Source organism: Zingiber officinale, chromosome 4B (genome assembly GCF_018446385.1).
Source record: "Zingiber officinale cultivar Zhangliang chromosome 4B, Zo_v1.1, whole genome shotgun sequence".
Lineage (NCBI taxonomy): Eukaryota > Viridiplantae > Streptophyta > Magnoliopsida > Zingiberales > Zingiberaceae > Zingiber > Zingiber officinale.
Window position 1 is genome coordinate 48,151,474 of NC_055993.1, and position 144,179 is coordinate 48,295,652.

At 37.8% G+C, this 144,179-nt stretch overlaps 2 protein-coding genes across 3 annotated transcripts; both read left to right on the forward strand.

Annotated features, from left to right (window-relative positions):
* The first annotated feature begins 26,437 nt into the window (after nucleotides 1–26,437).
* LOC121975032 (uncharacterized protein At4g06598-like) lies at nucleotides 26,438–50,646 on the forward strand. The gene is made up of 5 exons (XM_042526386.1): nucleotides 26,438–26,568; nucleotides 27,100–27,816; nucleotides 37,160–37,235; nucleotides 37,337–37,463; nucleotides 49,980–50,646. The coding sequence occupies exons 2-5, from the start codon at nucleotides 27,119–27,121 to the stop codon at nucleotides 50,171–50,173; spliced, it is 1,095 nt and encodes a 364-aa protein (XP_042382320.1). The 5' UTR covers nucleotides 26,438–26,568; nucleotides 27,100–27,118; the 3' UTR covers nucleotides 50,174–50,646.
* Nucleotides 50,647–58,416: 7,770 nt separating this feature from the next.
* LOC121975033 (heparan-alpha-glucosaminide N-acetyltransferase-like) lies at nucleotides 58,417–96,296 on the forward strand. 2 transcript variants are annotated; one of them, XR_006110195.1, is made up of 13 exons: nucleotides 58,417–58,802; nucleotides 58,866–59,003; nucleotides 59,179–59,260; nucleotides 70,475–70,551; nucleotides 70,647–70,762; nucleotides 77,290–77,407; nucleotides 92,023–92,139; nucleotides 92,250–92,341; nucleotides 94,817–94,883; nucleotides 94,980–95,061; nucleotides 95,154–95,245; nucleotides 95,517–95,746; nucleotides 95,870–96,012. XR_006110195.1 is itself a non-coding variant. In XM_042526387.1 (13 exons), exons 1-13 carry the CDS (start codon nucleotides 58,653–58,655, stop codon nucleotides 96,014–96,016), a joined length of 1,422 nt encoding a protein of 473 aa, XP_042382321.1. In that variant the 5' UTR covers nucleotides 58,424–58,652; the 3' UTR covers nucleotides 96,017–96,296. The 2 variants fall into 2 exon arrangements, 1 of the variants encoding a protein (XP_042382321.1); XM_042526387.1 differs by having other exon boundaries at nucleotides 58,424–58,802; nucleotides 95,603–95,746; nucleotides 95,870–96,296.
* The last annotated feature ends 47,883 nt before the right edge of the window (nucleotides 96,297–144,179 follow it).

Here is a 144,179-nt window from a genome sequence, read left to right on the forward strand (position 1 = left end):
TCGGGTGCTAGAGAGTTTACGGTTGAGTGTGCCTATGAGATTTTAATAAATTTGGTTAGTTGTGGTTAGTTAACAGGATGATAAAAATTGATATTGGCTTCCTCTGATATTAGACTATGTGGATAAATAATGATTTGATATTTTGAATGCTAACTTGCTCTCATGGGGAGTAGAGACTGATTCATCTGATATTATGTGGGCTGATATTTTTGAGGATAAAATGAGAGTGTCTTGATGTTCTTGAATTCTGACTTTATCTTTTGGGTTGTACACATTTATACATATGATATTATGTGGGTTGACATTTTCTAGTTTGAGTTGATGTGTGGGTTTCCGATTACAAGTTTGGGTTCCTCTTATATATAGTTTGAAATGCTGGCACTTGTTGCTGATGTGTTTGATCCTAGTGCCTTCCAAAGGGTTCAAATAGGAGATTGTGGTTTAGACTTTGATGAACTACGTTTTGTTCTCTTTGTTGCCTTTGAAATGCTGGATAGATTGAAAGGTGTAGAGCCAATTCGATGTTGTTCTGTTTCTGACTAGTTGTAGGCTTGGTTTGGATCTATTGCGAGATTTACTTGCCTTTATGATTAGTTTGGTTTTCGGGATTGAGCCAACAGATTTCTATATATTGGTTATGGCGGGCACATGTTTCTTGATGAGTTCTGGATTTTTCAAAATGGTATTAATTGGTTGAAGATTTCTTCATTAGTGATTTCAATGTGAGTTACTGTGGTTCTGTTGAGGATAGTACAGTATCAACTTGTAAGTCATGAGCTCATTGGGATTTATGATTTCCATGGCAGTTTCCATACCTGCGATCTTCTGCTACATTGTTATGCTTAACTTAGGAATCGGATTTAGCATGGATCTCCTATATGTATGCTTGCTTCAATTGTTAATCTTTAAAGGTAGAATTGTTGTGGCTTTATTTTCTTGGTTTAGTTACGGCTTCGTGAGGATTTAAGGTGAGACCGATGATGTTATGCTCTGGTAGTTTCTAATTTTTGGTAGAATGTGTTTTGGTTATATTGAGGATATAAATTTTATTGAAGTGTTAAATGTAACCAATTTTTCATCAATGTCAAGGCTGCATACGGTTGAGATGGTCTTGATTCAGTGATGCACCTTTGCTATAGATAATTAATTTTATTGTAAGGACCCATAGGGGAATTAGGTACACCTTAGATGAGCAAACAACTAGGGAGGAGAAGGTGCTACTGAATGCCATTGCAAAGAGAAGGCTTTCTATTGTTCAAGATGACCTGAAACTCTAAAAATCAATTGCTCTAATATTCTTTGTCAGTCCTACCTATCCTCGGCTGAAGAGCTAAATAAGAAATAGGTAGACAGTTAGTGAGCAATTGAAAACTCTTCCTTGAGTTGCACCTCTGACCCGGTGAGGATCAATATAAGATAAGGAAACTTTTTAATAATTGACCTGGATTCTATGAAAAGTTAAGGAAGCTACCTTAACAATGCCGAGATTAAAAGCCATCTCTAGCATATTGTGAGCTTTGAAAGTCAGATTAATGCTACTCCCTGGCTGGGCCACCTAAAGGCCCTTGCTCCTGTTCCCTTTTCAACATATGGTGAAGGAAATTAATTGTTACAGTGAAGAGAAATAAAGGCAATGAACCTTGGCTGAGTGCTCTACCACATTTGAACCAAACACCCAGCCTGCCATTCACTAATATGGATTCACATGTAGTAGAGACAATGTCTAAAATATAGAAGGAATCCACGCATTGCAAAATGGGTGATAGTGGTGGTGGTGTTGAGGTGTGCTTGCCAATGGGGGTGCTCTCAGGCAATTGGTCAAAATATGAAGCTTGACACACCCTTTGGATCTATATGAATAAGAGCAATATGAAAGTATGTTGATTTTTGCATATTTATAAGGTGTGTACATATGATTATTATGTGTTGTGGGAGTTCTTGATAGACGGTTTAAATTGTACGTAGTGGGTGTATACTTGTCCAGTTGTGATTATTGTGGGTTTCTAGTAGACTATACCCGAGTGGTTAGGCATACATGTCTGATTGTTTATTGGAGGTATTTCGTCGATTAAATCTATGTTGTGAAATGTGCACATGTATTTAAGTGTTTTATTGGAGGTATCTTATCGATTTAATCTGAGTTGTGATATGTGCAGATGTGTTCGGTGTAATATTCGAGGTATCTTGTTGATTATGTTTATTCTGTGTGTACACTCGTGTCTATTATGATTTGTTGGAAGTATCACACTGATTTATATCTGTGTTATGAGTGTGTTGGGTGTGTACTAATTGGATGATTATGTCGATCATACCTATGTTGTGTGTGCACGTGTGCCAAGTGTATTGTTGGTAGCATCATGATGATTCTACCTATGTTGAATGTAGAATGTTAAGTGTCTACATTATGTTATTGGTTGTATTACCCTGTCAACTAATTCTCCTATTAGTGGGTGACCGATCCATTAGGATGATGATAGAGTTGACTGTGGATTTGATTTGCTTACTAGGTTGTTATACCCTAGGCTATTCACAGTGAGCTGTGATAGAGAGATCTCGTGCAGTCTCTAGCCGGATAGTTAGGTGCCTTGGGCACTTATGTATTATTTGTGGTAGAGTGTTGCTCCCACACATGTTATGTATTGTTTGTAGTGGAACGTTGCTTCCACCTATTGTGGATTGCTTGTAGCGGAGTATTGCCCCTATATATATATTGTAGATACATATTACGGATTTAGTTGTGGTGGAGCATTGCTCCCACATATTGAGGATTTCTTGTAGTAGAGCGTTGCTTCCACATATGATGGAGTGTTGCTCTCACATTGGTGGATTTATTCTTTAGTGATTTATATTATTGGTGATTGGATTTCAGATTTATTGACAGAGATCTTATGGTTAAGAATGTCTGTGATACGGACATTATGTGTCTTGGTTTTACCATTAGGGCTTGCGCAGCCTTAGATGTTTATGGACTTGATGAACCGCATCTTTCTGGAGTATTTGGATCAGTTTGTTATCATCTTCATTGATGACATATTAGTCTACTCGAGTTCCGAGGAGGAGCAAGCACAGCATCTTCGCACAGTTTTGGAGATTCTTCGACGACATCAGCTGTACGCGAAGTTCAGCAAGTGTGCGTTCTGGCTATCCTCAGTCGGTTTTCTGGGACACGTGGTCTCTAGCAGAGGTATTTCAGTAGACCCTCAGAAGATCGAGGCTGTCACCAGTTGGGAGCAGCCGAAGTCAGTTCAGGAGATCCGTAGTTTTCTGGGATTGGCCGGATATTACCGACGTTTTGTCGAGGGTTTCTCGCGTATTGCTATGCCGCTGACACGCCTGACCAGGAAAGGCGTGAAGTTCACGTGGTCCGAGGATTGCGAGACCAGCTTTTAGGAGCTGAAGCGGAGATTTGTGTCGACTCGGATTTTGGTTTTACCTTCTGGAGAGGATTGGAGTAGTAGCTTACCGGCTAGCACTACCACCGTCCCTGGCAGGCGTCCACGATATATTCCACGTATCTATGCTGAAGAGATACGTACCTGACCCGACGCATGTGCTGACAGATGTCTCAGTTCCAGTTCAGCCTGACATTACTTATGAGGAGGTTCCGGTACGAAATCTGGACCGGAAAGAGTGTCAATTGCGGTACAAGACTATCCGGCTAGTTAAAGTCGGATGGCAGCATCATTTGGATGAGGAGACTACTTGGGAGCTCAAGGATACTATCCGAGCTCGATACCCCCATCTTTTTACTTGAGGTATGTGATTTATTTATCGTTTAACATTTATAGTATTTATCTGTTGTTAGTACTTGCTGATGGTAGATAACGAAATTTGGGGACCAAATTTTATTTAGTGGGGGAGAATGTAAAATACCAAAAATAGGGCGAATATTAATAAAGAAATTTTCCGAAATTTTTGGGAATTTTTCGGGAATTTTTCGGATCTCGTATAGACGAGTTAACGGGGATAAAAATGGGGCCGGAAAAACCTGTTTAGGCTACCCATTTAAGAGAGAAAATGTTATTTTATTAATTCATTTTTCTATTTTTTCGTTTCTTTATTTTCTTCCTTTCTCTCTCGCTGAACCCGCGCGCCCGAGCCATCCTCGACGCCGCCCTTCCGTCTTCTCCTCTTTGCCCTAACCGCCGGCCACGGTGGTTTTTCTTCCTCCCCTTCCACTTCTTCTTCTTCTCCTCTGCCCAAGCCGAACCCTCCTTCCCTCATCTCTCGCGACGCCGGTTTTCTCCACACCGACGCCTTTGCCCTAATCTCTTCGCGCTGATCGCCTCTTTCCCCCGCCCGGAGTAGTGTCGATCCGGCAACGCCGTCTCTGTGCCCTAGCCGCCGTTGCTGACACCCGAGCAGGAGCCAAGCCATTCCTTGCCCTAGGTGTCAACGATGCACCTCTCTGCCCTAGCGCCGGCCCGCCGTCGAGCCCTAGTTCTCCAGCCGACTCCTCCTTCTTCTCGAGCCACACCGTGCCCTAGATTTGGGCCACAGTCGACCCTCATACAGCGCTGGGCCCTAGCTTAAAACCGTCGGCCACAGTTCGATCTCTCCGGTGATCACTTTTGTTACTGTCCCTGCTGTTCCTTAGCGCCGGCAGAGAGAAAACTAGAGGAAGAACTGGGCTTCGTGCAGGTAAGGCATATTTGGGTATTAGATTTTGACTGGGATGCTGACACATTGGGAGTAGTAGTTCTTTGCAGTGTAGGCAACAGAACTGTGGTAACAATAGTTCCGGTAAGCAAATTTTCGACAGCAGCTCTAGTTGGCCGTGGATTAACAGGAGAGGTTTCGGATTGAGGGTAAGGAGTTGATTGTTTCTTGCTGTAGCTTAAATCCAATTTGTATCTAAGGGTTGATTAGGGATTAGAAAACTAACCCTAATTAATCGTTGGATTTAATTTGGGTAGATTGAGATTTATGGTTTAGGGGTTTTCCCTAAAATTGTTCTTAAAGATTTTTATTTGGCTATTCGTTTAATTTATAGCTAAATAAAAATGTATGTTTGGTATTACAGGACTTTAACGCGAGACGAGTATCTCGGAGTCGGAATTGGACCTTTCTTTTGTCGGAGGCGGGTACTTTGACTTATGTCTTTTGATATGCATAATAATGTGTTTAACATATAACAATGACTGTGTTTTCCATTTGTTTCGGTTGGTCACTACATGATCTGTTACATGTTGCTTGTTTACTTATTATGCACTGCATGTTATTATTTACCTGATCATACATGCTTTAGGTGGTGACCCAACCATATGATATATTATGTTCAGAACCTAGGGTTTATTTGATACCATATTTGTTTGTGTACCTTCTATTTGATTCGTTATCTTGTAGTACACATCTTATACTTATGTATAGAGCATACTATGCTATTTGTGATATTGCCATGTTTAGTGTCATGCATCATCTTGCATGATTGTATGCTGTGCGATTGTCTACTCCATTATTGTGAGCACATCGCCAGTTACATGTATCTGTACACACCACCACTCATGGGTTAGTGGTATATCAGACAGGTGTGTGGCAGTTCTGCTGTTTGGCTCCGTTGGTCTGGTGACTCAGCGTTGTAGCCGACAGACAGTTCCGCGTTGGTTTAGTGTAGCAGCGTTGTAGCCGGCAGGCAGTTGGACTTTGTTTGGCTCCGTTGGTCCGCTCATGGGTAGTGTGACTCAACGTAGTAGCCGGCAGAGAGTCCTCCCCGTCATCGTGTACCGGGAGATGAGAGCATTGCGCTCCCCCATTTATTATTCGGGGTAGGAGTATGTGTGTACTCCGACAGCATCCCGTTCACTCGGTCACTCATCAGGAGCAGTGATGTCAGAGTGCACGGTTGTCACAGCCCTACCCACTCGGACTCACCATTGTGTGTGAGATGGCTGACTGGCGTCAGGGGTGACCATGTCGTTGGCATCATATGCATGATGCATTTATTGTTTGTGTTTGCTGCATTTACTTGCTGCATTTATATGAATGCATATGATTGACATGCATACAGGATTATGACACCTTTGGTCTGACGACCCTGTTACCTTTTTACCTTGATCCTGGTTAGTACAGTTTTCTTCTGTTTTTGTTTAAGTTGCATTTATCCTTCTCGTATTCAGGAGACTGTACGCATGATTAGTGTTGTCTGTTATTTACTTTATTTTGCATATCAGTTGTACCTGCTGAGTGTTGGACTCACCCCGCCTCCATTGTTGTTATATTTTCAGGTTGAGGCTGTCCGGAGCAGTTCCAGTCGCTAGTACCCGTCTGCACATAGTGCTAGTCCTCTGCTGGTTTTGAGTGTTATTTTATATTAGTTTCGCTATCAGACTTTGTTTTTAGTCTTGTATTGTTTTACTTATAGATATTGTATGGATTATTATGATCGATGGATTGTCGTATGGTTTAGATTTGTTCTACTACATGTCTGCCTAGACGGCAGAAGAGGTAAGTTGATCTTATCGTCGGATTTGAGCTTTACGAGTGTCACGCCCCAGAGGAGTCCCTGTCCGAGAAAATTTCGGCAGCATCTCCCCTGTACGGTGGACTATCTGAAACTTTTCTACATCTCACAAATACCTCAGCCACAAGCGACTGGAATAATAACAACAAAATAAAACATCACCACGCAGTTATATATAATCTATTCAGTAAAAATAATACTCTGACTCGAAATCCACCCTACTCCACTACACTCGTAAAGCTCAAATCCGACGAACTCACCTCTTCTGCCATCCAGGCAGGCATATAGTAGAATAAAATCCAAATCCAAATCCATCGCAATAATAAAATCCATACAATATCCATAAGCAGAATAATCCAAAACATATCATGTTCAAAACAGTCTAGAACAGAAAAGAAACCAAAGAAAACCAAACATATCCTCGAGGTCTGCAGGGACCAGCACTACGTGCAGTGGGGACTAGCGACTGGAACTCCCTCCTGACAGCATCAACCTGAAAATAACAACAATGGAGGCGGGGTGAGTCCAACACTCAGCAGGTACAGTTGATATGCAAAGTAAAGAAATAACACTTAGCACTAATCATGCGTACAGTCTCCTGATAAAGATAAAGGTAAATGCAAACTGAAGAAGACAGGAGAGAATCTGTACTAACCAGGACCCGGCATAAGGACAAACAGTCCGAAAGGTATAGAAGACCTGTATGCATGTCAAACAAGGTATCTAAGCAATGTGCAGCATATAAGTGCAACAAACACAAACACAAACAATAAATGCATCATGCATATGATGCATATGTCATGGTCACCCCTAACGCCAGTCAGCCGACTCACAACAACAGTGGGACCGAGTGGGTAGGGCTGTGATAACCGTGCACTCAGCAACACTACCCCTGATGAGTGATCGAGTGGACGGGATGCTATCGGAGTACATACGTACTCCTACCCCAAATCATAAATGGGGGAGCGCAATGCTCTCATCTCCTGGTACACTATGACGGGGAGGAATCTCTAACGTGCTACACGCTGCGTCACACTACCCCTGAGCGGATCAACGGAGCACCGGAAGAGTCAACCACGCTGTGTCACGCTACCCATGAGCGTCACAACGGAGCACCGAACAGTGATGAAAACTAGCAAAGTGCTCGATAATAATGGAGCAATCTATCGCACAGCATGCGATCATGAAAATGGTGCATGTCACTAAGCATGGTAATATACTAAACCAACCTCTAGGCATATAACAATGGCACCATAGTGGATAGATCAAATCAAGACATACTGATCAAAAAGGTATCAAACCTAGGTCCTGAACATGTGAAACATGGTTATATCACTACCCATAAGCATGATAAATCAGGTACAAGATCAATAAGAGATGCAATCAAACAATCAATCAAACAGGTAACATGTATTGGGCAGTGATTAACCGAAACAAATATGAAACACAATTAATGCAACATATTATTTTCATTACTAAGCATATCAAAGACAATAAGTCAAAAGTACCCGCCTCCAATAGGAAATGTCAAATCTGATCCGAACACGACGTCGAGATACTCGTCTCGCGTCAAGGTCCTGAGATACCAACAGAGATATATTTTATTTAGCTAAAATTCCAATGAATTGCTAAATAAAATTCCCAACACAACTTAGGACAAAACCCTAAGTTATAATCATTAACCTACCTAATTAAACACATATAATTTAGTTACTCAACCTGTATCAAATAACTAAATCAAACTCTTAATTCAATTAGGAAAACCCTAATTATCGATTAACCTTAATTGATCATCAATTAACTTGTCCACATAAAAACCTAAATCCATAAACATTAAACAAGAACCTTACCTTTCACTGCTCTCTAGGTTCTGTCTGTATCGCCAACACCTGCAAATATTCCAGCCAACATAAGGATTCTAGTGAAGTTAAAATGATCACACAAGAGATCGAATCCACACTTACCCCTAAGTGTCTACTGATGACTCTCAACAACCCAAATTTCTGGCAGCCAGAACCAATAAACAGCAACACTCCTAATGCTCATGGCAACCGGTGCTAGGGCTGAGGCTTAGTCGACAAGGGCAGAAATCACTAAGCAGTGGCGTCGGCACTGAGCAGAGGTGCGGCGAGTCGTGAGCACAGGGAGAAGAGGAAATCGGATGTCGGCCTGACCTAGAGCGGAGTAATTCGCGGCGGTGCAGGCTGTGGCTAGGGCACGAACATCAGAAGGCGGCGGTGCTAGGTCAGCGGTGGCTCTGTGCAGAGCTCAGCGTGGAGAAGGCCGTGACGATCGGGAGACACAAGAGGAAGGAAAGGGGTGTGCGGCGGTGGAGAATCGGCTGTCGCTGCACTTCTTCGTGCAGGAAGAAATAACTCGGCCGGTGGCAGCGTCGGTAGAGAAGAAGATGATCGGGGTGGCTCGGTGCGTCGCCAGCGGCTAGGGCACAAGGGAAAGAGGTCGGCGTCGGCAGAGGAGAAGAAGAGATAGGAGAAGAGAGGCGTCGGCGCCGGTTAGGGCAAGGGAAGAAGTCGCGCGGGAGAGAAAGGAAACAGTGAAGAATTCGGCGAAAACAAAAGAAAAAGAAAAAGAAAAGAATATAAATAAATTCAACTTTTCCTCACTTAAATGGGGTAGCCTAAACAGGCTTTTTCCGGACCCCGTTTTTATCGCTGTCAACTCGTCCGTACAAGCTCCGAAAAATTCCCGAAAAATATCCAAAAATTTCGAAAATTTCCCTTATTCATATTCGCCTATTTCCGGTATTTTACAACGAGTGTAGTTGAGTAGGGTTAATTTCGAGTCAGGGTATTATTATTCTGTTTACTTATTATATAAACTGCGTGGGTGATTGTTTATTTACTGTTATTATTCCAACCGCATGTGGCTGAGGTATATGAGATGTAGAAAGTTTCAGATTGTCCGCTATACAGGGGAGATGCTGTCGAAATTTCTTCAGATAGGGACTCCTCCGGGGCGTGACAATTTACTAACTTGATTACCAGGATTCATAAACTCTAATAATTAAGCCTGGAGGTTTAGAGTTCGAATCCTGGGGGAGGCAAAAATCCACTGACCAAGGGTGGAAAGTCCTAGTGAGTAACGGCACGGCCAAGGGTCGTCGGTCGACGATATGAGAGGTCGCCAAATGGGTCGACGACATAAGGGCCGACGGTCGACGACATGAGAGGTCGCTAAATGGGCCACCAAATGGGCCAAGAGGGTCGAGTCGTTACAATTATACTATAAAATAGACTTAGTAATCCCGATTATAATGATTGGAAACAAAACTTGGACACTAAGGTGGACTATTCTCTCAGAACTGAGAACAATAAAGGTGTATTTTATTCATTAGTTGAAACATGTTGTTATCTACCAATATATGGTGTGTAGATACGGGAGCCACTGATCATGTCTGCAATTCATTGCAGAGGTTCTAAGAAACTCGACAACTAAATAAAGGGGAAATCACCGTCTATATGGGCACTGCTGCAAAAGTAGCAGCTGTTACAGTGGGAGATGTTTATCCTCTGATAGGAATAAAACATAAATTTTGAGAAATTGTCTTTACATACCAAGTTTTAGAAAGAACTTGATTTCAGTTTCTAAAATATTCAAAGAACTTGATATTCTATCTCTTTTGATAACAAAGTTGTTATCAAGAAAATAGGGAAGTTATTTATTCTGGTACGTTGGTTGGCAATTTATATAAATCCAATAACTCCCACGATGCAACAAATGGAAATTAATAACACATCTTCTAACTCTAATAAGAGAAAGCAACCTTCGGAAATGAACCAATCATATCTTTGGCATCTAAGGCTAGGTTATATTAACTTCAGTAGGATTCAAAGGGTAATAGCCGATGAAATTTTGGGTTCATTGGTGTTGGAAAACTTTCCAACCTGCGAGTCTTACTTAGAAGGAAAAATGATCAAGAGACCTTTTAAGACTAAGTGGTATAGAGCCAAAGATGTGTTGAAATTATTCTGATTTGTGTAGACCTATGACTATCCATGCAAGAGGTAGTTTTGAATATTTTGTCTCTTTTATGGATGACTATTCGAGATACGGGTACATTTACTTGATGCACCGCAAGTCTAAGTGTTTTGATAAGTTCAAAGAGTACAAGGCTGATGTGGAGAAACATCATGGTAAAAGTATCAAGACACTATGATCTGATCGTAGTGACGAGTACCTCTTAGGAGAGTTTAGGAGTTACTTATCATAGGTCGGGATTCAATCTCAACTGTCTGCACCTAGTACACCCCAACAGAATGGTGTGGCAGAAAGAAGGAATAAGACTCTTATGGAAATGGTTAGATCAATGATGAGTTATTCAGAATTACCAAATTCCTTTTGGGGATATACTCTGGAAACGGCAGTGAACATAGTACCTTCTAAGTCAGTATCCTCTACTCTCATAGAATTATGGAATGGGCGTAAGCCTAGTCTGAAGCATATTCAGATTTGGGGTAGTCCAGCACATGTGCTGAAGGGAGACACTGATAAGTTGGAATTACGAACAGAAGTTTACTTGTTTGTGGGTTATCCTAGAGAAACGAAAGGAGGTTTATAGTCCTAAAAATCATAAGGTCATTGTTAGCACCAATGCCCAATTTTTAGAAGAGGACTATGTTATGAACCACAAGCCCATGAGTAAAATTATTCTTAAGGAAATAATAAAGGGCACGTCTAATCTAGTACTAACAGTACAAGATGAGATACCACAAGAAACTACAACACGTGTCACAAATGATGCACAATTATAAATAGTACCTCGTCGTAGTGGGAGGGTTGTTAGGCAACCTGAAATATTCATGTTTTGGGAGAGTCTTTGGACTTGATCCCTGGTGAACATGAACCTAATCCCCGGATATATGACGAAGCACTCCAAGATAAAGATGCAGCGTCTTGGCAAAGTGTAATAAACTCTGAAATAGAATCTATGTATTCTAACAAAGTCTGGGAGTTAGTAGAACCATCAAATAGTATAAAAGCTATTGGGTGTAAATAATTCTACAAAAGGAAAAGAGGGACAGACTGGAAGGTGGAAACTTTCAAAGTAAGACTTGTTGCAAAAGGATATACTCAAAAAGAGGGAATCGATATGAGGAAACCTTTTCGCTGATAGCTATGCTTAAGTCTATCCGGATACTCTTATCTATTACCGCTCATATGGATTATGAGGTTTGGCAAATGGATGTCAAGACAGCTTTCCTTAACGGAAGTCTTGAAGAAAACGTCCATATAAAGCAACCAGAGGGGTTTATTGCAAAGGGCAAAGAGCATCTAGTATGTAAGCTCAATCGGTCTATTTGTGGACTGAAGTAAGCTTCAAAATCTTAGAATATCTGGTTTAATAAAGTAATCCAGTCTTTTGAATTTATTCAGTAACCGGATAAGTCTTGTGTATACAAGAAGTGTGACAGAAACGTGGTGATATTTCTTGTACTATACGTAGATGACATTTTGATAGTTGACAATAATATCAAAGTGTTGTCGAAAGTATGTGTATGGTTGTCCAAGCAATTCGATATGAAGGACTTGGGAGAATGTGCACATATTCTTGGGATCAAAGTAATAAGGGATCGCAAGAAAAGAATCTTGTGCTTATCCCAAGCTTCATATATCGATACGATCCTAGCTCGTTTTAGCATGTAAGACTCCAAGAAAGGTTTTCTACCTTTTAGGCATGGAGTATCTTTATCTAAAGAGATGTCTCCAAAGACATCAAAAGTGATAGAAGAAATGAAGGCAGTTCCTTATGCTTCAGCTGTAGGAAGCCTAATGTATGTTATGTTATAATGAGACCGGATATATGTTTTGCTGGGGGCATGGTTAGCAAATATCAAAGTAATCCATGACATGGACATTGGACTGCCGTAAAGCATATAAGGACTAGAGATTATATGCTGGTTTACTAAGCAGATGATTTGATCCCTGTGGGTTACACAGATTCTAACTTCCAATGAGATAGGGACAATAGTAAGTCGACTTTGGGGTTTTGTGTTTACTTTAGGAGGTAAAGCCATAACAATAGAGGAGTGTTAAGCATAGATGCTTTTCGGACTCCACCATGGAAGCTGTGTATGTGGCAGCCTCTGAGGCAGCCATAGAAGTTGTATGACTCAGAAACTTTATGATGGACTTAGATGTGATTCCTGGTTTGCCCAAAAATTATTACAGTGTATTGTGATAATAAGTGGTGCAGTAGCAAACTCAAAGAAACCATGAGCCCATAAGGCAAGTAAACACATAGAGCGCAAGTACCACCCAATACGAGATATCATATAACGAGGAAAAGTTGTTGTCGTCTAGATTGTATCAGATGATAACCTAGAAGATCCTTTCACTAAGACTCTTAAGGCAAGAGCTTTTGTTGGCATGTTGAGGGGTTGGGAATCAGATGTATGGTAGGGTATATGGCAACATAGTCTTTCAGTATAAGTGGGAGATTGTTAAAGTGTATACTAAAAGTCTAGTGCTTTGTAAACATTTATAAGAATCACATTGGTCAAATGTCTACATTTATGCTAAGTGTAGTCATCCATTTAATTTATATTGTAAATAACATGGTGTGAGGAGACACACAAAAGTTCATGTTATCAGTTCCTTATAAATTATAAACAGTTGCTCACAACCAAGATGGAATGGGGCAAACCATTAGAGTGGTTGTAGTATAATTAGGTATTAGTTTATTTTGACTAATAAATTGCACTAGGACACTATGAGTGTATTGAGCAAGATCATTTGAGGTAGTTTCTTTTTATACTGACTATATAAAAGAACAATACCTCTGTTATTATGGAAGTACGTACTCTTAATCATGATATAATAACAAGCACATATACTTAATATTTATTTTTTTAATTTATCAAAGGGTGTGATTTAGCTCGTTAAATCAATAGGCCTGATAAGTCGGGAAATGATATTATTTATATGGTGTGTTGTTGATTATAGAATGAAATTGTGTCCTAGTAATCTAGGTTGATGATATCCCCTTGAGGAGCTCATAAGGATTGCCATGTAAACCTTGCAGGTAGACTTAGTCCGACATGACGATAAGGTTGAGTGGTACTACTCTTGGAGCTAGATATTAATTAAGTGAGTTATCAGTAACTCATTTAATTAGTGGGCATTCAATATCTTAAACACAGGGAGACTAGCACACTCATGATAAGAAGGAGTCTATATTGTAATATGAGATTGGTGCAGTAGTGCAATAATAACTCTTTAGTGGTATGAGTTATTATTGATGAACTTGAGTTGAGTGTTCGGAGCGAACGCGGGAAGCTCAAGCTCATCGGGAGACAAAAACCAATTTCTCCTCTCGGTCTCTATTGTAGCCTCTTATTTAAAACCTTATATTCACCCAAAGCCTAGCTTCTTAAGGCCCAAGCTAGGGCCGACCTAGCCTTGCTTGGTGACCAAGCAAGGGGTCGGCCAAGCTAAGCTTGGAGCCCAAGCTAGGGTCGGCCAAGCCTTGCTTGGTGCCCAATCAAGGGGCCACACCATGATTAAGAAGGAAGTTTTATTTATTTTTTTTTGTAAAATCTTTCCTTTTATAGAGATCCATAAAAAGAATTTAAAGGGATGATTTTAATATAAAACTTTCCTTATTTAGATCGGTCATAACAGTAAATAAAAGAAGTTTTTATTTTGTTAAAAACTTTCCTTTTATGTTGATTTTAAAAGAGAGTTTTAAATTTTAAAATCTTTCCTTTTATACATTTCTACAAAGGAATAAAAGAAAGATTTGAAATCTTTCCTTATTTGTAGTTATCTATAATGTGAAAGAAAGATTTTAATTTTTGTTATAAAACTTTCCTTTATGAAACCATGTTTTTATTTTAAATCTTATCTTTTATAGATATCCATAAAAGGATTTAAAAGAGAGAGATTTTAATTTATAAAACATTCTTTTTATAACTATCCACAAAAGGGATTTTAAAAGAGAGATTTTAATTTTGTTTAAAATCTTTCCTTGCTTGGAGAATAAGCATGTGGTCGGCCATGTCATAGATAAGAAAGGAAGTTTTATTTTTTGTTACAAAACTTTTCTTTTTTGCCAAGACCAAGGAATATAAAAGAGAAGGAGGGGGTGCCTCACCCAAGGATATACATCTTCTATTCCTCTCCTCTCTTCCTTGGTGGTGGTCGGCCCTTACTCTTTCTCTCTTCTCCTTTGTTTTCCCTCTTGGTGGCCGACGACATATTGGTGTGGAGATTCATTGATGGCCGGTTGCTTGGAGGAGAAGAAGAAAAGAAGGAGGTTCTCTTGTCTAGCATCCCTTGGAGGAAAGTTGGTGGCCGAACTTCATCATCTCTTGGAGAAAGTTGGTGGCCGAAACTTGGAAGGAAGAAGAAGGCTTGGGTGGATTCATGTCTTGTAGATCGTCGCCCACACGACGTCCGAGATAAGAAGAGGAATATAATAGAAGATCAAGAAGTCTATAAACTATGAAAGGTATAACTAGTTATAAGTTTCCGCATCATAACTAGTGCATCCTTTTTGTATAGATCTTGTAAACCCAAACACAAGAGGTTATCGATTTTAATTATCGTTTTTGTTTTCAATATTTGTTTCAATTTCATTTTTCGATAATGTGTTTCTATTGAGGTCTCTATTGTTAAACCTAGTTTATTGTGAGAAGTTTAAATATCTGATTTCTTTGAAAGGCTTTGTCTAGGCAGTGGTGGATGATCCCATAACCAAGAAGGCCTTGTGCCTCGCCACGTTTGACCTGGAAGTCGATCCTTGAAATAGATATTTGATCAACTTCTATAATATGGTTTAACTTAGGAAGATCACATCGGTTGAACTTGAAGTAAGAATGTTAAGTTTCGTTCCCAATTCAAGTTTAACTTCTAAAGGAAAAATTTGGATTAATAATGTTAAGCATCGTTTGCAATCCAAATTTAACTTTAGTAGAACACATGGTTAGATAGGATAGTTCTATGCTTGTACAAATTTTTGTACAGGGGAACAAGGACGGTATTCCGAGTGGCAACCAACAGAGGGCGCCTCCAACTCCATAGAGGGCGCCCTCAATGTAACGCCCCGCCTTCTACTGGCTAGGCTGTAAGGCTGGGGGTTACATTATGCTAAACTATTCTTGGGCTATCACTAAGAATCAAGGTGTGGAAAAGCTGAAATAATTAAAACCCTCTGCTATTTACTATAAAATCTGGAAATTATACTCAGAATACACTTCTGAAGTTGTACATATACCAAAGAAGGGAACCTAAACTTTCTATTTGATCAAAAAGCTGAAATCAGACACTTCTAGCTGAAATCATACTCTTCTAGCTGAACTCAGACCCTCCAATCGATCGGCTGATCGATTGGAATTGTCTGATCGATCCATTGATCGATTCAACTCGCTACTGTGCACGGGGTCAATTCTAGATCGATCGGCTAATCGATCCAGCCTGGCCAATCGATCTGATAATCGATTCAGAGGCTCTCTGTTCGCGAAAATTAAATTTCCGATCGATCGGCTGATTGATCCATGGCCGATCGATTAGCTAATCGATTTAACAGCTCTCTGTACGCGACAGACTACCTCCCAATCGATCGGCTGATCGATTGGAGCTATGATTTCTGTTGCATTTCAGAATTTCGTGTACAACATGGATATATCAATTGATAAACACTAAGCTCTTACTAAACAGGTCATGATTCATAACTTACCGACTAACATCAAGGTAACTAGAAGTCTAGGTATAACCTAATGCATACCTTCACGATTCATAACATTTAGACACTAAAAAGGTGCAGAAAATAAACTATAAGGAGTTCAAATCCTTTAACTTGCTAGTCTCCAAGGTCTTTATTCAAGTTCCTTCTCACACATATCTGGTCGCATTGAGCTCCAGCCTCTGCTAATCCATCTTCCCTTTACCTTTATCTGCAGTATAAGGAAAATGAAACTATAAGCTTGGGAGCTTAGTAAGAATCATCTACCTCACAAAAACATGCATTCGAAGAAATCATACTTTCAAAGGATGCTATTTGAAATACATGCTAATGATCATGCTGAAAATGCTAAAACATGGCATATGGGCATACAAGTCATGGCAATCAAAGACTGAACATAAAGCTATTTGTTATATCGATAAGGAAACTAAATTGAAGCTGAGCTGTATTCACATATCTGGTTTGTGAAGTTTGAAAACTATTTTCATAAATAGATAAAAATACTAATCATGCTGCTGATGGGCCCGGCAATTGTACTTGCTATGCACGCATCCCTAACTAGGCCCGAGGTAGCTAGTCCCGAATCTAGTAGGGTTACTAGGTTATCTAAACCTAGGGATGACTATGGGAACCCAACCCAAGGACATCTGAGAGTCCAGTACAGTGTCACTGATAAAAGTAAAATACTGTTCATAACTGATTTATCTCATCTTGCTTTTACTAGGTTATCTGAACCTAGAGCTAGGTTATCTGAACCTAGAGCTAGGTTATCTGAACCTAGAGCTAGGTTATCTGAACCTAGAGGCGACTATGGGAGCCCACCCATTGAACCGTAGTCCCATATAAACTACAGCAAGACTAAGTATACTATTTAAAATACATCTATGGCATTTAACTGAACTATTAAAACGCCTACTGTAGCATATAACTGTACTAGGCATTTTATCGAACACCTGGTGTGCTCTAACTCTGCATATGGCTGCACTAAGAACATAAGAGCGAACTAAGGACATAAAAGCATGCAATTAGCTACTTATACTGCAGGTGAGGGGTTACTTACTTCCTGCGCTAAGTTTTCTTACAATTCGATCGCTAGGTTTCCGGAGAAGAAGATCTCCTCGACGATCCTCTTTCGTCTAAGCGTTCTTCTCGCGGAGAGGAGCGTCCTCGTATCGGAGACGTCGCCGGGAGGTGCTCCTACGACCCTAGGGATGGAACCCTATGTTTCCTTGGGCTTGGCGTGAAGAGAGGGTGCGGGAGAGAGAGGTTTGGCGGTGAGGGTTTGAGGGAGAAAAGAAGTTGTCGTTCAAAATAATAAATCCCCACTTAACTTCCCTAGTTATATTAAGTGACTAATACCACCCAACTAAATCATAAATATAATTTCTCTCCTTTCCTTTCAGCACACCCCTGCTGGGCCCCATGGTTACTAAAGTCATCTATAAGTCATAGGGTCCGATAGGTCTCGGGTTCGATTCCCGCTTAGGCTGTTTTTCATTTTATTTAATTTTGCTACTTCTGCTACTCCAAAAATTCTATAAAAATATTCTAAAATTCCAGAAAAATAATAAAATATTTCTAAAATTAATTTGAAAATTTTCGGCCGTTACAATCCCCCATACCTTATAAAAAGTTCATCCTCGAACTTAAAATAATTCTGGGTACTTCTGTCTCATACTAGCTTCTGTCTCCCAAGTTGCCTCTTCTATTGTGTGATTTTGCCAAATAACTTTTACTAATGGTACCTCATTATTCCGCAATTTCTTAACTGCTCGGTCTATTATTTGAATAGGCCGACTGTCATAGCTGAGGTCTTCGTGGATTTGTACCGACTGGGGCTCAATCACCTAGGTGGCATCTGGGATATGCTTCTTCAACATAGAGACGTGAAATACGTTATGGATAGCTGACATCTCCTGGGGTAGCTCTAGCTCATATGCTACCTTGCCAACTCTTCTAGTGATAAGGTATGGTCCCACATATCTGGGACTTCATTTGCCCTTCTTCCCAAAATGCATTACTCCCTTCATAGGAGCTACTCGGAGGAATACTGTATCCCCAACTGAAAACTCTAAGGGTCGGCGCCGTGTATCAGCATAGCTTTTCTAGCGGCTCTATGCTATCTCTATCCTCTGGCGAATCTGCTGTATAGCTGCTGTGGTATCTGCTACTAGATCTGTCTGAAGTTTTAGTTCTTTCTGTTCACCACTTCCATACCAACAGATTGGAGATCTACACCTCCGCCCGTAGAGAGCCTCGTAGGGTGTCATACTAATAGTGGCCTGATAGCTATTGTTGTATGTAAATTCTGCTAAGCACAGATATTTGCACAAACTTCCCTTGAAATCCAGGGCACATGCTCGGAGTATATCTTCGAGTACCTGATTTACTCGCTCCGTCTGACCATCTATCTGAGGATGGAAAGCTGTGCTAAACTTTAACCTGGTGCCCAGTGCTAACTGTACACACTCCCAGAAGTGTGACGTGAATCTACTGTCTCTGTCTGAAATAATGGTCCGTGGGACTCCATGCAATCTGACAATCTCCTTGAGATACAACTGAGCCAGCTGTTCCATGGAGTAGGATATCCGGATAGCTAAGAAGTGGGCTGATTTAGTCAATCTGTTGACTATTACTCAGATGACATCAAAACCATTCGTGGTTCTGGGTAGTCCCACTATGAAATCCATAGAAATATCCTCCCACTTCCATTCTGGAATTTGAATAGGCTGCATAACTCCTCCTGGTCTTTGGTGTTCTGCCTTGACCCTCTGGCAGGTCAGACAGGTGCTGACGCATCTAGCGATGTCTCTTTTCATTCCAGGCCACCAAAAATGTTTCTTTAGGTCTTGGTACATCTTAGTGGAACTAGGATGCATCGCATAAGGAGTCCTGTGAGCCTCGTCTAAAATCTTCCTCCGTAGTTCCTCCTGATTCGGAACGCATAGTCTGTCACCAAAATGCAATACCCCACTATCAGATACTCTGAACTCTCCACTTTTTGATTCTGTTAACCCTTGCTTGATTTTCTGAATTTCAGGGTCATGATCCTGAGCTGTCTGGATGTCACCAAGCAGGGTAGACGCTAAGGTCATAGTAGAGAGATGCCCCACTATAAGTTCGAGACCGAAATCTGTAATCTCCTTCTGTAGGGGCGGTGACATGGCTGCTAGGGATAGTAAGGTGACACTGGACTTCCTGCTAAGTGCATCTGCCACCTTATTGGCTTTTCCTAGGTGGTAGAAAATGTCTATGTCATAGTCTTTGACCAGCTCAAGCCATCTACACTGTCGCATATTCAGATCCTTCTGAGTGAAGAAGTACTTCAGACTCTGATGATCTGTATACACTCTACACTGAGCTCCATACAAGTAATGTCTCCAAATTTTGAGGGCGAAGACAACTGCTGCAAGCTCAAGGTCATGAGTAGGGCAGTTCTTCTCATAGTCCTTGAGTTGTCTGGAGCATAGGCGATCACCTTGCCATTTTGCATCAGTACTGCTCCTAGTCCCAATTTAGAGGCATCACTGTAAATATCAAAGTTGTCTGTGTTTTCTGGCAGGGTTAGAATGGGAGCTCTGGTCAATCTTCTTTTGAGCTCAAGGAAGTTGTTCTCACAGTCCTCTGTCCACTGAAATTTTCTGTTCTTCCTGGTGAGAGCTATCAGTGGGGAAGTTATCCTAGAGAAATCCTCTACAAATTTTCTGTAATAGCCTGCTAGTCCCAAAAAGCTTCTAATTTCACTGGCGTTCTTAGGTCTTTTCCAGTTACTCACAGCCTCTATCTTACTGGGGTCTACCATGATACCATCCTTGGAGATGATGTGACCCAGAAAGGATACCTGATCGAGCCAGAATTCACATTTCGTAAACTTGGCGTACATCTGGTTCTGCTGGAGGGTTTGCAGTACTATCTTCAGGTGCTCTGCGTGTTCTTCCTAAGTTCTGGAATAGATAAGAATGTCGTCGATGAACACGATAACAAACTTATCTAAGTATTCTCTGAATACTCGGTTCATGAGGTCCATGAAAGTAGCTGGAGCATTCGTCACACCAAAGGGCATGACTACGAACTCATAATGTCCATATCTGGTCTTGAAAGCTGTCTTGGGTATGTCACCTTCTTTAACTTTCACTTGGTGATATCCCGATCTGAGGTCTATTTTAGAGAACACTGCTGCTCCATTTAGCTGATCAAACAGGTCATCTATCCTGGGAAGAGGATACATGTTCTTAATCGTGACTTGATTTAGTGCCCGGTAGTCTATACACAGGCGCATGCCCCCGTCCTTCTTCTTCACGAACAATACAGGAGCTCCCCATGGTGAGTGACTAGGGCGTACAAAACCCTTGTCAAGCAGCTCCTGTAGTTGCTCCTGAAGTTCTTTCAGTTCGGCTGGAGCCATGCGGTAGGGTACTTTGGAGATGGGATTCGTACCGGGGATGAGTTCTATCTCAAATTCAATCTCTCTGTCTGGTACTAGGCCAGGTAACTCCTCAGGAAAGACTGCTGGATAGTCACATACAACTCGGACCTCTTCTAGCTTTTGGTCCTTGTTCTGACTGGTACTGACTACATGTGCTAAGAATCCTGTACACCCTGAATCCAGTAGTTTCTGTGCTTTCAGAGCTGAGAGAAACTTCTTGGCCTTTCTTTTCGGTTCTTCGACGTACCCAAACTGCACTCCTACTTCGGGTTGGAATACAACTTTCTGTTTACGGCACTCTATGGAGGCACCGTACTTGATCAGAAAGTCCATTCCCAAGATGACATCGTAGTCAGTCATATCTAGCACTATCAGATCACTAAAAAGCTCTCTGTCTGCTATAATGACTGACACTGCTCGGAGCCAATGCGTGGATGCCATAATTTCTCCTGAAGGTAGTGTTGTCAAAAATTGACCACTGAGTACCTTTGGAGGTATTGCCAACTTTTCGGCGAATGTCCTGGATATATAAGAATGGGTTGCCCCAGTATCGAATAAGACAGTTGCACTTTGCTGTAAAATACTGATCTGACCTGTAACAACTGTCGAGGCATTCACTACATCCTCTCTGGTGAGTGAGTAGATCCTCGCGTTCGTTGTGGCTGAGGGGGCTTCTAGTCTGCCCTGGCTGATGTGTGGACCATCTAACGCAGCCTGCATCTGGTGTAACTGGGTTGGTTTGTCTCCGTACTGAATCGGCTGCGGTAAGGGAAAACTGGTCTTGTTCGGGCATTGCTTAGCCATATGCCCTTCCTGGCCACATTCGAAGCATCCTCGTGTGCCCTTGCGACAAACTCTGGGGGTGGAATTTCCCACAAGTAGAACACTTGGGATAGCTAGGTTGTTTACTAGCTGGTTCTCCTTTTGGGTAACTCCCTGTTTACATTTGTTACTGGAGTTCCCTTTCCAGTTAGAGTTGTGGCCCTAGTGTTTCTGAGTACCTGAGCCTCCTTGGCCTTTGGACTCTGAGAAGGCTTGCTTCTGCTGCTTGATGATGTTCTGGTAATGCTCGGTGATCAGAGCACTACTTACTAGTTCTTCAGTGGTTTGCGGCCTATGAACGTCGTTGGCCACGTTCATTGCTATTTTCGGCCTTAGCATTTTGAGCATCAACCGGACTCGTTCTCTTTCAGTGCTGACTAGTTCAGGGCATAGACGAGCCAACCTGTTGAATTTCTTCACGACCTCCTCAACTGAAAGGTTGCCCTGACAAAATTCAGTGAACTCGTCGTAGTGGCGGTTTGTGACCCGCATGTGAAAGAACTCTTCAAAGAATTCTCTCTCGAAGTCGGCCCATGTCATCTGGTTCACTGGGCGCTTCGCTTTAATCTCTCCCACCACATACGTGCGTCTCCTGTCAGGCAGAATGAGGCGTATTTCACCTTTTCAAACTCTGGTCAGTCCAGAAGCTCCATTGTACTCTCCAGTGTTTTGAACCAGGCTTGGGCATCCCACGGTTCACTGGTGCCTGAGAAGTTCTCTGGCTTGATCTTCTGCCACTGGATTAGATAGGCTTCTCTCCTTGCCCCTGCTGCTGGGGCCACTGGTGCTGTAGGTTGGACTGGTGGAACCGCTATCACTACTGGTGTTGCTAGGTTAGGTTCTGGAGTGGCAGTGGGAGTATTCTGCTGATTAGCCTTTAAGGTGGCTATCTCCTGTTGCTGTTCAGCTAGTTGCTTCTGTAACTGAGCCACTACTTCTATAAAGTCTGGGGGAGGTACTGTGTTGTCTGCCTCATGCTGGGGCTCAGTAGCTGGTGTCTTTCTAGCTAGGCGTCCTCGTACCATTTTCTAGAGAAATAGAGGACATACATAACTAATACAATCATAGGTACATAACTACTATTATCATGTTAGGTGTTGTCGTATATAAACGAGCTTTAGTTATCTATAAACATGAAAGCAAACAAAACATAAATAAAGTGAGAGATATTCTTACTTGGAAGCTGTAAGTTCAATGCTAATGTGTGTGTGGAGGAAGTATGGAACTTGCTCTGATATTACTCTGTAACGCCCCGCCTTCTACTGGCTAGGTTGTAAGGCCGGGGGTTACATTATGCTAAACTATTCTTGGGCTATCACTAAGAATCAAGGTGCGGAAAAGCTGAAATAATTAGAACCCTCTGCTATTTACTATAAAATCTAGAAATTATACTCAAAATACACTTCTGAAGTTGTACATATACCAAAGAAGGGAACCTAAACTTTCTATTTGATCAAAAAGCTGAAATCAGACACTTCTAGCTGAAATCAGACTCTCCAATCGATCGGCTGATCGATTGGAGTTGTCTGATCAATCCACTGATCGATTCAACTCGTTACTGTGCACAGGGTCAATTCTGGATCGATCGGCTGATTGATCCAGCCTGGCCAATCGATCCGATAATCGATTCAGAGGCTCTCTGTTCGCGGAAATTAAATTCCCGATCGATCGGCTGATCGATCCATGGCCGATCGATCAGCTGATCGATCCATGGCCGATCGATCAGCTAATTGATTCAACAACTCTCTATACGCGACAGACTACCTCCCAATCGATCGGCTGATTGATTGGGGACCCTCCAATCGATCGGCTGATCGATTGGGGACCCTCCAATCGATCGACTGATCGATTGGAACTCTGATTTCTGCTGCATTTCAGAATTTTGTGTACAACATGGATATATCAACTGATAAACACTAAGCTCTTACTGAACAGGTCATGATTCATAACTTACCGACTAACCTCAAGGTAACTAGAAGTCTAGGTATAACCTAATGCATACCTTCACGATTTATAACATTTAGACACTAAAAAGGTGCAGAAAATAAACTATAAGGAGTTCAAATCCTTTAACTTGCTGGTCTCCAAGGTCTTTATTCAAGTTCCTTCTCACACACATCTGGTCGCATTGAGCTCCAGCCTCCGCTAATCCATCTTCCCTTTACCTTTATCTGCAGTATAAGGAAAATGAAACTATAAGCTTGGGAGCTTAGTAAGAACCATCTACCTCACAAAAACATGCATTCAAAGAAATCATACTTTCAAAGGATGCTATTTGAAATACATGCTAATGATCATGCTGAAAATGCTAAAACATGGCATATGGGCATACAAGTCATGACAATCAAAGACTGAACATAAAGTTATTTGTTATATCGATAAGGAAACTAAACTGAAGCTGAGCTGTATTCATATATCTGGTTTGTGAAGTTTGAAAACTATTTTCATAAATAGATAAAAATACTAATCATGCTGCTGATGGCCCCGACAACTGTACTTGCTATGCGCGCATCCCTAACTAGGCCCGAGGTAGCTAGTCTCGAATCTAGTAGGGTTACTAGGTTATCTAAACCTAGGGACGACTATGGGAGCCCAACCCAAGGACATCTGAGAGTCCAGTACAGTGCCACTGATAAAAGTAAAATACTGTTCATAACTGATTTATCTCATCTTGCTTTTACTAGGTTATCTGAACCTAGAGCTAGGTTATCTAAACCTAGAGGCGACTATGGGAACCCACCCATTGGACCGTAGTCCCATATAAACTACAGCAAGACTAAGTATACTATTTAAAATGCATCTATGACATTTAACTGAACTATTAAAATGTCTACTGTAGCATATAACTGTACTAGGCATTTTATCGAACACCTGGTATGCTCTAACTCTGCATATGACTGCACTAAGAACATAAGAGCGAACTAAGGACATAAAAGCATGCAATTAGCTACTTATACTGCAGATGAGGGGTTACTTACTTCCTGTGCTAAGTTCTCTTACAATTCGATCGCTAGGTTTCTGGAGAAGAAGATCTCCTCGATGATCCTCTTTCGTCTAAGCGTTCTTCTTGCGGAGAGGAGCGTCCTCGTATCGGAGACGTCGCCGGAAGGTGCTCCTACGACCCTAGGGATGGAACCCTAGGTTTCCTTGGGCTTGGCGTGAAGAGAGGGTGCGGGAGAGAGAGGTTCGACGGTGAGGGTTTGAGGGAGAAAAGAAGTTGTCGTTCAAAATAATAAATCCCCACTTAACTTTCCTATTTATATTAAGTGACTAATACCACCCAACTAAATCATAAATATAATTTCTCTCCTTTCCTTTCAGCACACCCCTGCTGGGGCCCCATGGTTACTAAAGTCATCTATAAGTCATAGGGTCCGATAGGTCTCGGGTTCGATTCCCGTTTAGGCTGTTTTACGTTTTATTTAATTTTGCTACTTCTACTACTCCAAAAATTCTATAAAAATATTCTAAAATTCCAGAAAAATAATAGAATATTTCTAAAATTAATTTGAGAATTTTTAGGCGCTACACTCAATCCCGCCGAAACCGCAACGTGGATGAGCCTCGAACTGGTCGTTGCTTATCCGCCTGAGGGCGCCTCCAACCTGGATGGAGGGCACCCTCACGCTAGTGTCCAGGACGCCTCCAAGCTCTATGGAGGCACCCTCGCGCCTTGCTGCGAGGCTGTCTTTGCAAGTGACCCCAAGGCGCCTCCAAGCTCCATGGAGGGCGCCTCGGGTACTATTCATCCGAGGCAAACGTGTCCAATTCGCTTCCTGCAAAATACGTTAGTCCCAGAAACTAATCATACCTTGCAAAACAAAGTTAGCACAATATAAACATGATAAATAAAGTATTTGGCAGTTTCTGGACTGTCCGGTTCTGACTTCGAATTTCTCATCCGGAAATCCTAGGTCAAACTAACGCATATTGTTCCCTCACCGGAGAACGCGTCCTCACCTACTCCACTTAGGAGAATTTATCTGTTGCCAGACCGATCCTTCAGACCGTCTAGACTTTTGCTCAGCGCTCGAGGTTTCAAGACTTTCTGCTGGACGTCCGGTCCACGACCCGTCCAGTCTTCCACTTGGTTCGTGACACCAGCTCTTTCCACCTAGAGTCCCCGACTCTAGGACTTTTGTCCAAAGCTCTCGATCCCTAAGACTTTCACCTAGGGTTACCCACCCCCTAGGACCTAGGGTTACCACCCCTAGGGTTTTCAACCTGCCTAACCGTAGCTAAGACTTTTGCCTAAGTACACTTAGGATTTTCCTGTAAACTCATTTAAACATGTTAGACAACAAATTACTTTAACTTTGAACCCTTTGTTATTATCAAAACTTATGTTTAATCGTCGAATGTTATCCGCACCAACACTAAAAGCTATGAACAAGTAAAACAAATGTGTCTATGTGATTCATGTTTTTTCATTGTACATCTTACTCTAATATTTTTCTAATAAAAAGAAGTTTAAAAAATGAAATGAACTTTACAAATGATATTCACTCTCTGCTTAGCACTTTTAGATCCGTCAATACAAAACTTTTATACGATAGTAGTTTCTAGTTGATTCTTCTACATGACTTACTTAATTATAATTATTGTACCACCAAATAAAGAGGAACCATTAGGAAAGAAGTTTTATGATAATAATCGTTTCTAAAACTTGAGACATCCGTCGAGAGTAAATGTGTGAAACATAAATTTTGATATAGTATATTCAGATATTCGAATCGATTAATTTTAAAAATAATTGATGTAATTCTAAGGAAATTTTATATAGATAAATTAAAAAATACTCGTGATTAGTTAAAAGTGTTCACTTTATTTGACTATTCATGGGAGAAAAAATATTTACCAAAATGAAACGGAAATTTTGCACTTTTACCTTTTTCTAGATTCCATGTCCACGTACCAAATTTGGGGGTATTTTTTGCCTTGCACTGGACAAATTTCATTATTTTCTAAAGTACCCCTGTTAAAAGTATTAAGTCCATAGTTTGTCCATTATTGTTTTTTTAATAAAATTTTTTTCCCTCTGCTCTGTATTTTTCTTTCCCTAAGCTGCGGAGTCTTCTCTCTTTATCGAATCCAAGTTCCTTTTGGAGTTGGATCTCAGTAGATCGATCGGTGGAGCTACGATCTCGTGTCGATTTGGTTAGTTTTCAGTAGTTCCTTTCATTGGATTCGGATGGTCTTCTTTCTTAGATTTCCCTTCTGGCTCGAGATATCACCAACAAAAAAGGGAGTTTGGTTAAGCTAGGTTTTTCATTTCCTCCAGACTGATTTCGTCCTACTTTTGCACACATCAAGTTCTGCTTTTCCGCTATTACGCTTCTTTTTTCTTTCTTGTGTGATTTCATGTCATAGAGTTAGGTATGGTACAAATCTCATAGCGCTATTGAGGCCTGTCGAAAATTGATCTGTTTATCATTTCTTTTGGTTGGAATGATGGATCGGCATTTGGTATAAGATCTCTATGCAAAGCTGATTTTTTTTTCTTTTTGGCTAAAAAAGAGAGTTCGGAGAAATTTGGGGTTCTCTTCTTCTGAATTTTTCAAAAAAAAATTCTCATTGTTCTTTTTAGTTTAGTACTATTCAGTTGAAAATTTCAATACATGACGCGGCAGTTTGATCTCATATTTTTTTATTTTAATTATTTTGTGTTGGACGTTCATTCTCAAACAGTTTGGAGCCGTATAAGTTTATGGCAAATATGAGAACTGCTGCAAAGAGCTCAGCACATAGTGGGAAGCAATCTTTTCTTCCTCCAAAGTGCCCTTTTCCAACTGTATCACCATCCCATTTTGACTATGGATCTATAGGACCCAAATGTGTCCCTAGATCAAAAGAGGGGCAAAGGCACCATCAACGCACTTCCTCTGAGAGCTTTCTAATTGAGGAGCAACCATCCTGGCTTGATGACTTGCTTAATGAGCCAGAGATGCCAGTGAGGAGATCAGCTCATCGTCGTTCTACAAGTGACTCTTTTGCATATTTAGATGCTGCGAATTTTTCCCATACTGGTAATGTAGGTCAGGAGCAACTCAGGCAACTGAGCATTCCAGGCCTTCCAGTGTTTTCTCCTTGGAATTCCCAGGAGTCTGATCACCGTAAAGATGTACATCAGGTTCCTTATTCTCCGGATACGAATTCATTTGCAAGGCCTCAAAACAGAGTATGGGAGTCTACAGGAAATTTCATCAGTAATCCTAGCAACACTTTCATTGAAAAGGAAAAGACCATTCATCCACGGTCATCCTGCACTAGTACTGAATCTGATCTATTCAAAACTAGTTTCTGTGAAAAGAATGATCACCCAGATTCTACGCAAGATGCAAAGAGTACCTCTGAGAACAAGGATAATTTTAAGCAGATGGAATTAGATTCAAAGAGAGTTAAACAGTAAGTCTGAATTCATTTTTATTACATTGGATTTGTTTGAATTAATTGCCAATTTAGTTCTTTTGCATGTGCGGGATGTTTTTGTATGTGCATTGCCAAATGACTTATTTAGCATCAATATCAAGATTTAGGTTAGGTCAATTATTCTGGTTGCTTGTTGAGCCGCAAGTAAACTTACTTTGCCCTTTTTCCTAAACATTACTTTCTTAAAGATTTGAAACCCTTAATATTTCTTTTCTGTATATATATATATATATATATATATATATTTGAGATAAGTGGTTAACCAAGTAACTTGAGAAAGAGCAAGGGGTTCTTCAGATCATGATATTATCCTATAAATTAATGGATTGGATATGAGCTAGATAAGTATAAGTGTACCCAGGGGGAATATCAAAAATATAAATATATAAATTTGTTTTTTCCCCTTATCTTGGGCTTTTGAGATAATTGGTTAGCCAATCAACTTCAAAAAATCTCAAGCAAAGTAGGAATTTTATTTACATTATTTGTTCCATATAAAATGTTCAAGTGAATTGAACCTCTCTCTCTCTCTCTCTTTTTCAAGTTCCCATTCTACATTTGCATGTACTTTGAAAACGAAACATGGAAGATAGTTATGAACTTAACCTATGAAATTTTCTTTGTAACAAAAAAATATTCAGCTAGATAGCCTTTAATTTTGTTACATTCATATCTATAGTTACATGTAATAGTCTTTAGTTTTGTTTTCTGCACCAATCAGAAACTTAATGATTAAAATAGTTGTTGTTAAACTAAACATAGTGCATACCTAATATCAATTCTACAGAAGCCAAAATCATAACTAGTTGCAACTGTTCTTTCTTCTTCATTGGATTTCTGTATTCCTATGGCAAAAAAATTTCCTGTGAGCAATGGTAAAATCAGAATTGGAAGTCCTTATATAAAACTATGGGAAAACATGATTTTGTAACTATATATAAGCTGAAAATATATTTTCATAAATTTTGAGATATGATAGTGTAGCTAGTTTTTTATAAAGGTCTGTGTTTAGGTTTTCTAAATAAGTGTGTTTAGAAAATATTATTTTATGAAGAGGTAGTTGTAGTCTCAATGTATGGAAAGGCATTCAGATCCCATGTCTTAGACAAAGTTTTAGCTAATATAATTTTCAATAAATGATACTTGTTGTGGAATGTGTTTTACTTGGTGCAACTTAAGCAAGGACCATTTCATCTATGATTATTAAGTTTAGTTTACACACTCCTCGTTTCATTCACAATTTCTTGCTCGCTTTTTTCTACTCTACTTTGTGAATGATCAATAGTTGGGACCAAGGTTTAAAATTTTGATCCGTACCGAGGTTTCGGTCTTAGACTAGAACGATATTGTTTCGGTATCGTATCGTGCCGATATGGTTTCAGTATTTTTTTATTTATATATAGTAATTATAAAATAAATATGTTTATGGTGTATATAAAAATAAGTTGTATATTGATTTTGTATAAATTCTCAATTATTGAACAACTTAATATATTAAGTTAGAAAAAATAATTAAATATAGTTTTCTTTAAATAAAATTGATTTATCAATAACTCGAATTAAAATTGATCTATCTGTAATAATAAGTATATAAATTAATACAAAGATATTACTTTATATATAATGTTTATATAAATTTATTATTTATTCATTTAATTAATTATTAATTAAATAATATTGATCTTGAGCCAATATTCTCGGGGATGACTAACTAGGGAGCTAGCACGAGTGTTGACTGCTATCATTGAAACTGCAAGGAGAGGGAGACCGAAGGGAGAAATCACCATCACCACCGTCACCTGAAGCACCTGCAGATGGACAAAAATAGAAGAAAAAAAGAGGGTTAGAAGGGCACACTGAGAATGTCGCGGCGTTTACTCCTCCAATGCTCAAGTCAGAGACGGCGAGACGATGAGAAAATATGAAGCAAGCAAGAGAATAGTAGAATTTCTGATGTCATCACATACCAAGCCCGCAAGAGCAGGCCGTGGAGGCCGGAGGTGGCTTGGAGGCCGGATTCAATTCGGAGGTCGGAGTCGGCGCGAAGGCCGGAGGCGGCTGGGAGGCCGAAGGTGGCTCAGCATCCGGAGTCGGCTAGGAGGCTGGAGGTGGCATGGAGGCTGAATTCGGCTTGGAGGTCGAAGTCAGCGCGGAGGCTGAAGGTGGCTTGGAGGCCGGAGAATAGAATAGAATAGAATGAGTTTCCCTCTCTCGTTCTTGACATACCATTTTATACCATTGCCAGTGACCTTCTATCTTGCCCCTGTTTAATGATAATGTTTTAATTATGGGTAGATAAAGTATTCCCCTTGACTTCTCCTGATGTTTAATGAAACCATATTTATGATGGATGAAGTATCTCTTCTGAAATATCACGCATACTTAGAAATTATTTAAATTAATTAAATAGAAATTTTAATTTCCATCGGGAAAGAGAAACGTCGTAGCTCGCGGCAGATCGCTGGACACCTTCAGCGCCGCAGGAGGTGTCCCGTGATGCCTTCGGCGCCGAAGGTATTGCAGGACGCTTCCGGCGCCTCCGGAAGTGTCCCGACACTTCCTGTGTCGCCAGAGGCCTCCCGCGACTCCTCTAGCATCGCCTGCGACGCATCCAAGACTAGGACGTCTCCAGTGCCGGGTTCGCCCGCCAGCAGAACAATAAAAATCGTCCGTGCCGGGTGACATGGAACGACATTTCATTCTATGGTTGGGACTAACATAAGGTATTAATGTCAACTTTATTAACTATTATTGATTTTGACTCCATTAATTATCTTTTAGTGAAGGATTTAAATATCATAACATTTCAGTCAGCATGGTCAAGATATATTATTCTACTGCCTATTGAAACTGAAACTGACACAATATATTATACCCAAGTTGAATTAAATTCAAGTTATTAATTGAACAATTTAATTAAAACTTGGTGTAATGGTTTAATGGGTGAGTTTGTGGAAAATTGCGACCCAATTAGAGTCTAGAAGATGTTATTTGAGTTGGTTTTGCTGGAATAGGAAGTGGGCTTAACCTGGGTTTGATTTGGGCTATATTCAAAGCTGAATTGGTCTGAACTGAATCCAGTTCACTTGTAAAATGTTGGATTTTATGAATTGGTCTTAATCTCTCTCACATCCACTTCTCTTTTGTGGGATCACTTTTAGCCCTCACATGGATCCTATAAGGTCCCTCTTCCTTCATTCTACCTCCTATGTACAACTGCTTGAGGCAATATTGAGACCGGGCATATGGAGCAGCTCGTGGTGACTAGTTCTCTTGCCATGTCCTAGTGATGACCTCTCCCTTTTATGAAATAGTGACAACACAAAACCCCTCTCCTTTTCTTTTGATCCCCCTCTTGCATTGGCTACTTCTTTTCTCATCACATGTTCAATGCCAAGAAATGCTGAAATTGGTATACTCTGTAGTCTGTTTGGCTGGCCTGGAATCTGGTGCAGATGGATTTAAATGCTTCTTATTTTGAAAATCTGAGTTTGCTGGTGCATCCTGGAGCAAGATTTGGTGTTTTCCATGATGCCATCAGCGTTACTGAACACTGCTGAACATATGCTAATGTACAGGACTGAATTTGTTTACTGGAATAGATGCTCCCTGTATTTGGAGCTACTAGAAAATTGGTTTGAAGCTAGTACTAGATGCTTGCATTTTGTAGGCTGGATATGGTATAAAATATGATGGATTTTGGGTTGGTGACAAATTGAATTTTTATTGTTCTGCCTCCTGAATCTGGGTGCTTGGTACGCTGTTAAAAGTTTGAAATCAAGTTTAGTGAGGTAGCTGATGGTTTTAAGGGAATTTGGCTTTGTTTAGAGTTTAACTTCACTGTTCATGTTATTAAATAAAGGTGCTCAAGCTGTATTGGATGTCATTTTTATGTACATGGAGTTTGAAGTGGGGTTTTTCCTTATAGCTGATCATTTGTAAAAATGATTTCTATGCATTGCTGTAACTGATCCAATTTCATGGGCGCTGATGGGGTTGATTCTGAGAAGGCATCATTGTCTTGGTGGGTGGCTTTTTGTACTGCATTGCCTTCAAGCACACAATGATGACCATCACTGAGTGCCTTTTTGTACTACTTTTCCTTCAAGCACACAATGATGACCATCACAAGTTGCCCTTAGAGCAGGTGCTTCAAGGAGTGACAATAGGGATTGAGAGGCTACTGTCAGAGTAAATCAAGATTTAAAATTTCGACCCATATCGAGGTTTCGGTCCTAGACCGGAACGATATAGTTTCGGTACCGTATCGTGCTTAAATATAAAATATATTAATTAAAAAATAAAATATTTAAAAAATAAACAAAATAAACAATATAAAAAATAATCTTTTAAAAAAGGAAAAGATATGAAAATAGATAAATAAATAAATAAAAATTTTATTATAATTTTTAAATTAAAATAAATAAAATATAAAATTAATTAGATAATTTTATTAGGTTTAATAAAGTCTCTTTAGATTATCTCCATCATAGCTAGGAGTTGATTAAAATAATTAACCTAAGTTTAATTAAAAAAAATCTGAAATCCGACACCACACATGAGCTTGCGCGACTTTGGCGCTACCGCGAGGTTGTGCAACCCCTCAACTATGGCCGCGGGGATCGCGTGACTCCTCCAGTGCGACCGCAGTGGTCGTGCGGTTCCTTTGCAGCGGCCGCAGGGTAGTGTGATGCCTCCACGGCGACAGTGGAAGGGTTATGCAACCCCTCCGCTGCTTGCGGGGTCAAGCGACCGTTGTGGCCACGGGATAGCGCAACACGTAACAACTATCATGGGTATGGTGCCGAAGTCGTGCTAGTGCCGGTCGCCAAGAGGAACCAGATATTTTGCCCGTTTCGACCATCTCGGCATGACACTTTAAACCATGGAGCAAATTGTGGAAGGCGGTGGCGATATGCAAGGTGATCTTGCGTGGTGGGGGCAAGGAGAGGTGGAGTGGATGCCAAAGGTATAGGAGGGTGGTTAACTTAACTATATAAAATTATCATTGGTTCACTAAACTAAATGAAATGTGTTATTGTGGAAAATCTTTCTATGAGCACCAAAACAAATCATGAAATTGATTAGTTCTAGGTAGTTCTAAAACAAAATTCATGCTAAGGTCTTTCTAAGGCTTTACAATGGTAGTTTCACATTAGTATCGCCTATTTTTCCTGAAGGCCCTTTATTTATGAGGTATGAAAACAACTAGGAAAAGAAATAGGTTAGGAAAAAACTTATTGGAAAAAGCTTTGGAAATATTTTTTGTAGTTTTGATATCATTAGAGGGAAGGAAAGAAGTAGAATTTTTTTTTGTTTTGACCATTTCCATGGAAAGAAGGAAAGAAGTACAAAAATGTAAATTTTGAAGTTTTTTTATTATCAAATAAAATATAAGAACCAAATAAAATATATATGAACCAAATATAGATTTGAAAAAGATACTTTTGTTTTTTTATAGTTGAATTTGAGCTGCATTGCGCAAAAATAGTAACTTTTCTAGCCAGATCAGTGGGAATTAGAATTGTGAAAAGTCAAAGAAAGGTTTCCTAGTATTTTCCTTCTCTAGGAAATAGAGGGTAAGGAAGTGCCCTTTAAAAGCTTTCATGCTTTTGATAAATCTCTTCCATATCGAGTCAAGCACGAACAACTTAACCTTTCTCTCTCTTTTTTTTTAAAGTTGATTGGTTAACCTATTTGGCTTTAATCTAGGTTCTCTCCTAACATTGTATGTATGTATAATGCTTAGGACTTGCATTGATTCTCTGTTAAACTTAAAGATAATATATTAGGGGATCAAGGCTAATAACATATGAGGATCCATATAGCCGACTTCACTTAATGAGATAAAGGCTTAGTTATTGTTATATAAAAAATCAGACTGAGTTGGATTTGGATTGACATTGGTGATTGGACATTCCAATTTTGAGTGTGTTTTCAAATGCATACTAAGAATTCTCTCAAGATGAAATTGGCCAAACTCTTTACTAAGTAGAAGAAATCCATTAAGAGAAATCATTGTGACTGTCAGACAAGGAGGAGAGGTGTCAAGATCCATTACAGCTGCTAGACAAAGGAGGAGAGGAGATGTCTTATGACATTCTGCAAGAAGGTAGTGTGTGAGTCAGTCATGTTGTTTTTCTCGCTTTTCTATACGTGTGCAAGGTAAAGAAGACTCATATACAGGAGTTGGGACAAAAAAAAGATAGGGACATAGGGTGTAGGGCAAGTATTTTAGATAATTAACTAATTTTTAAAATGGTTATAACTAATAGTAGTTTAATAATTAATTAATTTTGAACAATTATTAATAAATGGTTTATTCTAGTAATTAAGTTAATTTAAATTTAATTAATGTAATAATGTAACTAATTTTATTTAATTTAAACAAATATAATTAATTACTTTAATTGGATAAGTTTAGTATGAATGTTTTATTTAGAGTAGACATCTCTTAGCTCGTACCTAAGGCTTATGAATATTACCATATTTTGGAAATTGATCTACTTTTCTAAACATGCTTATGAGTTCATTCTCTTTGAATGATCTCATAATGTTGTACTCTTATATTTTGCTAATTCTTTAGTTTGTTCACTGACATAGTCAGGACCTCTAATCTAGTTCTTAGGAATTTAAGTTTGTCTTTATGTTGCTGTATTTTGTTCAAGATTATTGCACCTAGTATCTATATCTCTCAAAGTGATAGTATTTCCTCTCATCATGGCTAATGTAAGGGAAATAAGTGTTGACAATAATTAAGTGTAGAATAAAGTGCAAAGAATAATTATGATTAAGCTAGAGACAAGTAAGAGGCTATGATAGTATTATTATTATTATTATTATTATTATTTTTGCTAAAGTGATGATGGAATTTTGTGAAAAGACATTAATACTAAAATCGATGAATCTAACAAATTTAAACAAATGTAAATTTCAATAATAGGTGTAATTATATAGAAGTGATGTGAGTCAATTTGTTGTTAAAATTGCTAAGTCAAGATCATGGTGAGGAAGTCGACATTAGGATTCAAAAAAATTCAAAAGAGCACCCTTTATTATCTTAAAAAGGGCGCTCCATTTTAAGAAAATATTCAAAAGGCCCCTATCATATTTTTTATATTGAAAATATCCTTATTCCAACATTGTTGTAGTAAATATGACTGAAGCTACTACAACGTGTAGTAGTTACAGTTATAATTGCTACAAAATATGTTAAAGTAAACTAGCTAAATGTTTTCATTTTGGTCTAACTTGGTCAGGTCAAAATTACTACACTTGAAATATTGTTGTATCAAAATAATCGATACTAACTGCACCAAATAGCTTCAACTTCGTCAAAAACACTTCAACATTGTTATAGTAGCTATGACCATAGCTACTACAATTGTAGCAACTATGGATTGACACATTAGCTGCTACAATATGAAGCAAATTGTGGCAACTATGGTCATAGCTGCTATAATTGTAGTAGCTATGATCATAGTTGTTACAATGTGTAGCGGCTAAGATCATAGTTATTACAACATTGAAGTGATTTGGACAAAGTTGAAGTAATTTTAATCTAAGTTGGTAAAGTACAATATATCTTTTTATAGCAATGTTCCATGTGTAGTAACCGATCCCATCTAATAATTTTGATCAAGTTGAAGTAATTTTTCTCTATGTTATAACAACTATGTTTATAGCAGTGTTCTAAAAATCGGCCTAGGCACCAGCCGACCGCAACGAAAACATGCTAGTCAGTCAGCCTAGGGGGCCTTAGCGCTTAGGCGAGATTAGGCGGCCCTAGGCATCGATTAATCAATCGAATCGTCTAGGCACGACGGAAATAGTGCAAGTTTTCATATTTTTTTTTAGTTTGGGCTTTTAAATTTAAAGCCAAATTAAAAAAAATAAATGTAACATTTTTTGTATTGAGCTTAAGTTTTATAAATCCTAAACTTTGGTCCAACAAGAAAATCGATTTGTTAGCTTGGCCTAATGGTTAGCATCAAACTTCATCTTCATCGTACTGAGCACATGAAGAAGTCCACATTTATGAGAAATCAGAGAGTTAAAAGGCTAGAGAAATCAATTTGAAGAAAAATTTGTTGGCTGATCTTTCTTCAACTGAGTGACTTGAAAGCGATTGAATTGAAGGTTGACCAAAGTCTCATCCTTTGGAGACGTCATTTCATCATACAACTCAAAAAAAATTCTAGGGTGAGAGAACTTCACGAGAATGATTTTGCATCCGAAGAAGAAGAGGAGGATCACAATGATGATATTGAGTTTGTGTCCGATGAAAAACAAGTTATTGAAAATTAGGGAGAAAAAGTAGAATAAATTTGTGATATTTTATTAGTTGTGTAATTTTGAATTCATTTTAAATTTGATGTTATTGTGTTGGAGTTATAGAATGTGATTTATTATGTAATTTATGTTAATACCGTGAAATTCACCTAGTGGTGCCTAGTCCCCGCCTAGGTGCTAGGCGCTGGTCTAGCGCCTAACGAATTTTAGAACTTTGGTTTATAGCTACTAAACAACGAAATGATGGTTCGTTGGAAAATAGGAATAATGAATGGGTTGTTGGGTGACTGTGTGAGAGGAGTGTAAGTCTATTTTTGGTATTTTTAGTGTGCAGCTATGTTGGATCAGAGAAGAGTATTCCATGAGACAGTTGCATTTGCAAGCAGGAGAGAGCTGACTAGTGTAATGGGGCGTCAAGATCGGATATTTCTATCATTGGTATGTGGGAAGATGGAGAAAGAGATGGAATCCAAATATTTGGAGTTTTCGTTGCGAGTGGATCTACCAGTCTAAGTGTGTCTATTGTAATATGTCATTAGAGTAGCAGGGTGGCCAAGGAAAATTGAGATAATCCAAATAGAGGAGTTGTGGTTCCTTTACATGGCCAATGATGACCTATTCTCCTATAATCCTAGTCCTTAATGACCTATTCTCATAAATAATTTATTCTCCTATGATAAGGTTAAATCTATCTAGTTTATTATGACCAGTAAACTAAATAAGAAGAGCGTTTTATAAGATCTAGAAAATTAATTTTAATTGCTGTATTAATCATCCATGGCTATATAGCATAAAATGTGTAATCATCACTATGCTCATTTAGGAACCTTACAATAAGCCAACAACTTCCAAATCGAAAATTAGCTTGGTGTGACACAGAATTACTTTTCATTCTTATACTTTGCAGTTTTTTTAGGTGGGGTGGGGTTGTGCAGTTTCTAGTGTACTCATGAATTTTTATTTAGAAATAAAAATATGTGAAATTTATTTTGCAAGTTTTTCTTGAATTTGATATCTTGTATCACAGGCAATATGCTCAGCGGTCTCGGGTTCGTAAACTCCAGTACATTGCTGAGCTTGAAAACCATGTCCAGGCATTACAGGTAAAAAAATATTAGATATCTTAATCAAGGAATTCATTGAACATTCTTTTCTTCTTTTTTTTTAATCTTTGTCTGTCTTCTAACTTCACCAATTTCAACAGGCAGAAGGATTGGAAGTTGCTGCTGAACTTGAATTTTTGGACCAGCAAAATCTTATTCTGAATTTGGAGAATCAAACCTTGAAGCAGAGACTTGATAGTCTAGCTCAGGAGAAGCTTATAAAACGTGGTCAGTGTTTTGTTTTTCATGGTGTCACAGTTTCATGATCCTTGTGTTTTTGAGGAGTTTACAGTAAAGTTAGATACTGGGTTAGTGATTGATATTAATATCCTTTGAATGGTGGATTAATCAATGTGGAATATGGAGTTATTCTCATTTATAAGTTTGCAACATTTACTGATACCTTAGTTGAATAAATTCTGCAAACATTACTGATATCTGAGATAAAATATAAGACTCTTGCTCACATTTTATCTCAGATATTTTTTTAGCCATGGCCTACCTCGGGCATGTTCATAAACAAATTGCTAACATCATGTTATCAGTAATTACTGTACTACCAGCCATGAAATTGCCCTTCTTGCTTCCTTCTTGCTCCCCTTCCAACACTAAATTCCACCCTTCCCCCTCCTCCTGCTGAAAGGCCTCACCTTCACTCTTGTTGCTTCCATCCTTGCCACACCACAATAGAATAGAGGGGTCGTGATCCAGTTATGTTGACTAAAAGGTGATTCTCACCCAAGATTTAAATTTTGAGCATTGCCTGAGTATCATACCGTGCTGATATGAATTTAGTACCTTTTTAATTATAAAAAATATTAATTAAAATATTTTTATTTATATTTAATCGTGGTAGGTACTTATTATTAAATTATTTGAAATGTTGAATTTAAGTTTTGATATTATAAATATTTGATGCTTATTAAGTCAATTTAGAATTCACTAAAGTCCACACAAGGCAGAATTAAGTAGGTTTAAACCAGATTTATATGTAGAATAATTTAGTTTATTAATAGTAGTATAATTTGTAAAGTTAGAAATTATATTATATTTATTTTTTTATCTTAATAATCCATTTCCTACCTCCTTAAAGTTTTTTTCTATATTTATCTCATGGACGGATAAAGAAGGGAAAAGGATAATCATCTTGAAAGAGGTTAATAGGTTATTTACCTTGTGAAAAAATGAAAAAGAAGGGAAAAGGATAATCATCTTGAAAGAGGTTAATAGGTTATTTACCTTGTGAAAAAATGAAAGATAGCAAAAAAAATTAATCTATCTTTAATGATTTTTTTCTCTTTGTTCACATTCTTATACTGATGTAGGAAAAAAAATTAATAAGGAAGAAAAAAAATTCATGGATGTTTGATGAAAAAAAATTAAGGAAAAAATTAACATGGAACCGGAATTACTATCTAAAAATAAAATTTTCAATCTAAACTTAAAACATAAAAGAAAACAATAAAAAAAATTTTAAAAATAAAACAATTGTGGCAACTTCGGGGACCACAAGGAAGCCCCACGGGATTGTGGCAACCTCTGCGATCGCGCGGAGGCCTCGCGGGGTTACCACGGCTTCTACGACCACGCGGAAGCCCCATAAGGTTGCGGTATCCCTCTCGACCTCACTAAGTTGTCGTAAGTCTCAACGGCCTCGTAATGTCGATAACGGTGTTGGTTGGTAGGTAAATGGCGAATTCTACCTGTGTCGACTGACATAACACGATATTTAATTCCCTGTTCTCACCTACAAAATAATTTTTGTTTTGGAAAAAAAAAGTAGAAATAGTGGTGGATCCCATTTCTAAAAGAATATAACAATGGTTGTATCATGGTTTAAAGTTATCATTCCTTTGGGGGTTTCAGTCCTCTGGATGGTATAGCTTTGGTATAGTTCATGACACAGCATGCTTCATCATGATAATTTAAATTAGTTTTGCTCCTTTAATCATAATTCACTTGAGTGATTTACTTCTAAACACAAGGAAATAGAAATAGAGGTTTGATAATTAATTGATTTAACATTTTGTTGTACCATATTGTCCAAATATTTGGCTTGGTCCAAATTGAGATTAATTCAAATAAGTTTCACTCAAATAACTCATTTACCCTTAGATTTTTCTACTTTTGAAGTAATTTATAGAAATTGGTAATTCAAATTAATTAAAATTTTATTATATTACGACCAATACTTGACATCTATTAAATAAAACATGTGAAATGAATTCAAATTAGTTTTAATTTTTTTTCCTCTAACTATTACAAATAAAATGACAATTTGCTATACCACATACTAATACCCAAATCGCGCACCACACTTTCATATTTATCAAATCATGCATTATTTTTTTCAAAAATACCTCTCCCTCTGGACACGTTTATCTGACTCACTCGAGAACCAAAGTACATTTAAAATATCAAAAGTAGTATTTTTCTCTCTTAAAAAAGTTAATTTTTTTAAAACCTTACCCATGATAAATATGTGGTGTAATCAAGAATGAAGGACAGGATTACACTCAGGAGAGTCCCAAGAGTATATGGTCATGATTTGGATTGAATTTAATAAGTCTACGGTCATCACAATGAGTTTTGGCCAAAACTCATTGATTGTTGGGACACTCCGGAATTTGTGTGTGTGTGTGTGAATACAATGAAGCTCACACAAGAGTACAACTCGAAACAAGAAGTAAATGTACAAAAATATAATGAAGAACCTCTCTTGTTTGATCTCTTGTATCTTGAAGACGCCTCTGGACCAGTTGGAAATTGTAGCAGCACTTGTCTTCCAAGCTCAAAGTTCGACGAATAGTACCGGAGAAGAATCGTGTAAGTGTTGTTACGTTTGAACCTCGTCGTCACCTTTATACTCCGCGATTTAGGGTTTCCAATTGATTGGGCTTACTCCCCAATCGATTGTCACGTCAAATCTAGGCGATCCTAGTCGTTCAAAGCTCGCAACCTCGGCAACGGGCATATCCCAATTGATCTGCTGATTGATTGGGTTAGCTGGATCGATCATCCATATGTCTTCTGTGCTCTCACAGAAGACCCTGGAATCGATTAACCAATCTATTTTGGTCACCTCGCGTCATCACGAGAAAACCATCTCCAATCGATCGGCTAATTGATTGGAGATTGGGAGACCTTCTGTGCTCATGCGATTTCCTCTCAATCGATCACTTGATCGATTGAACTCCTCACATCAAAAGCACTGTCGAATTGATCCACTGATCGATTGAGCTTTGACTCAATTGACCACCTAATCGATTGACCAACCCAAACTTGCTTAACTCAAGTATAGGATTCTCAATCCTAATATCTGGTCAACCGTGACCTGTTGGGATTTCGTTACTAAGTGTTCGATCAATTCTTTGACCCACGTAGACTTTCCTCCTCGTGTCAAGTGTCTAGTCAACCTTGACCCACTTTGACTTACCGTCGCATGTCAAGTGTCCGCTCCTCCATAACCCACTTGGACTTCCAAACATTCGATCAGCCTTGACCCACCTGGATTTCTACATGTCTGGTTTCACTTACCAGTACTTTTCACCACCTGGACTCACCAGGATTTCCCTCTGCCTAGCTTCACTTACTAGGGCTTTTCACCACCTGGCTTCACTCACCATGATTTCCCTCTACCTAGTTTCACTTACTAGGGCTTTTTACCACTGTCTAGCTTAACTCAGACTTTCCAACTATCTGGATTCACTCACCAGGACTTTCTAGCTATCTGACTTCACTCACCAAGACTTCCCAATCTACTTGGCTTCACTCATCAGGATTTTCTACACCAAGTATTCGGTCAACACTGACTTACTTAGATTTTCTTTTTCTTCCAACCTTCCCGTTGGACTTACCCTTGCCTAACCTCCAGTTAAGACTTCCTAGTCAAGTATTCGGTCAACGTTGACCTACTTGACTCTTCTGGTCCCCCTTTGACCGTCAATATCTCATATGAACAATTGCACCTGCAATCTCTATACATTATCAAATATCCAAACTCAAAAATCAAGACTCAAATTTAAGCCAACTCAAGCTTAGTTGGTCAACTTTGACCTAGGAGAAATTGCACCAACAATCTCCCCTTTTTGATGTTTGACAATAGTTTAAGTTAAGCTAATCTTATAGCCTCAACTTGTTCTTCATGCCACAACATGAATGAGAGTTTTCTTCATTATTCTCCTTTCCAAGAGGGTAATCTCCCTGTTTGGGTAAATGAAGGTTTCCTAATTTAAACCCTACATTCTCCCACTTTGCACACATCAAAAACTCTCCCCCTGAAGAGATATCCACATGTTGTTCACAACCTCATTTGTTGCTCACAACATCACAATGAAGGCCTTATACCCTTCATTGTCTCCAAATGCTTATCTTAGAGCATACATCCATCACAATGAAGATTTTCATTTTTCCATTGTTTCGTTAAAAAAAATCTAATTCATGTCTTTAAGGAGTAGCTCCCTCTCAAAGCATGCTTAAATTTTCTATCATTGCACCAACAATGACTTGGAGTTTCTAAACCTTTAGGAAACCTAAAATTTGAAGTTTTGATGCTCAAAAATCAACTTTAAAACTAAACCTCATCCTAAACTCCAACTTAGTCTTCTTTAATCATCTCATTCTTATTTTCATCTGGAAAACTACCCTTAAATACATATAAATGAATATCTTAGGGTTAGGGATGGTTAACACGACTGAAATTAGACCATTTCAGCCAAAAGACAGTCTCTTAATCGATTGACATTGGGACTCAATCGATTAAAGTCATTCAATCGATCAACTGATCGATTCCGTGAGCTTCTGTTCGCGGAAAAGCACTCGATCAAGTCAAGGTTAATCAATCAACTAATCGATTCCGCGAGCTTCTATTTATGGAAAACCTAGTGCAATCGATCAACCGATCGATTGAACATCCCCAATTGATTGGTCGATTGATTTTCTGAAATCAAATTTCAGCCGAATTTCAGAAATTTCTAGATAATTCTATGATTTTTCAAAAATCATGAAATTTTGCGTAGACATTATTTACTATGATGGAAAAATAGTTTTCTAAGAAATTAATTTCTATTTTTAAAGATTGGTACAAAATTTGAAACTATTGAAAACTTCAATATTTTGCTCTAGTTTGTGTCTAATTATACAATGGTAATTCCTATCAAAAGATAGCCTTCGCCAAGGTGTTTCAAAAGCATTTTGAAATGATTTTCAAAACCAATTTTCAATCATGTTCCTTCGGTTAAATGCACATGACTTGTACACTAGTTTTCTCAATGATTGGATTACACATAACTATGTATTTTGATAAAATTAAAACTCAAAATGATGCACTAAATCAACATCTTGAGTTTTGTTCATCCTCCTAACATCTCATTTGTATCTAATGTGCATCAAGACACATACAAGTCAACTTATGATCTTTGTGAGATGTAGATATTGGTTTTCCCTAATCTAAGCGTTTATGCATATTTATCTAGGCATTTAAATTATGATCATGCACCTATAATGTCATTTGATAGCTAATGTCATTGTCCTTAATTACAAGGAATTAAACTAATGCATGATGATTTATGACATACATCAAAATAAATAATTTTTAAAAGAAAACATGTTACAGCTACATGATATATGTATGACATGACATGTGATATTTTCATTATGATATGAATGCAAAATATGATGTCATGGCATATGATGGGCAAATAATTATGACAATTTAGCATAAATAATATACCTAGATTATCTATCTAAATATCTCTAATTAATTTCTAAATTTAAAGAATAGACCTAAATTTGCCCTTATTTCCCAAGAGAATGCTAAATTCTCAATTTGATATTTGTTTGACCCTTCCTATTCGTGTCAATTTTAATTAAGTCCAATTCTTCAAAGTTTTGACACATTTTTCTCTTCCAAAAGAGTAAACATTTTAAACCTTCATTTTTAAAGGTTAACAAAACCTTGAAAATGTCTCCAAGTGTCAAACTTCATAAAGGCTAGGTTAACTACCCTTCCAATTGGAGTTGACACTCTCTAAATCCATCAGAGTGTAGAGAACACACTCTTAGGAACCCGAAACCTATTGGTGCTTTTTAGGTGTGCTAGGTACTCATTAGGGATAACTTCCCTAGTTACCTTCCTAATGACCTTCTTAGGCTTCTTAGACGCTTTGACCATGCTAAACTCTAAGTCAACTCTAGGGATAACTTCTCTTGTGACTTTCTTAGTGACTTTCTTAGACTTCTTAAAAGCCTTAGTTGCATTGGCCTTTCCAAGGTTAACTCTAGAGATGACTTTCCTTATAACCTTGACTTGACCCCTAGTCCTAGGGTTAGTTTCATAACTATATGGAACTCTATGATAAGAAGAGACATCCTTCTTGGCTTGAGGTTTATATCTCAAACCTCACCTACTATTGGATTGTTCTTGTCTATCCATCCCTAGATTATGCTTATTTGACCCCTTAAAAATATTTTCCATTCTTTTTATGGTCTCTTCCAATTTATCAAGCTTTGACTTCAAGGCTTGGTTTTCTATCTTTAAATTCTTGCATGTGGATTTTTCTATATTGCTTTGGCATTTTTATCTTTAGGCTTTATATCTATAATCCTTAGAATTCTTGCCTAATTTGTTATCTACCTTTCTAACCTTGGTACGGTAGTTTTGGCATGATATGATACATATTTTTTTTTAATTTTATCATGCTTCCTATTTTCATGATAAATAACATTAAAATGATAAAGATTAGACCTAGCATGCATTTTATCATGGCTTATAGGAATTACTTCAATAAATGATACCTTGAGTTTGCTTTTGAGAGTTCCCCTTAAGTTGAGCTTCCTTCTTTGACCTTGATCGGATTCCTTCCCTTTGGACATTTTGATAATGTCTCTTTTGATTGCAAGAAAAACACACAATGTGCCCCTTGCCTTTTCGCACAAGGGGACCGACTCCCTTAGGCTTCCCCTTGCCTTTTGATGTCAATCAACCCTTCTTCTTGGTCAGCTTCGGACACTTGCTCTTATAATGTCCACTTTTCCTACACTCAAAGCACATAATGTGACTTTTATTATTTACAATTGAAATTGTTATACCTTCTTTACTTGTAGGGTGGCACATGACCCTTCTTTTAATCCGGATGTAAAGGCTTCTTCTTGATCCCGTGCCAAAGATTGACGCTCCCCCTCAATCCTTGAGATGGATGCCTCTTCATCTTCATCTTCATCTTCATCCTCGGATGTTGAGCATCTCTCAACTTCCGAATCATCATTTATGTGAAACAAAGAGTATCTTCCTTTGCCTTTGTCCTTGTGCTCTCTTGACGATGGACCTTCTTCGATTTCTTCTCCTTTGGAAGATGAGCATCTCTCAACTTCCAAATCTTCTTCTTCGTGATCCAATGAGTCTCCCGTTTTAGATTCTTCTTGATTTGGCATAGTGGAGGGATCTCCATGAATCTTTGCCAACTTGCTCCAGCTCCTTGGCATCATGATAATATCTAATTTTGCTCAAAATGTTGCTAGGTAATAAATTGACCAATAGTTTGGTCACCTTGTCATTTGCCTCACATATTTGAATTTGCTCCTTGCTCCAATTGCTTCTCTTGATGATTTTACCTTTGCTATCCTTTTGGAGTCTTAAATTCTTCCATTAGAGTAAATCATTGCTCTATCTCCGCCATCAAGAAATTTTCGATCCTTGATTTCCAAATATCGAAGTTTGCCAATGTGAACGGTGGAGCCATTTGAGTATCATATCCAAGTCCATCACGGAAGTCCATCTTGAAGTTGAGCTCTTTTGATGAAGTCTTTGACATTGTTAAAATTAGGGCATCAACTTCTTCCTTTAGCTCGTTGCCCTTTCCGGCAATATGTCTAGTGAAGAGTGACCTCGCTTTGATACCACTTGTTGGGACACTTTGGAGTTATAGGGGGGTGAATAGCTCGTCTCGCATCGTCGATGTTGATTTGCAGCGGAAAATATGATGCAAGCTCCTCCAATGCTAACATAAATCCGTATCCACCTTAAGATGAGGTGACTAATCCAAGGATCTACACACGAGCACACTCTCCACTTTCAAAAACACTCCTCAAAATAATCCGAGGGTGGAGAAACCTCATTCAAGCTCACGCAAGAGTACAACTCGAAACAAGAAGTAAATATATAAAAATACAATGAAGAACCTTTCTTGTTTAATCTCTTGTATCTTGAAGATGCCTTTGGACCAGTTGAAAAGTGCAGCAGCACTTGTCTTTTCAATCTCCAAGTCCGACAAACAGTAGCGGAGAAGAATAGTGTAAGTGTTGTTATGTTTGAACCTCGTTGTCGCCTTTATACTCCGCGATTTAGAGCTTCCAATCGATTGGGCATACTCTCCAATCGATTGCTACGTCAAATCCAGGTGATCCCAGCCGTCTAAAGCTCGCAAATTAGGCATCGGTCATATCCTAATTGACCGGATGATTGATTGAGATAGCTGGATTGATCAACTGATTGATCCAGATGTCTTCTGTGCTCTCACAAAAGACCTCGGTGTCGATTGACCAATCGATTCCGGCCGCCTCATGTCATTGCGAGAAAACCATCTCCAATCGATCGGCTGATCGATTGGAGTAGCCGAATCGATCAACTGATCGATTGGGTGGCCCTCTGATCGATTGAGGTTATCGCGTCAAAAGCACTGCCCAATCGATCCACTTGATCGATTGACCAATCCAAACTTGTTTAACTAAATTCTAGGGGGTCAACCATGACCTATTGGGACTTTGTCACTAAGTGTCCGGTCAATCCTTTGACCTACTTGGACTTTCCTCCTTGTACAAGTGTCTGGTCAACCTTACCCACTTGAACTTACCGTCTTATGCCAAGTGTCTGGTCCTCCATGACCCACTTGGACTTCCAAACACTAGATGTCTGGTCAACCTTGATCCACCTGCATTTCTACATGTCTGGCTTCTCTCACCTGGGCTTTTCACCACCTAGCTTCACTCATCAGGATTTCCCTCTGCCTAGCTTCACTCGGCTTTTCACCACCTGCCTTCACTCACTAGGATTTCCTCTGCCTAGCTTCACTCATTAGGCTTTTCACCACTGTCTAACTTCACTCACTAGGACTTTCCAGTTGTCTGACTTCACTCACCAGGACTTTCCACACCAAGTGTCTGATCAACACTGACCCACTTGGATTTTCTTCTTCTTCCAACCTTTCCGTTAGATTTGCCCTTGCCTAACCTTCAGTTAGGACTTCCCAGTCAAGTATCCGATCAATTTTGACCTACTTGACTCTTCTGGTCAATTTTTGACCCTCAATATCACATATAGACAATTGCACCTGCAATCTCCATACATTAACAAATATTAAGACTACTCAAGTTTGAGTCAACCTGGTCAAATTTGACCTAGAAGAAATTGTACCAACATTGATGATATTAGTCATATCCGAAATAACTCAAATTAAGACCAATGCACTCATAGTAGCCTCCTGAGTGTTATCATGCCCTCCAACTTTAGTTTTACACCTTAGGTAGGCTCTTGTGAGTTTCTAAAATTTATACACTTTTGAATAAATTTGACACAAATTTACTATTAAATTTAGACATATCATATTCACTCAACAACAACACAACACCAATGTGTTCCTGAGACTCTTCTAACTCTTATCGCGCCCAAAATTTTAAAATCTGGACATTATACTACATGTTTGGCCAAAAGTCACTATACCACATCAAAATCAATCCAATCTTGGACCAATGCACTCCTAAGAGTCTCTTGAGTCTCATCATGCCCTCAAACATTAATTCCACAACCTAAATAGCATGGTGTGGGTTTCTGAAATTTAAATAGTTTTATGTAATTTTGACACTATTGGACTTGGATCCATCATATTCACTCAACAACAATACTATTGTGTTCCTGGAATTCCCTTGACTCTGACCATATTTAAAATTTCAGAATTTAGACATTATATGACCATTAGTGAGTTTTGGTCAAAATTCACTGATGACACTTAATCCAAATCAAGGCCATTACACTCTTACAAACTTCCTGAGTGTCACCATGCCCTCTAACTTTAGTTTCACACCTTAGATAGACTCTTTGTGAGTTTTTAAATTTTATAATACTTTGAGTAAACTTATCACAAACTCCCAAATTCCAAGTTTTGCCATATTGTCTAGAATTTGAAATTTTGGGTATGGACAGAATTAGGGGAGTCCTAGGAACACATTCATGCTATTGTTGAGTGAATATGATAAATCTAAGTCTAATAGTGAATTTGCATCAAAAGTACACTAAGTTATCTAAATCTTAGAAACCCAGAACGTACTATCTAGGTTATGGAATCAAGGTATGAGAGCATGGTGAGACTCAGGACTCATAGATATTTCTAAGGGCATTAGTACATTTGGTCCAAAACTCACTGATAGCCCTATAATATTCAGATTTTGAAATTTTGGGCATGGTAAAAGTTAGGGGAGTTCTAGGAACATATTCGTTAAGTGAATATGATAGGCCCAAATCCAATAATGAGTTTGTGCCAAAATTATATAAAACTATCTAAATTCAGAAACCCACAACATGCTATTTAAATTGTGAAATTAAGGTTTGAAGGCATCATGAGACTCAGGAGGCTACTAGGAGTGTATTGGTCCCGGTTTTGGCTGTTTGGGTTGATCTTGATATGATAAGACTGACCGTGAATTTTGGCTAAAATTCATTAATGGTCGTAGAATGTCCAAATTTTAAAATTTTAGAAATCTTGTTTAAAGCTTAACACCTCTATTAACCATAGGTACATCATTGCATATTTATGGAAGATTTAAGTAAATTTCTTGGAAATCATAATACCAGAAGAGCAAAAATTAGCCATGGAAACAAACTGTTAACTCTGTTTGGTGAACATCCAGAGAAAGATGGAAATGAAGAATTCAGTAACTGAACATTTAGAGTGATGAAAATAAAGAAGACTAAAAAAAGATAATATAGGAAATTTGATCATGTGTCTGTTAATCTTGAAGTTATTAAACAATTGCACAAGAAACTTTATGCCTGCTCTATTGATTCATTTATACTGTGAAATAATTGAGATTGATGTTGATGATTTAACTTACCGGTTGACCTGAACACTACTCAAATTTTCAACATAGAGGCTTTGGTACCTAATTTGGAATCATTAGCTGCCATCTTTGTTTGACTAGAACATTACTCAAATTTTCAACATAGAGTTTTTGCTACCTAATAAGGAACCATGTGAACCTCCATCTTTAGTTGTTGACTTTCCCATAGGCTGCATTTTCTTGAATTCCCATGTCAAGATATGCTGCAGAAAGGCATTGTTCTAAAAGGCTTTGCATAAGGCGCCTATGTGGCTGCATTAGTTTATTCAGTGATGTAGCACATAGAAATGTCTCCAAGAGTGAACCTCAGGCAGCATTCTTGGCAAGCTTCTTTAGTAGATGCAAGCCAACCCACCTCACCTCTGGTTGATTTCCCAATATTGCTACTTGCAAGAAAGGATATTGGCATGTCACTCTGCATTTCTCATACGACGGAGGAATTCTTTTTTATGATACCATTTGTTGATGAATGGAAGGGTTGGTGGTGGTCGCGACACCCACTACACCCTTATCCAATAGATATAAGCCAACACATGACTGGTGAGGTCCTCCCCCTAGACTTCTACTTGCAAGGAAGGTGACTGTAAATGAATATCTTGGCTTCTCAGGGACAGCAACATGAGATTTCTATGCACCAACAACTCATCAACCTCTATTAGTAGGCCATCAGACATTATTTATTGCAATTTAGCCAACTCACTGAGCGGCCATTGGTAATGAGATTGATGGTTTGATGTGCTTCAACCCAAGATTCAAGTTGGCAGTCTAGAGTTACATGAACCTTATTGTAGATTTGAATCCATCATTGAAACTGAAAGAAGTGATCTCAACCTTCTCAATCTACAGGGTGTCATGGAGCTATAATTTTAGCAATTTCTCAAGAAAAATGGTGTAAATAGTGTGGGAAATGCAGACGTTCAAAAATTCTATCCAGCTGGTATATTCCTCATTGTCTACATCATATTGTGGATAATTACTTCAAGTTTGGATTCTTTGTATGTGGAAATGCCAATACCACAGTTTTTACTTGGTCACGCTTACCGATTTAATCACATACCTATCAAACTACAAGTCTTCATGCTCATAAATAACTTTGCTCATGCATGTTCCCATTCAAACCTCAGTCTTGGAGTCTCATCACTCGTGAAGAGGTGGGGAAACAAGTGTGAAGGATAGTAGAACCCCAAATCTCTTTACATTGATCTACAAAAGGTAGGAGGTATACCTATTTACCTGGAGTGAAGGGAGAGGAGAATTGAAGTGGAGAGGGAGAGAGAAGGGACCAAGAGAAGGAAAAAAACTGAACCTATGTACCTTGATCTGTGGAAAGGAAGGTGGTATCTTCCTTTTTCCTATTTACTTTGCAAGAGTCATGAACAGAAAGAGATGTAATTTACCATAATACCCACTGAAATCATCCATAATATGGGTCGTTTTTTTAGTGTTGCACTTGAAGTGGCATGGAAATATGCCAACTGGATCTGTAAATATAGTCGCTCCTAGTTTGATATGCCTTTTGGTTTTGACAAATAATGGAGCCATGCTACCTAGATTATTCTCGCTTTTTTTTTCCAAGTGGTACATCCAACTTGAAAATAAATGAAAATTTGAAGCTTCTTTAATGTTGCGATGCAGTTCAACAGGAAACTCTGGAACGTGAGATAGCTCGTCTTCGACAACTATATCAGCCACAACCACAAGAACAGCCTTATTCTGCTCATCGCAGTAGTAGCATTAGAGATCTTGATTCCCAGTTTCTGAATCTTTCTTTGAAGCACAAGGAGAAAAGTTCCGGGCAAGAACCAGTTAGCGGCCCGCTTCACATTTAGCATTGACCCTTCTGAGCTGTTGTGAGCTTAACATGCCCTATTTGACCTCATTCACCTGCATGAACTGACACCAAATGTGCCTTGGAGAGGTATGTTGGAGAATTGAAACTGCTGCACAAACTTGGTGAATAATTTCAGATCATCAGTTACTTCAAATATCAAATTCTCTTTTTTCTCCCCCCTTTCTCGATATGTTATCTAGCAGTCACTTTCAGCTCTTATGAGCACTAAGTGGGGTTAGGTTCTTGTACTACTATGTTCATTTCTTCATTTCTGTATCATCGTGAATTCTGCTTGGCTTTCACCCTTACATTTTCAATGTAATCTTTACTACGTCCTCACCTGTTTAATATTAGTTCATAGGAACTATATCATTCGAGGAAGGGCTGAAGAATGATTCTCGCCTTTCGTATCTCTGACTCATTAACTAATTTTATTGCCAATTAAATGTCTTTGTGTTGAGATATGGTATGTTTAGTTTGTCTGGAAACTTTGTTTTAACAGTATGGTTAGGCTTTTCTTGTGTTTGGTTTGGTTCGGTTCGGTTCGTGTGAATAAAGGCTGTGCATTCTTTTGGATCCTCAAAAAATCACTATTTCTATGCTTAGTTAAAAAAAAGAGTGAGGTTGAAATATCAATTTTTATGAAGTTATTATTCTCCCATCATCATTTTCCATTATTTCCTTCACCACTCTAAAGAATATTTACTTTTTTTATTTCAAGCTAAAATCAGAGTGAAGTTGGAGTGAATTGGCCTGATTAATGTGACAAAAAAAAGAAAGGATAATTCATTCGTCCAGCGCCCTCATTAATTCATTTTTAAGTTAATATGGAAGAGGTAAATTATGGATGATCATTAATTATTAGTGTAGTAGTCAAGGTATCGAGAAATTGGCTTGATTAAGCATGGTGAATAAGTGGATATATGAGTTGAGAGGGCCAAAAATGAAATTATAACCAGCCAATTGATAAGCATTAAGCATGGTGAATAAGTGGATATAGGAGTTGAGGGGGCTAAAATAAAATTATAACCAGCCAATTTGATAAGCATGTGGAATTAATGGGAAAAGTTGAGGGGAAAAAATTGTTATAACTAAAAGAATTCATATATTTTTATAATGATATGATATTATTTGTTTTGGGTCTAAGTTTTTATGAATTTATTTTTAGTTTCTATTCAAAAAACTTTATTTTAATGGAGATATCTTTTATTTTTAAACCTATGTTATTTTCTATATATTTTTAATGTTTCACTTTCATTGTATTTCTAAATAATCATCCTCTTAAACGAAGGATTACTATTACTTTCATAGTTCGAGCATTCCCTCAATCATCTGGTTACTCTTGACTTGCTATAGACCTCCATATAAACATCCGGTCATGTTTGATTTGCTCCGGGTCTCCCTACAAGTATCTGATTATTTTTGACCTATTTCAGGCTTCCCCATAAGCATTCGGTTACTTTTTGATTTGTTCCGGACCTCCTCTTAAATATCCGATCACTCTTGACTTATTTTGAATTTTTTTTTCTCAATTTCGTTCAAGATCCTCTCACATGGCATCCGGTCTAAATAATGACTCTAATACCATTTGTTAGGACTAAAAGAATTCACGTATCTCTATAATGATATGATATTATCCACTTTGGGTCTAAGTTCTCATAAATTTATTTTTATGTTTTACTCAAAATGTAATAAAAATATCTTTTATCTTTTAAATTTATAATTTTTTTTATTTTTAATATGCGACTTTAATTATATTACCAATATAAATTGTTTCTTTTCTTTTATTTTTAATGGTTGGTGGACTAGCTAAGATAGAAAATAATATATTTGTAGTAAAAGATGATTATGTCCTTCACAATCTGTTCTCAGGTTATGCGAAGAGAGATAAATTATAAAGTCAATTTATAATCGACCACCAAATGATTAAGGATGGAAAGAGTTATTTTTTATGGTATGCATCCGTTAAAAATTGATCTTAATCAACTGGATACCCCTAGATAAAAATAATGTCTTGTTACACAATAGTTTATTTTAGTATTATAGGGCTATAATAGTAATTTATCCTTTTATCTTTTCCTCTTAAGTATAATGTTTAATTGATAAATTTGGGTGAAAAGGGGCCTCTTATTGATTTCCTTCTCTACATTGATTTCATTATTGCATATTTAATAGAAAAATACTAAATGAGAAAGATACTAAAACAATGATAGAAATTACAATTCAATTGTAAGTTATTTGAATATCTGATCAAATATTTTGGTAATCTTAAGACAAGTGCTATGGTAGATTGATACTCAAGATAAAATTAGCACGAAGGAGAGGAAAACGAAGCTTTGATTAATCGGATGAAGACCCACATCTGAATTATTAAAAAATAATATTTAATTATTGAATATTGAATATAAGTAAATCAAGTTTATTCAAGTCTACTTACTCTATATATTATTTTTTTGTTATCTTTAATCTTCTTTCTTTAAAGTAGAAGAGTTAAAATGGACAAATACAATGTACAAGTTTAATCAACCGGTTTATTTATTGAGTAAAATTGAATTTAAAAATATTTTTTAAAATTTTATTTTTAAAAATATTTTTTATGTCGGATTTGGTACATGTTTTATAATTAAGTCCAGATTGTTTCTATTCTGACCTAAAATTAGGTTGTTACCCTTGTCCAGTCCAATGTCAGTGACCAATAAATTTTGTTGGGTCCAATACAATTAATTTTTTTTTTATGGGCTATGCAATGCACAACTGCCGACCATGATTTATATTTCTATTTAATCCACTATAATATAATTTACTTTCTCAAGGAATAATCATTCTAAATATTTCTTTTTTAAAAAAAAGAATCATCATCAAACTATATAGAAACTTTATTAAAATTATTTAGAAATTTCTATAGAATTTTTTATGATAAAAAATATTTAGATATTCAAAAACATATTAAAAAATCTAAACATTTATAGGAGATATTCGATAAAGTTTGAAAATGCAGAGGCATATAAGTTTCCTTCTTTAGGAAAGACATACTTGATTTTAATTTTATCCCTCGATAATTATTGATTTTTTCTCTTCTCTTTCATTTTTTTTTTCTTGCATATAATATTTTTTTTCTTTTCTCTCTCATTTCTATGTAATATTTATTCTCTTCTCTTTTATCTCTTCTTTATATATTATATCTTTTCTTTCTTCTCTTTTTTTTTCATATATTTCTCGATCTTTTTAGGTAAAATTATATGTAATATCTATTTTTTATCAATTTTATCTTTTCTCTTTTTCACCCTAAATTCGGTGTACATGATTCAACATTTTCTCTTATCTTTTCTTTTAAATTACATTATCCTCTAAATTTATTTATTTTCAAGAGAAGGTTAATAAAATATTCAAATTATTTTTTTCTATTTTTTAATATCTAATTATAAAAAATAATAAAATGAATAATGTGAACTAATTTTATTAATAAAAACAATAAAAAATAAAATAAAAAGTCACTTTGGTGTTGATTTTTAAAATCAACACCATAATTAAATATAACATTACTCATTTATGGTGTTGAATTTTGAAGATCAGTACCACAATGTAGGTTCTGATCACATGTTATGGTGTGAGTTTACGAAGACCAGCACCACAATGATACTGATCTTTAGAAAGCATCATAGTATTCTAAAGGTTTCAAATTATTTTGAGCACTATTAGGAGAGATTTAAAAGAGTAAACGAGGGATTATTTGGACTCAGGTTCATCTTATACACCCATAGAAGTTAGAATAAGTTTGATAAGAGCTCTCTATGTTCATTAATATATTTGGACTAAAAATCATTGATAGAACTAGGAGACTTAGATTTTTTAATTTTTATAATGAGATGGAAGTGTGGAGTATGTAGAAATGACATATGGTGAGATATTATAGTCCTGAGTCTCTTATATGAAGTTATAGGCTCGTGTCAATTGGTACAAAGTCTAAAACTTTCTAAACCTTTTGAGCAATGTTGGGAATTCTTTATGATGAAATGGAGGGCATATTTAGTCTCTTGGGCACTGCTTAAACCTACATAAGTTGGAATGAGACCAATCAGAGTTCTCTAAGTCCATCAATATGTTTTGATCAAAACTCATTAATGGACCTAGAGGACTTGGATCTCTGAAAACTTGCAATAAGATGAGAGAGGTTAGTTTGTAAAAGTATATATGATGTCCAATACTGATCCTAAAACATGTAGACAAAATTATAGTCGCATACCGACTAGAACAGACACTGGTGCTGGTTTTCGAAAATCAGCACAATAGTGGTGCTAGTCTTCAGAAACCAGTACCACAATATTGGTTTCAATCACAAACTGTGGTGCTGATTTCCGAAGACCAACACTAAAGTTGTGTTAGTCTTTAGAAACCAACACTAAAGTATTCTGAATATTTCAAATCGTTTTAAGCATTGTTGGGAGGACTTTAAAAGAGTAAACGAAGGCTTATTTGGACTTAGGTTCAGCTTATAAATCCATAGGAGTTGGAATAAGTTCTATTGGAGCTCTTTAGGTCCATCAATGGATTTTGATTTAACCCATTGATGGACCTAGGAGATTTGGATTTATAAAATTTTACAATGAGATGGAAGTGTGGATCATGTAGAAGGGGCTCGAGTCTCCTACATAAAGTTATAGATCTGTACTATTAGCACAAAGTATGAAACTTTCTAAACCTTTTGAGTAATGTTGGAAATCCTTTAAGATGATAATGGAGGATATATTTACTCCTGGGCACGGTAGAAACTTGCATAGAATAAGTTCAATCGGAGCTCTCTAGGTCTGCCAATGAGTTTCGACTAAAATTCATTAATGGACCTAGGGGACTTAAATTTTTAAAATTTTATAATGAGATGAAAGTGTATAGTATGTAGAAAGTATAAATCAACAACACACCATATAAATAATATCATTTCGCAATTTATCAAGCCTATTGATTTAACGAGCTAAATCGCACACTTTGATAAATCAAAGAAATAAATACTAAGTATATGTGCTTGTTATCATATCATGATTAAGAGTGCACACTTCCATAATAACAGATATATTGTTCTTTTATATAGTCAGTATAAAAAGATACTACCTCAAATGGTCCTGCTCAATACACTCATAGTGTACTGGTGTAATTTATTAGTCAAGATAAACTAATACCTAATTACACTACAACCACTCCAATGGTTTGCCCCATTTCATCTTGGTTGTGAGCAACTGTTTATAATTTATAAGGATCTGATAACATGATCTTCTGTGTGTCTCCTCACACCATGTTATCTACAATATAAATTAAATGGACAACTACACTTAGCATAAATGTAGATATTTGACCAATGTGATTCTTATAAATGTTTACAAAGAACTAGACTTTTAGTATACACTCTAACACATTGATGGACCTAGGAGATTTGGATTTATAAAATTTTACAATGAGATGGAAGTGTGGAGTATATAGAAGGGTCTCGAGTCTCCTACACAAAGTTATAGGTCCGTACTAATTGGCACAAAGCATGAAACTTTCTAAACCTTTTGAATAATGTTGGGAATCCTTTAAGATGATAATGGAGGATATATTTACTCCTGGGCACGGTAGAAACTTGCATAGAATAAGTTCAATAGGAGCTCTCTAGGTCTTCCAATGAGTTTCGACTAAAATTCATTAATGGACCTAGGGGACTTAGATTTCTAAAATTTTATAATGAGATGAATGTGTGGAGTGTGTAGAAAATATATATGGTGATAATCCTAGTCCTCAGTCTCCTATATGTCACAATGTCTAAAACTTTTTAAACCATTTGAACAATGTTAGGAATCCTTTAAATAATAATGGAGGACATATTTAGACTCCTGGGCACTACAAAAACCTAGATGAGTTGGAATAAGACCAATCAGAGCTCTTTAAGTCGATCAATAGATTTTGACCGAAATCCATTAATGGACTTCGGAGACTTGAATTTCCTAAAACTTGCAATGAGATGGAAGTGTGGAGTGTGTAAAAAGGATATATGTGTTGGGGTTGCAAGGTTGTAAACATAGTCTTACATTGAAAACACATGGGAAGATCATGTGTTTATAAGAGAAAGAATCTCCATTTGGCATGAGGCCTTTTGGGGAGAGCCCAAGAGCAAAACCATGAAGGCTTAGGCTCAAAGTGGACAATATCATGTCATTATGGAGATATCTAAATTTTTTTCGATCCTACATTAGTATCAGAGTCTGGACTGTCAGAAGGTTTAACCGCCGACTGTGTACAGAAGCTATGATCTGATTGAGCCATGTGGTTACAATATTAATCTCGAATAAAGAAAGTGGGGGTTCCTATGTTCGGATCAAGAGGACCAGACACCAGGCAAGAAGTCCTAGTTGCAGCTAAGCAAGGAAGTTCTAGTAGGTCGGGTGGACCGAGGGGCAGGAAGACCTTATGGGTCGAGGATCAGACGTGGGAAACCTGTGGTCCTTTGTTTGAGGGGGGATTGTTGGGGTTGCAAGGTTGCAAACATAGTCTCACATTGAAAACACATGGAAAAGATCATGTGTTTATAAAAAGAAAGATATCTCCATTTGGCATGAGGCCTTTTGGGGAGAGCCCAAGAACAAAACCATGAGGGGTTAGGCCCAAAGTGGATAATATCATGTCATTATGGAGATATTTAAATTATTTTCGATCCTATAATATGGTGAGAAATCCTAGTCTCGAGTCTTTTACAAGAAGTTATAGACCTGTGCCAATTGACACAAGGTCTAAAACTTTTTAAACCTTTTAAGCAATGTTGAGAATCCTTTATAATGATAACAGAGGACACATATGAACTTTTAGATACTATAGAAACTTACATGAGTTGAAATGAGCCTAATCGGAGCTTTTTAAGTTTATCAATGAGTTTTGATCGAAATCTATTGATGCACATAGGAGACTTAGATTTTTGAAAATTTGAAATGAGATGAGAGAGGTTAATTTGGAGAAGATATATATAGAGTCCAATATTGGTCCTAAGACATATAGGCAAAATTATGATCGCATGTCAATTAGAATAGATGTTGGTGTTGGTTTTCCAAGATCAGTATCATAATGGCGTTGGTTCTGATCACATTGTGATGTTAGTTTTTGAAGACCAACACTACAATGTTATTTGTGCGTGAAGCATATCAGAATGTAGAAAAAGGGCCACACTAAAGTTTATGTACTTTGGAGAAACATTAACTAATTATTATTTTAGTGATAATACATATCATCAAACAAATCCTTATATAGATTCCCTTATAATGTAGCACTCTACACAAGAAAACTAATGAAAGAATAAAACACAATTCTGCTTATAATGTAGTAAGTCAATTAAAATTCAAAATGTTTCACTCATCACTACTGGCCTCCCTTCCTCCGTACTACCATCAAAATGTGCACCTGTAATTTTAAAATTAAAAATAAAAATAAAATAAATTTTGAGTGTCGATTGAAGTTTAAATTAAAGTTTATATAATTAATTTTTGAAGATAAGAAACAAGAAAAGATATTACATGCAATGACAAATTAAAGAGAGGAAAATGAAGAAATTAAATAGGAAGAGAGAGAAAAGGAAAAATTAGTAGTTGTGGATAAAATTAGAATTAGGTGTATCTTTTGAAAAATTGAAAATTTGGTGTGCCTTTTGGGTAAAATCAAGCTTGAAGTATGCCCTTTGAGAAATTGTCGGGATATTCTAACTTTGGTGGATATTAAATGAATTAGATTTACTTAAGAATTTTGTAGTGACGAATTATCTAAGTATCATATGAGCAATTATATATCATTCTGATTTGTTTGGTAGTCGGCTAAAACTTTTTGTAAAGTCGGATCGATCATTTAAGACTTAATCAACTCAAAGAATTAAATATTTAAATTATATATAAAAAAAAACTCTGCAACTATATTTGACGCGGTTGAATGTTTTAGAGATCAACGTGTATAAAGTATATTTCAAATTTATCCGTAGATGAATCAGTTGGAAAATAATCCATCTATAGTGACGTTGATGAGAAAGTTGCCCCAGGTTGTGATGAAGCGGAAAGGCACCAATGACATAGAGGAAAACATTCATCGGACCAAACCAGCCACCCAAGATTAGGTATTATTTGACTATTTTGTGGGTGAGAAGGTTATGGTTAAAAATAAGTTAAACACATTATTATTGAAAAATTTATTGCCAAATCAAATCAAATCAAATGAGGAGTAGTGAACATGGTCGATAGAAGACGACAAGCAAGATTGAAGAAGAGGAGACGACAAGGAAGATTGAAGAAGACGACAAGGACGCCGCCTCGAAGAAGAAGAGGAGACGACAAGGAAGACGACGACGACGACGCCTCCATTCGAAGCCAATCGATCATGAAAAAAAATCTCGCGGAACACGCCACTCATTTAAATTGGGAGAACTCAACACTCCACTCATCTTCTACCCAGGCCCCGGCACCTAGTCCTCAGAAATGGCGACCAGCGGCCAACATGCCCTCCGCCAATCTCACGGCGATGAGGAGAATCCCGCCGCCGCTGTTTCTGCTGCCGAAGAGAAGGGCCGCCCGGCACGGACAAATCGCATTGCCTCGCTGGACATTTTCCGCGGCCTCACTGTCGCTGTACTTTCTCTCTCTCTTGGTTTGACCTATTGTAATTTCTAATGTGGTTGGTTGTCAGCACAGTTGATGATCTTGGTGGACGGGGCCGGCGGCGAGTGGCCGGTCATTGGGCACGCCCCGTGGAATGGGTGCAATCTCGCCGACTTCGTCATGCCTTTCTTCCTCTTCATCGTCGGGATGGCGATCCCCCTTTCCCTCAAGGTTAGTTGCTACCACTTGATTTGGGGCTTTGTGCCACACTATAATTTCCTATTCACTGTCATTGACTGATTCCTCTCGACGATTTTTTGTTTTCTTTTTTACATCATTTTCGATTATTACTTTTGTTCACCGCAAGGAAATTACTGAATTGCTTTTGGGGCATGATCTGTTGCAGAGGATGCCGAGCCGGCGGCAGGCTTTCAGAAGGGTGATGGTTCGGACGCTCAAACTGCTCTTTTGGGGTATCATCTTGCAAGGTTAGACTAGAATTTCTAAGATTATTACCAACACCGATCATGAGGTCTTTTTTCCTCCACTACAACAACTAGTATGAACGACGTGAATGATGAAATGCTTAAGCCCCTGTTTGGGAACCAAACAAAATTACATTTTTTTGTTTATATTTTGATAGGAATGCAAAAGAAATTAAGAAAATCTGTTTGGCATAATGTCTTTTAATATATATAAAAAAATTTAAATAATTTTTAAACATTTTTTATCCCATTCCTCTAATTTTTAAGAGTTATTTTTTGACCATTTCCATGATAATTTCTTGTTGGAGGTAGCAAAAGGTGCAATCTAAGTTGAGGTTAAAATTGAATTCTATCTCTTTAAGAAGAATTTACCCCCCACACGATGCTCACATAATCTGACAATTGTCACTTAAGATACAATGACTTTTATCTTGTAATAGTAGCACTACAAATGATAAAAACTTCAAACAAAGTCTCCAGAATGCAAGAAAGGATGAGTATGGAGTGTTTATGTCCTAAATTGGATGATTTTGCAAATTTGGAGGGGGCACAAATTTATACATCATGAAGAGTAAGAGGGGCCTTTTCGCGAATAATTGAGTCTCTTGGATCAACGAGATCTGATCCATCCACCTTGATTCCAACGATCAACATCGCAACATGTAGATCATGTCCTTTCATTTGGATGAATCTAATCCATCCATTTGAACCCAACGATCTAGATTGCATCCATCCACTCCATGTGTAACGCCACATGTGTGCTGCTTGTATTGATTGAACCACACCGAGCTACCCTGATTTCAATTGTATATAAAGAAAGACTCCTCAAGCTTCTCGCGACAATGCAAAGTGCACCCAATGCGACGTGCACAACCTTAGTCAGTGCTACACACCTCCCTCACCATTATAGGGTTGGGGCATGGTCAAGTTGAACCAATTAAACCCCCACAACACAAACATTATATAAGGAAAGTTCAATATCCTTTCCTTTTTGACGTGGGAAAGGATATTGATTTTTTCCCTTCACCATTCATTTATCTATTCATTCAAAATTGATTTTGAGAATTTAAATATTCTAAAAATATCTATTGGAAATGTATATTTTAATTATTTGATCAATTTTTAGTTTTATCAAACAAAAATCACTTGAATTATGTTTCAAAGTTTATTGGTTTGAAATAAAATTTTCAATAATCCCCATATGAATGAAAATTAATGCATGCATGTATATAAACACTTAAAGAGAGTTCAATTGAAAGAGTATTGCATCAGTGATGTCTTGAGCTACTCAGTTGTTCGTGTAAATCAAGACAATAGTACCTACATAATAACCTTTCTCATATTTTTTTAGTACTCAATGGATGTGTCCATTTTGGCCATGGTTAACATTTTGGATTCATAAGTTTTTCATTGAAGTGACATGTCTTCATACTATTCTATCATACTCTACTTTTTTAAGTACAAGAATCATTAAAAGTTTATAACTTAACATTACCACATATGGTAGGCTACACTTTTCCATCCTAGGAATGAGAGTAGAACTAGTCCAAGTGCTTGTACGAACTCTCATAATTTCATTATCCCATTGAACCAAAATCTTGTAATATCCAATTAACAAGGCTGTCTTACCAGTATAAATGTTCCTATTTGTAGATTTTTAATCTCATTCCTATTGATATGCACTTAAACTTTTTTTAACGGATTCGCCAAATTATTGTCAATTTAACATAATTGAAAGAGATAACTCCATTTGAAATGAATTACCTAATAGTATTGTGTTTTCGACGAATATATTGTGACTTACCATTGTAATGCTACTTTGTGTTTTTCCAATTGTTGATTTATTATCATAATGTATCATTACGGCATACACTGGGTTTGTCCAACACGGGATAGCCTCCAAGAAGTTATAGAGCCATTCGACTTTTTCAATGACTTTACATGCTATAAGCTCGGATTTCATAGTAGATCGAGCTATACATGCTTGTTTTGTGGATTTCCATTACTCCTCTCCACCATCCATGGAAATACATATCCATTAGTTGATTTGGAGTTTTTTGTGTTGGATATTCAATTTGTATTATAGTGGCCTTCTAGCACTACTGATATTTCATATATTGCAATCCATCTAAGGTATGTCTTAAATATTTAAGAACCTTTATTAATGTAGATTTCATTTGAATTACTTGTAAATCTACTTAATTTATGGGTTGTGTAGGCAATATCTGGACGTGTGCAGTTAGTGATATACAACAAACTGCTAATTAGCCTCGAGTTTTCTACCTAGGCTACCTTCTTCTCTTTCTCACATGTTTTTTCTTTTTCCCATAGAAAATTCAGCCGCTCCTTGTCGTTGGCATCAGGCCCCCGGGTTATAGCCCGAGTAGGCCATAAGGTGGCTCCGCCCTTGAGGATGTGTACAATTAGTGATGCTCATTAGATTATCAATTATCCTTGAGTATTCTAATTGTAATACAGTTCATCATGGTTCTTAGCCAAATGTAAGCTTTAAGTCCACTAGTATTTTTACATGAAAAATATCATGTGCCTTGAATTTCCCTAGCATTGTCTCAGTATAGTGAAACTATAAAAGGATAATTCCTTCGGATGTCTTTGTGATCTTAATCTAGAGTATAATGTTCGCTATATCTATATCTTTCATTGGTTAACATCTTCTTAGTAGTTATGATTATACCATGATTACTTTCTATGATGAGCATGTCGTCTACGTATAGGCAGACAATAACAAACTAATTATGTGTGCCTCTGTTGTATACACATTTATCACACTCATTAATTTTGAAGTCATTTGACACCATAATTTTGTCAAATTTCTTATGCTATAGTTTGATGTATAATTTTGGATTTTATGCAAAATTCATTAAATGGACCATCATTTTCTCCACATCAATCACTTTAAATTATTTTAATTTGTTGGCTAATTTAATTCTCAACTTCATTCTTATAGTTTTGAATGTTTCTCAAGCTTCATCTTATTCTTTACCTTTCAATAGATACATGTAATAGTATCTTGTACAATCATCATGAAAACTAATAAAATATGTTTTATCTTCTCTAGTTTTCATGAATTTTAAATCACATATGTTGCTATGGATTAACTCTAGAGTGGTTTATTTCCACTAAATGGAAATCTAATTGTCATTTTTAGCTTCAATACATGTTTCACATTTGTGTTGGATCAATATTAAATATACGTAATAAGTTTAAATTCGCTAGTCATTGCAAAGTGTTACAATTTACATATCCAAGTCTAATATGTCATAAACTAGAATACTTAATCAAATAAGTAGAATTTATAATTTTAATGCCATTGAAATCACATAATATAGTCATTACATTCATCTTGACTAAACTTTTCTCGAAGTACCCCTTGTCCATGAATTAATCATTTTTCATCCATATAAATTTATTGAACTCAAACTAGGGGCGTAAACGAATTGAGCCGGCTCGTGAGTTTTTCCGTCACTTTTCTTGTATACACAAGACTCATCCAGACACTGAATGAATCCATAAGACTGGATCACTTCATCAAACCGGATGTTCTAAGATCTCGAAGCTTGCTTCAGTCCATAAATGGACCGATTGAGCTTACAAACTAAATGCTCTTTGCCCTTTGCAATGAACCCCTCTGGTTGCTTCATATAGATGTTTTCTTCAAGACTTCCGTTAAGAAAAGCTGTCTTGACATCCATTTGCGAAACCTCATAATCTATATGAGCAGCAATAGATAAAAGAATCCGGATAGACTTAAGCATGACTACCGACGAAAAGGTTTTCTCATAATCGATTCCCTCTTTCTGAGTATACCCCTTCGCAACAAGTCTCGCTTTAAAGGTTTTCACCTTCTCGGCTGTCCCTCTTTTCCTTTTGTAGACCCATTTACATCCAATGACTTTTACATCATTTGGTGGTTCTACAAGCTCCCAGACTTGATTTGAATACATATATTCTATTTCAGAGTTCATTGCACTTTGTCAAGATGCTGCATTTTTATTTTGGAGTGCTTCATCATATGTCTAGGGATCAGGTTTATGTTCACTAGGGATCAAGTTCGAAGACTCTCCTAAAACCATGAATCTATCAGGTTGCCGAACAACTCTCCCACTACGACGAGGCACTACCTGTAATTGTGCATCATTTGTGACACGTGTTGCAGTTTCTTGTGGTATCTCATCTTGTACCGTTGGTGCTAAATTAGACGTGCCCTCTCTTATTTCCTCAAGAACAATTTTACTCATGGGCTTGTGGTTCATTACATAGTCTCTTCTAAAAATTGGGCATTGGTGCTAACAATGACCTTCTGATCTTTAGGACTAGAAAACAAACCACCTTTCGTTCCTTTAGGATAACCCACAAACAAGCGAACTTCTGTACGTGATTCCAACTTATCAGTATCTCTCTTAAGCACATGTGCTGGACTACCCCAAATCTGAATGTGTTTCAAGCTAGGCTTACGCCCGTTCCACAATTCTGTGGGTGTAGAGGGTACTGACTTAGAAGGTACCAAGTTCAGAATGTACGTCGCCGTTTCCAGAGCATATCCCCAAAACGAATTTGGTAATTCTGAATAACTCATCATTGATCTAACTATTTCCATAAGAGTCATATTCCTTCGTTCCACCACACCATTCTGTTGGGGTTTACCAGGTACAGATAGTTGGGATTGAATCCCGGCCTCTGATAAGTAATTCCTAAACTCTCCTAAGAGGTACTCTCCACCATGATCTGACCGTAGTGTCTTGATACTTTTACCTTGACGTTTCTCCACATCAGTTTTGTACTCTTTGAACTTATCAAAGCACTTAGATTTGCGACGCATCAAGTAAATGTACCAATATCTCGAATAGTCGTCTATAAAAGAGACAAAATATTCGAAACCACCTCTCGCCTAGATAGTCATAGGTCCACACAAATCAGAATGAACCAATTCCAGCACTTCTTTGGCTCTATACCCCTGTGCCTTAAAAGGTCTCTTGGTCATTTTTCCTTCCAAGCAAGATTCGCAGGTTGGAAAGTTTTCCACCACCAATGAACTCAAAAGTCCATCGGCTATTAACCTTTGAATTCTACTCAAGTTAATATGACCTAACCTTAGATGCCAAAGATATGTTTGGTTCATTTTCGAAGGCTGTTTTCTCTTATTAGAATTATAAGATGTATTATTAATTTTCATTTGTTGCATCGTGGGAGTTATTGGATTAAGATTGTACAAATTATCAACCAACCTATCAGAACAGATAATCATCCTATTTTTCTTGACAGCCACTTTGTCATCAAAAGAAACAGAATATCCATCCTTAAATAATTTAGAAACTGAAATCAAGTTCTTTCTAAAACATGGTACATAAAGATAATTTCTCAAAATCAATATTTTATTCCTATCAAAAGATAAATAAACATCTCCCATCGCAATGCCACTCAGAAGATCGCTTACATAGACGGTGATCTCCCTTCACGCAGACATATCACGACTCTCGATTCACACACTAGTAATCGTAGATAACACCGCTAAACATGTTTCAATAACTAATGAATGAGATATACCTTTATTGTTCTCCTTTCGCTAGGACGCCTTCCAACGTCCAGATTGCCAGACGCTAAGCACACCTGCTTGCGACCCAGCCCCTTGAGGTCGAATCATTTTTTTTGCCGAACCAACTTGTTTCTTCTTCTTCTTTCCGCTTTTCGGCTTAGAGGCAGAAACCTTTTTAGCAATGTGAACTTGAAAACTTTGGTAAAATAACCTTTCTGCCGCTTGGAGTTCTGTCAGAAGTTCTGCCAACGAATAATCCCTTTTGTTCATGTTGTAGTTATGGCGGAACTGCTCAAAACTTTTGGGTAGCATTTGCAGAATGATATCGACTTGGGTTTCCCCATCGTTTTCAGCTCCAAGGACTTCCATCTTATTTAAATGAGCCATCATCTTGAGGATATGATCCTTTACGGGTGTCTCCTCAGTCATGGTGGTCGTCATTAAGTTTCTCATGGCCTCCTGCCTAGCAGCCCGATTCTGGTGTCTAAAGAGTTCCTTGAGATTGAGCATCATGTCATAGGCAGTGGGTAAGGCCCGATGCTGATATTGCAGCACATTTGACATAGAAGCCAAAATGTAACACCGCACCATCTTATTTGTCTTGACCCATTTCCTATGTCTTTTTATCTCCTCTTTACTAGAATCCTTATCAGGCACGCTAGGATAGACCTCAAGAAGCACGAACTTGTATTCTTTAGCAGTTAAGGCAATGTCCAAGTTTCGTTTCCAATCAATATAATTTGGACCAGTAAGTTTGTTTTCTTTTAAAATAACGCAAGAAAATTGAAAGCCATTTTGAAATCCTGAGAATCACAAAATAAAATACTTGGTCAAAACTTTAGAATTTAAAATAATATTGATTCCTCAAACAATATAATTTAAATTCACCAACACCTCAAAACATCGTGAATTTCGTATGCCACGATAGTGTGAACGTATACTAATTCAAACATTTGTAAGAGGAGGTTTTACCATTAATTTTATTATCTTGTCAACCTAACTTTATGACAAATAAAATTAATAGTTGATTTATCTTCAGTCACACAAATAATAGCAGTGACTCCGATGGGGAGGATACTATTAAATGCGCCTAAGTATATACCATTACTTGATACTTAGTCCATTAATTAGGATTGTGCCCCTTCAGATGGAGAAGATCACACATACCTAATTAATTTCCTATAATCATCCATAGAGGAAGTTTGTTCTAGTGATCCGTAAACAAACTCATCCGATATGGAGGAAGGCACTTAAAGCCAACGCGCAAGTTTGAATGCATCACATACAAACCAGTAATGGAGACTATTGAATTTATTTAAATAATCTCTCTCTCACTTAGTTATTTAAACGAGGAATTTTAATCATGCACGCACATCATAGCACACACATCACAGCACACACATCACAACATATAAAAACAACATATAAGGCAATAAACATGAAAATAAAATTTCCAACTATTATGGCCTCATCCAACGCTGTCCTCCAATATGCCGCCAATGGATCGCTGTCCTCCAATGTGCCGCCGATGGATCAAGCCGTCGAGTCTATCTCGCTTCCTTCTCCGTCGCGCCTCTAGTCCTCCAAATAGCACCACGCATAGCAAGGATACAAGCCACAACAAAAATAAAATTTTACATTTATCGATCCTATATTTTACAAAGGAATTTATATGTAATCTAGATCGAACAGAATGTAAAACAACAATAATAATAATACGACAACCGACCGTATTTAATTATTACAATCATGCACACACAACAACCTCGACATGCCCGAGGGTTCAAATCACACACAAGCACACAAAAAACCATAATAGTTGGATCTAGGATGCCTGCAACCACAGAGTTAATCTATCTAACATATCCTACTATTATCCGGCCTAAACTTATGTATGAGCAATGCATAATTTAATCGAAAATCAATCACACAGAACTAGAGAACATGTTCTGATACCACTTGTAGGGTGCTGGAATTCCGTTTTGTGTAAACCCCTATACAAAAATTTGTATAAGGACAGAACTATTCCTAGCAACCCACATGCTTGATCAGACATGTGTTTGATCAATCAAGCAAGTTCTTGATAGATCAAAACACACCTTGATCGAAGCATAAGATCGCTGGCCTCTTGTGTTGGTATTCAAAATCGATATCCAAAATCGACATGAAGAAAACAAAACCAATTACGCATCGGAATTAAAGAACTAGTTGTATCTTTCTTCATAGCTAAAGACCTCTTGATCTTCTGCCGTATTCCTCTCCTCTTCTTGAACGTCGTGTGGGCGACGATCTACCAAGACAACACCACCCTTCTTTTCTTCTCTTCCAAACCGTTGGCTACAAAAGGAGTCTCTAGGATGGTGCACCTTCTAATCTTCTTCCTTCTCTTCCTCTTCTTCTTCTCTTCCTCCTCTTCTTCAAGCCGTCGACCACCAATGGATGAGGGGGTGCCGACCACCAAGGAGGAGAGTGCCGCCGGCCTTGGAGGCTTTAGGAAGGGCGCTGGCCCTAGAAGGAGGAGAAAGAGTTTGTGCCGCCGGCCCTAGCAAGAGAAGAGAGGGGGCGACAACCACAAGGAGAGAAGGGAGTCGTGGAGAAATAGAAAGTTAGGTTTTAGGGGCCACATCCTACTCCTTTTATAGACTAGCCGTCGGTTACAAGGAAAGAAAAATTAACAAAATTTTGTTTAGAAAAAATCTAAACAAATTAAGTTAAATTAAACCAAGTTAAGTTAAATTAAACCAAGTTAAGTTAAACCAAACCAAGTTAAGTTAAACCAAACCAAGTTAAATTAAACCAAACCAAGTTAAACCAAACCCGGTTATGGAAGGGTGGATGCGAGACTTTATATACAGAGGCTACAACAGGGACTGAGAGGAGGAATTGATTTAGGTCTCCTGATGGGCTTGGGTTTCCCGTGTTCGCCCTGAACACCCAACTCAAGTCCATCAATAATAACCCATACCACTAAACGGTCATTATTGAACTACCACACCAATCCCATATTACAATATGGGCTCCTACTTATCATGAGTGCGCTAATCTCCCTGTGTTTAAGATATCGTATGTTCGTTAATTAAGTGAGTTATTCGTTAATTAAATGAGTTACTGATAACTCACTTAATTAACATCTGACTCCAAGAGTAGTACCACTCAACTTTATTATCATATCGGACTAAGTCCACCTGCAGGGTTTACATGATAATCCTTATGAGCTCCTCAAGGGGACATCATCAACCTAAATAAATAGGACACAATTTCCTTTTATAATCAATAATACACCATATAAATGGTACTATCTCCTAACTTATCGGACCTATTGATTTAACGAATAAATCTCACCCATTGATAAGTTAAAGAAATAGATACTAAGTATATGTGTTTGTTATTATATCGGGATTAAGAGTATACACATCCATAATAATTGAGGTTCTGTTCTTTTATATAGTCAGTATTAATCGAACAACCTCAAATGGTCCTGCTCAATACACACATAGTGTACTAGTGTAATTTTATAGTCAAGACAAACTAATATCAAATTACACTACAACCGTTCCAATGGTTTGTCCCTATCCATGTTTGTTGTGAGCTACTATTTATAATTTATAAGGAACTGATAACATGATCTTCTGTGTGGCACCACACACCATGTTATCTACAATATAAATTCAATAGACAACTGCATCGACATATATATAAATATAAAATGCAGACATTTGACCAAAGTGATTCTCATTTCAAAATATCTCAAAAACAGATGTTCATACAAAAGCTAGACTTATAGTATACATCCCAACAAAACTCTCAATGCTTCTGACTGTAGCATCGTGAGTTTGAGGGGGATGTTAGATTATATAATTAGAATTATTTGTTTATAGTCTTGAGGGCAATTTAGTCTTTTAACTCTTTAATTTAGGGTTTAGGTTTCTGATAATTCTCTATATAAAACTTTGTACTCTTTATTTTCTATCAACCCTTTTTTTTTGGATTCATTAATAAAAACGGCTACTTTTTTTTTGACATCAATTTCTACAAAGCCATCCAACCTAATGGGACAGATCATGCCCAAGCTACCAAATGCCTCAACAACTGAGCTGAGGTGTTTGGGCTGCCAGGTCTCTTAACTTGAGGAGTTGGAGTACTATTGAGTCTCGAGACCTGAAGCATGTCTTGCCCTTGTTGCTTTAAGTTGTCGAGTCCTGACACCTGAGTCATCGAGTGCCCTTACATGCATGCTGATGTGGATAGAAGCCATGTATATTCGGGTTTGTTGACATGTCTCAGGATCATTCTGTTAATGTGTCTAGGGGTCATCTCCTCAGGTATCACTGAAATTTAATTATTGAAGGATTCCAAATCCAAGAAAGCAAATCTTAGAGTAGAAGAAACAAAAGAAGGTTTATCACTGAAGGAAAATGTAGTACAACTTCGGCCACGAGATGTTCAGGAGAAACATTATTACCAACACTGGTAGAGGGGAGGAGAGGCTCTATTGTTGGCTAGAAGAAGATGAAGAAAGCTACTAGTGTTGGTGGGAAGAGAGACCAAATGAGAAAGAGGTGTTGTGATGCTGGCCCCCTGGTTGGGAGAATAGTAAGAAGGAAGAAGAAAATCGAGGGAAAAGAAGAGGGAGGAGCGGCTATTGGAAGAGGAAATGTTGTTGTTGCTGGGAAGGAGAGTTTCTGGAATGATGCCGGAAGAAGAGGAGAAGATGGAAAAAGAGGAGAAGGGAAAGAGGCTAGTGCATGGAGGAGGCTTCAACGCATGCGGCATGGCAAGATGTCGCATGGGAGAGGAAATACGAGGTAGAGAAAAAGTAGAGAAAGAAAATTAACCTTAACTCCTCAAAAACATAAAAATTAATTCGTTTTAAACCGATTGAATGTGTTAACCCATTTGAAATTTTGTTTGGTTATAAATTGACTAAATCAAACCCAAATCAACCCTGGTTGGAACCCACATAATCTTAATCTATACGCTGACTGGATGTGTTTAATTTGAACCTAATTCAACCTCAACTCAACATCCAAATTCTATTTTCAACGGTGTTGGTTCAAAATTTTATAAAATAATTTTTAATGTGAGAAGAAGGGAGCATGGCAGGTTGGGAAATCATTGTGAATAGGAAGGAGAGGAGTGGCCTGGATGGGTGAGAATGAGAGTTGCGAGTGGGTGAGAGAGAAGAGAGAGAAAATAATTCCCAACTCTTTAAGATTCCCTAATTTGTCCCAACCCGATTGAACACTTTACTCCACTTAAAATTTGCTTTGGTCATAAACTAATCGAAATAAATTCAAATCGACACTGGTTCAAACCAACATGACTTTAATTTTACCCAATGGGTTCAATCCGAACCCAATTCGATTTCAACTTGTTGCCCAAATTAAATTGATCCATCCGGTTCAACTTATTTCTCCATTTAAAAAATTTGAAAAAATCATTTAAGGTGCTAAAATTTTAAATCAATTAAAACTCAATGTCTAACACTTTTTGTAGAATTGAGCACTTTTCAATAATTTAATATCCAGTATATCAATTCAATGCCGCAATCCGCACAATTATTCTTAGAGAAATCTCATAGTACATTTTCACTAAGCGAAACCTTTTAAGTGTTTCTTTAGCTCCTTCCACCTGTACTAATGCGTTAGATGCTAACTTTACAGGTGGCTATTCTCATGCTCCTGACAATCTCACTTACGGAGTTGACATGAAACAAATAAGATGGTGTGGCATCCTTCAGGTTCGACATGGAACAAATGATTTTACAATCTAAAGCACTCATCTGAACTACGCCTATTCAAACTCATTTTTGTCTGTTGTACTTTGCTTTTTCAGAGAATAGCTCTGGCATATATGGTAGTGGCTGTCTTGGAAATCCTGATCAAGGATGCAAAATTTGACGGTCAGCAAACTACAGGCTATTCCTTATTTAAGTTGTACTGGTGGCAGTGGTAAAACTTATTTCTCCTCTCCCTAAGATATATATATATTTTTTGTTCCTGGACAATCATTTTGGAACAGTTAAAGTTAATGCAATACAAGTTGAGTTGTCTTTTTCAAATTTTCAGTTACTACCCATATGATGTCTAATTAATGAAAAGAATTTGGTGATTAAAAGTTATGAACTCAATGACTATTCAAATTGTTCTTTTGTCCTAGGAGTGAAATATGAAAACAATATTTATACGTCATTTATTGTATTTTTGTATCAATTTCATTCTCATTGTTCTACTTAAGGAAGAGAAAGGAGGCAAGGGGAGAAAGAGAGGAGTTTTAGAGTATATAAAGTTAATGCAAGTGTCAGAGTTAAGCTTAACAATTAGTCTATCAAAACAACCAATTTGATATCCACTCCTACAACTTGAGGCAAGATCACAAGCAAGCATAAATATGCCAAATAAGGACAAAAATACTTTGAATCATAAATATAAATAAGGCACAATAAGAAAGTGTAATATAAATCTATTAGCTATTAAACCTCCGCATTTTCTTAAATTTCACAACCAAAAAACCTATGGGTGCTTCAGCAACATAACTAGTAGCCTATGATAACAGCAACAACAAAAACCACAACATAACTACCTTTACATTTGGTGCATTATAATACTAACTGCTACACTGCTAAAATACAAGAGTGCATGATCAACAAGAAAATTGGTGAAAATTCAAACATCTCTTGTACTTGAATGTGAGCCTATAATGACCACATTACACATCCTACAATTATTCTATAAAGTTATCAATGATTATGATGGAAAATCACTATGGATTCCCATTGAGAGGGTTACCTAGCGCTTTGCAGGGGTGTAAATAATCTACTGTCCTATAGTACTGCAGCCAACTTTGCAACCAATGAGTTCTGTGGAGAAGAGAAAACCCCTCTATGTTATTATTAATATATTTACATGTAGGTATTTCTATACATAAGGAGAGAAGAAAAATCAATCTCAATTCCTACAGTCAAGGGAATACAATTAAGATCAATCTCAATCCCAATAATCAAGAGAATCTAAATCAATCATAATCCCTATGATCAAGGGAATCTTCGGAAGTATTCAACACTTCCCCTCAAGCTGGAGAATATAGATCATATATATATAGTCAATTCGGGGACCTCTCAGTGACTTAGTGAATATATCTGCTAGTTGATCATGTGAATTGACAAAGTTAGTAGATATTTCTCCAGATATGACTCTCTCTGATAAAGTGATAGTCAACCTCAATATGCTTTGTCCTCTCATGAGAAATTGGGTTCAAGGCGATATGCATGACGGCCTAGTTGTCACATATAAGTGATACTTGTGTAACCTCTCCTCCAAACCTTAGTTCCTGAAGTAACTGTTTTAACCATATAAGCTCTTGACTAGCTATGACCATAGCTCGATCTTCTGTCTCTGCACTAGATCTTGCTACAACATTATGCTTTTTGCTTTTCCAAGAAATAAGGTTATCTCCGACAAATATATAAAACCAGAAGTGGATCTTCTATCAGTGGGAGATCTTGCTTAATCTACATCAGAATATTCTACAACTCGAGTATGTCCTTTGTCTTTATACAAAAGATCCTTTCCTGGTGGACCTTTGATATATCGAATAATGCGAGTCACAACATCCCAATGTTCCTTGTATGGAGAGTTGAGAAACTGACTTACTATACTTACTGCAAACGAGATATCCGGGTGAGTAACAGTAAGGTAGGTTAGTTTCCCTACTAATCGTCTGTACCGTTCAGGATCTGAAAGAGACTCCCCTGATTTGGCAGGAGCTTGACATTAGGATCCATGGGGTTGTTGACTGTCTTTGAGTTTAACATTCCTATTTCTTCCAGAATATCCATTGCATACTTCCTTTGGGATATGATGATCCCATCTTTAGACTGTGCTATTTCTATCCCCAAGAAATATTTGAGATTTTTTGTCTGGAAATGTTTGAAAAGATGTTATTTTACTTGTGAAATCCCGAGATGATCATTATCAACATAAACCACTAAGTAGATGCAACCAGTACATAAGTGGCGATAAAAGATAAAATGGTCAGCCTCGCTCCAAGTCATGCCAAACTGTTGAATTACAGTACTAAATGCCCTGGGTGACTGCTTGAGGCCATATAAAGATTTCCGCAAGCGATATACAAGACCAGAAGACTCCTCCTGAGCAACAAACACGAAGGTTGCTCCATGTAGACCTCCTCGAGCAAGTCACCATGTATGAATGTATTTTTGATGTCGAACTCATAAAGAGGCCAATGTCGAATTGCAACAATAGATAGGAAAAGGCGCACATCTTGGCAATAGGAGAAAAAGTATCCCCATAATCCTATCCGAAGATCTGAGTATAGCCTTTAGCGACGAGGTGAGCCTTAAGCTGGTCAACCGTGTCGTCTGGACCAACTTTCACCGTATACACCCATCGACAACCAACAACTGACTTCCCAAGTGGTAGAGGAACGAGGTCTCAAGTCCTACTGCGTTGCAAGGCACACATTTCATCGAGCATAGTCCGTTTCCATCTTGGATGGGCAAAGGCATCAGCTGCAGTCTTTGGAAGAGAGACAGACGACAAGGAAGAAAGACAAGAAAAGTAGGAAGGAGGAAGACAATGATAACTCAAGGAAATATAATGAGGAGAAGGATTCCGAGTGGAGCGCATACCTTTCTGAAGTGCAATGGGAATATCAGACTCAGGGGATAGGACCGGAGGAAGAGGCGAATGACTCGGCTCCAAAGATGTGTCTATGACAATGTCAGTGATGGGCGGCGACAAAGCAGGGCGAGAATGACACCGATAAACCTGCAAAGGAGGAGATGGAGCTGGAAGTGATATAGACGTCTCCCGGAGGATAAAAGATAGTCACTGGTGCAAGCAGAGAAGGAGAGAACTAGGATGGAGATGCGTGAGGCCCAAAAAAGGGAACCGAATCAAAGAACGTGACATCAGCAGAGATAAAGTACTGACGGAAAGTAGGGGAATAACACTTATACCTTTTCTGAGACCGAGGGTATCCAAGGAAGACACACTTATGAGACCAAGGAGAGAGTTTGTCAATGCCAGGATCAAGAGCACGAGCAAAACATACATTACCAAAGACCCTAAGTGGTAAAGGATGAAGAGACTGATGAGGATAAATTAGATTATGAAGTATTTTACCCTGGAGAGTTGAGGAAGACATGCGATTGATGAGATAACACACAGTAAGTACAGCATCGCCCCAAAACTGATGAGGAACGTGAGAGTGGAGAAGAAGAGTCCGGATGGTCTCGAGGAGATGACGATTCTTACGTTCTGCAACCCCATTCTGTTGAGGAATATGAGGGCAAGACGTATGATGTCATGCAACACATCATGAGATGTCAAGAAGGTACGAAACTGAGTAGATAGATACTCGCGTGCATTATCACTTTGCAAAGTTCGAAGAGAAATACCAAATTGAGTTTTGATTTCGTGGAAAAAGGATTGAAAAATAGGAAACAATTCTGAACGATCCTTCATCAGATATAATCAAGTACAACAAGAAAAATCGTTTATAAAAGTAACAAAATATCGTGATCCCAATATAGAAGAAATACGATTCGGACTCCAAATATCAGAATGAACCAAAGCAAAAGGGGACGTAGCCTGACTCACAGTACGAGGAGAAAAAGAACTGTGGATATGCTTTCCTAATTGACACAACTCATAAGACAAAGACTCTAAGTGAGAAAGACTAGGACGTAATTATTTCAACTTATCCAGACCTGGATGCCCCAACTGATCATGAATAAGAAGTGGAGATGTCGCCGCTGAACCAACAAGAGAGGGTTATTGAAGCTGTATAGGCTATGAGACTCACATTCGAAGCCCATCATCCTCCCCGTACTCCGGTCCTGTAAGGAAACAGAAGTTTTTGTAAAAGAGATGACATAATCAAAGGTCCGAGTAAGTTGGCTTATGGACAATAAATTAAAGGGAGCTCCGGGAACATAAAGAACATTATGGATAGAAAGAGACGGGGAAGGATGAACAATACCAACACCCTGGACTGAGTTTGGGAACCATTGGCCATGATGACAAAGGGTAAATAACCAGAAGTAGAGAGAGAAGAAAAAAGGGATTTATTACTAGTGATATGATCGGTGGCCCCAAAGTCAAGAACCCAAAGATCCGAAGAGCGAGATATGCCAGTAAAGGAATTACCAGCGTGTGTGACAACGGCAATAGAATCTGAAGGCGGTGGGGTTTGATCCGGTGGTAATTGGGTAGCGGAAGTTGAAGAAGTGACAGAACTCTGAACGATATGAGCAGCGCGAGGAGGTCGACCATGGAGACTCCAACACTTATCAATTGTGTGTCCTGGTCGGTGGCAGTGATCGGACGCCCTCTACCACCCTTCCGAGGTGGAGGTCTGTTGTTGTTTCGAGAGACCAAAGTTGACGAGTCAACAGGAACGGAAGGAGGCAATGCCAAGACTTTGGCAGGGACATGGAGGAGCGTTGCCCATGTACTATCCATGGTAGCTTCTATGGGGTTGCCCAGGATTTGATCGTGAACATAAGAATAATCTGTGGGTAGACCATATAAAGTCAGAGACAAAAAATTTCTTATGATTTTCAAGCTCCGCAACAGGAGTGGCCACAAGTGGAAGTAGTTCATTGAAGTCACAAAGAAGACTAGAGACTAAACCTATATAGGTAGACATTGAATTCTTAACCTGATAGGCACTGAGGATGGTCATGAAATCTTCACAAACCTGATAGAGTCGCCAAGAGATGTTTGTAAAGAGTTGTTGAGCCTGTGTCCAAACAGAGTTATAAGTTTTGTGAGTGCGGAAAACATCCCTAAGAGATAAATGGATGGTGGCTCGGATAATGCAACACAACTGGACGTCAACCTTTTTCCATAGAAGATGATCAACGACTTAGACATCCTCTTCGGTGTGAGTGAGATGTGCCTCATAACCCTGTCCAACAAGCCAAAGCTCAATGTGAGAGGCCCAAGAAGAGTAGTTCTTACCATTCAACTGCTTGGAAGAGAGTGGTGCAGTGATGTGGTTGATAAAGATTGAAATATCCGGCTTTAGAGTGCTAGAGAAAGCCATTGATCAGCTCGGTGAAAGAGGGCACACAACAAAGAAAGACTCAAGCGATGCAAGAAGATAGGTGAGGACGTTGGAACTGCAGGAAGAATAATCCCTGTTGCTGCCAAACTGCTGATCTCCCGAGCCTCTCTCCATCATCGAACTGCAGGAGAGGACGAAGGACGGTGTACTCACGACGCAGGAAAACGCCGGTGTCAGTTCGCGAAGAGGAGAGGAGGGCGGCAGCGTTGGGCGGTTGTCGAAGAGGGGTTGCGATATGCGTGCGAAGAGGCGTGCGCGATGCTGCGACGCAAGGAACGGCTGCGCAGAAAGAAAAAAAAAGGGGGTTGCCTTTCAACTTGGCTCTGATACCATGTGGAGAAGAGAAAATCTCTCTATGTTATTATTAATATATTTACATATAGGTATTTATATACATAAGGAGAGAAAAGAAAAATCAATCTCAATCCCTACAGTCAAGGGAATACAATCAAGATCAATCTCAATCTCAATCACAATAATCAAAGGAATCTAAATCAATCATAATCCAAATCAATCATAATCCCTACAATCAAGGGAATCTTTGGAAGTATTCAACATGTTCAAAGGAAAGGTTAAAGTTAAAAAACTGATCATATTACATCATTGTATGTAACCATGGGTTCTAAAGGAATACTATCATCATATATGATCAATAACAAATACCAATATATAAAGAAAGAACATTCATGCATGATCTCTTTGACTACAATATACAAGAATAATAACACGATCAACTCAAGCATATCAACTAAAAAAATTTCATTGTGCAATCTAAATTGATCAATCAACATCAATATGAAATATGCTATCATGCATTATATCTTACTGGTATCTATCAACTAGACTTGCATGATTAATATCAGCAAAATCAGTAGATTGAAATTAGACTTAATTACCATCAAACTCTCTTCTCTTTTCACACAGTTCCCACTACTTTATTCAAACAAGGGAACCATATATATTTCTTTTTACCAGGAATCCTTTCTCCTTTTTTCTCTCTCCTATCTAAACAGGCAAAACGTATTCCTTTCTCTTGATCTTTATGCCAAACGTATACCATCAAAAGAATTAATACATATACTCCATTAAATATTATATGATTATGCCAAAGAAGTGAGAATTATGGAAAATTTTGAATAATTTATTTTACCGACATTTGGTACTAGTTATATAATTTAATACTGAACAAGCTGATGATAGCAATCTTAATTAGACTCGTCAATTCCACTCAATTTGAGCATTCCATCCTGACTTTGTACAATAAACTTTTAGCATATACTATTGCTACTATTGTACTTGTACTAGATAGCCAAGTTAAACTTTACATGCCATTCACTAAATTACTACTTTCTCATGTGTCAACGCTGTGCTTTTTCCTACTCAGGTTCCTTGGTGCATGTGTTATTGTTATCTACTTCTCAGTGATATATGGGGCATATGTTCCTGATTGGGAATTTACAGTGCACAATATTGATAGCCAAGATAATAGAAAGGTTTTCAAGGTAATCAATACTTTTAACCAAACTTAGTAATTGATTTTTCTACTTGAATGCTTTACCAAATTTGTACTTTCCCTTTTCTTTTAGCATGCAAAACTATTTAAAACATCCATGTTTAAAGTCACGAGCCTCCAATATAGCATGAACCATAGTTGTGAAAAGTATGCGCTTAGTTGGGCCTAGGCTCAAGGCGTAGCCAAGTGCGCCATTTGCGCCTTACTGAGACTTAATACTTGAATGAAGCGCGCTTAAGCGCTCACTTTTTAGAGGTTAAGGCGCGCTTAAGGCCTGATTTTCCTCACCTTATTGAAGTTTTTACCCTTTATTTAGGTAGCATTAACTTGCATTCATGCGACATTTTTCTTGCGTGACTTTTCCTCTCCCCTAGAAAATGAACATCAACCTCCCTTAGTCTCTTGCAAACTTATTTCACTAATTGTCTCTCTACGTGACTCTTCCTCTCTCCCAAAAAATTAGCATCAACCTCCCCTCCCCTCCGCTCTCAAACATGAACTCTTCTCTCGCCTACAACATCAACATCAGTCTTCTAGATTTGACTACACTTTTTTTGCTTTGCTCCTTTTGTTTCATCATGATAGTATGTTTTTTTCCTCACAGATTTAATTTGAAGTTTGATTTTAATTATGAGGATAAACTATTTCAATATTTGAATGCTTTTATATTTTTATTATTTTTTAATAATTTATGAAATATTTGAATTTTGTTAGTGAAATATTTTGGCAGAAATTCCCTATATACGTTTGAATTATAAAAATTTATACCAAAACTCCTTATTTTGGTAAGACGTGTGCCTCATCTTGCGCCTAGCGCGGCCCCACTACACCTATGTGCTTTTGGGCGTTTCATGTCTTAAATAATTATGACATGAACGTATGAGATGTTACCAAATTTTTAGAGATTAAATGTAAAAAGTTCCTAAACTATCATCATAATTTTGTTAATAATATGAATATAAATGTCACATCCCACCGGTGTAATTCCACTTACTAGGAGTACTATACTTGGTGATAGTGTAATAATGGGTTACTAAGAACCATAATAGCAATCAATAACTAAAGATAAGCAAGAGATGTTCAATAAAATATTTATTTTTTTAAAAAAATAGGGTTATATAATTGGACAGAAAGTACAATAGATAAAGCCAACCAAGTAATTCCACTTTCTAAAAGGTAACTAAGAACCATACTAGCAATCAATAACTCAGAGATGTTCAACACAATATATATTTGTTTCATTTTCTATAGAAAATACAATGAAATTGTACAATATCAAAAATCCACCCGTATTAAAAAAAAACTAATAATTAAATCATGTGTGTTTGATAATAGTGGATAGTTAATCAACTTAACAATTTTGATCTAGTTCCTAAACTTTTTTTTGCATCAAATAACCCATATATTTTCATTTCCTTCTCATTATACTCGTTCTATCAATTATTTAGAAAATGGCCATGAAGTAGATGGGCAGATGACTTTAGTATTTTCCCTCTCAACACATTATTCTTGTTTAGCTTCCTTCCTCTATCTCCAACTAATCTTTCATCTCTCTGTTTCCTCCTGCCCCATTACTCTTCCAATCCTCCTCTACCTATTCCTCTTTCTTGCCTCCCCACAAATCCTCCATGGGTTGCAGCAATATGCAAACTGACTCACTAAATCCAAGTGTAAGCCTAAACCCATTTGGAAATACATATTTAATTTAATTTTAAACCAAACCTACATCTATTATGACAGAGGAAATTATGATCTTATTTATTTAAAATTGATTAGAAACATAAATTAGAAGCATGTTAATTTTTTTATCTCCTCCATCCATCCATGAGATAAACAACGAAAAAAATCCCTCTTAAAGGATGGTTAATTTTTCCCTCCATCTATCCACATGGTAATAGAAAAAAAACCTCTTTTAGATGGAGGGAATAGATTGTTAGCAAAATTAAAAAATATATATAATATAAATTTTCTAAGCTTATAAAATATACTACTATAAATTAAATTACTATATATATAAATTTAATGTAAGTTTAATTAATCAAAATAAATCCAAATTAACTTCAATTTAAACCTATTTGATTTTGCCATATTTATTTGGTGGATTTTGACTAATCCTAAATTGACGTTTACTCAATAAACATTAAACATTTCACAAGATAATATTAAAACTTGAACTCAACATTCAACATCTCAAATATAATTCAATAGCAACGTAAAGTTGCTACCGTGTGATCTAGAGGTCACGGGTTCGAGTCTCGAAAATAACCTATTCAAAGCAGGTTAAGGCTGCTTATAATAAGCCCTTCCTCGGGATCTCGCATTGGCAAAAGGTTCGTGCATCAATCTATCCTTTTCAAGGAAAAGAATACCGTTTCGTGCCGGGCGGCACAAACGATTTTTATCGTTCCGTAGCCCGGCCAAAACCGACACCCGACACGCAGTGATTTCGGCGCGTGATACGCGCGGGCGTGACGCTATGCTTTAGGCGCGTGATACGCGCATTGATGCGCGCCAGCACGCGCGACACTCGCGATCGAAAAATCGCGCGACAGAAGGAATCGATTCGATTCCTTCTGCCGCTCATAAAAATCCTATAAAACGTACCAGCGAGCGATCGATTAGTAGCAGCGAGGCGGCAGCGACAGTGGCGAGGCGAGGCGAGCAGCGACAGAGGTACGATTTCCCTGTCTCGTATGCATCGCAAGCGGCGCAGAAGGAGTCACTGGACACCTCCGACATCGCCGGACCCCTGCGATCCGCCGCTACCAAGCGGCGTGATCGCGTTGCTGCCGCCGTGCGTGTGCCACCGCGCGTGTACCGCGTGTGCCCTAGGTGAGTAAGAAAATAAATTATAATTTAAATTTCTAACAATTCCTAAGGTAGGTATGATATTCCAAACAGGTTTATGGTATTCCAAACAGACTTTTATAAATCCTAATTAAATTTTCTCAATAAAAATTAAAATATATAAAAAATATATTTAAAAATTAAAATTTTAATTAATATTCTGAAAAATTATTTTTTAATGATTTAAATTGTATTTAAAAAATTTAAAAAAATTATAAGAAATCTGTTTAAAATTTTAAAAAAATTATAAGAAATCTGATATATATTATAATATTTTTTATTATTTAAAATTTAATTTAAATTTTTTAAAAACTAATAATAATTCAGATTTATATTCTAATATTCTAAAAAAAATAAAAATTCTAAAAAAATTCTAAAAAAAAACTAATAAATTAAATTTATATTTTGATATTTTTATTATTTTTTATTTTTACAAATAATAATGAATTAATTTGTATGATTATTATATATAAAGTAACATCTTTATGCTAATTTATAAATTTATTATAGATAATATTTTTTTATCTTAGAATTAATTTAAAATTTGGATCCATGAATATTAACTTTTGTACTTTTGTAATATGTTTAAAAATATTACAAATCTTTTATTTTAAAAATTTGGATAAAGCAATGCTATCATGTTTATGATTTCTAATAAAACACTTATAATCTTGTGCAATTCTGATCATTCTAAATTGAGAAAGGTGAATTAATATTTTTAGGAGATTGTTTCAAATTTTAAAAAGTTGCTCTTTATAATTTATATATTTAATTTATAAATTTACAATGATAAATATATTCTTAACGTTATAAAATGATGATCATTACGAAGAAATGTGTATTATTCTTAATTTTTTTATAATGCATAGGCAATGACACCCAAACAACAATCTCATGATCCAGCTTGGAGACACACGTCGATTAGAAAATCGATTCCATTGACAATGTTTGCATTGCGATATGATTGGATGCGGCAGTGGAGTCACACGCCTAAAACATCTTGCTGGTGGATATCCGGATGTTTCTAATTGTCCAAAAGTTTCTCAAGAAGTTCGTCGTGTAATGAAAGACGAACTTGATGGCAAAAAAGCATTAAAGTATAAACAACAACAACAACGTGAACTTGTTGATAGCCGAAGCTCTAAAGAACCAATCTATGATGAATTTGAAGGTCATGGTGAAGTTCCAAATGATGAAGACTTTTTAGCAGCTCTCAGCGCCTCTCGAACTCAATATGACTATGAGCAGAATATGCGATATAGAAGTGGCTCTGGTGCCAGTGGAAGTGCAACACAAGGTGGTATTGGTCGTTTTTTTTCCTTCTATAGGACGAAGACGTGCAGTCGATATTGCTGATATTGATCCACTAGCATTCCCAGACCAAGCTAGCAAACAGACTAGGATTGATGATGCATATTCAAAAGAGAAGAAGAAATCAATAGGTAAAAGTATTGCTAAATTTTTTTCATTTTAATCATATTCCCCCTAATGCAGCAAACAATACATACTATCGTAGCATGGTGACCAACATCCAAAAATCTGGTCCTGGTATTCAACCTCCGACTGCATATGAAATTGCCGGTCCATATTTAGATGAACAAGTGGAGGAGATCAAGACTTGGATCCTATCATGCAAGAAGCAATGAAGCTTATACGGGGTTATGTTGATGTGTAATGGCTGGACAGGACCTACATGGATGAGCATTATCAACTTTCTACTATACTGCAATAGAAAGGTGATATTTCATAAATCTATTGATGCAACTACAGACTATCATGATGCACTCTACATATATCGTTTGATGGATAGTGTAGTTCAAGAGATAGGTGCAGAACATATAGTGCAGGTGATTACAGATAATGGTGCCAACTTTAAGAGGGCTGGAGAGTTATTGGAGTAACAGTATCAAACATTATTTTGGACACCATGCGCAGCACACTATATCGATTTGATGATGGCAGATATCGGTAAGCTTGCTATAGTGAAGAAGGTAGTAAAAAAATGTCAATCTTTAACAAAACTCCTCTATAACCATCATTAGGTTCATGGATTAATGAGAAAATTTATTGATGGGGAGATTCTGCGACCAGGAGCGACTAGGTTTGCTACTCACTTTCTCCTGTTAAAGTTGTTGAATCAGAAAAAAGTCGGATTAAAGGCCATGTTCTCTTCTGAGGATTGGGAGGCCTCTTGATATTCTAACACGATCGAAGGTAAGGAGGTGCAAAAAATTATTATATCTGTCAGATTTTGGGACTATATCGCAGAGATTCTTATAGCAGTAGAACCATTGTACGTTGTTCTACGTAAAGTTGATATGGACAAGAAGTTACAAATGGGCAACGTTTACCGCCTAATTCATGAAGCAAAAGAGGAAATTAAGAGGCGTCTATAATCACCAACCAAGTATCAACATTACATTGATATAATCACTACAAGATGGGACAATCAAATGGGAAAATATATTCATTTGGCCGGTACATATTTTTAATGATAAAGAATCTTTAATATTATTATTAATAATTATATATGTTTAATTATCGTAGGTTATAATCTCAATCCGACATATCAATACCGTTATAATCTTGGCATAAATGATGGTTTATTAGTGGCTCTCAGACATGTAATATCAAGACTGCATACAAATGAAGAATCAATTGTTGAGACTATTAATGAAAGTCGATTATTTCGAGAGGCATATGGTTCTTTTAGCGATCCTATTGCAGTGTCATGCAGATATAAAATGGATGCAGGTAAGTATAGTAAAAATTATTACTAATTATTGTCAACAAATATAAATACTATTTTAATTTTGTTCTTATTTATCTTGCAGCTGAGTGGTGGTTACAATATGGAGGATCAGCTCTAAATTTGAAAAAGATTGCAGTACGAATTCTCTCACAAACAACGTCTTCAAGTGGTTGTGAACGAAATTGGTTAACTTTCTCCCTCATTCATACAAAAGTACGAAATCGTCTTTCTTATCGTCGCTTGGAGAAGATGGTTTATGTTCATTATAATATGCGTCTTCAACTAAGAGTAATAACAGAAGAGAATGAAGAACAAGAGTTTGGTGATGTAGACCCATTTGATATTGGATTTGTCCAAACTGAAAATGATCCAATGATGGATTGGTGGAGCGCTGTTTAGGCTGAGAATCCATTACTTGATGAAGCAGGAGACCCACCATGACCATCTCAATTTTTTACTCAACAAATTGAAAAAATACAAGTTAGAGGAGATATCTGTGAGGAAGAAGATAATGATGAAGCATTTGATCAAGAATTTCGATTTTTTAGATCACGGTCTGGACATTCTCAAACATCTCAACCTCAAACCCAACGAAAGTCCATAGATAAAGGCAAAAGCAAAGGCAAAGTTCCTGTAATTTTTACTAAAAAGAAAGAAAAAGGTAAACCTCCTGCTTTTACGGGAAGGGATCAATTGAGCATTAGAGAAAATCCACTCGATGCAATTGATGAGCAAGAACGTTATGACAGTGATGAAATTTCATCACCTTCTGACACTGTGGTTCGACAAGAAGTTCGAAATGAGGATAGTGATGTTGATAGCAGTGCAAGTATTCATGGAAGTGATGACAGTGGTGATGCATCTAGTGGTAAAAATTATGTTCCCCCTACTCTAGCGCCGGAGCCATGGACATATGAGATAGATTACACACATGCAACTCAAGATTATGATCATGGAGCTAGAAGTAACACTTTTCAATATCAACGTCGATATAAGGGTGACAAACAAAAGAAAACTCATAATTATCAAGATATGCGGGAGAGTTTAGTTGAGATTGATTCTGGTCGAAGTTCATCATACTCGCAACCTTCTTATTATAACTCTGATGCATCATATGGTGATCCATCATACCAGAGCTCAGGGACGTATGCTTATTCTTATCCTTATCCTTATCCTGTGCCTGTTCCTGTACCCGTTCCAATTTCAGTGGTGCCAGTTCAAATCCAACATCCAGTGATGAATCGAGACACGCTGATGGACATGTGGAGAAATCAATATCAATATTGCATGTCATAGGATGATTATTTAATCTGGGTGTTGGAGAATTATGGAGTTGACCTAAGTAGAATGTTACAAGAACCAATGCTTCCATCTGATTCACGCCACTCCTTTTAGTATTAGTAAGGTAACATATTATAATGTATCAATTTAATTCAAGTTATTGATAGATCAATTTTTTTAAATAAAATTATATTTAATTATTTTTTTTAACAATATTAGTTGTTCAATAATTGAGAATTTATATAAAATCAACATATAACTTATTTTAAAATTATACACAATAAACATATTTATCTAATAATTATTTTATATAAATAAAAAAAAATTGAAACAGTATCGACACAGTACAATATGATATCGAAACCGTATCGTTCCTGTCTGAGACCGAAACCTCGGCATGGTTCAAGATTTTAAACCTTGATCCTTTTTAATATATTTATATTTAAAATAGTACCAAAACCGTATTAGTATTGACATGATACGATACTGAAACCGTTGCTAAATTAACGTTTATTCAATAAACATCAAACATTTCACAAGATGATATTAAAACTTGAACTCAACATTCAACATCTCAAATATAATTCAATAGCAAAGGTAAAGTTGCTACTGTGTGATCTAGAGGTCACGGGTTCGAGTCTCGAAAATAACCTATTTAAAGTAGGTTAAGGTTACTTATAATAAGACCCTTCTTCGGGATCCCGCATTGACAGAAGCTTCATGCATCAATCTGTCCTTTTTTAATATATTTATATTTAAAATAGTACCAAAACCGTATTAGTATGATATGATACGATACCAAAACCTTGTCATTTCGATCATAAATTCGAACTTTAGCACAACTTGAAATTTTAAACTTTGAATGAGATAGAATATAAGATGTTATGCTTATAATTACTTTTTCATTGAGAAATAGTAAAATCAAATCAAGGTAGTTTGTTAGGATGTAGATTTGGGACAATAGATAGTTCTAGAAAAGTGACAAAGTCTAAAGAAGTGGTTCTGGTAGACTTAAATCTTTACATTTTGCTCTATTACATCACTCGTTGAAGTTTTAATGTTGTCGATTCGAGAGGGTGAACTAGGAACAAATAAAAGAGTAGTAATAAGAAAAAACTCTCAGATAGACTCAAAGGTAGATGTTGTGATGGTCTATAGAGATAAAAGGCATGGGGCAAGAGTAGCATCACCCTTTTATATCCTTCTATACACAAAAATAACCAAGAAAGATAGACTTGATGGATTTATATGACAATTTTTTTTTACTTGGAGACAAAAGATGGACAAGCACACTTAAACACATATGGAATAAATATGACGTGTTCGCCTAGTCGACCCATGAGCACCTTGGAATTTCACCAAGCGTGACGCATCAAGAACATTTATATTTAAAATAGTACCAAAACTGTATTAGTATGACATAATACGATATCGAAACCTTGTCATTCCGGTCATAAATTCGAACTTTAGCACAACTTGAAATTTTAAACTTTGAATGAGATAGAATATAAGATGTTATGCTTATAATTACTTTTTCATAGAGAAATAGTAAAATTAAATCAAGGTAGTTTGTTAGGATGTAGAATTTGGGACAATAGATAGTTCTAGAAAAGTGATAGTCTAAAGAAGTGGTTCTGGTAAACTTAAATCTTTACATTTTGCTCTATTACATCACTCGTTGAAGTTTTAATGTTGTTGATTCGAGAGGGTGAACTAGGAACAAATAAAAGAGTAGTAGTAAGAAAAAACTCTCAGATAGACTCAAAGGTAGATGTTGTGATAGAAAAGGAGAATTGAGTCACATCTATAGAGATAAAAGGCATGGGACAAGCGTAGCATCACCCTTTTATACCCTTCTATACATAAAAATAACCAAGAAAGATAGACTTTATGGATTTATATGACAATTTTTTTTACTTGGAGACAAAAGATGGACAAGCACACTTAAGCACATATGGAATAATTAGAGCATGTGTGTAATCTTGGATCATGCTAGTTGAGATTTTTTATTTTATTCTTGATGCGTCACGCTCGATGAAATTCCAGGGTGCTCATGGGTCGACTAGGCAAACACGTCATATTTCGCCTAAGGCAAGTGGCCAGCTCTACCTTCTTCTCGCTCTCCAGATTAGTGGCAATGAAGGTGGTTGCTTTCGACTTATTGGGGTGGATCCGGATCTCCTCCTTTTCTTCATAAACCAGCGTAGGAGGCTTTTCTGTGACAGCGTTTATTTCCAGGTGGGTTTTACCGAGCGACCCTTGCTTCTGATCTGACCATCTCGACGTAGCATCGTCGAGCGGCCAATTGGTCACCTTTGACTTCTCCCACGTTGCCGTCCACTGGGAACTTAATCTTTTGGCAGTAGTAGACACTACAGCTCGGAACTCGTTGAGGGCCGGTCGGCCTAATATGACGTTGTAGGCCGACGGTGCGTTTACCACAATGAAGTTTGTGGTCCTTGTCCTCTTTAGTGGTTCCTCTCCGAGTGAGATGACCAGCTTGGTCTGACCGATCAACAACATTTCGTTGCTCGTGAAACCGTAGAGTGGGGTCGTCATCGGCAACAGCTCGCTCTGGTCAATTTACAACTGATCGAACGCCTTCTTGAATATGATGTTCTCCGAACTCCCTGTATCAAAGTTCGATGAATTGTGTAATTGGCGATTACCGCTCGAATGATCAGTGCATCGTCGTGAGGGATTTTCACTTCTAAATTTCTCGGGCCGAAGCTAATCTCAGGTCTCGGCCCTCTCTTTGTTGCAACCAACAACATGAATCTCGAGTCGTCGAGCGTGCGTACTTCCTCACTCGATTAGAATCACCACCAGTAGGCCCACCGACGATCATTACTATTTCTCCCCGAGTGGCGTTGTTTCGGTTCTCCTCATCTCGTTCTGATGGTTTAATCCGCTCGGCAGAAGCTCAGATGTTCCTCTGAGGGCATTGATGATGGCGTGGCTCAGTCGTCCTCCTCTCCTCTTCCCTTCACCTTGCAGCTCGTCCCCGATGTCGTCAATCAGGAGATGGTGATTGATGATGATATCCTCGCGGGCCCGGTCTGCTAGCTATCGGTTTTAGATCGTAGTAGTCCCGCGTGTTGTGTGTCGTCGACGGGTGGAAGGAACAGAAGAGGGGCGTCCATACCTTGCCTTTTGCAGCCTTCGGGCGATACGATGTGAGTCCCGGGCTCTTGGTGGGCTTGGGGTCCACTCGATCGGGGCCCCTTCAGAGGTTTATGGCTGCTCGGTGGCCTCCGTTCAAATGCGGTTGCTAGCTCGGCGGGCGTCTCTCTTTTTCTTGCCGCTTGGGATTCTTCCACGTTAATGTACTCTGTGACCTTCCTCTGAAGATGTTCGAAGTCCCATGGTGACCTGCGAATGAGTGATCAGAAGAACTCCCCTTAGTGAGTCCCTGGGTGAAGGCGTTCACCAATACGTCCGAGGAGACCGCCGGGATATCCATCGCCACCAGATTGAAGCGCTGGATCTAGGACCTCAGCGCTTCCCGGGGCCCTTGCTTCAAGGCGAACAAGTTGACGCTCGTCTTCTGGTGGTGGCAACTGCTGGCGAAGTGATGCAGGAAGGCCGCTCGGAAGTCCTTGAAGCTATGGATCGAGCCTCTCGGCAACCGCTTGAACCAATGTTGCGCCGATCGAGATAGCATGGTGAGGAAGACCCGACACTTTACCCCATCCGTCTACTGTTGAAGTGTGGCCACGTTATCGAACTTGGCCACATGGTCGTCCGGGTTGGTTGCTCCATTATATTTCCTGACCATCAACGGGCTGTAATGCTTCGGCAGAGGGTCGTTCAGAATCTCTTGCGAGAACTGTTGATTGACCCGCTCGGGCGAATGATTTTCCCTTGGCGCTTTACTTTTTCGTGCGTTCTGGACGGGCGCCTCATCCGAAGAAGATCCCCAGTCTCTATCTGTTCAGCCCTCTCTTTTGATGGAGTCCGGAACAACGCTCGATGGAATGAGATTAGTGCGTTAGGGGCTTCCTCACAGTTGCCAATCGATTTCTTGGTTTGACCCCGAACGGATACTCGTTTTGCTCGGTCTTCTTGCTCAGCCTGGCGACTCGCTACTGCTGCAGGTTCCTGTGTTTGACCCTCAACTAGCGCTTGTTGCTATTGTTGCTCCACTATCTTCGCTGCTTGGGCTTGTATCAATGCGTCGAGCTCTTCTTACGTCAGCATCACCGTGTGGTGTCGTCTAACGTCTTTCATCTCCTCGTTTCAAATGCAGGCTATGTTCCCACAGACGGCGCCAAAATGATCCTGTTCGAAAGAAGGAGAGTGGAAAGCTGGGGAGGTGGCAGTTTCGCTGACCGGATGTGGATTCCTCTTCGCTCTGTAAAGCAAACGACGTTAGTGCCGAGCTGAGGAAGGGGCCCTCGGCTTTGGCCCTCTGACGCTCAAGTCAGGTATCGGAATATGGAGAAGTAAAGCAATAGTAGAATTATGCGTCAAAAAATAGACCATGCGTCTCTCCGCCGATGATGGATTCCCCTTTATATAGAGCCCTGGTGGACGACGGACATGCTCCTCGAGACGTGGGCACGTTCTCCGATATGTTCGTGGCCACGTTCTCCAACATGTTTGGGGCCATGTACTCCACTATGTCCTATGAAAGGATGTTACGAGGACCACAGTCCTGATGCTTAGCCAAGCGGATCAGTCGTTCGGCCAGGACTCCGCTCTGCGATCAGGTCTCGCTGCTTGGCTGGGCAGGTAGCCGCTTGGTCGGGAGTCCTTCGCTCTGTCAACTTTAGTTGGCCTTCCGTGCGGTGTTAGTAACCTAACTTCCTCCGTTCGGACAAAATATTCGGTCTCCCTCAACGTCTTGATAATATGACTTGAGCGCCTGCTTATGATATTCTCCGAGTTGGAAGGATTGTCTGCTCGGACATGTCTCCTACCGATCGGGTCCTACCTGTCCTAACCGGTCGTTGTGTTTATCCTCCGTTTGGCCCTTTTAACACTTGAGTGTTGACCATCTTAACTTTGAACTCCACCTTGGCCTCCTATTGTCGCATCAGTTCTCATAGCAAGCTGTGGAATGGGTTAATGCTAGCATGGACATAGGGAGAGAGAGTAGAATGGCATATTGGCATCAGTGTTGAAGGAGAAGCAAGGGAGGGAGAGAGAAAAAAGGTAACCTGTCGAGGAGGAAGTAGTGAAATCCACTAGCAACTCAATACACTTTGACATTATTACAAGAGATGGGGAGAGAAAGCCAACAACAATATGACGTGAGAGAGAAACTGTGTTGCAAGAGAGATCACAAGGTAGAGAGGTGTTGTGAGAGAGAAAAATAAGTTGTCCTATGGGATCCTTTCGCATTTCAAAGTATTTATATTTTGACAATTGACTACATTGCTTGTGTGGGACTTTGGATCAAAGATTTAATTATTGTTTTTTCTAAGAAAATAAAACTTTTTGCATAGATAATTCGCATCCAAGACTGCATTTTTGTTTATCAAAGATGGTACAAATCCATCAATTTAGCTTTCTTTCGATATTAAAAATGTAGAAATGTTGAATAGATATTAATAATTTTATTAGTGCCAAATGACAACAATGATTAGATAAATAAACAACAAAGTTTCTTAGAAAAATTGAACTATATTTTATACACAAATTTTGAAAAGAAAAAAAATAATATTTTGATTTTTTTTTCTTTTGGATGAAAAGCATTACAATAAGAGATTTTGATCTTATTTTGACAATTTTCAGGTTGCAAAAATAATATTTTTGTTAATACAAGCATTAATTTACATAAACATAAATTTGACATAAGCTTCCTTTTGGATGTAGAATATACATTTTATACACGATGAATCTTTTTGGCTACAAAGGGAAATTATTAATTTTTTCAACCTAAACAAGAAAACAAGTAAGAAGGAAAATTAAAAAATATAAGCACTTGATGATGTGTGTACAGAAGTTATAATGTAAACACTTGATGATAACTCTATAAGCAAAGTGATTGATATTATTATAATTTTTTTTTAAAAAAAATCATATCATGCAGTGCAAAATGAGCAAAAATTGTCATTCTTCCCAGCACTGCACCGCGGACTATCGTGGGGTCGCAGCGGGGATGCCCGCGACCTTCACAGGGTCGTGGAGGCTTCCGCGACCTCCATCGATTGCGACATAGATGCTCGTAGGCGGGAGGGGCACGACACAGTACGATACTGAAATCATATCATTCCAGTGAAAGATAATATTTTGTAACCTATTGTTCTCGGCTATTTAATCGGCTTACTCATATATTTGAAAATAAATAAATACCATATTGTATCGGTATAGTGCGATACAATACTGAAACTTTATCATTCTAAGCAAAGGCTAAAACTCTAGTACCATTTGGCTCCATTCAAGTTTTTAAGTAGAGGGCATCATGAGGAAAAATAGTGTGAAAGAGATTTTACAATGAGGAACTAAAGAAGGAATGTATTTGTAATATAACATGCAATGAGAATGAGATCCTTCCAAAACTTGAGAGGATTTCCCATAGGAAGCAATAATGCATGAGTTGTTTTAACAACATGCATATTTTTTCCTTGCAGCAACACATTCTATTGGGGTATTGTGTTCTTTAGGAGGCAATTAGTGTTTGAAATCTTGTGACGTAACGAACGAAAAAGGTGAAACATTTCGTTCCACCCGTCGATCGGCATTGGAACGCTTGTCACTAGGCTTGCGATCGTGACGAAGGGGTTGCACGACCTCGTCAACGACCCCGTCTGCTGGAACGGAGGGGTCACATGACCCCGTCGACTGCGATCCCCATTGAAGGGCGTCGCGAGACATGAGCTTGTTGGATTTTTTTAATTAAAACTTATGTTAATGATCTAAATCAATTCCTAACTATGATAGAGATAATCTAAATAAGTTTAATTAAACCCTAATAAAATTATCTCATTAATTATAACTATATATTTTATTTAAAAATTATATAATAATTTATTTATTTATCATATGAGAGTATTATGATTCCATTTTTTTCTTTTTTAAAAAATTATTTTTTATATTTTTAAATCTTTATGTTAAATATTTTTTTAATTAATATATTTTATATTTAAAAAATACCAAAACCATATCGCCATAGTATGGTACCAAAATTGTATTGTTCCAGTCATAGGCCAAAATTCCAATACGGTTCGAGATTTTAAACTACGGAGCCAACAACCAATTATTGTGAAGTTCAGTGCAAAAGGCAACTAATTGAATGCATTTATAATTAATTGGGACAAAGGAGATTGAACAGCATAATGAAGATGAGAAGAAAACTAGGGAGTGTTGGCAGTTCGCACAAAATACAGGAGGAAGATGACTTGTGTAGAGAAAGGAGAAGGAACTAAAGTGCAAAAGATTAACTTGTTCCAATGCCATGTTGGATGGGGGAATCCTCAAGATTGCCACCTGCATTTGTGATTTTCATTTATATCCTTATATCCCTACGTACGGTGTGTGTGTGTATATATAAGCCATATTTTATTTACAATTTGGTCCTCAAACAAACATTTTATACAAGTGACAATCCATCAGATTCCTCCTATACCTTCTTTGTTAAAAAAATTCTTGTACTTTGTAAAGTGAGGAGTTAAAATGTCCAAAAGCATTGATTTGAGTCATTTTGTCAATATACACAGTTCTCATGTATAGTTGTTTGGTCATGTGTGCTAATTTTTTTTTTTATTTTTTTGGTTTAGGTAGTTTGTGGTACTAGAGGAAGGTTGGACCCTCCTTGCAATGCTGTAGCTTTTGTTGACCGACAAGTGTTGGGTATCAACCATATGTACCACCATCCAGCTTGGAAAAGAACAAAGGTGGTCTTGTTATAATTGACAACCAATTAAATTTCCTTTTTTTTTTTTGGCGTTTTACTAAAATTTTAAATTTATCAACTATGATAAATTTGTTTTCCAAAGTAATGCAGGCTTGCACTTTTAAGTCACCCCATGAAGGACCTTTGCGCAATGATGCTCCAGCATGGTGCCAGTCACCATTTGAACCTGAAGGGATTGTTAGGTTGGCTATATATATTTAATGTAAAATATGCCCTTTAGATGCCTTTATTTAACATGCTAATTTTGATTCAGTTCTTATTTACATGATAATTCATTAATTTCCAAGTATAAGAAATGTATATCTATTTTTTATATATATTTTACCATAATTTGAAACACTTTGAATTTGCTTCAGAATATGCAAATACTATGTGCAATGCCCAAATATTTTCTTCATATTAATTTTGGACTTTTATATTTGAATTCCTTTCCCATGAAGTAATTGATAGGGCAGTTGCAAATTGTAAAATAGAGAATTAAAAGTCACTTGACACTTGAGACCTAGATCAAAGAGAGACAAAGATTAAGTAAATCAACATTTTTGGTATTTAAATATCTTCTGGAAAGAGACATCTAATGGCAGTTACAAAATGCAACTATGATAATGAATTGAATCATACTTGGTACAGGACTTACCAACCTGGGTACCAATGAGTCTTGGGCCACTATAAAGATATACGGATGAATTTATGGTCAATATTCACTTTTACTATTGCATCATTCCCATCTTGTTGGAAAATACACACTTCTTCGTAGAGATGATAGTCTCATTTACAAACTGCTGATCTACTACTACTCATTCTCATTCCTCTTGACATAAAGGTGCCTACGTTTGTCATGAGACTCTTCCTATAACAGGAAGTGATGTGAACCCAAGGAGAAGAAAATCTCATGAACCCACAATGAATTGAAGAAGAAATAAGGAAAGTTTAAATCGATAAAATGGATGAGAAGAACCTCGATCAATGCTTAAGAAAGTACGAACCTTGGTATAAGAGATGGAAGACGCCACAACCTTGGAATTGAGGTTGATAAGTCTTTGAACACTACAAGGGGATGCCTTGATAAGTTCTAGTTCAATGAAGAACTAACAAGTGAGAGCCTCATCATGCTTTAAATTGAAATAAGCCAAAAGATACATGGGTGGCTGTCACCCCCTTTATTTATAGCTATAGGGTGAAGGCCTAAATAAAGCCTATTTAATAAAGGCCTACGTAGACTACTTAGCTATTTTGAGCTTATGGCACCATTACAACCCAAATAAAGGAAGAAATTGAGCCTAAATTGAGCTTACATATCAAACATATCCCCACTACATAGACATGAGACTTAAGTGGCTAATTAAGCCCATCTAAGGCTTGAATTAGATTGCCTAAGCCGCATGACTTGCTCTTAGTCAAACCTTCTTCAATTGTAGCTTTGACCTTCACATCTTCAATTAGCACATTAGTGCTAACTTCATCATTTTAGCCTTAACTTTTTGTAATTGGGCCTCCATTGATGCATAATAGATCATCATTAGTATTTAGAATGGGTTGCTCCTTTTCTTCCATAGCCTTAGCTTGATCCACATCGTTAGCTTGTTAGGCAACTTATTCTCTTTCGCCTACGTTTGTCTTGAGACTCTCTTCTTGTAACAGGAAAGTGTCTTGGCTCCCGTGCAATCTACCTCTTCAATTTGCTGTCCTACAGAGTAAATTGAGCTTTAGTGATGTTCAGAAAACAAAACCTTTTTCGTGTTATAGAACACCTCAGGGGAAATAGAGGATCAAGAGGTTGATTGTTTGTGACACCATTGGCGATGTAGTGAAGGGCTAGGTAGCAAGTTCATAAGTGCTTAATTAAAGGTGGAGTTTCTTTGTACTAGGTGTGATGGAGCATTTAATTGACCTTTTGCCTTATTCCTTGATGGATTAGCTCTCTAGTAGTTGGAGCATTGAAACCCTGTTGATCATCTCAAATTGCACCACCGAACATAGTAAGAACTCATCCAATGTCTAGAGCAGAAACATTTTATACATTTATTGAAAAGTATTTCAACAGATGAGATTTTAGTGTACCACTCAATGGATCAACATTTATGGTGCATTGCTTGGATTTGGCAGTGGACAATCTCTTCAAAGGTTTTTTTTGGATGAAGCAATACCTTCTGAATTGAGCCAGTAAATGCAATATGGTTGATGCTTCTTGGGTGCTTGGATTCACGCTGGTCAACATCTTGTTTGAGTGCTATTTGGGGGAGTTAGCTTCTGTTAATGATCCGCATTCACCTGACATTAGGATGAATAGTCAACTCAACTCTCTCTCTCTCTCTCTGGGCAGGTGCAGACACTCCAGGAATTAATTTGCTTATATATAAGTATTTCAACCGATATCTAGTGCCATGCTCAAAAATAATGTCTATCAGATGTGAAACCAGCCTTAGGTTTGTAGTGTGGTTAGATGCTCAGGTTCTAATCTGCTCATGCTATCTCTATTTGTAGGACAAAAGTTACTCGTGAATATCCTTCTTTACTTTCAAATAATAATTATGCTTGAACATGCTAGGTGAGTAAAAATCCAAAATCCTCATTTGTTCAAAATTCCAAATCGTCTTTTTTCCCTCTATTTCCTGTGCTTGTTATCCATGTCATCTTAATCTCGAATCTTTTTGCAGCTCAATTTCTGCTATTCTGAGCACAATTATTGGAGTACATTTTGGCCATGTGCTTGTGCATATGAAGGTTTACTTTATGTTTGCATGAACAAATAGATAGGTGAATTGAACAATTCTAACATCTGCTTCTTCCTTTCTTTTATACCTTGCCATGATCTCTCAGGGTCACTTGGACAGGCTAAAACATTGGTTTTCAATTGGAGCTGCTCTCCTTGTGCTTGGAATTGTTTTACATTTTTCACATGGTAAGAAATCTAACATGTATTTCAACCTTATTTGGAGTTTGATTGCTTTCCAATATTACTACCTTTTTTGTTACTTTATCGAACTTTTGCAGCAATCCCGTTGAACAAGCAACTGTATAGCTTCAGCTATGTTTGTGTTACAGCTGGAACATCCGGAATACTTTTCTGCACCTTCTATGTTCTGGTATTGTGCTTCATTATTTTTATTTATTTTTTATTTTTAGCAAATTTAGTTTTCTTCATTTGGAAGACTAGAGGCGAGGGTTTTCTAGTATTGGTTTCTTTGACTCGCCAATAACTTTCCATAAGAAGTCTCCTCCCAACTTCTTTCACGTCATTGTTTATAGTTAAATATTCATTGTTTGGAGTATATGTTCATGCACTATTTTCCATTTATCAACTCTGCAAGAGATCATGCTCGTCTCATTTTGATTCACTTTGTTCAATTTTTATAGGAAATCTGCTTTATGACAGATGTAGGATTTTATGGGAGATATTACATATTGTGGCTGTCCTCGTATATTTTTACTTTCTATTCCAGGTTGACATTTTGGGCTTCCGTAATTTGTTTCTGCCATTGGAATGGATTGGAATGAATGCAATGCTCGTCTTTGTAATGGCAGCGGAGGGAATATTTGAGGGTTTTTTGAATGGTTGGTATTATGAGACCACTAACAACACACTGGTACGTGCCTCGGAACTTCTATGCTTATGCATTTTTCTCAAATTATTTGCTGCCCATTTTGGTTAGGGTTATTAAATCTTTTGATTAGTATAGCTTCTTTAAACCTTTTCTCCATACTTGCAGGTCTATTGGATTCGGAAGCACGTATTCATCCAAGTGTGGCGTTCACGACGAGTGGGTGTTCTTCTTTATGTCATATTTGCCCAGATCTTGTTTTGGGCCCTCGTGGCAGGTGTGTTGCATCGGATGGGTATTTATTGGAAGTTATAAAAGATCAAGTGTTCAGAACATCACACTCCTATTTCTTCCAACTGCCTGTTGTCTGAACTAGATCTTTGTCAAACATTCGCAAAATGTTAGAGCTCTGTATATTTTGTTCATGTGGTCAGGGATCTAGGCACTTCACATCTCCAAGACATTAGAACTGCAAAGCTGAGTTTTCGAGATTGTAAATAATGCAATTTAGAATTCATGTTGTCCAGAGCTTTGGTTTGCATAAATTGGCATTTAGTGGCATAAGATGATTCGCTCATCTTAGCGCCTTCGTTAATACGGAGGAGGTAAATTATGGATGGTTACTGGTCATTAGTATAGGTGTTAAGACATAGGAGGAGGCATGTTCGGACACGCCGAGTTTCGATTTGAAGATCTCATGTGACAACATCTCATGTCTTAACCACCGCACTATCCCAAAGGGACGACATTTACCTTCTAGCTGCTGGGATTAGTTGCTTGTTAGTATTAGAGCCAGTAATGGAGGCAAATTTTTTGATGTGTTATAGATCATTTGTGCCTCGAGTGCTTAATCGTCTCATTGTAAGGTCATGACAAAATATCCATCTAGCCTCCGAGGCTATGGTGTAGTGGAATGATGTCAAGTAGTCATTCAGATATTCATAGTTTGATTTCCAATTATAATATATTTGTAAGAATTTTTTCTTTAAATGAGACTTGCAATCAAGGAATATTAAATTTTAGATCCGTTTATTACAAGCACTTCTAGATTTATCTTGACAATTGGTCGAAAAGTTTATATCATGCATTATTTAATCTGGTTAATTATATTTTTTTTATTATAGCAATTGTAACTGTATAGTCGAAAATCAAATTGGGTAGAAAAATAAGGTTAACTTTACTTCATAGTGAAAGTCTCAAGAATAAAATGGTATCATAGTAAATTACAAAGGTTTCTTACTGTGGTCATGTAGAAAAGTTAATGTCCTTACAATTCAATATGAGGAATGGCAGCATGTCTCTTCGGGAAGATGTGATCGGTAAAATACAGGGTGTTGTTATATTAAGTTATAGGATTAAAATTTATCATGTCAGCATGTTTTCATATCTTAGCTACTGTACTAATGATTAGTGTATTGATTTAAAGACGGAGTGACATGAACATTGTACTAATGATTAGTGTATTGATTTAAAGACGAATTGATAGGAACATTGGAATGAATAAATCGTCTTACCACAATATGGGACATGGCGGCAACTTCCTAAATGCATTCCATCCCTTTAGTATTTCATGCGCAGTAATTGGGGTGATCTTGATTGCAGAAGTTGGGTTGATCAAATATGATCAGATTAATTATGTTGTGTCAGATTTGATCAAAAAGATTAGATTTGTTCTAATAGATCAGACTTAATCCAATGGGCAATTGGATGAATCAAACGGACATCAGTTTGATCAATAAATCTAATATTGACTCAAATGAGCTTAAATAATAACAGAACATAGGTCAGAAATCTCTATCCAATTAGATTAGTTTTAATGAGGACGATAGACTAAACTTAAGATCCAGACTCCTGATCGACCGGTCCAATCGGTCAGTCGACTTAAACTCCTGAAAATCAAGAAGATTTATTTTCCTTGATTTATAATGATGGTTCTATATATGTATAAATTGAATTAAATTGGTTTTGTACTGGTTAGTCAGTTTTGTATTGACTTATTTAAATTTAATTTTTCAGATGGTTTAGATGATTACCACATTAACTCGTCGCAAAGTGCGGCGAAACCAGCTCCGGGAGGAGATTCAGGAGATAGAGTATAAGTTTGCTTATGGAGTCAACGGACATGTTAGAAGGCTTGATAGACTATTCTGGAAACTTGAGCAAGAAGAGTTTCTAATCCTGGACAGTTATAGGATCTGGGCATTGATGCATTCATTGCCAGAGTATCCTAGGGTAATAGTAGACTATGTATGGGGACGTCATGAAGGACGCGCCACATATTCAGAACTGTGTGAGGAACTACTTCACTACATGGGTGAAGAAGAACCTGAAGAGTCTAAAGAGGACTAGGAAATGTTCGAGGAAGATCTAGAAATGGATCTGATGAAGAACCCTGAAGTTGCTCCATCTGAGATTATCCCAAATGAGTCCAGGTTAATAGGGATAATGTTGGCCGCTGCACTAGTATTTGTCCTAGTGGGAGCGGTGTTGGCCTATTTAATTTATTAGTGTTATGTTTACTGTCATTATGTACGAATATAGTTAGCTCATTTAGTGTTTCAATCATGTAATAATTTCTGTCGTTATGTACGAACAGAGTTATGATAAATAAATAGTTATGTTATGTGTTAACTAACTTGCTCATGATTAGTTCATGTGAATATGATTAGTTCATATATCCATATAATTAGTTCATATGAAAAATGATTAGTTTATTTTAATAATGATTTGTTCATTAGATGGGATGTGTGTAATATGATTGATCAATGTTGATTAGATTAGAACATACAAATGATGAGTGGAAACAATGTTATCACTTGATTTTGTAAACTAACTCTAATTTACACTGAGTCAATAAATAATTGCACATATATGAATTACACTGAAATAATAAATAATGTGTTTATTTATGCAGATCATGACAACTAAAAACATCATAACTGAACTCAATAAGGGAGAGAAATTATATGGGGATAACTACAAAATCTGATACCTTAAGATACAATATGTTCTTGAGGAACAAGAAGTTATAGACACTATAAATCAATTCATGAAGGAACCGATTGATGGTTCTACAGCACAACACAGACGTGACCTTGATGCCTATAATGCATGGAAAAGGAAGGACTTCATTGCTAAGGGAATATTGATTAGTTCAATGGTGGATGACCTGGTATATGAGTATGAGCCATTACCATTGGCTCATACTGTCTGGGCAGCCCTTAGAGAGAAGTACAGTGGAGCAAGTCTGAGTAAGCTCCGTCAGTTAACTATCAAGTTTGATAGCTATAAAAAATGTTCGAATGTTACCATGACTTAACATCTCAAGGAGATGAGTAACATGATTCGAGAGCTTAAGACTGCTGGTTATGCGTTGACCGATGAACAACAGGTTCAAGCAGTTATTCGTTCCCTTCCTGATTCTTGGGAAATGATGAAACAGAATCTGACTCATAGTGAGAGTATCAAGACTTTCATTGATATGTCTCACGCCATGTAGAACTTGAGGCGGAGAGGATTAAATCCGCAAGAATTTCTAGTCAAGCTTTTGTAGCTGAAGGTTCTAGTTCCAAGAATAAGAATAAATGGTTTAAGAAAGGAAGGGAAAAGGAAAGGAGGCTAATGCTGTTGCTATGAAAAACCAAATCAAGAAAAAAGAAAAGGAATATGGACAAAGACCTAAGAGCAAGTTAACTTGCTATAACTGTGGCAAGAAGGGTCATTTTGCTCGGGATTATACTGAGCCTAAAAAGGTAGATCCATTGTTATCTTCTTTCCACGAGCAATATGTTGCAAGTATAGTGTTGTTAGCTAATTTGTATCCTTTTTGGATTGTAGATTCAGGAGCAACGAACCACGTAGCACGTGATCGAGCTACATATGTGGAGTACCGTCGGGTACCAGCTGACAACAAATGGATATATGTAGGAAACAATGCAAGAATTGAAGTCAAAGGAATTGACACTTGTAAGCTCAACGTACGTGGTGGGTGTACCTTGTTTCTACATGATGCCCTGTATACTCTTGAGATTCGACGGAATCTGATTTCCATCATTTGTCTTCTTGATTTAGGTTATAATGTAAATTTTTATAGCTATTGTGTGGAACTTCGAATTAACTCTGTGTTAATTGGGTATGGTTATGTAATAAATGGTTTTATGATTCTTGATGTAGAACCAAATAATAATGATGGTTGTTTTTCAAATATTGCTCTTACTAGTAATGCTGATGTTAATGATGAAATTTGGCATGCTAGGCTAGGACATATAGGACAAGAACGAATAAATAGATTAGCTAAGGATGTTAATGCCTTTTGAGCACTCATGCTAAGATTAACTTGTCTATATGTGAACATTATCTTGCTAGAAAGACGACTAGAAAATCATTTGGTAAGGCTATTAGGGCTGAATCACCATTGCAATTAATTCATTCGGATATTTGTGGTCCAATGAATATGAAGGCTAGAAATGGGAGTTTTTATTTCATTACATTTATTGATGACTTCACACGTTTTGGTCATGTGTATTTGATTTCTCACAAATCTGAAGCATTAAATTGCTTTATTCGTTACTTGAACGAAGTTGAGAATCAATTGGGACATAAGGTTAAAACCTTGCGCACTGACCATGGAGGTGAATATTTGTCTGATCAGTTCAAGACAATGTGTAATGAGAAAGAGATTATTAGACAACTAACTATCCCTGGAACTCCACAGCAAAATGGAGTTGCTGAAAGAAGAAATAGAACTCTTCTTGAAATGGTTAGGTCTATGATGGCGCAGGCTAATTTGCCAATCTCCTATTGGGGAGATGCATTATTAGTTGAAGCCTATATACTTAACAAAGTGCCTTCAAAGTCAGTTCCATCTACCCCATATGAACGTTAGACAGGCAGAAAATCAGATTTAAGTAATCTAAGACCTTGGAGGTCAGCTACCTATATTCATGATAAGACTCACGAACATGAAAAATTATGACCCAGAGGTAAGAAGTGTATCTTTATAAGGTATTCTGAGACTTCTAAGGGTTATGTTTTTATTGGTGAGCGACAAGATAGAACCATCTCTGAAATAGAGTCAAGAGATGCTACTTTTCTTGAAACTGAGTTCGTAACACGAGATGAAGTTGATAAGACAATTCCTCTATATGAGATAGAGGAGGAGGATAATGTTCCTTTATCAATAGATCAGGAGATACTTGAATCTAGTCAACCTAGTGGGAGTAATCTGTCATTGAATGAGTCAGTTTTTCAACAGTTTAACCTACGAAGAAGTAGTCGTCAGATTATTCCTCGGAGAAGGTTTAATATTGAGAATGAGGCATTGATGATTCTCCCGGTTGATGATGAGGAACCTCGAACAGTTGAGGAAGCTTTGAGATGCTCAGCTAGAAAAGAATGGAAAGTTGCAATAGATGAAGAAATGGAGTCAATGAGAAAGAATCAAGTTTGGGATTTAGTCGATCTTCCTCCGGGCCGAAGGGCTATTGGGAATAAGTGGATTCTCAAAGTAAAGAGGAAAGCAGATGGATCGATTAATCGATACAAAGCTCGATTAGTTGCAAAAGGATATATCCAAATAGAGGGTATTGACTTTGAAGAGACATTCTCCCCAGTTGTAAAGTTTGCGTTAATACGTGCCATCCTAGCTATAGTAGCACAATATAACATGGAATTACATCAGATGAATGTAAAAACGGCTTTCCTTAATGGTAACCTTGGCGAAGAAATCTATATGGTACAACCAGAAGGTTATGTTGCTGAAAGCCAAGAGAAAAGAGTATATAGATTTAGGAAGTCTATGTATGGGCTAAAGCAAGCGTCAAGACAATAGAACATAAGATTTAATGAAGTCATTTTGTCTTATGGTTTCAAAATGATCAATGAGGATCATTGTGTTTACCTAAAAAATAAAAAAGGAAAGTTTGTCATTTTATCATTATATGTTGATGATATGCTAATAGCTGAAAGCGACATAAAATGTGTGATAGAAGTCAAATCCTGGCTCTCATCACAATTTGACATAATATATATGAGAGAAGCAGAACACATCTTAGGAGTGAAGATCATTCGAGATCGATCAAAAAGACTTTTGGGTTTGTCTCAAGAAGCTTATATCACTAAGATGCTACAACACTTCAATATGTCAGATTGCAATATCGAACAGACACCTATAGCGAGAGGTACTAGTTTGAGCAAAAGTATGTATCCCAAGACTCCTGAGGAAATAGCCGAAATGAAGAAAAAATCATATGCTAGTGCTATTGGTAGTTTAATATACACTATATTATGTACTCGTCCTGATATAAACTATGCTGTTGGCATAGTTAGTCATTTCCAGTCAAACCCAGGATCGAGACACTGGAAAGCGGTAAAGAGGATATTTAAATACCTCAAAAGGACAACAGATTATGTATCTATTTATTTTAAGGATATAGGATGAGTCCGAGTGGCTGCACAAATGCAAATTGGGCAGGAGATCTTGATGACAGAAAATCCACATCAGGCTATACCTTTTTGCTAAATGGTGGCACCATCTTATGGAATAGCAAGAAGTAGGCTTATGTAGCCTTGTCGACATTGGAAGCTGTGTGGCTTGCCCATCAGTTGTGCAATAATCTGTCTAGTTAAAAAAGGTTCCTAAAGAATTTGAGAATTGCTGAGGACAGTGGAAGTCTTGTTACAATGTACTGTAACGGCCAAGCTGAGGATCCCAAATATCACAGCAAAGGCAAGCATATAGAATTAAGTATAATTTTGTAAGGGATATTGTGGATAAGAAAATGATAATTCTTGAGTATATCCCTACACGTACTATGCTTGCAGATCCTCATACTAAGCCATTGACTAAAGAGTCATTTCAAAGAATGGGAAGTCTTTGTGACTTCGTAAAATGTAACACGTTGTAAAATGTCATGATCTATTCAGTGTATAAGTTATTACATTTTGGATTAAAGTTTCGATGAGCATGTTGGCAGGTTGAGATTGATCCACTCACATGAACAATCATCTCTATTTGTTGAGTATAAATAAAGATAAGACTGTTACTTATGGGACAACTTATGTAACTGTGAATAGAGATATACCAATAAGTTAAGGTCGCCTTGATAATTGTATCAAGCTGAGATCATTTATGTAATGATTGGAGTAAATGCACCCATCATTTAATGAATCTGCTAAAGCCAGATTGGAATTCATATGTTGAATTCAGGATTGGACATTAGGTATGTCTAGATCGAAATATGTACGATGTTAAACTTTGAGAAAAACATGCGCTCTTTTTAGTAAAGAGAATAACATCGTAGCATGTGATTAATACCACATGTGCTATGACGACAAGAAGGGTAGTAGGAGAATGGATCCCTGCTTCTCTATTATATGAGACCCTTGAGATTATAAGTTAATCTCAATCTTATCCTAAGTGACTATTTAGCTGTCTACTTAAATGTCTGATTAGTGTCTGCTACTTTAGTATGTTTTCTATTGGCTATGGATGATTCGGTCTATGGAGCATAACTAGGAAAACGACTGATTAGAATGAATAGATTCTATCTAAAAAGGAAGATTAAGATTGATTTATATCTATGATATTTATTCACTGATACCATTTACATTTTTAGTTCAGTACATAAAATGTAATTATGAATAATTTATTTGATTGGAGATGTTAAACATATTCTTGACATATAGTCAATATGAGGGATTAGAGATGTTTATATTAATGTAAATAATTTAATCTGGGGTAAAGGCAAGTCATTGATGTCTCTGATTCGTTCAATGGAGCAGCTAAGTAAGGTGTGACAATCTTCTTAGCAATTGAATGCTCACTGTGCTTACTATCGCATGGACCATTTTCCTTAATGTATGGAATGAATGTTCTTATATGGTCTCTGTGACTAATTTATGCTCTGGTCTTCGTGACTTGATCCTCATAAAATCTACATGACTTATTTGGTCTTTGTGACTAATTAATTTTGCTTTGGTCTTCGTGACTTGATCGTCAAATAGTCTATGTGACTTATTTGGTCTATGTGATCAATTAATGTTTGATTTTGGCGTTATGACATGATCACCTTGTAGTCTACGTGACTGACATGGTCTATGTGACTATATAACTTTATGGATTAACTTGGACGAGTGGGAGATGTTGGACGTTGAGAGGAGACGAAGGGGCATTGCTTCCCCTTCATCTCCCCTTTCTACCAACGTCAAGGAGACGAAGGGGCGTCCTTTCCCCTTCATCTTCCTCTTTCTTCTTATAAAAGGCATCCAAGATAAGATCATAGGGGTGATCAAGGAAGGAAAGCAAAGGTGTGAGGTGATCGTGTGCGAGCAGAAGAGAATGTCTTGGGATCCGGGATTTGGTTCGTGAAAAAGTTTGAGGAGGTTCCAAGCGGTGATCTTCTCGGCGACAGAAGCAACAGCGTCTTCGACGACATCTTCTGCGATTTCTTTGGAAGATCAATGTAAGTCATTTACAATTTAATTTCTGATTTTATTTCATGTTATCTGGATCAACATTAAAAACTCATAGTATCATTTGAATAAAAAAACATAGATTCGCTATCTGTTACACCCTAGTATCATTCAAATAAAAGACTTTGGTGTGTATAACCACCTCATAATAATGATAAAAACACACAAAAAAATTGAATTTTAGCTTCAAATAATTTCTTCAAAGTTCTTAAGAATAAAGTCCCCAATAGATAATTTCTAGTTACTTCGAATTGACTACAGTGTCAAAAGCAGTCATCATATATCAACAACTCTTTAGCTAATTGATTTCCCAATCGATTACTAGAGGGCTATTCAATTGAATTTAGAGTAAAAAAAACATTCTATTCTCCTAAAAATCACTTTCAAACTATCATTTGCTTGACTAGCATGCTCCAGTCAATTGGAATATCATTCTAGAAACTAGCAATTAGATAATCCCTCTTCACTTGGCTTAAAATAATCGTACTCCTACCCAAATACCAAATGTTCAAGACTCAAGATATTCAACAAAATATGACTTAAGAGTCCATTTCACAATTGAAGACATCACTATTAGATCAATCAATGAGGCTATAGGGGGATAGTCATTCACTATTATCATTTGCTTAGGTCTACAATCAGAGTTATCTTGTAGTGAGTATATCAAAACATTAACAAGAAACATAAGCAATGTAAACACTTATCCTTTTAAGTGGTATGGAACCTTCAGGTCTTACTTTACAACCTATGATTAATTGGTAAGTCATCCGTCGAATACCTTATATTTTTGGAACCTTTTAGAGGTGGAGAAACTTTTTACTATTGATTGCAAGATAAGACAACGATATAAGTGAGCAACAATAAATACAATAAGGAAACAAATACAATAATAGAGCTTTTCTTAGGATTTTTTTTTACTTATTTCACTTCACTTTTATTCATTTCTTTCACTTGCTTTCATTCATATGCATTAGATCTTATATTGTGCTGCCAAAAGTCCCCTTTGCTCCCCTTTTTATAGCCTTCATGTTAAAACAACTCTTGTTGTTATGTGTTCAATCATCGATTGATCACTTACCCAATCGACTATTTGAGGGCTGGCTTCAGCCTTTTGTCTTCCAATAGATTTGCCAATTGACTACATCTAGTCGACTACCTAACCTCCTAATGCATACTTGAGTCAACTTATCCTCTCCCTAGTTGATTGATCTATCGTACCATCTCAATTGGCTGCTACTTTTTTTAGTCGATTAACTCTAACTCAATCAATTTCTAATTGACTAATCCACTAATATAATATTTGTTTGCTTGCAAGACAAATCGATTGCCTAGATGATTCATCCACCAATTAATTAAATCCAACCATCAATCGACTACCTAGATCATCGATTATGACCAACTCTAAGATTGAATCCCCACCTAAGTCAAGGTCTACGCAAAATGCAAATCACTTGTAGAGTCTTATTTTACTTATACTTTCCTACAGAGAGGTTAGACATTCAAGACTTTTCTTGCCAAGAGACCTTGCCTCCAAGACTTCCTCATCTTGTCAAAAAGGTATGCATCTAAAGTTAGAGTGTATACTAAAAGCCTAACTTTTGGTATAAATATTTATTTAGAAATAAGAATCACATTGGTCAAATATATACATTTATGATAAATGTAGTTGTTCAATTAATTTATATTGTAGATAACATGGTGTGTAGTGTCACACACAGAAGATCATGTTATCAGTTCTTTATAAATTATAAACAGTTGCTCAGGACTAATATGGAAAGGAACAAACCATTGAAATAGTCGTAGTGTAATTAGGTATTAGTTTATCTTGACTAATAAATTACACTAGTACACACTAAGTGTATTGAGTAGGACCATTTTAGGTAAGTTCTTTTTATACTAACTTGATAAAAGAACTATACCTTAGTTATTATGGAAGTGTGTACTCTTAATCCTAATATAATAACAAGCACATATATTTGATATTTATTTCTTTAATTTATCAATGGTTGAGATTTAGTTCGATAAATCAATAAGCTCGATAAGTTGGGAAATGATATCACTTATAGTGTGTGTTGTTGATTATAGAAGGAATCTGTGTCCTAGTAATCTAGGTTGAGAATGACCCCAAGAGGAGCTCATAAGGATTGTCATGTTAAACCCTGCAGGTGGACTTAGTCCGACATGACAATAAGGTTGAGTGGTACTACTCTTGGACTAAGATATTAATTAAGTGAGTTGTCAGTAACTCATTTAATTAGTGGACATTCATTATCTTAAACACAGGGAGACTAACATACTCATAATAAGAAGGAGCTCAAAATGTAATTTGGGATTGGTGCGGTAGTTCAATAATAGTTCTTTAGTGGAATGAATTATTATTGATGAAATAAAGTTATGTGTTCGGGGCGAACACGGGATGCTTAATTTCATCGGGAGACCAAAACCAATTCCTCCTCTCGGTCCCTATCGTAGCCTCTTGTATATAGAGATTTATACCCACCACATACCCACCTTCTTACCCAACCAATAGGGGCCGACCAAGCCAAGCTTGAAGCTCAAGCTTAGGGCTGGCCAAGCCTAAAGGTTGAGCCTTAAGGTGGCCGGCCAATAGCTTGGAGCCCAAGCTTAGGTGGCCGGCCACATCATATTAAAAAGGTTTTTTGTTAAAATTATTTCTTTTGTGGATATTATGGTTTTAAAAGAGAGTTTAAAATTTAAATCTTTCCTTTTATAGCTTTCTACAAAAGATTAAGAAAAGATTTGAAATCTTTCCTTATTTGTAGATTGAAAGGTAGATTTTAATTTTGAGAAAACTTTCCTTTTTAACCATGTTCATGATTTAAAAGAGAGTTTAAAAATTAAATATTCTCTTTTATAAGTTTCTACAAAAGATTAAGAAAAGATTTGATATCTTTCCTTATTTGTAGATTAAAAGAGATTTTAATTTTTAGAGATAACTTTCTTTTTATCCACATGTTTAAAAGAAAGATTTTAATATATAAAATTTCCTTTTTACAAACCACCATGAAGGAAAAAATTATTAGAGAAATTTTTTATAAATTTCCGGAGACAAATTAGGAAGTTTTAATTTTTGTTTTAATTAAAACTCTCCTTATTTTGGGGAAATAACTGGCCGACCATGTATATTTAGAAGAGAAAATTATTTTTAATTAAATAAATTTTCCTTTTCATGGAAAAAGAATTAAGGAAGTTTTTTATTTAAATTTCCTTATTTGTCAAGACCAAGGATTATAAAAGAAGGGGTAGAGGTGCCTTCATGGAAAACGACTCTATTATTCTTCTCCTCTCTTTTCCTCCTTGGTGGCCGGTCCTAGCTTCTCCCTCTTCTCTTCTTCTTGTGGCCGGCGGCAACCACTCTTGGTGCTCTTGATGGTGGCCGGTTCTAGCTAGGAGAAGAAGGAGAGAAAGGAGGTTTTGTTTCTTGCATCTCTTGGAGCTTGGTGGTGGTGGCCGGACCTCTACTTCTTTTGGAGAATTGTGGTGGCTGAAACCTAGAAGGAAGAAGAAGGTGCTTGGTGGTTCTCGTCTCGGAAGATCGTTGCCCACACAACGTCTGAGGTTAGAAGAGGAATACAGTAGAAGATCAAGAGGTTATTTTTGCTTACAAAGAAAGGTATAACTAGTAATTGTTTTCCGCATCATACTAGTTTTCTTTGTATAGTTATTTATGGAAATACCAAACACAAGAGGCATATGATTCTAGACTTTTCGAAATAGTTTTTTCGAGTTTGTGTTTTCTTCTTTTTCGAATTTGTGATTCGATTGTTCTTTTTGGTTTACCTAGAGTTATTTAAGGAAATAAATATTAGCTTTCCTTAAAAGGCTTTGCCTAGGCGGTGGTGGTTGCTCCCATATCCAAGAAGGCCATGTGCCTCGGCATGCAGTCCTGGAAGCCAATTTTGAAAATTAATATTTATGGGATTAATAACTAAGGTAGATTTGAATCAATAGTGTTAAGTTCCGCTTGTGATTCAAATCTAAACCATTAAGAACAGATAAGTTAAATTTGGAATCAATGATGTTAAGTTCCGTCTGCGATTCCTAATTTAACTTCTAAAGAACACAATAGGTTATTTAAGGAAAGGTTCGACACTTGTACAAAAAATTTTTGTACAGTGGAACCGATACGTATTCCTAGGACTAACCAATAATTGGTATTAGAGCTAGGGTTTGCCTCTGTGTGTTTGGTTTTCAAATTAGGTTATGCACATGTCATACATAATTTAGGCAGGATAATAGTAGGATGTGCTAACTTTGTGGTTGCAGGCTCCAACTATTATGACTTATAGATTTTGTGTGTGATTGGACCCTTGGACATGTCAAGGGCATTATTTTTGTGTGTGCATGATTGTATATAATTAATACAGCAGGAGCTGTATTAGCCTTAGGATTTTAGAATTTTATTTTCGATCTAGAATACATGTATAATCCCTTGTGGAATATAGGATCGATATATGTAAAATTCTATTTTTTTCGCGGATCGGATTCTTGCGAGGCGTGGTACTTTTGGAGCACCGAGGTGCAGCGGAATAAGAAGCAAGATGGATGCGATAACTCGACCCGATGACGGTGGCTAAAGATGGCAGCAGCTAGGGTTGGAGCACATGGAGGACAGTAACAGGAAAAAGCCATAATAGTTGGAAAATAATTTCCATATTTATTGCTTTATTTACTGTGATGTGTGTGTATGCATGTGATGTATGTTAGGATAACTTAAAATTCCTCACTTTAAATAACTAAGTGGGAGTGAGATTTATTTTAATAAATTCCACGGTCTCCATTACTGGTTTGTAAGTGATGCAAACAAACTTGCGCGTTGGCTCTAAGTGCCTTCCTCCATATCGGATGAGTTTATTTGCGGATCACTAGATCAAACTTCCATTTAGGATGACTATAGGAAATTACTTAAGAGCGTGTGATCTTCCCCATCGGAAGGGGCATAATCTTATTAATGGACTTAGTGTCAAGTAATGGTATACACTTAGACACATCTAATAGTATCCTCTCCATCGGAGTCACTGCTATTATTTGTGTGACTAAAGGAAAACCAACTATTAATTTGTCAAAAAGATAAGTTGACAAGATAATAAAATTAAAACCCCCTCTTACAAATGTCGAGTTTTTGTATACGTCCACACTATCGTGGCATACAAAATTCACGGTGTATGAGGTAATTTTATTTGTTAGGACGACAAGAAAATAAAATAAAAACTCCTCTTACAAATGTTTGGTTTTGTATACGTCCACACTATCGTGGCATACAAAATTCACGGTGTTTGAGGTAATTTTATTTGTCATAAAGACTTATTGACAAGATAATTAATGGGTAAAACCCTCCTCTTACAAATGTTTGAATTTGTATACGTCACACTATCGTGGCATGCAAAATTCACGGTATTTGAGGTGTTGGTGAATTTAAATAATATTGTTTTGAGGAATCAATATTATTTCAAATTCAAAGTTATTGACCAAAATATTTGATAGACCAACTATTAATTTTATTGGTCATAAAGTTAGGATGACGAGATGTAAAATACCGGAAATAGGCGAATATGAATAAGGGAATTTTTCGGAATTTTTGGACATTTTTCGGGAATTTTTCGGAGCTTGTACGGACGAGTTCACGGGAATAAAAACGGGGCCCCGAGAAAGCCTGTTTGGGCTGCCCATTTAAGAGAGGAAAAGATTTATTTATTTATCTCTTTTTTCCTTTTCTTATTTCTTATCTTATTTTCCTTTATTTCCTCTGATCCTCGCCGAAAACTCCTCTCTTCTTCTCTCGCGCTCGACGCCGGCCCTAACCGCCGGCCGACGGTTTCTTCTTCCCGAGCGCCGGCAGCCGGTTCATAGCCGAGCCTTTCCTCCCGACGCCTCCCCATGCCCTAGCCTTTCTCCCTCTCCGCAGCCGAGTGACGCCGGTCTCTCCGTTGTGCCCTAGCCGAAGTCGACGGCCACGGTTCCATCTCTCTCCGGCGGCCATTTTGTTGTTGTCTTTGCTATGCCCTAGCGCCGGCAGCCGACCACAGTGCCCTAGCCTTCCTTCTGCCACAGCCGCCACAGGGAGCAGTGAAGCCGCCTTTCCTCTTCTTCCTGTCCAAGCGCCGGTGACGTGCGAGCACAACCGAGCAGAGCCTTCACATTTCTCTAGCGCCATCCTCCTTCCTCTCTCTGCCGCCGCCACTGCTCTCTCTGGACCGGAGTAGCCTGTGCCCTAGTTATTTTCCCCTTGCCACGGCTACTGCCGCCGCAGATCAGCAGGCACACTCCAGCAACGTTGGTGTTCTCTCGTGCCCTAAATCCTCAGTTCTCTATTCCAGTGAGTTACTGGATGAAGGTAAGGATCAGGTTGCAATTTTAGTGTGCACTTGTATTTGATTGGGTAGTTGATGCATTCGTAGTGTGATTTTTGGATTCGATTGTTGGAAGGCACCTAGTTGGTTCCGGATATCACAACATTAATAGTTGTTGCTGACCCTGCTTAATTCCGACCAGCAGCACCCCATTGTTCCAGAAATCAATAAGGCTGAGAAATAAGGTAAGGTGTAGGACATTTGATATATGTTATGAATCATGGTTTTGATTCAATTATTTCAGATAGTGTTTGTGTTAAAGGAATTAGGGTTTTACCCAAATTTTAGGGTTAGAGGTTGTATTTAGCTATTTATGTGAAATGTAGCTAAATAAAAAGATTTATTGTTTTGACACAGGACTTTGACGCGAGACGAGTATCTCGGAGTCAGACTTGGACCTTTTCGATTTGGAGGCGGGTACTTTTGACTTATTGTCTTTGATATGCTTAGTAATTAAATTAACAAGATGCATTAATTATGTTTCTTACTTGTTTCGGTTAATCACTGCCCAATACATGCTACCTGTTGATTGATTGTTTGTTTACATCTTGTATGGATATATACCTGATTTCACATGCTCATGGGTAGTGATATAACCATATTTTACCATGTCAGGACCTAGGTTTGATGCTTTATATGATCAGATACCTAGATATGATTCATTCGCTTTGGTGCACATTATGATATGTCCAGAGTTTGGTTTAGTATATTACCATGTTTAGTGACATGCACCATTCGCATGATTGCATGCTGAGTGATTGATTGCTCCTTTATTGTCGAGCACTTTGCCAGCTTCATCACTGTTCGGTGCTCCGTTGTGACGCTCATGGGTAGCGGGACACAGCGTGGTAGCACGTCAGTTTGGCTCTTCCGGTGCTCCGTTGATCCGCTCATGGGTAGTGTGACGCAGCGTGTAGCACGTTAGAGATCCCTCCCGTACCGGGAGTTGAGAGCATTGCGCTCCCCCATTTATGATTTGGGGTAGGGGTACGTATGTACTCCGACAGCATCCCGTCCACTCGATCACTCATCAGGAGTAGTGTTGCAGAGTGCACGGTTGTCACAGCCCTACCCACTCGGTCCCACTGTTGTTGTGAGTCGGCGTCAGGGGTGACCATGACATTGGCATCATATGCATGATGCATTTATTGTTTGTGTTTGTGTTTGTTGCACTTATATGCTGCACATTGCTTGGATACCTTGATTGACATGCATACAGGTCTTCTATACCTTTCGGACTGTTTGTCCTTTTACCGGGTCCTGGTTAGTACAGATTTATCTCCTGTCTTCTTCGGTTTGTAGTTACCTTTATCTTTATCAGGAGACTGTACGCATGATTAGTGCTAGGTGTTATTTCTTTACTTTGCATATCAACTGTACCTGCTGAGTGTTGGACTCACCCCGCCTCCATCGTTGTTATTTACAGGTTGATGCTGTCCGGAGGGAGTTCCAGTCGCTAGTCCTCACTGCACGTAGTGCTGGTCCTGCAGACCTCCAGGATATGTTTGGTTTTCTTTGGTTTCTTTCTGTTCTAGACTGTTTGAACTCGTTATATTCTGGATTTATTTGCTTATGGACATGATATAGATTTTATTATATTGATGGATTTGGATTTGGTTTTTATTCTACTACGTGCCTGCCTGGATGGCAGAAGAGGTGAGTTCGTCGGTTTTGAGCTTTACGAGTGGAGTTGAGTAGGGTGGTTTTTGAGTCAGAGTATTATTACTGCGTGGTTGTGTCAGCCAGAGGCTGAATATATATATAAACTGCGTGGTGATTGATTTTTATTATTGTTATGATTCCAGCCGCAGGTGGCTGAGTATTTAGTGCTTGTAGAAAATTTTTGATTGTCCGCCGTACAGGGGAGATGCTGCCGAAATTTTCTCGGACAGGGACTCCTCTGGGGCATGACACGAGATAATAAAATTAATGAATAAAATCTCCTCTTTATTTTTGTATACGTCCACACTATCGTGACATACAAAATTCATGGGGATTTTAAGGTGTTGGTCTTGACCAAATATTTTTGTGATTTTTAGGATTTAAAATGTTTGTCAATCCTTAGTTGTTATATTATAGAATAGACTTAGTAGTCCCAATTGTAATGATTGGAAATAGGACTTGGACATTTAAGGTAGACTGTCCTCTTAGAGCTAAGAACAAAATAGGTGTATTTCATTCATTAGTTAATACATGATTAGTGATGTTATCTACCGATACCTGGTGTGTAGATACGGGAGCCACATATCATGTCTGCAATTCATTGCAGAGGTTCCAGGAAACCCGATAACTATATGAAGGGGAAGTCACCGTCACATGGGCACTACTGCAAAAATGGTAGCTGTTGCAGTGGGAGATGCTTATCCTCTGATAGGGATAAAATATGTATTTTAAGAAATTATCTTTACGTACCAAGTTTAGAAAGAATTTGATTTCGGTTTCTATACTATAGAAGAATAGATATTCTATCTATTTTGATAACAAACTTGTTATCAAGAAAATAGGAAAGATATCTGTTCTGGTACGTTGGTTAACAATTTATAAATCCAATAACTCTCACGATGCAATAAATGAAAATTAATAACACATCTTCTAACTATTAAGAGAAAGCAACCTTCAGAAATGAACCAATTATATCTTTGGCATCAAAGGCTGGGTTATTTTAACTTAAGTAGAATTCATTGGTAGCAGATGAATTTTTGGGTTCATTGGTAGTGGAAATCTTTCCAACCTGAGAGTCTTACTTGGAAGAAAAAATAACCGAGAAGCTTTTAAGTCTAAGGGATATGGAGACAAAGATATAATGAAATTGGTTCATTCTGATTTGTGTGGTCCTATGACTATCCAGACAAGAGGTAGTTTCGAATATTTCGTCTATTTTATAGACAACTATTCGAGACACAGATAGATTTACTTGATACACCGCAAGTCTAAGTGCTTTGATTAGTTCAAAGAGTACGAGGCTGATGCGGAGAAATGTCAAAGTAAAAATATCGAGACACTACGGTGAGATCGTAGTAGCAAATACCTCTTGGGAGAATTTAGGAGTCACTTATCAGAAGTAGGGATTCAATCCCAACTAACTGCACTTGGTACATCCCAACAGAATGGTGTAGTAGAAAGAAGGTATAAGACTCTTATGAAATAATTAGATCAATGATGAGTTACCAAAATTAGAATAAATACAAAATTAGAATATATGTATTCTAATAGAGTCTGGGAGCTTATAAAATCACCAAATGGTGTAAAAGCCATTGGGTGAAAATTAGTCTACAATAGGAAAAGAGGGATAGACAGGAAGGTAGAAACTTTCAAAGCAAGGCTTATTGAAAAAGGAAACTTTTTTTTACCGGTAGCCATGCTTAAGTTTACCCAGATTCTTTTATCTATGAGATTTAGCAAGTGGATGTCAAGACAGCTTTCCTTAATGGAAGTCTTGAAGAAAACATCCATATAAAGCAACCAGAATGATTCATTGCAAAGAACAAAGAAGCATCTTGTGTGCAAGCTCAATCAGTCTATGGACTGAAGCAAAGCTTCAAGGTCTTGGAAAATCTGGTTTAATAAAGTAATCCAGACCTTTGGATTTAATTAATAACCGAATGAGTCTTGTGTATATAAAGAGTGTGATGGAAACGTGGTGGTATTTCTTGTACTATACGTAGATAATATTTTTGGTAGTTGGAAACAATATCAAAGTGTTGTCAGAAGTAAGGGTATGGTTGTCCAAACAATTTGATATGAAGGATTTGGGAGAATGCATATATTCTTGGGATTAAAGGGATCGCAAGAAAAGAATATATTTTACTTATCCCAAGCTTCATATATCGAAACAATCTTAGCTCGTTTTAGCATGCAGAACTCCAAGAAAGGTTTCTTACCTTTTAGGAATGGAGTAGCTTTATCTAAAGAGATGTCTCAGAAGACATCAAAAGAAATAAAGGACATGAAGGCAGTTCCTTATGCTTCGGCTGTAGGAAGTCTAATGTATGCAATGCTATGTACGAGACTGGATATCTGTTTTGCCGTGGGCATGGTTAGCAGATATCAAAGTAACTCTGGACAAGGACATTTGTCTGCGGTAAATCATATATTGAAGTACCTTAGAGGCACTAGAGATTATATGCTAGCTTACAAGGCAGATAATTTGGTCCCTGTGGGTTACATGGATTTTAACATCCAATCGGAAAGGGACAATAGTAAGTCAACCTTGGGGTTTTGTGTTTACTTTAGGAGGTAAAGTCATAACTATGGAAGAGCGATAAGCATAGATGCTTTTTCGGACTCCACCATAGAAGCTGAGTATATGGAAGCCTCTGAGGTAGCCATAGAAGCTGTATGGCTCAGATACTTCAAGATAGACTTAGATATGATTTCTGGTTTGCCCAAAATAATTTGGTGCAGTAGCAAACTCGAAGAAACCATAAGTCCATAAGGCAAGTAAACACAATAGAGCGCAAGTACCACCCAATACGAGAAATCGTACAAACGAGGAGAAGTTGTTGCCGCCTAGATTACATCAGATGATGACCTATATATCTCTTCACTAAGGCCCTTAAGGCAAGAACTTTTGATGGACATGTTGAAGGGTTGGGAATCAGATGTATGACAGCAGATATGACAGCTTAGCTTAGTCTTTTAATATAAGTGGGAGATTGTTAGAGTGTATACTAAAAGCCTATCTTTTGGTATAAATATTTATCTAGAAATAAGAATCACATTGGTCAAATATCTACATTTATGATAAATGTAGTTGTTCAATTAATTTATATTGTAGATAACATGGTGTGTGGTGTCACACACAGAAGATCATGTTATCAGTTCTTTATAAATTATAAATAGTTGCTCACGACTAAGATGGAAAGGAACAAACCATTGGAATAGTCGTAGTGTAATTAGGTATTAGTTTATTTTGATTAATAAATTACACTAGTACACTCTAAGTGCATTGAGTAGGACCATTTTAGATAAGTTCTTTTTATATTGACTTGATAAAAGAACTAGACCTTAGTTATTATGGAAGTGTGTGCTCTTAATCCTAATATAATAACAAGCACATATATTTGATATTTATTTCTTTAATTTATCAATGAGTGAGATTTAGTTCGATAAATCAATAAGCCCGATAAGTTGGGAAATGATATCACTTATAGTGTGTGTTGTTGATTATAGAAGGAATCTGTGTCCTAGTAATCTAGGTTGAGAATGACCCCAAGAGGAGCTCATAAGGATTGTCATGTTAAACCCTGCAGGTGGACTTAGTCGTACATGACAATAAGGTTGAGTGGTACTACTCTTGGACTAAGATATTAATTAAGTGAGTTGTCAGTAACTCATTTAATTAGTGGACATTCATTATCTTAAACACAGGGAGACTAACACACTCATAATAAGAAGGAGCCCAAAATATAATTTGGGATTGGTGCGGTAGTTCAATAATAGTTCTTTAGTGGAATGAATTATTATTGATGAAATAAAGTTATGTGTTCGGGGCGAACACGGGATGCTTAATTTCATCGGGAGACCAAAACCAATTCCTCCTCTCGGTCCCTATCATAGCCTCTTGTATATAGAGATTTATACCCACCACATACCCACCTTCTTACCCAACCAATAGGGGCCGACCAAGCCAAGCTTGAAGCTCAAGCTTAGGACCGACCAAGCCTAAAGGTTGAGCCTTAAGGTGGCCGGCCAATAGCTTGGAGCCCAAGCTTAGGTGGCCGGCCACATCATATTAAAAAGGTTTTTTGTTAAAATTATTTCTTATGTGGATATCATGGTTTTAAAAGAGAGTTTAAAATTTAAATATTTACTTTTATAGCTTTCTACTAAAGATTAAGAAAAGATTTGAAATCTTTCCTTATTTGTAGATTGAAAGGTAGATTTTAATTTTGAGAAAACTTTCCTTTTTAACCATGTTCATGATTTAAAAGAGAGTTTAAAAATTAAATATTCTCTTTTATAAGTTTCTACAAAAGATTAAGAAAAGATTTGATATCTTTCCTTATTTGTAGATTAAAAGAGATTTTAAATTTTAGAGATAACTTTCTTTTTATCCACATGTTTAAAAAATAGATTTTAATTTATAAAATTTCCTTTTTAAAAACCACCATGAAGGGAAAAATTATTGGAGAATTTTTTTATAAATTTCCGGAGACAAATTAGGAAGTTTTAATTTTTGTTTTAATTAAAACTCTCCTTGTTTTGGGGAAATAAGTGGCCGACCATGTATATTGAGAAGAGAAAATTATTTTTAATTAAATAAATTTTCCTTTTCATGGAAAAAGAATTAAGGAAGTTTTTTATTTAAATGTCCTTATTTTCCAAGACCAAGGATTATAAAAGAAGGGGTAGAGGTGCCTTCATGGAAAACGACTCTATTGTTCTTCTCCTCTCTTTTCCTCCTTGGTGGCCGGCCCTATCTTCTCCCTCTTCTCTTCTTCTTGTGGCCGGCGGCAACCCCTCTTGGTGCTCTTGACGGTGGCCGGTTCTAGTTTGGAGAAGAAGGAGAGAAAGGAGGTTTTGTTTCTTGCATCCCTTGGAGCTTGGTGGTGATGGCCGGACCTCTACTTCTCTTGGAGAATTGTGGTGGCTGAAACCTAGAAGGAAGAAGAAGGTGCTTGGTGGTTCTCGTCTCGGAAGATCGTTGTCCACACAATGTCCGAGGTTAGAAGAGGAATACGGTAGAAGATCAAGAGGTTATTTTTGCTTACAAAGAAAGGTATAACTAGTAATTGTTTTCCGCATCATACTAGTTTTCTTTGTATAGTTATTTATGGAAATACCAAACACAAGAGGCATATGATTCTAGACTTTTCGAAATAGTTTTTTCGAGTTTGTGTTTTCTTCTTTTTCGAATTTGTGATTCGATTGTTCTTTTTGGTTTACCTAGAGTTATTTAAGGAAATAAATATTAGCTTTCCTTAAAAGGCTTTGCCTAGGCGGTGGTGGTTGCTCCCATATCCAAGAAGGCCATGTGCCTCAGCATGCAGTCCTGGAAGCCAATTTTGAAAATTAATATTTATGGGATTAATAACTAAGGTAGATTTGAATCAATAGTGTTAAGTTCCGCTTGTGATTCAAATCTAAACCATTAAGAACAGATAAGTTAAATTTGGAATCAATGATGTTAAGTTCCGTCTGCGATTCCTAATTTAACTTCTAAAGAACACATTAGGTTATTTAAGGATAGGTTCGACACTTGTACAAAAAATTTTTGTACAGTGGAACCGGTACGTTTTCCTAGGACTAACCAACATCTAAGACTTTTATTTGTTTCCAAGAGGGCATGCCTCCAGAACTTGTATCAATTAACCTTGACCTACTAAGATTTTTACTTATCAAGTATCAAGTCAAACTTAACTTGTTAGAACTTTTACTTGCTAAGCATTTCAACCTCGACCTTATAAGATTTTCACTTGCCAAGCACTCAATCAACCTTTACTTGTTAATACATTCACTTTCAAGTATCGAATCAACCTTACTTTGAACTTTCATTTACTAAATATATGGTCAACCTTAATCTATCAAGACTTTCACATGACAAGCATTCGATCTACTTTGACCTAACATAACTTCCTTAATGCCACCACTTGTTAGAATTCATCCACTACCTATATCTATTGAACTTCTCTAATGTAAACATTTGTTGGACTTCATCTATTGCCGACACTTATTGAACTTCTTTGATGCCCACACCATATTGACTTAACTTAAACACTTAGCTAAACATAACCATTTGACCAAACATCAATGGGTCTAATAGGATAAAGTTGGAGCATGATTTTACAACAATCTCCCCTTTTTGAAATGTAACAACTTTTTTTTAAGTTTAGTCAATCCAAATTAATTCAATTCTATTCCTATGTCAAAATTGGATAAAAATGAAGGCTCATAACTTAAACGTCTCATTTTTCTTCCCCTTTGATATGCATAAAAAAGAATTACTTAAATACATCACACTTAGCTATTAAAAACTTTTATATGAAGTGTAACTCATTTTCTCAAGGTGGGCACCTACCCTTTATTTCAATCAGTACCTTACCAATTGACTATTGCACCAACAATCTCTTTGAATTCTTAAACCCTGAGTATGTTTAAATACTGATTCACAAATAGGATTCACATGTGGGTATCAAAACGTAGACAAAATTCAACCTTGAATTTGTGTCACCCCCTTAACTCTCATTTGGAATCTCCATGCCAAATATTGATCATACAGCCTAGATCAATGAAGGGATCTATATTTAAATATCAAAATTCACCAGTGAATTTTCTTGATACCAAATACTTGAACATAGACACAATTCTTCCTTGAATATGCCCCCACATCCACCCCCTCTCTATATCATGAAAAGACCTCACTTTTCTTGGATCATTTGTAATATTCTCCACCCACCAATGTCATGAGAGTTTACCTTAGATTTATATTTGCTTACTTCCAAATGCAAGTGTCAAATGTTGATAAAAGTTACGACTTGTGACACCAAATGATAAAAACATAGGTTGAAATCAAGATTTGAATTTGTTTGATACCAACTATTTGATAAGAATCAAAGTGCTCAAGTAGGAATTATCCTAAATTATTTTTCATCAAACTTGATACCAAATGGTAAAAATTAATCATAGATGCTACCAAATTCAAAACCTTAAATTTTAATACCAAATATAATTGATCCACTCAAAGATGAATTACCAATTCCCAAAGTTTTCTCCGCCTTAAGGAAGTATCTACCATAAAGGAAATACTTCTCCCTTAAAAGTGATTTCCCATTAACCTAACTAGTTCTCCTCCTCATATAAATATTACACTGACAAAATCTTTTATAATTCAGAATTCATAAATAATAAATTCTCATATTTCTAAATTCTTGGTTTTGGAGTTAGGAGTGAATAACTTGATAAGATTATTTAGTTGATTGCTCGTAGGATTAGTCACCTGTCACTTTTTCTTAGTAAATTTAGTTTTATATTATTCAGTAGTATATGTAACAAAAAATTATGAAAATTTATATAAATATTATTTATATTAATATTTATCAAGAAAAAATAATTTTCTTAAAAAACATAATTTAAAGATTAGCATAAAGTTGGAACACATTGAAAACCTTAGTGTTTCAATCTAACTTTTATATCAATATAGTTTTTGGGAACTTCTATCTACAAATAGATATAAACTAAAAAATTTCATTTTTTTTAATTAACCCCTTTTCAAATAAATATTCAATCATAATTATTGAGCTATATGTACACGGCTTGTACATAAGCCTTCCTATATTTGATCATTATATGAAATCTATAATTTTAAGATACTTGGTCCAACTAGATACATCATAATAAGCATCTTAAACATCATCATTCTTATATCTCACTTATTTGATATTTGCAATTGTAACATATGATAAATAAATAATACTAAAATAATAAGTATTAATTAACAAATTATCTTGTAAATTTTTCTAAGAATTTTAAGGAATTTTTCAGGGTTTAAACCGAGTTCATATATCAATTAAGTTGAGAGTTGATTGATTTAATTGACATAAGGTATTAACCAAACCTAAGTCTATATATATATATATAAACCTAAGTCTAATCTCCTCATTTTCCCATTCCTCCTCTTCCCCTCTCGATCTCCTCGGCCAACCTCTCCTCCTCGGATGATGACCCTGACTAGAAGATGACCCATGCGTTGGCTGCCTGCAAGCCCCACCGAGCCATGCCCTAACCTCTCCTCTCTCCCAATCCATTGCTGCCCCTTTGTATGAGGGCAAATCGTGACTTCGCCAACCGTGTGAGAGCTGTCGATGCCCTCCCTCTTGCGAACTCCCTTTCTTCCCTCGCCCAACACCACCCTCTTCGCCGCACCATCCACTTCTAGTTTCATTCCATCAAAGATTGGAGACGGAATTGGAATGTCGATCTATTGCCATTTCATGCTGATGGGTTTCAAGCAATAGCTGCTGTTTCATCAGCTGATTGTTGTTGCCTCTGCTTGAGTCAATTCCCAACTACTTGGCCGGTAGTCTTGGGCCATGGCAAGAGAGGAAGGGGCCAAATATTAGGTAATATGCCCCTTATAAGTTAGTTCTTTGTCAGTGAATATTGTCACTATGCTAATGATGGTTGTTATTAGCTAGTTTATTCTTGGAACAAAGTTAGGATCAATTGTCGCAAGGGGATCAGGGAAACATCTTTATTGATCAAGGTAGCTCTTACTCTTGTTTCTATATTGCAAGTAATTTGTAAAATAGTGGGGGTGTATAAATGACGTTGATAGTGTAGGGATAATTAAGTTGATGTAATTAGGGGTCTCCTAATCGGTTAAGAATTTGGTTTAGACATGTGGCTTATGGTAAAACATAGCTATAATGTGTATTATGTGTTGCAGAACACTAGTACCAATGTGAGGATAGTTTAGCATGGTCTACATGTAAAGGAGGGTAATTTTTCCTTGACCTCTATAGTTCATTGACCTTAGTACATGAATATAATTGATGGATTAGATCACTTTATCTTGACTCTACTTATACTTTTACTTGAGTTTAATACTTACATGTTTGATACTTATGTTTATCATGTTGTTTTATTGATGATGACTGTGTTTGAGTCATGGATATTAGCATCTTGCACATCATTACATTGTATGCATCTTGGCCACCACGTCTCCACTATGATATTGAGAGAGTTGATAGTGACTGGTATATCTTATCGACCATGTCTCCTATGAGTGGTTGACGATCATGCCTCCACTATGATATTGAGAGAGTTGACCGAATATATCTTGTCAACCATGGCTCCTACGAGTGGTTGAGTGTGTCGTCAATATTGTGATATGTGTGTTATATTATACCATTGGATTGTTATACCCTGAGCTGCCCACAGGTATTTGTGGTAGAGTGATCTCTTGCAGCTCATAGTTAGATAGTTACTTCTCGTCTGCCCACAAGTAATTGTGGTAGAGTGATCTCCAACAGATAGAGATCCTGACATTTTAGACTACCCATAGATATTTGTGGTAGAGTGATCTTCCACAGTCCCTAGTTAGATTGCCAGATGTCTTGGTCATTTGTATTTCTTATGATGAAATGTTGCTCTCACATATGATGATATATTGTTGTTATTTATACTAGCACATGGTTAGGCTATGTAGTACTTCTATTGATCATCTCAACACTACTCATGGTATTGTTTATAGCTGAATATGTTGCTTATGTTGTAGATGCATGTTGCATATATTTGAGATATGATTGTTGCATATGCCTGACATTATTCATACATGTTCATTCATCATACATGTATATGCTATCATATGTTGCTCATCTAGTATGAGCAGATCTGTTGCAGATCCCCAGTGATTATTGATTAGTATGCCATACTTGTTAAATCAGTTCTAGTATGTGCATTTGTTATGTTGATTATGGTTGTGTACATATTTCCTATCTGTGAGACTGTATACTTTTATCTATTATCCGCTAAGTCATTTGGACTCACCACCCTGTTGTACTTTATTTTTTCTAGGTAGCAGGTAGATGATTGTGGAATCGCTTGAAGGATCCTGGCTGCTAGTCCCATGTCACATCTGAGATTTTTTTTCCTTACTATTTCTTATTGCATTGTTTGTACTTTGTTTTCGGACTTTGGTGTGTAATAATTTGACTTAGATGTTAATTTTAACCTCGTGACTAGACTACTTTTTATTCGACTTTATGCTGTTATTGGGTTAATCCATGCCAACATGCAGCCAGTTATTTTAGTTTTCTATGTTGTGAGTGGATTGTGCAAATCCCTCTATTATGCTATCTTTTGATTTATGTCTTCTACTATGTATTTATCCCTGTGTTGTAGGCTTATATCATATTATATCTAACATTGTCACTAAGGGGCACCGTTTATTCTGTCGGATAAGTATACATCCGTGGTGTGATAGTAATGAGATGAGTTTGGGGTTTATGTAATCATGCACACCTATACTAGGATATCAATTATTAAGATATAAATTATTATCATCCTCCTTAATCACAATTGCATGATATAATCAACTAAATAAGACTTATAAATAAGTATCAAACATTCAAATAGTAAAGAACTCATGCACGATAAGCTTAAATAATGTGTCGCATAATAAAATATAAATTTAATTAAATTGGCACAATCATATCATGTTTGAAACTAAACACATATATATAAAAATAATTCAGTGTATGAAGTTCTCGTCAATATAGATTCTAAGAAAGGACCTTTTATACGTAGTCATACCTTGCTTTAAAACTTAATACATGTATATGTTATATATGATACTTAAATAATAATCAAATAATAAGTGTTAATTAAAAATTATTTTATAGAATTTTTTAAAAATTAATAGAATTTTTTTTAGAAATTTAAACTAAATTTGTATAATATATTTAAAAGGATAAATATATTAGAGAAGATATATTTAGAATGTAAATTAAATTAAAAGTTTATTGATTTAATTAAAGTTGTGATTTAATACCTAAAATATAAATACGGATTAGGTTGCTCCCGGTTCCTCTCCCTCTCATGTCACCGCCGCCTCGTGCCCAAACTCCTGAGAGGCAGGATCTCTTGGACCACTTTTTGTGGTCCAGGGGATGTGCCTTTCGTATTTACGGTCGGATCATGGCCGCGATCCGACCGCAAATGGTTGCGATTGTTAGAGTGTATACTAAAAGCCTAGTTTTTGTATAAACATTTATTTAGAAATAAAAGAATCACATTGGTCAAATGTCTACATTTATGATAAATGTAGTTGTTCAATTAATTTATATTGTAGATAATATGGTGTGTGGTGTCACACACAGAGGATCATGTTATCAGCACCTTATAAATTATAAACAGTAGCTCACGACCAAGATAGAAAGGAACAAACCATTGGAAGGTCGTAGTGTAATTAGGTATTAGTTTATCTTAACTATATAATTACACTAGTACACTTAGAGTGTATTGAGTAGGACCATTAGAGGTCGTTTCTTTTTATACTGACTTTATAAAGGAACAAAGACCTCAGTTATTATGGAAGTGTGTGCTCTTAATCCTAATATAATAACAAGCACATATATTTGATATTTATTTCTTTAATTTATCAATGGGTGAGATTTAGTTCGATAAATCAATAAGCCCGATAAGTTGGGAAATGATATCACTTATAGTGTGTGTTATTAATTATAGAAGGAAACTGTGTCCTAGTGATCTAGGTTGATAATGTCCCCAAGAGGAGCTCATAAGGATTGTTATGTTAAACCCTGCAGGTGGACTTAGTCCGACATGACGATAAGGTTGAGTGGTACTACTCTTGAAACTAAGATATTAATTAAGTGAGTTGTCAGTAACTCATTTAATTAATGGACATTCGACATCTTAAACACAGGGAGATTAACACACTCATAATAAGAAGGAGCCCAAAATGTAATTTGGGATTGGTGCGGTAGTTCAATAATAATTCTTTAGTGGAATGAATTATTATTGATGAAATTAAGTTGAGTGTTCGGGGCGAACACGGGAAGCTTAATTTCATCGGGAGACCAAAACCAATTCCTCCTCTTGGTCCCTATCGTAGCCTCTTGTATATAGAGATTTATATCCACCACATACCCACCTTCTTACCCATCCTAATAGGGCCGGCCAAGCTAGCTTGGAACCCAAGCTAGGGCCGGCCAAGACCAAGTGGATGAGCCAAGTTGGTGGCCGACCAAAGCTTGGGTCCCAAGCTTAGGTGGCCGACCACTAGAATATTAAAAAGGATTTTTATTAAAATTATTTCTTATGTGGATATCATGGTTTTAAAAGAGAGTTTAAAATTTAAATCTTTCTTTTTATAGCTTTCTACAAAAGATTAAGAAAAGATTTGAAATCTTTCTTTATTTGTAGATTAAAAGGAGATTTTAATTTTGAGAAAACTTTCCTTTTTAACCATGATCATAATTTAAAAGAGAGTTTTAAAAATTAAATATTCTCTTTTATTAGTTTCTACAAAAGATTAAGAAAAGATTTGATATCTTTCCTTATTTGTAGATTGAAAAGAGATTTTAATTTTTAGAGATAACTTTCCTTTTCAGAAATTATCCACATGTTTAAAAGAAAGATTTTAATTTATAAAATTTCCTTTTTATAACACACCATGAAGGGAAAAATTATTGGAGAATTTTTTTATAAATTTCCGGAAACAAATTAGGAAGATTTAATTTTTGTTTTAATTAAAATTCTCCTTGTTTTGGGGAAATAAGTGGCCGACCATGTAATAATGAAAAGGAAAATTGTTTTTAATTAAATAAATTTTTCCTTTTCATGGCAAAAGAATTAAGGAAGTTTTTAATTAAATTTCCTTATTTGCCAAGACCAAGGAATATAAAAGAGGAGGTAGAGGTGCCTTCATGGCGAACGACTCTATTATTTTTCTCCTCTCTTTTTCTCCTTGGGTGTGGTCGGCCCCTCCTCTTTCTCTCTTCTCCATCTTGTGGCCGAACCTCATCTCATCTTTGGAGTCCTTGTGGTGGCCGGATCTTGCTTGGAGAAGAAGGAGAGAAAAGGAGGCGATATTTCTAGCATCCCTTGGAGCTTTGTGGTGGCCAAACCTCTTCATCTTTGGAGGAGCTTTTGGTGGCCGAAACCTAGAAGGAAGAAGAAGGTGCTTGGTGGTTCTCATCTTGGAATATTGTTGCCCACACAACGTCCGAAGTTAGAAGAGGAATACGGTAGAAGATCAAGAGGTTATTTTTGCTTACAAAGAAAGGTATAACTAGTAATTATTTTCCGCATCATACTAGTTTTTTTTTTATAGTTATTTTTGGAAATACCAAACACAAGAGGCATATGATTCTAGAGTTTTCAGATTTGTTTCGAATTTGTGTTTCTTTTGTTTTATTTTTTGAATTTGTGATTCGATTGTTCTTTTTGATTAAACCTAGAGTTATTTATGGAAATTAAATATTAGCTTTCCTTAAAAGGCTTTGTCTAGGCGGTGGTGGTTTCTCCCATATCCAAGAAGGCCATGTGCCTCACCATGCAGTCCTGGAAGCCAATTTTGGAAATTAGTATTTAATGGAATTAATAACATAGGTGGATTTGAATCAATAGTGTTAAGTTCCGCTTGCGATTCAAATCTAAACCATTAAGAACAGATAAGTTAAATTTGGAATCAATGATGTTAAGTTCCGTCTGCGATTCCTAATTTAACTTCTAAAGAATACAATAGGTTATTTAAGGAAAGTTTCGACACTTGTACAAAAATTTTTGTACAGTGGAGCCGGTACGTTTTCCTAGGACTAACAAACAGCGATCCCTTCCTAGGCTCACTGTCCCCATTAGATTATAGTTTTTGTTCGGAGCGGGCGACCGGAGGCCGCTCGGAGGATACCCTCGCTTGGCGCCCAGTAACCTGGCCACTTATCCACCACCGGAGGTCTCCGGGCGGCCTTCAGCCGCACGCTCCGAACAAAAATTATAACCTAGTGGGGACGATGAACCCAGGAAGAGATCTCAACAATTTACGACCGGATCGCGGCCACGATCCGACTGCAAATATGAGTGACACATCCCCTGGACCACAAAAAAGTGGTCCAGGAGATTTGTGCTCAACTCCTGACCATCGCCCTCTTCATCTCTGGTGCTGATCACCGCCTCTTTTGTACTTTTCTCTCGAATCAAATCGCCGATTGTGTAAGAACAGTAGTCGCCGACTCTTCTTCAGCCACAAATGAGAGCCGCTGCTCCATGTGCGTCGCCTCTTATGTGCCCTAGGTCGTCGATGCCAACCCCTAACGTTGTCGTTCATACCGTACCACTCGTCGCTGGTGCAAACCCCTAGCAGCAACTAACATCACAGCTACCCAGGGCCGGCTACCCACCACTCTTCCCTCCGATTCATTGCAGCCACCGTCGGATCGTCGTCTAACAAATACCCCCTTCCATGTGAGTCTAGCACGGCGACGCCATAGCCGCCACCCTCTTTGGCCGTGTCGATCCATCTGCCTGCCGTGTGAGAGCTGCCATCGCCATCTCCCTTTCTCTCTAGTGATTTCATTGCATCTTTGGAGCCGTCACCACCCAATCAACCGACACCACCATCACTATCACACCGCCGCATCCCCCACTTGTGGAGTTCTTGTTCCAGACTGAGAGACCATCGCCAGAGGGCTAGGACATTGCTGGAGAGTCGAGGTTGCCATTTTTCTTCCATGATGGCCACCACAAGTAGCTGTTATTGCTGCCGCAGCAAGGTCATTTCTGTTTAAACCACTTCATGCCATTCCTTCTATGGGTAGTAGTGGGCCATCACTGGAGAATAGGAGAAGTCATAGGGTAATAAACTCCATTACTTAATTAGATCTTTTCTTTCAGTTTTAGTTAATGGATGGAAGATTCATTTATTAGTTGGATTATCCAAGCAAGACATGAAACATGTTAAGAGGAAAGGTTAACTAATTGGTTGGATTAATTCATAAATAGATTAAATGTAAAGGAAGTGTTGGATTATTAGATGGAATTAAATATGTTTTCTAACAAGAATATCATTAAGTTTAGCCAATTGATTTATGTATAACCTAACTATAATGTGTTGGTGCGGGAAGCATCCGACGATCGATCCCAAGTTTTGATAATGGCAAAGGAATCAAAGTTAAGCTTATATGTGTTCTAACATGTCTGATGGAGATTGTAGGAAAGTCCTAAGTGTTCTTAGGCAAAAGTCCTAGCTGCGGTTAGGCAAGGTGAAAACCCTAGGGGGTGGTAACCCTAGGTCCTAGGGGGTGATAATGCTAGGTGGAGGAAAATCCTAAGGGGGGTAACCTTAGGTCATAGGGGGTGGTAACCCTAGGTGGAGGAAAATCCTAAGGGAGGGGTAACCTTAGGTCCGAGGGGGTGGTAATCCTAGGTGGAGGAAAATCCTAAGGAAGGGGTAACCTTAGGTCCTAGGGGGTGGTAACCCTAGGTGGAGAAAAACCCTAGGGGGCGGTAACCTTAGGTCCTAGGGGGTGACAACCCTAGGCAGAAAGTCCAGTCGGTCTGGAGGACCAGACTGGCATCAGGTAATATCTCCTGAGGGGAGTAGGTGAGGACGCGTTCCTCGGAAGAGGGAACAATAGGCGTCAGGTCGACCTAGGGTTTCCAGTCGAAAATCTGAAGTCAGACACAGACAGTCCGATGACTGTCAGACTTTATATCTATGATATTATGTGCTAACTTTGTGTTGCAGGGTATCTTTTGGACTAATGTATCTTGCAGGTACAAAGGAGAAACCTTAAGCCTCGGATGAACAGTGTCCGAGGCGCCTCCATGGAGCTTGGAGGCGCCTCGGGTGCAAAGGATAGAGCTTGCGCGCGGCAGAGCTAGAGGCGCCTTGGACCACAGATTGGAGGCGCCTTGGACTGGCATGGAGGCACCTTCAAGTGGATCAGAGGAGAAGTTTTCAGCGTTGATCCATGCGGCTGACTCAGCATGCTGGAGGTGCCTTGGATGGTGTTTGAGGTGCCTCAAGCAGTGTATAAAAGGAGGTTTCGAGCAGCAGGTTGTATATCAATTACTAAAGTGTTCTTCATTCCCGTGCTGCTCAAGAAACGACCCGACTAAGCTACGACAAGTTCCCGACGACCTGAAGCTATAGTTTTTCACTTAGTGTTGTCGGTATAGTATATGTTCAGTTCACTCAATTGTAATTCTTGATTGTACCAAAATTTTGATATTATAGTTGTTGTCCACCGAAAGTGATCAACGATCGCGGGCCTTGGAGTAGGAGTCGCTCAAGGCTCTGAACAAAGTAAATAACTTATGTTTGTGTGTTGCTTTCCTTTACTATTTCCACTGCATTATTTCGATACGTTTTAATCCGAAACGTGTGAAAGCCATAAGCACTATTCACCCCCCTCTAGCGCTTCTCGATCCAACAATTGGTATCAGAGCGGGGTAGCTTTGATTTGGTCCAACCACCAATCAAGCATTCTTTTCGTGGTGGTTTTCAATTTTCGGAGTCGATTGGAATTAGCATAATTGCTACATTTTGATCTAGTTCTTTTCGTAATTGTATTCTTTTCTCGAAGTTGGTGCAACACCACTCGAGAACGTAATTTATTCTTATTTCCATACCGTACTACTAAACCAGGATCAAGTCCTGGGACATCTTTTTGTTTCTTTGTGTGCATATTCTCTAAATGGCCCAACAAGGCTACAAAACTGTCCGTCCCCCGCTCTTCACCGGAGAAGACTTCGGTTACTGGAAGGGCATAATGGAAATTTTCCTGAAGATCCAGTTCGAGATGTGGATGATCATCAAGACTGGGTTTCAACTACCGACTGACGGAGACGACAAACTAATACCCTGCGAAGACTGAGATCCAGCATTAATCAAAAAGGTGGAAGCACATGCCAGAGTAACTTGCACCCTCCAGTGTGGACTAACAAAAGAGGAACTCAATCACGTCAGCCCTTTTTCCAACACCAAGGAGTTATGGGAGAAGTTGATCGAACTTCATGAAGAAACATCCGACACCAAAGTAAGTAAAAGGGACTTAATATTTAATAAATTATATAATATTAAATTACAGGAAGGCGAGACAGCTACCCAACTCCACGCTCGGATATAAGACCTACTCAACAGGCTTCATGCGATCGAGCAAAAGGTAGACAATCGGGACATCATCAGGTATTCCTTAAACGCCTTTCCGAGGAATACCTTGTGGGCATTCATGGTAGATGCCTACAAGGTTTCTAAGGACCTGCCCTCTATTAAATTAGATGAGTTGTTTGCTGAGTTTGAGCTTCATGAATAGATTAACTCACGTCCGGCTGAGAAAGGTTTGACTTTGATTGCAGGTACAGGAAGAGCACACGAGTCAAGATCAAAGCGCAGAACCGAATCGGAATCAGAAGAAGAACCGGATTCGGACGATGACGATGACGAGCTCACAGTCGAACTCGTCAACCTAGTGAGGAAACTATAAGAAAAAGAAAGGCTTCAACAAGAAGGACCTCAAGAAGGTAATTCAATCCAAGGAGGCCCAAGCTAAGGTAAAGTTCGAGGTGATGTGCTACGGGTGCAATCAGAAGGGGCACATCAAGGCGAACTGCCAAACCAGAAAGATCTAAAGAAACCAAGGAGGAAGAAAGCTCTAAAGGCAACCTGGGATGAGTCTTCATCAGAAGAATCCGATGACGAAGAACTCGAGAAGGCAAGCCTTCTCGCATTGACGACCCAAGACTACACCAACGAATCCAGAAGCGAGGACGAATCGGAAGCCGAGTCTGAGAAAAGCCACAGATCCGTATCCATTTGCGAAGGGCCAACCCCCGCTGTAAGCATAAATTGTCTTTATAATTTGATTAATTATTTAATGCGTAAATTATCTAAGTCTAATGTTCGGGTCAAGTCGCTTCTAAAAGAGGTAACATCTCTTAAAGAAGCAACTAATACCGAATCTTTGACTGAATCGTTTCAGACTGGAACCTCAACTCAAGTCCAAAAGCTTGAGGAAGAGAATTCCAGCCTGAAAATTCAAATCAAAGATTTGAAGACTGCATTGGAACGGTTTACACTGGGTTCCAAGAATCTTGACTTGATTCTTGGAAAACAGAAAGCCGTATACAATCAATCCAGACTAGGGTTTAAAGCTAAAAAGAAATTTCGTTCATATTTATCGCTTATTAACAGACCAAATAGTAAGATAGTCCAAGCATGGGTACCCAAGTTCAACCTGATCAATCAAGTTGGACTTGGTGAATATTGGGTTCCCAAGGATCAAGTACATTACCTTGATAGACCATATCTAGGCTATGATCCAGGGGGAGAAAATAGGGAAAATATCCTGATGAAAAGATAAACCATTAAAGGAATATAACTCAAATAGGATATAACTCAGATTGGAGACGCCTTGGACTGGCATGGAGGCACCTTCAAGTGGATCAGAGGAGAAGTTTTCAGCGTTGATCCACGCGGCTGACTCAGCATGCTGGAGGTGCCTTGGATGGTGTTTGAGGTGCCTCAAGCAGTGTATAAAAGGAGGTTTCGAGCAGCAGGTTGTATATCAATTACTAAAGTGTTCTTCATTCCTGTGCTGCTCAAGAAATGACCCGGCTAAGCTATGACAAGTTCCCGACGACCCGAAGCTATAGTTTTTCACTTAGTGTTGTCGTTATAGTTTATGTTCAGTTCACTCAATTGTAATTCTTGATTGTACCAAAATTCTGATATTATAGTTGTTGTCCACCGAAAGCGATCAACGATCACGAACCTTGGAGTAGGAGTCGCCCAAGGCTCCGAACCAAGTAAATAACTTGTGTTCGTGTGTTGCTTTCCTTTACTATTTCCACTGCGTTATTTAGATACGTTTTAATTCGAAACGTGTGAAAGCCACGAGCGCTATTCACCCCCCCTCTAGTGCTTCTTGATCCAACATAATGTGTGTCCTGTGTTGTAGGATTCTAATTCGAGACGAGAATTCTGACGTGAAAACAGTTCAACAAGATCTACGGATAAAGGTAGATATTTCTTCCTTGATCTTTGTAGTTTATTGACCTTTGTGCATGGAGATAATTTATAGTGAAGATTAATTTACCTTGACTCTACTCATACTTAGTTGAGTTTAATACTTACATGCTTGATCTTAGAGATTATCTATTTACTTCTTATATAATCTTATCTTTGGCTATTCATACTCTATAGTGTATACAAGTGTATAATGAGTACTATAGGAGTTAATATGTTGTAGTCGTACACACATGTATGGTATGTACTATAGGAGTTTTCTTTTTTAACTACCGATATTCTGTAGTGTACACATGTGTTTGGTCTATACTATATGTGTTACTATTTACTATACATGTTGTTTAATAGACACCTGTTAAATCTTTTCATATATATAGATATATGTGATTGATAGATCATACTTGTCGATGACTTATATTTATTATACTGTTGTATTGATGATGACTGTGTTTGAGTCATGTGTATTAGCATCTTGTAGATTATTGCATTGTATGCATGCTGATGGACAGTGTCTCTCTTGTGGTATGAGAGAGTCGTTAGTCATACTATCTACACACTCGGCTACTCAGGGGTAGTGGTAGCTAGAGTGCGTATAGCTTGTCATGTCGTATCCACTCGGCCATTCGAGGTAGTGGTAGTGGAGTTGTGAAGACATTATATCTGATTATGTAGCTAGATAACTACTCATGCATCATGCTCGATCGACCACTTAGATGTAGTTTAGCTAGAGTCGTGAGCAGTTGTCACAGTCTTGCTCACTCATCCTCATGATGTCATGGTGGTTGGAGTGGTGTGTAGGAGTGATACATATATGTATATATGTAGATGATGTGTGTTGCACATCTTAGAGATACTATTGTGCATATGCTGGGATATATCACATTTATGTGAGCTATGATTGTTGTATATGCCTGACATTATTCATTTATGTTAATTTATCATACATGTATATGCTATCATATATTTCTCATATAGTACGAGTAAATATGTTGCAGATCCTTAGTGATTACTGATCATTATACCTTATTAGATCGGTTCGAATATGTGCATTATTATGTCATTTATGGTTGTGTACATAATTTCTACATGTGAGACTACGTACTTTGGTCTCCTTATATATTTGACTATTCACTACCATTTATCTATTACTCGCTGAGTCATTTGTGTTGGTATCCCGTGGTAGCTTTGATATGATCAAGCAAGTTAGGTTAGGTATTCGTTGTGCCTCTTCTCTTCTTGCTTTTAGTTGTTTATTCATTTTATGCAAGTGTTGATTATAATTGAGCTATAAAGTCCAAGGAATGTTGGTTTTATTTTTTGCAAAGCTATTCATCCCCTTCTAGCCGGCCGCCAAAGAGTTCTACAATTGGTATCAGAGCAAGACCACCTCAGAAGTACTAACCGTTGACTGAAGCAAATAAGAAATGACCGGAGGTAACTTCTACCCACCAATGTTCGAAGGGGAGTTCGCGTTTTGGAAGCGATGAATGGAGGTATTTCTTAAAATAGATTTTAATATTTTATTAACAATGAAATATGGTTATGAAGCACCGAAAAACACGAACGGAGAAGAAATAGAAAAAACACCTCTGGACCAAAAAGCAGTGCGACAATTTTACATCAAATGATAAGGCTGAATTTCATCTTTTAAGCGTACTACCGGTTGAAGATCTCGACAAAATTGGCGACTACCAAAGTGCAAAAGAATTTTGAGAAAAATTCTTGAAGCTTTATGAATACAAAAAGAAGTAGAATCCAATTCCTCGATGGACATCAAGTCATCATTAGAAGAATCTGAAACCGAGGAAATCGTCGAAACAACTCTAATAGCCGAGTACCTACCAGACGACGAAGCAAGCACATCCTCAATGAGCATCGAGATCATTGATGAAGAGGGGGCATCGTCAGAGGAAAGCATCACTACAGGGGAGCATCATAAATCAACAAGGTAAGTCAGGCACGGTCCCTATCTCCTGACCAATTATTTAAAATTACAAAAATGTTGTCAAAGAGTTCCTACAAATTAGAGATAGAGAATAAAAAAATATTAAAAGAAAATAAATAATTAAAATTGACCTTAGCAACATCTTGTCGACTAGGAGATTTCGACAAGATAAAAATAGAAATGAAAATTTAAAGGAACAAATATAAATTTCTGCATGTTTAAATTTCTCTGCGTCGAACTTTAGAAATTATAATAGACAAAATTAGAAAGTTAAATATTACAATGGAAAAATTAGAAAATTATCAAGAAAATATATTTCTAAAAATTTCTAATTAATCTGGTTCAAAGTGATATTGAGTTCCAAAATCATATTTAAATTAATTATTTTTAAAATTAGGGCTTTAAGAGAGAAAATTGAATATTTACTTTCTTTAAGAGGCATTGTCTAAGAAAGTGATTGTTGTTCCAATATCCAAGAAGGCATAGTGCCTCGTTACAGCTTGAAAGTCAATTACTGAAATAAATATTTAATTGACTAACTGTTAAGTATTTAATTATAATTAGCTAATGCTTCAAATGTTTGGCAAAAATTCAGTTTAGAAATTAATAATTTCATTACTTAGAAAATTTTAAATTTTTTTCTTCATAGATTTAATTTTGAAAATTGTTGTTTTGGAAAAATTTTCTTAACACTTAGAAAATTTTATATTAAGTCAAAAAATTTTAATGTTATACTTTGCATAGATTATCCCATTTTTTTGTGATAAAAAAGGGGAGTAGTGAATATTAAGTCTAGGGGGAGGGTAGTACGGATTTTTTTTAATTTGTGTACTTACAAATTTTATAGTTGCAAAATTTTTTCTTGCAAAAAATTATATCTATTATTTATTTTTGATATACCCTAATTTAACTTGGGTTTGATCACATTAAAAAGGGGGAGATTGTTGGTACACCATGGTAGTTTTGATGTGATCAACCAAGTCAGATTAGGTTCTGTTGAGTTTAACCCTGTATCTAAGTGTGCAGGAGCTTAGGAGCACAGAAAGTCGAGCGAAAGATGCAGGTAGCGAGAAGGACGACATGGGAGAGAGTCGATGGGCTCGGTGTGCCCGAGGGATGAGGTGCTACTGAAGATTACGTGGGCAGACGAGAAGGAGGCCCGTAGTATTTCCGAGGGATGAGAAGCCGGAGCGGAAGATTGCTTGGGGAGACAAGCAAAAGAAGAAACTAGCGAGAAGGATGACACGTGAGAGAGCCAATGGGCTCGGTGCGTCATAGGGACGAGGCGCTGCGGAAGAGTACGCTAGCAGATCAGAAGGAAGCATGCAGTGATTTCGAGGGACGAGAAGCTAGGAGCGGAAGATTGCTCGAGATGGCTAGAAGTTGGGTTCAGGTGAGCCGTATTCCGGATGGTCGAGATCACCCAAGCGTGTGGAGCTGAAAAGGAAGACCCGGATCAAGGCGAGCAGATCCGGATCAGAAGACTGGGTCCAAAAGTCAATAGGATGTTGATTTTCTTAGCTCGGGCGCCCGTTCCGGTTGCTCGGACCAGGATTTTTATTCGCAATGCGTCAAGCGCGATTCGTTGCGATGGGGATAAATTTTTATCCCCTCAGGCCGCCCGGAATCCTTCTAGATACCCTGACTAGGGCTATAAATATAGCTCTGGTCCCAGAAGCTAAACAACAAGGAAAAAGAGAGAAACAACACTTGTAATAGTTTACTTGTCTATTTAGCTTTGTGATTGTGAGCTTTGATTGCTGTAAGAGGCTTCTCCGCTTGAAGGAGAAATTATTGAGCTTTTCATCATCATTGGATTAACAATCTCCATAGTTGTAACCAAGTATATTGTTGCATCTCTTTTCTTTTCTTTTTTAGTCGTTTATTCATTTTATGCAAGTGTTGATTATAATTGAGCTAATAAAGTCCAAGGAAGGTTGGTTTTATTTTTTTGCAGGGCTATTCATTCCCCTCTAGGCAATTGTCAAAGGGTCCTACAATTTGGACTCACCACCCTCTTGTATTTTATTTTCCTCAAGTAGTAGGTAGATGATATAGAGTCACTGGGAGTCTTGATTGTCAGTGCCATGTCACAGTTAAGAATAGTTTTCTATATTATTTCCTTATGCTTTATTGGCACTTTGGATTTTGGACTTGGTTATGTAATAATTTAACCTGGTTGTAGCCTTTATTCGGTTATGTGGTTTGTTGTGTTAAGTCGAGTCAACTTACAACCATTTATGTTTTCTATGTTGTATGAGTATTGTGTAAATCCCTTTATACTATTGTTGCTATGCTTTATATCTTTCTCTGTGTATTTATGTCTATGTGGTGGATTTATATCATGTTATATCATACATTATCATTAGGGGGTATCGCCCATCCTATCGAACAAGTGTACAGTATATATATATATATATATATATATATATATATATATATATATATATATATAGAGAGAGAGAGAGAGAGAGAGAGAGATAGAGATGTTAAACGACATTTTATGCACGACCATGAGCGATGTACATATATGCCGTTATCTGCTCGATTTCATTGTAAAAAAAATAGTTCTTTTATTCTTTCACCCCTTTTATTTTTAAAACAGCAGACTTACAACGAGCTTTCTTTTTCCCATAAGAGTCAACACAGGTTTAGAAAAACATCAAGGTTCTATCCTCTCTTAGACCGTTTCTGTTCTAACAAGTCTACTGTAAGAATTTTTGAAGAGAAATAAGAGAAAGACAAGGTCTTTCCCTAAGCCTAGAAATTTGATTAAGTTTTCATGGAAAGTACAAGAACGAAAAGGGCTTAAAAAAATACAAGAACTAAGAATGATGTTAATAATTGAAAAGGGGTTTTCATGTGATTTTCAATTTTTGCTATGGAAATAAGGGGTTTAGAATTTTGGGAACTAAAACTAATAATTGAAAAGCAAGTAATGGAAACTTATTCTAACCTAAAACTAATATAAAGTAAGCATGATATGAATTTGATATGGAATGAAATCTAATCTCACCTAATTGCTCCAAAATTAATTGCTTTGTGAATTTGATCCAATCTAAATTTTCCTTGTCTTTCTCTTGCATTTGCTCTTTCTATTGTTCCTTTCTTGTCGTCGTCGTCCGTTGGACCTCGCACTCTTGTCGGGAAAGCAAAATCAAAGATGTCGTAAGCTAAATCCACTTTATAGTCGCTTGTACACTAGTTGGCTTGCAGTTCCCTAAACTGTCACTGAGCACAGCCGACGATGGTTTGCTTAGTACCCTTTTTCATTCTCATTGTAAGCCTTTCCACTCCACTATTTTTTCTTCAGCTCTGTATAATAATTTTTAACCTTGATAGATTCTACAACGCACATGCCCTAGTTGCTTTCTTATTAGTTTTTGCTTATGTAATTTGCAGGGAATTTGTCAAACATTAATTCCCACATTGAATAAATTAATGGTAATTCATTTCATTTTAAGTTGTATATTAGAAGGAAAGAAGAATTTATGTTACAACATGCAAGGCCGACACCTACTACAAATGCCTGTAGCAACACATTTATTTTTCTGCTACATGTTGTAGTAACTATTTCGACAGTTAACTGCTACACCTTATAATATCTAATTGTGTATTTAAGTTGTAATTCCCTCTATTTCTATTATATACTGTTTATACGTGATTATCTTTATTGGATGTCTCAAGTGTTAAACTGTTAATTCATTCTACACCTAGGTGCTATAATGTTGTAGCAATTACTTGGAATGTTAGCTGCTACAACACTGTAGCAGTTACTTGAAATGTTAGCTGTTACAATGTTGTAGTAGCTAATTTGACAGTTAGCTGCTACAACATTGTAATAATAATGTAGCAGTTACTTGGAATGTTAGATGTTACAACGTTGTAACAGCTAATTTGACGGTTAGCTGCTACAACGTTATAGCACTTATTTGGAATGTTAGCTGCTATAATGATGTAGTAGATAATTCGTTGGTTAGTTGGTACAAAATTATAGTAGCTACTTTGAATGTTAGCTGCTATAATATTGTAACAACTACTTGGATTTGTAGCTGCTATAACGTTGCAACAGTTACTTGGAATGATAGCTGCTACAATGTTACAGCAGCTATCATTTGAAGTTGTTGCAGTAGCTATCATTCCAAGTAACTACTACAACGTTATAATAGCTAACCGACGAATTAGATGCTACAACGCTGTAATAGCTAACATTTCAAGTAACTGCTACAAAGTTGTAGCAGCTAACTGATGAATTATCTGCTACAGCGTTGTAGCAGCTACTATGAATGATAGCTGCTACAACGTTGCAATAGCTACTTGGAATAATAGCTGCAATAAAGTTGCAACAGCTACTTCCATAGTGTGGGTGCTATAACATTGTAGTAGCTACTTCGATGGTTAGTTGCTACAACGTTGTAGCTACTTCATCACCCTAAATAACCTTTTCCATAGCTAGTTGGTATATTATTTATATGTGATTCTAAATGATCTATTTAACTAATATAGGGGAAAATATATGTTGTCTTTATTGGACATAAATTTGGTGTTTATGACACTTGGGATAGAAGCATATATACAATTTAATCGTTTGTTTTAAAGACACTATACACCAGTCCTTCGAGAGTAAATAGGATGTAATAAGAGCTTTTGAAGCTTACAACGTACTATCTTACAATCTTAATAATTTTTTTTGATAATATTTAATTTTGTTGGTTATATAATTTGCAGCAAACTTTCTAATTTGGGGAGCTTCAATTTTCCACATTTCATTCGATGGTATGTCATTTCAATTTTAGGATTTATGCTAAAACATGCAGTAGCTATTTCGAAAGCTAGCTGTTATACGTTGTAACAACTACTTGGACAATTAACTGCTATACGTAATAGCTAGTTGTAGACTCCAAACAACCTTTTATTACAATTTTTTGTTATAAAATTTATAGGAAATTTGCTAAACATCATTTTTCACGAACCATTCAATGGTAAGTCATTTCAAATTTATTGTAATTCCCTCTAATCCTGTTATATATTAATATGATTTATAATACAACGTACAATCCCTAGCTGCCACAATGTGTAACAACTACTTCGACATGTAGCTGCTACGTATAGTAGCTAATTTGACAGTTAGCTACTTAGTTGCTACAAATTAGTTAATAGATATTTATATTTGTTATGTTGTCAAAATTTAGTTATCCAGTATTATAGTTTCCATATTTGATACATTTTAATATTTTATAATTTAATTTGTAACTGTTACAATTTGTATCAGCTATCAATCGAGTAGCTGCAATAACTTGTATTAGCTACTCGATAGTAGCTGCTACACAATGTAGCAGCTACACTACAATAGTTGCTACACGTTATAGCAGCTATCCTACATTAGCTGCTACACATTGTAAAAACTAGCCGACACCAATTAATATATGACCACACATACAATTCATAATAATTTAGACCTATCTACTCCTGTTCATTGATCATTTGATCCGTCACTTTCATAGAATGATCACTCATACCTGTTATAAACCATGACCTGTGAACATAGGGAAAATTCGACTTTGGTAGAAGACCACCTGTGGGTGGGGGCTACTCCTATTCCCCGATTTTACAGTGATTTTGTTTTCCTATAAATTGATGGTGTCACAGAGAGATGCTTGTCATTATCGCTTCCAAATGATCACTCTTTTACGAACCTTCTCACTTTCTTTGACATTCTTGCTTTCATGACACTTTTACGAGTAGCATAACTATGACGCCATCTTCCCTGCACTACTTTTGTCATTCCTTTCATGACATCCACTGTGTTTGTCTGAAATATGGTATTGTGTCTTCCTTTCAAAACAGAAATCACATGGCGGTCATGTTGTCTTCTGCGGTGTATTGTAAGCTTTCATATGGTTGTGTGCAACCAGGTTGGGGTTTAGAAAGGAATATCTTTGGCCGAAATTAGCCCGTGTGTCTTTCATGTTCTATTCTTTCATCTTGCAGACTGTGTGCCTCGATGGATTTCAAGAATCCGCTTATGTTGATCTGATCGACCAATCTTCGCTCACCACTACGCGAGGTAAATGGAAAAGACAAGAAGGGCGATCAACTAGTCGACTAGCATATTCTTGGAATGTCATGGTGGCGTTTGTAAGACTCAATTAGATGTAAATATTCACACATCTACACCTGCAATACAATAAGACAAGAAGTTCTCCGGCTCACCATTAAATTCTGGCAAAGAAATACATCAGATCTTAGTGATAATCTTAATGATATATTAAAATGTTAGTTTTCAACCCGTAGCAGCTAATTGTCCAAGTATTCGCTACACGGTGTAGTCGCTAGGGCTTGTACGTTGTGGCATTGTAACATAAACCATATTACAAAATATTTGGCAAGTAATCTTTTCTTTCAATGTGAATTGTTTTTTTATAAATTTAATTTTTGTTGGGTGATATAATATTTTTGAAGTAGCTATATTTTTTAGCAGATTGTACTGCTATTTTTTTTTTATGTATAACAAGTTGGTAAAACATTATTTAAATTTATTTTAAGCTTTAATTATCTCTAATCCTAATATATTGATCCTGTCCGAATGCTAAACCAACAGACGCTGGGCACGTGGCGCTCCCCTGCTGCTGATGTGAGTCTCCGACTAACTGCCCGATGCTCCGACGATCCTGCAACAAAACCGAGCCGGCCCTCCGACGCTCAAGTTAGGCGAAGGAATAAGAAAGTGGCTTAGAAAATGTAGATCTTTCATACCTCCGGTTGAAGAAGTGGAGGCCTTATATAGACCTCTCGAAGGAGCCTGGGCACACCAATCGAAGCGATCACCTGCTTTCGACCATGCCTAGGTGTGGGCCTGTCAGAAGGGCATCCATAATACCATACTGCTACTGTATCAACCTTTCCGTGACGTGATGGTGGGGCCTTTAATAGTGTCATCTTGCGTACAGTCTAATCATCATGCCTTTGCTGACATACCATATCCCGAGCCGAGCGAATAGGCCGCTCGGCTAACCACTGTTCCCTCGCCACGATTCCGGCCGAGCGGACACCTCCGCTCGGCCATTCTGTCCTCGGCCGAGCGGACACCTCCGCTCGGCCACTCGGCTCCGGTTCTCCTGCTTTGGCGTCGGAGACCCAACCCTTTGGCTGGGTAATCTCTGGTTCCGCTCGGACGGGACCCCATCTGTGGGTCCCCCATTTTTACCGCCGGATCACTTGCCTCCCCTTCAAGTCTAGTCGAAGGAGGCAGTGAGACCGACTGACTGGACTGTATGTCCGAGCGGGTGCTCATCGCCTTTTGTTTTAAAAGTATTCCACAGGTCGCTCGGCGTGTGCGCCGAATTCGTTGCCGCCTGTCTGAATCCCCTCGGAAACGGCGGCAATCCATTCCATTAAGGCTGCGCGTGCGTGGTATGGTGCACATTAAATTCGCCAGATCGCTCAGTGCCACACGTCAACCATTGCGTGGCAGCAGCGTTACTTATGATGGGACGTCACCATTTGAAATGGACGGCCCGATGGCGTCCTTGTTTCTCGTGACCTGGATCGGACGGTGGAGGCTGATCGACTTCGGCCGTATAAAGCCTCAGTCCTCCTCCTCTGCCGCACCTTTGCTCGTGCTTTGTCCTTCTGACTCTTCTACTGCTGCGGCTTCCGGCGATCCAGTTCCTATTTCTCGGCGGCTACCATCTCACCGGTGATCTTTTCCGCCCGTCTCCTTCTCAGTGAGCTTTCTTTCTTTGCTTACTAGGTCTTCCCTACTCATTTTGCCTCTCTTTCGTTCCCATTCCTTCGATTTCTTGCTGTCCTTTTGTCTCTTCGAGATGGCGAGCTCTTCCGAACCCGCTGCCCAGGTTCACGGTCCGTGGTATATGAGTATGGAGAGTAGGTTCGATGAGGAGCGCGCCCGACGCGTTGTTAGGACCTACGGGATCCCGAACGACCATGAAATAGTTATAGCTGACCCGACCGATCGGCCCCATAACCCGCCGATCGGTACCATTTGTTTTTTTGGACCAATTCCAGGGCGGCCTTAGTTTTCCTACCCATCCATTTATTTTGGAAGTTTGTAATTATTTCTGCGTCCCGCTCGGCCAACTTGTGCCGAATTCCTTTAGGCTACTGAGCAGGGTGGTCGTCCTCTTTAGGCTGCACAGTATCCCACTTGACCCCAAAATATTCCACTACTTCTTCCACCCCAAAAAATCCGAGTTGGGTACTTTTATTTTCCAAAGTAGAATAGGCTTCAAATTTTTTGAGAACATGCCGACCTCCAACAAGCACTGGAAGGAATTCTTCTTCTATATACAACTTCCCGAGCGGCCAGCTGTGCCGACCCAGCCGGAGCTCGGCAAATTCAGAAGCAATCCGGCTTATCTTCATGCGGCAAATTGCTTGTCCGGTCAGCGGTACAAGATCGACCAGTTGCTTCTCAAGGGGGTGTTGTACATTTTTGGATTATCTCCCGTTCGGGCCAATCTCCCCTACCGCATGGGTACAGACTCTTTACTCCCTTCGCCTTTTTTGTCTAACTGATTTTAATTTCTTCCACTGCAGCTGAAGTCATGTGGCGCTCCAAGGCTACCGATCATCTGAAATTGAAGGCCGTGGAAATTGAGGCGGCTACCAAAAAAGAACTCGCCAAGCGGGGTCTCATCCCCAGCCGCCCGGCAGATGCAGGAGAGGGGGGGGCGCAGTCCGCCCCTGAAACAGAAGTTGCCCCATCCGCTTCAACGGAGGTTGAGGCGGATCCTGTTTCCTCTGCTCCTGCCGAGCTGGGAGTCCCCCAGGCCGGGGATTCACCACTGGAAGTTCGGCGGAAATGTCGAAGAGACTCCAGCCTTCCGCCGACCCAAGAGGGCGAACCACATGCGTTGATCGAGATCGCTTCTCCAGATCGCACGCCGCCGCAGATCAGGACCTCCGTGGCCTCGCCCACCGCACAGCCCTCTGGCTCTCCTCCACGGACTCGTCGTCGCTTACGACGGTTGGGCGAAACTTCGACCATAGGGGAGTCCTCGGGCCAGGCGACTGCGGCTGAAGAAGTGCCGGCCGGCCACCCGACCATCAAGACTACCCTTCGATTCCCATCGGAGGAATATTTATTGTCTGCCGATCGGCCATCGAGCCCCGTTCATGAAATAACCTTGACGGGTCCGCTCGCCAAACTTTTCGAGGACGCCCAGATTCGGGTGGCCCTCATGACGCCCAAGCAGCTCGGCGATAACCACATGCAGCAGGCCACTCAGGTAGGTTCATTTTTCTTCCTGTGCCATGCTACTGTTCGGTTCCTGATTTTATTATTTCCCTTACAGCATTGGGCTGAGCAAATCGCCACTAGCCATCGGCTAGCCGAGAACTCCAAGTCTCGGGGGGTCCATCGGCCGAGCGGGAGAAACAAGCCCGCGAGGCCGAACAGAAGAAGTCCGCCGACCTGGCTACAGAGGTGGCTCGACTTGAAGGCTTGGTGAAGAAGCGCGACGAAGACGTGAAGCGCGCCAGTAGCCGGAAGAAGCGGGCGATCGCTGATATGGACAAGATGAAAGTTGAAGTCCGAGCCCTAGATCAGCGATCTAAGGAGCTGGAAGCCCAACTAATTGCCGAACGGGATAGGCGCTCAGCTGAACGCACTAAAGCGGAGGTGGACCAGAAAGTTCTCCAAGACTCGCTAATTGCCTCCCGGGCGGCGCTCAGAAAATATAAGGAGGGAGAGCCGAGTCGCCTAGCAGCAGCGCGCCAAGAATACCTCCACTCGGAGCGGTTCAGCGCAAAATTCGGTGGCAACGTCTCCTCAACTTTCGCCGAGGCGGTCAAGGCCACCATGGCGTACTTGAAGAAGGGGGGGCACCTTCCTGCTGACCTGACCATTCCCTCTTCGGATCTGGCGGCTATGATTGACGATATCCCGGACGCTTTCTTCAACTTCGAAGACCCCGAGTGAAGAGTGTTCCTCGTCTCTATCTTGTTTTTTCATTTCTTATGCCTAGCGCAACTTTTTGTACTTGCCGTTCGGCATGCTTTCCATTTAATGCAATTATGTGTCTGCTTGCGTCTTCCTGATCATTATCCATAATATTCTTCTGTTTGCTTAACGTTTATGCTTAGAGTTAGTCATGCTCTAAGTGTTCTCCGTCACGCGGCCGATCAGCTTAACCCATTAAACAAAGTCCGAGCGGGAGGGCCTACTCGCTCTGCACGTATCTAGCCTGTGTGAAGTCAACAAACGCCAAGTATCGAAGGACCAACGCCCGAGCGGGCCTAAATGTTTTAATACTTGTGGTTTCCGTGGTTTCTTATTCTCTGATATTTGTTCGTCCGCCCGGGGTATTTATAGTCGCCGGACCGACTCTCGATTTTTAACGACGGAGCTCGTCGGTCTTCTGCTCGGGGATTTATAGACGCCGGCTCGTCTCTACGGTTTAACGTCTGGGCTAGACGGTCTTCCGCTTGCGGATATTTATAGCCGGTCGGCGCGGCTCTCGATCTTTAACGACGGAGCTCGTCGGCGCAGATATTTATAGCCGGTCGGCGCGACTCTCGATCTTTAACGACGGAGCTCGTCTGCGCGGATATTTATAGCCGGTCGGCGCGGCTCTCGATCTTTAACGACGGAGCTCGTCGGCTCGGATATTTATAGCCGGTCGGCGCGACTCTCGATCTTTAACGGCGGATATTTATAGCCGGTCGGCGCGGCTCTCGATCTTTAACGACGGAGCTCGTCGGCGCGGATATTTATAGCCGATCGGCGCGGCTCTCGATCTTTAACGACGGGGCTCGTCGGCGCGGATATTTATAGCCGGTCGGCGCGGCTCTCGATCTTTAACGACGGGGCTCGTCGATCTTCCGCTCGGACGTTTATAGACGCCGGCTCGTCTCTCGATTTTTAACGTCGGAGCTCGACGGCGCGGATAATTATAGCCGGTCGGCGCGGCTCTCGATCTTTAACGACGGAGCTCGTCGGTCTTCTGAGGCTAACTCCTTACCATGCCGAGCGGACTAGGCCTTCGTATCATATCCCGTGCTTGAACAATATTTATGCCCGGCCGAACAGCACGGGTTATTTGCTTACAAGTCTTTAAACATATAAACCTCCCGGCCGATTGGCTCAGGGGCCTTCACTTAGTAAGCCATTCGACGGAGAATGCTCAATGTGTTTTCATCTTTTTGCTTCCTGCATTACAAGTATATAGGCGACTA

Excerpts from the sequence above, each read along its gene's own strand:
- LOC121975032 (XM_042526386.1), top strand. The coding sequence starts at position 27,119 with ATGGCAAATATGAGAACTGCTGCAAAGAGCTCAGCACATAGTGGGAAG. Across the intron at positions 37,236-37,336 it reads ACCATGTCCAGGCATTACAG|GCAGAAGGATTGGAAGTTGC; the intron begins GTAAAAAAATAT and ends CAATTTCAACAG. Across the intron at positions 37,464-49,979 it reads GGAGAAGCTTATAAAACGTG|TTCAACAGGAAACTCTGGAA; the intron begins GTCAGTGTTTTG and ends GTTGCGATGCAG.
- LOC121975033 (XM_042526387.1), top strand. The coding sequence starts at position 58,653 with ATGGCGACCAGCGGCCAACATGCCCTCCGCCAATCTCACGGCGATGAG. Across the intron at positions 70,552-70,646 it reads GATGGTGTGGCATCCTTCAG|AGAATAGCTCTGGCATATAT; the intron begins GTTCGACATGGA and ends TTGCTTTTTCAG. Across the intron at positions 70,763-77,289 it reads AAGTTGTACTGGTGGCAGTG|GTTCCTTGGTGCATGTGTTA; the intron begins GTAAAACTTATT and ends TTTCCTACTCAG.